This window comes from Anser cygnoides, chromosome 35 (assembly GCF_040182565.1).
Source record: "Anser cygnoides isolate HZ-2024a breed goose chromosome 35, Taihu_goose_T2T_genome, whole genome shotgun sequence".
NCBI classification, from domain to species: Eukaryota; Metazoa; Chordata; class Aves; order Anseriformes; family Anatidae; genus Anser; species Anser cygnoides.
This window is the reverse complement of record NC_089907.1, coordinates 947,516-1,062,178: the sequence shown is the minus strand read 5'-3', so window position 1 is coordinate 1,062,178 and position 114,663 is coordinate 947,516. Positions and strand designations below refer to the sequence as shown.

General features: G+C 58.5%; 10 protein-coding genes across 40 annotated transcripts; 7 read left to right on the top strand and 3 right to left on the bottom strand.

Annotated features, from left to right (window-relative positions):
• Nucleotides 1-4,153: 4,153 nt before the first annotated feature.
• On the bottom strand, nt 4,154-9,172 carry LOC106049871 (butyrophilin subfamily 3 member A2-like). The gene is made up of 12 exons (XM_048056069.2): nt 9,037-9,172; nt 8,281-8,628; nt 7,373-7,654; nt 7,139-7,243; nt 6,793-6,813; nt 6,236-6,259; nt 6,117-6,137; nt 6,003-6,023; nt 5,867-5,887; nt 5,722-5,742; nt 5,531-5,563; nt 4,154-5,353 (listed from the first exon to the last, which is right to left on the bottom strand). Exons 1-12 carry the CDS (start codon nt 9,134-9,136, stop codon nt 4,725-4,727), a joined length of 1,626 nt encoding a protein of 541 aa, XP_047912026.2. The 5' UTR covers nt 9,137-9,172; the 3' UTR covers nt 4,154-4,724.
• A 4,729-nt stretch (nt 9,173-13,901) lies between these two features.
• On the bottom strand, nt 13,902-35,498 carry LOC106049849 (complement C4-like). Its single transcript, XM_048056124.2, has 41 exons — nt 35,419-35,498; nt 34,784-34,973; nt 34,023-34,209; nt 33,223-33,293; nt 32,895-32,983; nt 32,185-32,267; nt 31,979-32,075; nt 31,360-31,468; nt 31,080-31,203; nt 30,755-30,867; nt 30,244-30,414; nt 29,694-29,879; nt 28,815-28,997; nt 28,185-28,340; nt 27,352-27,478; nt 26,819-26,890; nt 25,830-26,024; nt 25,360-25,471; nt 25,211-25,281; nt 24,648-24,787; nt 24,029-24,229; nt 23,481-23,532; nt 23,296-23,385; nt 22,278-22,475; nt 21,583-21,658; nt 21,349-21,505; nt 20,658-20,774; nt 20,073-20,238; nt 19,646-19,812; nt 19,087-19,257; nt 18,690-18,749; nt 18,518-18,611; nt 18,193-18,415; nt 17,474-17,564; nt 17,025-17,099; nt 16,679-16,781; nt 16,515-16,604; nt 16,001-16,090; nt 15,592-15,675; nt 14,836-14,968; nt 13,902-14,229 (listed from the first exon to the last, which is right to left on the bottom strand). Exons 1-41 carry the CDS (start codon nt 35,496-35,498, stop codon nt 14,088-14,090), a joined length of 5,136 nt encoding a protein of 1,711 aa, XP_047912081.2. The 3' UTR covers nt 13,902-14,087.
• A 2,268-nt stretch (nt 35,499-37,766) lies between these two features.
• LOC125181436 (class I histocompatibility antigen, F10 alpha chain-like) lies at nt 37,767-49,504 on the top strand. 7 transcript variants are annotated; one of them, XM_066986754.1, is made up of 10 exons: nt 37,767-37,865; nt 37,988-38,251; nt 38,576-38,851; nt 38,946-39,218; nt 39,296-39,397; nt 39,542-39,574; nt 39,741-39,815; nt 39,974-40,248; nt 46,659-47,452; nt 48,278-49,504. In XM_066986754.1, exons 1-8 carry the CDS (start codon nt 37,781-37,783, stop codon nt 40,012-40,014), a joined length of 1,149 nt encoding a protein of 382 aa, XP_066842855.1. In that variant the 5' UTR covers nt 37,767-37,780; the 3' UTR covers nt 40,015-40,248; nt 46,659-47,452; nt 48,278-49,504. The 7 variants fall into 7 exon arrangements, with proteins under 7 accessions (XP_066842855.1, XP_066842852.1, XP_066842856.1 ...); XM_066986751.1 differs by having other exon boundaries at nt 46,659-49,504; XM_066986755.1 differs by lacking the exons at nt 46,659-47,452; nt 48,278-49,504 and adding an exon at nt 41,211-42,169 and having other exon boundaries at nt 39,741-39,773; nt 39,974-40,478.
• LOC125181435 (class I histocompatibility antigen, F10 alpha chain-like) lies at nt 43,478-53,867 on the top strand. Of its 4 annotated transcripts, none has more exons than XM_066986811.1 (8): nt 43,478-43,624; nt 43,747-44,010; nt 44,684-44,959; nt 45,054-45,326; nt 45,404-45,505; nt 45,650-45,682; nt 45,849-45,881; nt 53,717-53,867. In XM_066986811.1, the coding sequence occupies exons 1-8, from the start codon at nt 43,555-43,557 to the stop codon at nt 53,734-53,736; spliced, it is 1,071 nt and encodes a 356-aa protein (XP_066842912.1). In that variant the 5' UTR covers nt 43,478-43,554; the 3' UTR covers nt 53,737-53,867. The 4 variants fall into 4 exon arrangements, with proteins under 4 accessions (XP_066842912.1, XP_066842913.1, XP_066842914.1 ...); XM_066986812.1 differs by lacking the exon at nt 53,717-53,867 and adding an exon at nt 46,659-49,504; XM_066986814.1 differs by lacking the exon at nt 53,717-53,867 and adding an exon at nt 46,082-46,290 and having other exon boundaries at nt 43,491-43,624.
• LOC106029505 (class I histocompatibility antigen, F10 alpha chain-like) lies at nt 50,905-62,623 on the top strand. 16 transcript variants are annotated; one of them, XR_010827179.1, is made up of 9 exons: nt 50,907-51,047; nt 51,146-51,427; nt 52,314-52,589; nt 52,684-52,956; nt 53,040-53,134; nt 53,279-53,311; nt 53,484-53,516; nt 53,717-53,961; nt 54,291-54,578. XR_010827179.1 is itself a non-coding variant. In XM_066986770.1 (8 exons), the coding sequence occupies exons 1-8, from the start codon at nt 50,918-50,920 to the stop codon at nt 54,294-54,296; spliced, it is 1,128 nt and encodes a 375-aa protein (XP_066842871.1). In that variant the 5' UTR covers nt 50,905-50,917; the 3' UTR covers nt 54,297-54,578. The 16 variants fall into 16 exon arrangements, 14 of the variants coding, with proteins under 14 accessions (XP_066842871.1, XP_066842872.1, XP_066842867.1 ...); XR_010827178.1 differs by having other exon boundaries at nt 53,717-53,989; XM_066986770.1 differs by lacking the exon at nt 53,717-53,961 and having other exon boundaries at nt 50,905-51,047.
• A 935-nt stretch (nt 62,624-63,558) lies between these two features.
• TAP2 (transporter 2, ATP binding cassette subfamily B member) lies at nt 63,559-67,351 on the bottom strand. 3 transcript variants are annotated; one of them, XM_048056125.2, is made up of 9 exons: nt 66,174-67,344; nt 65,950-66,080; nt 65,671-65,876; nt 65,090-65,287; nt 64,890-65,018; nt 64,420-64,797; nt 64,184-64,343; nt 63,980-64,116; nt 63,559-63,903 (listed from the first exon to the last, which is right to left on the bottom strand). In XM_048056125.2, the coding sequence occupies exons 1-9, from the start codon at nt 66,770-66,772 to the stop codon at nt 63,724-63,726; spliced, it is 2,118 nt and encodes a 705-aa protein (XP_047912082.2). In that variant the 5' UTR covers nt 66,773-67,344; the 3' UTR covers nt 63,559-63,723. The 3 variants fall into 3 exon arrangements, with proteins under 3 accessions (XP_047912082.2, XP_047912083.2, XP_066842786.1); XM_048056126.2 differs by having other exon boundaries at nt 64,420-64,782; nt 66,174-67,343; XM_066986685.1 differs by lacking the exon at nt 63,980-64,116 and having other exon boundaries at nt 66,174-67,351.
• A 264-nt stretch (nt 67,352-67,615) lies between these two features.
• On the top strand, nt 67,616-73,924 carry TAP1 (transporter 1, ATP binding cassette subfamily B member). The gene is made up of 11 exons (XM_066986687.1): nt 67,616-67,809; nt 68,379-68,481; nt 68,583-68,713; nt 68,809-69,014; nt 69,351-69,548; nt 70,102-70,230; nt 70,569-70,754; nt 71,429-71,602; nt 72,321-72,480; nt 72,556-72,692; nt 73,254-73,924. Exons 1-11 carry the CDS (start codon nt 67,719-67,721, stop codon nt 73,752-73,754), a joined length of 2,016 nt encoding a protein of 671 aa, XP_066842788.1. The 5' UTR covers nt 67,616-67,718; the 3' UTR covers nt 73,755-73,924.
• Nucleotides 73,925-77,795: 3,871 nt separating this feature from the next.
• Nucleotides 77,796-82,786, top strand: LOC106049747 (butyrophilin subfamily 1 member A1-like). The gene is made up of 9 exons (XM_066986783.1): nt 77,796-78,038; nt 78,823-79,170; nt 79,797-80,078; nt 80,208-80,312; nt 80,638-80,658; nt 81,203-81,223; nt 81,332-81,352; nt 81,511-81,543; nt 81,721-82,786. The coding sequence occupies exons 2-9, from the start codon at nt 79,005-79,007 to the stop codon at nt 82,347-82,349; spliced, it is 1,278 nt and encodes a 425-aa protein (XP_066842884.1). The 5' UTR covers nt 77,796-78,038; nt 78,823-79,004; the 3' UTR covers nt 82,350-82,786.
• A 3,099-nt stretch (nt 82,787-85,885) lies between these two features.
• LOC106029592 (butyrophilin subfamily 3 member A2-like) lies at nt 85,886-103,004 on the top strand. 3 transcript variants are annotated; one of them, XM_066986723.1, is made up of 12 exons: nt 85,913-86,236; nt 86,643-86,990; nt 87,621-87,902; nt 88,032-88,136; nt 88,462-88,482; nt 100,898-100,921; nt 101,022-101,042; nt 101,142-101,162; nt 101,278-101,298; nt 101,416-101,436; nt 101,729-101,761; nt 101,939-103,004. In XM_066986723.1, exons 1-12 carry the CDS (start codon nt 86,137-86,139, stop codon nt 102,475-102,477), a joined length of 1,536 nt encoding a protein of 511 aa, XP_066842824.1. In that variant the 5' UTR covers nt 85,913-86,136; the 3' UTR covers nt 102,478-103,004. The 3 variants fall into 3 exon arrangements, with proteins under 3 accessions (XP_066842825.1, XP_066842823.1, XP_066842824.1); XM_066986724.1 differs by lacking the exons at nt 100,898-100,921; nt 101,022-101,042; nt 101,142-101,162; ... (2 more) ...; nt 101,729-101,761; nt 101,939-103,004 and adding exons at nt 89,028-89,048; nt 89,155-89,175; nt 89,328-89,360; nt 89,538-89,664; nt 90,150-90,597 and having other exon boundaries at nt 85,886-86,236; XM_066986722.1 differs by lacking the exons at nt 100,898-100,921; nt 101,022-101,042; nt 101,142-101,162; ... (2 more) ...; nt 101,729-101,761; nt 101,939-103,004 and adding exons at nt 89,028-89,048; nt 89,155-89,175; nt 89,328-89,360; nt 89,538-90,299 and having other exon boundaries at nt 85,900-86,236.
• Nucleotides 97,836-114,219, top strand: LOC136788348 (butyrophilin subfamily 3 member A2-like). Of its 3 annotated transcripts, none has more exons than XM_066986702.1 (15): nt 97,836-98,120; nt 98,527-98,874; nt 99,505-99,786; nt 99,916-100,020; nt 109,698-109,718; nt 110,249-110,269; nt 110,385-110,405; nt 110,504-110,524; nt 110,635-110,655; nt 110,881-110,901; nt 111,400-111,420; nt 111,936-111,956; nt 112,065-112,085; nt 112,244-112,276; nt 112,454-114,219. In XM_066986702.1, exons 1-15 carry the CDS (start codon nt 98,021-98,023, stop codon nt 112,990-112,992), a joined length of 1,596 nt encoding a protein of 531 aa, XP_066842803.1. In that variant the 5' UTR covers nt 97,836-98,020; the 3' UTR covers nt 112,993-114,219. The 3 variants fall into 3 exon arrangements, with proteins under 3 accessions (XP_066842803.1, XP_066842801.1, XP_066842802.1); XM_066986700.1 differs by lacking the exons at nt 97,836-98,120; nt 98,527-98,874; nt 99,505-99,786; nt 99,916-100,020 and adding exons at nt 107,222-107,472; nt 107,880-108,227; nt 108,857-109,138; nt 109,268-109,372 and having other exon boundaries at nt 112,454-114,217; XM_066986701.1 differs by lacking the exons at nt 97,836-98,120; nt 98,527-98,874; nt 99,505-99,786; ... (5 more) ...; nt 110,881-110,901; nt 111,400-111,420 and adding exons at nt 107,222-107,472; nt 107,880-108,227; nt 108,857-109,138; nt 109,268-109,372 and having other exon boundaries at nt 112,454-114,216.
• The last annotated feature ends 444 nt before the right edge of the window (nt 114,220-114,663 follow it).

Below are 114,663 nucleotides of genomic sequence, written 5' to 3'. Positions count from 1 at the left end.
CTCCCCATTGATCCCACCATGGACCCAGTTGGCCCCCAATATGGTCCCAGTTGCTCCCAGCTGTCCCCAGCAGGTCCCAGTGCCTCCCCATTGATCCCACCATGGTCCCAGTTGCTCCCTATTCACCCCACGGTGGTCTCAGTTGCCTCCAGTAGGCCCCAGTTGCTCCCGATTGGCCCCACCATGGTCCCAGCTACCCACAATACGGACCCAGATGTGCCCAACTTGACCCCAGCATGGTCCCAGCTGAACCCCGGCATGGTACGAGTTGCTCCAACTTCATTCCCAGTCAATCCCAGATGACTTAACTGTGATCCAAGTTGACCCCAGCACAATCTCAGTTACCCACAGCGTGGTCTCAGAAGTTCCCAGTTGCTCCCAGTGTGATTCCAGCTCACCCCAGCATGGTCAAGTTGCCCCTTTGTGGTCTCAGGTGGCTCCACTGTGATCCCAGTAGGACTGATATCAGGTATCAGTAGTATCAGGTGGTCCTCAGCTGGCCCCAGTGTAATCCCACTTACCCACAATATCACAGAATCATAGAAACACAAGGTTAGAAAGGACCTACAAGATCATCTAGTCCAACCGTCCTCCTATCACCAATACTACCCACTAAGCTACTAAATTGTATCTCGTAGCACCTCGTCCATGGTGACTCCGCCACCCCCCGGGCAGGCTGTTCCAGTGCCTGACCACTCTTTGAGAAAAAAAGTTTTTCCTGATATTTAACTTAAATCTCCCCAGATGCAACTTGTGGCCATTTCCTCTAGTCCTATCATTAGTTATCTGAGAGAAGATGCCGACCCCCTCCCTATCACAACCTCCCTTCAGGAAGTTGTAGAGTGCAATGAGGTCTCCCCTGAGCCTCCTCTTCTCCAGACTAAACAACCCCAGCTCCCTCAGACGCTCCTCATATGACTTGTGCTCCAGACCCCTCACCAGTTTTGTTGCCCTTTTCTGGACACGTTGCAGGGCCTCAATGTCCGTCTTGTAGTGAGGGGCCCAAAACTGAACACAGTACTCGAGGTGCGGCCTCACCAAAGCTGAGTACAGGGGGACGATCACTTCCCTGCTCCTGCTGGTTACACTATTTCTAATACAGGCCAGGGTGCCATTGGCCTTCTTGGCCACTTGGGTGCACTGCCGGCTCATGTTCAGGTGAGCATCAACCAACACTCCCAGGTCCCTTTCCTCTTCACAGTCTTCTAGCCAGTCTGCCCCAAGCCTGTAGCATTGCATGGGGTTATTGTGGCCAAAGTGCAGGACCTGGCACTTGGCCTTATTAAACCTCATCCCATTCGCCTCAGCCCAGCAGTCCAACCTATCCAGATCCCTCTGAAGAGCCACCCTACCCTCAGGCAGATCGACACTGCCTCCCAACTCGGTGTCGTCTGCAAACTCACTGAGGGTACATTCAATCCCCTCATCCAGGACACGAATAAAGATATTAAACAAGATAGGCCCCAGTACCGACCCCTGGGGACACCACTTGTAATGGGATGCCAGCTGGACTTAACTCCATTAACCCCTGCCTGCTGGGCACAGCCCTCCGGCCAGTTCTTTACCCAGAGAAGAGTATACCTGTCCAGGCCATGGGCAGCCAGTTTCCCCAGTAGAATACTGTGGGAGACCGTGTCAAAGGCTTTGCTGAAGTCTAGGTAGACTACATCAACAGCCCTTCCCTCATCTACCAGTCTGGTCACACCATCATAGAAGGAGATGAGGTTGGACAAGCATGACCTGCCTTTTGTGAACCTGTGCTGGCTGGGCCTGATCCCCTGGATGCCACACAAGTGCCGTGTGACCTCACCCAAGATGGTTTGCTCCATAACTTTCCCTGGAACAGCGGTCAGGCTGACAGGCCTGTAGTTCCCCAGGTCCTCCTTATGGCCCTTCTTGTAGATGGGAGTCACATCGGCAAGCCTCCAATCCTCTGGGACCTCTCCAGAGAACCAGGAATGCTGATAGATGGTGGAAAGCATCTTGGCGATTACCTCCGCCAGCTCCCTCAGCACCCTAGGGTGGAGCTCGTCTGGTCCCATGGACTTGTGACAGTCCAGATGGAGGAGCAGGTCTCTGTCTCTTCCTGGATCACAGGGGGGGGATATGATCCTGGGGGGGATCACAGGGGGGAAATATGATCCCAGTTTCTCCCAGCTGGCCCCCAGAATGATCCCAGTGGGTTCCAGTTGATCACAGAATAGTCTCATCTGCCCCCAATTGGTCCCAGTTGATCCCAGCATGGACCCAGCTGCCAACAATATGATCCTAGATGTCTCAGTTGGCCACAGCATGGTCCCAGTTGCCTCCAACATGGCGCCAGTTACTTCCAGTTGGCCCAAGAGTTGTCATTTGCTCCCAGCATGATCTCAGTAGGATACAGTAGATCACATCAAGGACCCAGTTTCCCCCAGTATTGTACCAGATACTCCCAGTTGTCCCCCAGTATTGTCGGAAGTGTTGGAAGTCAAGCAGGCATGGCAGAAGGTCGGCTTGGCTGAGTAGGGATCTTCTTCTAGAGTTTAGGCAGAAAAGGAAAGCAGATGGATACTAGAAGCGAGGTCAGGCAATATGGGAGGGCTACAGAGATGCTGCTCACCTTTGTAGGGGGAAAATTCGTACGGCCAAAGCTTAATTGGATTTGAAGCTGGCCAGTACTGTGGGGACAACAAAAAGGGCTTCTTTATGTTTACAGCAAAAGGAGGACCAGAGATAACATTTGTCTGCTACTTGATGAGGATGGTCGCCTCACAAACAGGGACGTAGACCAAGCAGAGATACTGAATGCCTTCTTTGCCTCTGTCTTTAACATCAATGGTGGGCCCTGGGACCCCAGAGCCTGGAGCTGGAGGACCATGACTGCAGGAACAAGGAGCTCCCAGCCAACCCTGAACATGTGTGGTATTTACAGATTCAGCTGGATGCACATAAGTCTATGGGGCCCAATGGGATTCATGTCCCAGTGGCATCCAGTCACTACTGGGGATCTCCAGGGCTCCATTTTAGGTCCAGGTCTCGTCAGTGGCTTTGTAAATGATCTGGACATAAGACTGGAATGCATATTAAGTAAGTTTGCAGGTGATACTAACTTAGGAGGACCTGTTGACTCACTTGAGGTTGGAGAGGTCTTGCAGAGGGATCTGGCCAAAGGGGAGAGCTGGGCAGCCACCGCCTGCAGGAAGTTTAACAAGAGCAAGTGCCGGGCCCTGTCCCTGGGCAGGGGCAGATACAGCTGTATGTACAGCGTGGGGGGCGAGAGGCTGGAGAGCAGCCCCCAGAATGGGAGCTGGGGGTTGTGGCCGATGGCAAGTTGGGTGTGAGCCAGTAGCGGGCCCTGGCAGCCCAAAGGGCCAAGGGTGCCCTGGGGTGCCTCAGGCACGGCACTGCTGGCCATCCGAGGGAAGGGATCATCCCGCTCTGCTCGGCCTGCTGCGGCCTTGCCTCGAGCACTGTGTGCAGCTGTGGGCACCACAGCATATGAAGGGCGTGAAACTGTGCGAGAGCCTCCAAGGGAGGGCCACAAGGACAGCAAAGGCTCTGCAGGGCAAGGGGTGTGAGGAGTGGCTGAAGGAGCTTGGCTTGTTGAGCCCAGAGCAGAGGAGACACAGGGGAGGCCTCATGGTGGCCCACAGCTTCCTGATGAGGGGAGCGGAGGGGCAGGGGCCGGTCTCTGCTCTCTGGGGCCAGCGACAGGGCCCGAGGGAACGGCATGGAGCTGCCACAGGGGAGGCTCAGGCTGGCTGTTCGGAAAAGGTTCTTCCCCGAGAGGGTGGTCGGGCACAGGAACAGGCTCCCCAGGGACATGGCCACAGCCCCAAGCCTGCTGCAGCTCATGGAGTGTTTGGAGAAGGCTCTCAGGCACAGGGTCTTATTTTAGGGTGGTCCTTGTGGGGCCAGGAGATGGACTGGATGGTCCCGTTGCGTCCCTTCCAGCTGGGGCTATTCTGTGATTCTGTGATCTAGGGCTGAAGGCTGAGAACACCTGCTGCCTCAGCTTGAAGGAGTTTCAGGAGCCAATGATGCCGCCTGTGGGCACAGCCTCTGCAGAGCCTGTGTGATGGGAGGCTGGAAGCTCTCTGGGTACCCCTATGGCAGGACAATGACCCAGCTGGGACAAGTGGGTCCCAGGCATCAGCTGGGGAACAGGGAGCAGCTGAAGCTGAGGTTCCTCCTGGCTCTGACTCCCAGGACCAACACCAAGGAGATGGTCTGCTGCAAGACGCCTTCCCAGGCAGCAAAGCCTCAGGACAGAAAGCACCCAGGAAATGCCACTGCCAGACTCCATCTTCCTGTGCAAAACTTTATTTGCCACAGACTTGCTGCTGCTGTGCCTTGATGTGCTCCAGAGGAGGGAACAAAGAGCCCCCACAGCTGCTCATGCTCAGCACCAGGCACAGAGCAAAGATATCAACCCCAAACTAGGAGGCAAAGGTGGCCTGCAATGGCCGGCAGCACACGGTGACCACATCCCTTGCACTGGGGTCTGCAAGCAGTGCAAGCAGAGGGGAGAGGAGCGTGGAGACCTGCTGCAGCCCCTGTGCTGCCCGCTGGGGCTCAGAGGCAGGGTGAGACCCACAGGTGCCAGTAGGGCTTGTGCCCCAGCACAGGATCCAAGTGCAGGGCAGAGTCCAGGGTCTGCAAGGGGCCTGGCCCCTGCTTGCAGTATCCCAGCCCTCCTCCAGTAGCAGCGAGGAACAAGGGGCAGCCCCTGGCCCCACTGTCCCTCATTCCTGCGCTACTCCTGCAGGACCAAGGCGAGGTGATGCAGGAGTGGGTGGAGAAGGGCAGGAGCCCCCCAGGGCTGGGGACAGGGTCTGGGGGGTGCTGTCCCTCAGGCACAGCTGAATTCCCTGTGTCCACAACAGGAACCAGGGGCGGATGCTCTCCCCATTGAAGGAGGCTGCTGTGAAAGTGAAGATCTCGACCCAATTGTCAGCGTTGATAAAAGACACCTGCTGCTGGGTACAGTCCAGACAGACCCAGATCCTCGTGGGGAGAGGGGACAGGGACAAGGGGGTGGGAGGAGATGTGAGAGACATGAGCTGCCCCTGGTCGTACTGCACAGCCCAGATCCCTTCTTCAGGGCTCATGTCGATCCACCCCTTCCTCTTCACAGATGCCCTGGCCACACCCACAGCCCACCAAGAATACTTTAGCAACAACCCTTCCACCTCCACCTCCCACCAGTGCCTCCCCTCTCTGAACTCTTCGCGGCCCAGCACGCAGCACCGAATGTCAAAACTCTCCACTGTGTCAGGAACCTGCTGTCGTTTACTTTCCCGTCTCACACTCCTGTTGTCCTTAGACACAACAAGGTCAGGATGAGCCGTGCGTGGATCCAGGGTCACCTTCACTGCAGGGACAGAAGGAGCCAGGCCATCAGGGGCAGAGCTCAGCCCTGGGCAGGCTTTCCCCAGCTCGGGGCCAGGAGCTGCCCCACGGGGCAGGAGATGGGGCACCTCTTGGCTCCTGAACATGCCCCAGCAAGGGCAGGGGAAGCACCGCAGAGGGCAACCCAGTGCACACCTACCTCTATTATGAGGCAGCAGACACCTTCTCCATGCTGGAAGGAGAGGGGAGAGCTGGTCACAGCCCATGGCCATTGCCCAGTGGGTGTGGGCAGGGTGAGGGTCCAGCCCTGGCCTGCTCTGTCCCAGCTGCCCACCCTCCCCTGCACATCACCTTGGTGTTGCCCTGCGGCCCAAGCATGGGGACACTCACCCAGCTCTGCGGCTTGTTTCTCTACAAATGAAAGAGAAAAGCAAAATATGATCAGAGGACACAGTTTCTGATCCCATACCTCTCACTATGATGCTTTTTTTTTTTCCTTATGATTTTTTTTGTCTGTTTGGAGAGTGAGACTTACCCAGCTCTGCAGCTTGTTCGTCTACAAATGAAAGAGAAAAGCAATGCATTGATGAGAGGAGTCAGCTTCTCATCAATGGCTGCTACAAACCAAAGACCCCAAATTCCTTCAGTTGTGGGGGGGAAGAGGGACTCACCCAGTCTTGCATCTTTTTCCTCTGGAAAAGTATAAGGAATGCATGATCAGAGGGAAAAACTACTCATCCTTTGTCTATACGGCAAATTCTTTCAGTTTAGGGATGGACACTCACCTATCACTGCAGCTTGTTCCACTGGAAAAGAAAAAGAAAGAGATAAGCAATGTATGGTCAGAGCGGAGTACACCCATGGGAAGACACCAAATGCCTTCTCTTTGTGAAAGGACACTTACCCAGCTTTGTATCCTTTTTCGCTACTATAAAAAGCAAAAGGAATGAATGGTCAGAGTGGAGAGACTTTCACCGCATTGCTGCTTCCATGGCTAGACCCCAAATTTTTTTGCTCTCGTGCATGGGCACAGACGACCTAGCTCCCAGACTTGTAGCGACCAGACTAACAAGGACCGAGGCTCAGCATTTTGCAAGACTTGTACCATTAAGAACAGACACTCATGCAGCTCTCTGCACCGTGCCACCAAAACACAAGTGGAAGTGAATGGGGAAGGGTGGAGGATATCCCTGTCCCAGAAGCGTCAGTGCAGAGCGGGGCAGCCCCGCAGCTCGCTCCCTGTCCCCACCTTGATCCCCGTTCCTTTCAGCCATCCTGGCCGTGTCCCGTGCCCAGGGCAGCCCCAGCCCCAGCACTCCCCACTCCCCCATCAGGCTCCAGTTGCTCCTCCGGCACCCCCGAGCCACCAGCACACAAGCTCCCAGAGCCCACGCAGCCCATTCCCTCCCACAGAGATGCCAGTTCCCCAGGGGGCTGGGGGCAGGGACTGCAAGGACTCACCCAGCTCTCGGCTCTGTGCCGCTGAAAAGCAAAGGTGGAGGAACAGGAGGTCAGCAGAGCAGCTTGGTTGCTCGGTGGGAACATCTGCAGGGGGTCTGGGCCTTCCCACCAGCCCCACGCTGCAGCCATGCTCCCTGGCCTCCCACCCAAGGCCCCTTGCCTTCTCCCCTGCCTTCGTTGCCCAAGGCAGAGGCCCAAGAGGATCCTAAGGCCTTTGGGATCCCCAGGAGAACATTCCCTTCCTCCCCCTACGCACCTCCCTGGGCCAGGGCTCAGCCCCGCTCCAGACCCACGCGGGTCCCTGCAGAACACCTCCCTCCGCTCCATCCCTGCGCTGCCAGCTTACCTTTCTTTCGAAAGAGATAAACACCGAGGCCAATGGACACAGCCAAAAGCACGAGGACCAGAGCCAGAGCCACCTTCCAGGGCTGGGCGTTGTGGAAGAAGGGAGCTGAGAAAAGGCACCAGGAAAAGGGCTGCATTTCCATGCCCCTGGGTGGAAAATCAAGACCCAGACTTCTCGTGGCTCAGGACAAGTGCAGGGGCCAGGAACACCTCCCCCTCGCTGTGCTATTTGTACCTGCGATGTGCAGGGACGATTCCCGCTCCTGCTGGAGGCGGCTGCTCCTGACCACGCAGGACAAGGGCCCCTCCACGCTCCCAGTCATGATGACGCTGCCTTCGATTTCAAAGAGCCCCTCCTGGTCCTGGGAATGTGTCTGGGAGACCGAGGGCAGATGCTGCCCGCAAGCATTCCTCCACAGCAGCTGCGGCAGCGGGTACCAGCCGGCCGATCGACACAGCACCCGGACGCCTCCGGCCTCGTAGCCCCCCAGGGAGAGGTGGGGGTCAGCACCTGTGGCTGGGGGAAGAGCCCATGTCTGGGGCTTGACTTGGGGAGGGATTCAGTTGCAAGGCAAAGACCCCATCTGCTCCCATGCCAGACACAGCCCAGCACAGCCGTGGCCCGAGGGGCTCAGGGTCCAGGTGCTCCACGCACCCACCCTCACCCCAAACCACCCCGGCTGGTGCTGGACCCAGAGAGCAGGGCTGCACAATGCCAGTGGCCCCAAATCACCCTGAAAACCCAGGTGCAGATTTCCAGGACCTTCAGGCAGCGTCTCGGCACCAAGCCGTTCTGGCTCAAGAAGCCCCAAGACTTCCATACAACCTCTCAGGTCTCCCCCAGCACACAAAGCAAAAGTAAAGCAGATGTCCCGCTGCTCAGAGGACTCTGCGATTCTCCCTGTGTGGTGTTTGGTCCCATTGCCTACACAGCTTAAGGTGCTGCTCAGCCTGTGCCCAGTGCCCTCTCAATATTATGATTATTGTCTTCAAAGACACCAGGGAAAACTGGCAAAAATATCCATGGAGCTCTCTCCCCAAATATTACCTCCACATCCATGGGCATGCTCCATGCTGTGAAAGAGCTGAAACATTAAAAGGACACGTAAACTCTCCCCTGGAAGCATCACCCCAGCCACTAACCTGACACCTCCAGCTCCACAATGGCTTCATTATAAGCATCAGCACCTTCCACAGTGCAGACGTACTGGCCATCATCTGAGGGTCTCAGCCTGGTGATTCGCAAGTCCAGGCTTCCAGCAGAGAGACCATCTCTGGCCAACTCTGTCCTCCTGGCATATGCCCCCATCTGCTCCCCGTACAGGTCCTCTCCATTGCGGTAGTGGTGCACTGTCTCAGAGCTATCATCCCGGATCCACCTGATATCCAAGGTGCGAGCATCCCGTTGAGGGGACAAGTGGCAGGGCAGCACGACATCCTGCCCCACGGTGGCAGTGACAGCGTGGCCCGGTCCAACCACTCTGAGCTGGGCTGGACAATGGAGAAGGGCACAGAGAGGAGGTGAGATTTTGCCATCGCAAATTTAGGGGCAGTGAGTGACAAAGGGTGAGCTGTGCATGAGTTGGTGTATGCTGCGTCCCCCGTGTCCCATGGGAAACCACCGGGGAAACAGGAGAGGGAGAGGGAGGATGTGCAGGAGAAGGAGGTGTGCTGGGAGTGGGAGCCCTCTCTTCAGTATTTGGGCATGTGAAGAAGAGCCAGAAAGGGCAGCCAAGGCAGCGCATGTATTGCATGAAAGATCCAAAGGGAAAGCGAAACCCATTGGGGGCTGAGCTGTGGGCTTGGGTCCCCCCTGCCCCACGGCCGCTCCCCTGTCCCACGGCAGCAAGTCTGCCAGGCCCAGGGGGGAGAGCCCCCAGCAGCCTCGCAGGATCCTACCTGAGCCCAGCTGGAGGAGGAGCAGAGTGACGAGGGAAGTCAGGAGGCCCCTGGCATGGCTGGTGAGGCTGGGGTGGCCACAGCCCCAGGGGAGCCCCATCTGAAAGAGAGGTCCCACAGGGGGCAGGCAGGCCCCCAGGGGTTCTTCTCCAAGGGAGCCCCACCGAGAGAGCGGTCCCTCACAGCACCCAGCAGAGCTGCAGAAAGCACAGGGCTACGCCCAACTTCCCCAACCTTTGCCCAGTTCGTTGGCTGCAATAACCCTCTGGGAGGAGCTCTGCCACTGGGGCAATGTCCGGGGAGCTCTGCTGGGCTGGCACCACCATCCCATGGCAGCTGGGTGCCCAGCCCAGGGCCTTCAGCAAGCACAAGGTGCTTGTCCCCAGCAGGGACCTCTCCAGACCTCCAGGGAAAGCCAGTGTCTGAGCTCGTTCATCTCCACCCATCTAAGGAGGAATCAAACAGTGAGCAATGGGACAATGTAGAGAGATGGCAGTGAAGAGCTGAGTGGGATCAGAGGCTGCAGGAAATGGGGCACAGCTGGGTGCCGAGCCTGGAGCTGCCACCCTTTGACCAGGGTGCTGAAGACCAAGAGCCAGCCCCGCTCCAGGCTGCAGTAAAGCAGCCGTGGCAGAAGGTTGGCTCAGATGGTCAGGGACCTTCTTCTAGAGCTTAGTGGATAAGGAAAGTTTCTGTTTGCTGGAAGTGAGGTCAGGGAATGTGGAAGGACTACAGAGATACTGTTTGCCTTTGTAGGGGGAAAATTCATATGGGCAAAGCTCAATTTGAGTTGAAGCTGGACAGTACTGTGAGGGGTAATAAAGTGGATTTTTTTAAAACTTTCTTAACAGCAGAAGTAGGATGAGAGAAAACATTGGTCTGTTACTGGATGGGGATGCTCAAACAGGGTCATCAACTTCACAGAGATGTTTAATGTGTTCTTCGCCTTTGTCTTCAACACTGACGACGGGCTGTGGGACCCCAGGAGCCCTGAGCTGGAGGACAGTGACTGCAGGAACGATAAACTCCCAACAAACTCCAAGTTTGTGTGGGATTTGCTGCTCCAGATGGGTGCATACAAGACTATAGGGCCTGATGGGATTCATCCCAGAGTACTAAGAGAACTGGCTGAAGTTATCATGTGTGGTGGTTTTACTTAGGTGGGCAGCTGAACTCCTCCACAACTGCTCTCTCACTCCCCTTCCTCAAAGGGAAAGGGGGAGAAAATGCAATGAAAAGGGCTCGAGGACTGAAATAAGGACCAGGAGATCACACAATAATTACCATCACAGGCAAAACAGACCATAGGGAGATTAAAGAAATTTATTACCTATTACTAACAAGCTAGAAAAGTGAGAAGCAAAGAAAACAAACCAGAAATACCTTCCCCTCATCCACCCTCTTCCACCTCCTCCCCCCGAGTGGCGCAGGGGAACGGGACAATGGGGTTTGCAGTCAGTCTATAGCACTTTGTCTCTGCTGCTCCTTCACGGTCACTCTCTTCCCCTGCTGCAACGTGGGGTCATAGAATCATAGAATATCCTTAGTTGGAAGGGGCACACAAGGATCTGCTGGCACCACACAGGTGCCAAAATTTCTACCCAAAAATTCAGACCATATGAATAAGAGCACAGTCCAAACGCCTCTTAAACTTCTTAAACATGGCTTGGTGCCATGACTATGTCCCTGGGGAGCCTGTCAGTCAGCAACAACCCTCTTGGTGAAGAACCTCTTCCTGATATCTAGCCTAAACCTCCCCTGCTTCAGCTTGACACCATTCCCATGGGTCCTATCACTGGTCACTAAAGAAGAGAGATCGGTGCCTACCCCTTCACTCCCCCTTGTGAGGAAGCTGTAGACTGAGATGAGGCCTCCCCTCAGCCTCCTCTTTTCCAGGCTGAACAGGCCCAGTGACCTCAGCCGCTCCTCATACATCTACCCCTCTAGGCCCTTCACCAACTTTGTGGCCATTCTTTGGACACCCTCCAACCGTTTCACATCCTTTTTGTACTGTGGTGCCCAGAACTGCATACTCAAGGTGAGGCCGCACCAGCACAGAGTAGATAGAGCGGGACAATCACTTCCCTCGACCAACTAGCAAGTGCCATGGCCCTCCTGGCTGCCAAGGCACACTGCTGGCTCATATTCAGCTTGCTGTCAACCACAACCCTCAGATTCCTCTCTACAGGGCTGCTCTCCAGCGTCTTCTCCCCCAGTCTGTACGTATAGCCAGGGCTGCCCCGTACCAGGTGCACAACCCAGCACTTGCTCTTGTTAAACTTCATGTGGTTGGTGATCGCCCAGCTCTCCAAGCTGTCCAGATCTCTCTGCAAGGCCTTTCCACCCTCAACAGAGTCAACAACTCCTCCCATGGGATGCCATCCTTCCCAAACTGATCCTACGTGGGCTTCCCACAGGCAGCAGTCCTTCAACAACTGATCCAATATGGGTCCGTACCATGGGGTCCATCCATCAAGAGCACACTGCTCCAACCTGGGTCCTCACAGGCAGCAGCTCTTGGCAGATCCCCTTCTCCTGTGTGGGCTCCTCTCCACGGGCTGCAGCTCCGGCCCAGAGTCTGCTCCACTGGGAGTTCTCCACAGGCCGCAGCCTCCTCCATGCCACATCCACCTGCTCCACCGGGGGCTCCTCCACAGGCTGCAGCATCGAGATCTGCTCCATGTGGGACCCATGGGCTGCAAGGGGACAGCCTGCTCCACCAGGGGCCTCTGCACAGGCCACAGGGGAACTGCTGCTGCGTGTCTGGAGCACCTCCTGCCCTCCTGATGCACTGACCTTGGGGTCTGCAGGGCTGGTTCTCACTCCTCGCTCTCCCAGCTGCTGTTGTGTAGCAGCATTTTCCACATTTCTTAAATATGCCCTCACAGAGGCACAAATAACATCGCTTAGTGGCTCGGCTCTGGCCAGTGGTGGGTTCCTTTGGAGCTGGCTGAAACTGGCCCTTATCTAACATGGGGCAGCTTCTGGATTCTTCTCACAGAGGCCACCCTGCAACGCCCTGCTACCAAAACCTTGCCACATGAACCCAATACATAAGGAAATCTCTATAATTTAATTTTTAAATATACTGAGGAATCTGCAGAGGTCCCAGTGACTGGAAGCTGCCAAACGTTGCCCCCAGTTTCCAAGAAGGGCAGCAAAGAAGACCCTGGGAATTACAGGTCTGTCAGTCTCATGGCAATGCCTGGTAACGAGACTGCTCTGGGAGACTGCTGTGGGAGTAAGCAAAAAACACCTGAGGGACAACACGGTCACTGGTCACAGCAGACACGGGTTCGTGAGTGGAAAACTCATGTTCAACAAACCTAATTTCCTTTTTTTGATAAGGTCAGTCTCCCATTTGACCGAGGGAGACAGATGAGGTGATCTTTTTGGATTTCAGTAAAGATTTCAACATGGTTTCTGACCGTATCCATCTGGACCAAATGCCCATCACAGAGCCAGACAAATGCACAATACGATGGGTGAACAATTGGCTGAGGGGTCAGGCTCCGAGGGTTCTGGTAAAAGGGGCAACATCAGGCTGGCAGCCAGTCACGAGTGGGGCTCTGCAGGGCTCCATTTTGGGGCCAGGTCTCTTCAGTGCTCCCACAAATAACCTGGATGCGGGATGGGAAGGAAACCTGAGTGAGTTTGAGGCTGACACTGAACTGGGAGGAGCTGCTGACTCTGTTGAAGGTGGAGAGGCCTTGCAGAGGGATCTGGTCAAAGGGGAGAGCTGGGCAGCCACCGTGGTGGCCCACAGCTTCCTGATGAGGGGAGCGGAGGGGCAGGCACCGCTCTCTGCTCTCTGGGGCAAGCGACAGGGCCCGAGGGAACGGCATGGAGCTGCCACAGGGGAGGGTCAGGCTTGCTGTTCGGAAAAGGCTCTTCACCAACAGAGTGGTCGGGCACAGGAACAAGCTCCCCAGGGACATGGCCACAACTCTGAGCCTGCTGCAGCTCAAGGCGCAAGGCCTGATTTTTGGATGGTCCTGTGTGGAGCCAGGAGATGGATTTGATGGTTCTGGTATGTCCCTTCCAACTCAGGATATTCTATGATTCTGTGACCCCAGCGTGGACTCAGTTACTCCCAGTGAATCCCAGTTGACCAGTTGTGGTCCCAGTTGTCCCCAAATTGTCCCAGATGCTCCTGGCTGCCACCAGCAAATCCCAGTTGCTCCCAGTGGTCCCCAGTGCAGTCCTAGTTGCTCCCAGCTGGCTATAGCATAGAGCTAGTTGTCCCCAGTATGGTCCCAGATGCTCTCTGTTTGTGCCATCGTGGTCCCAGCATGCCCAGTATGCCAGCAGCAGGTTCCATTTGCTTACAGTTTGCCCCACCATGGTCTCAGTTGCTCCAAGTTTGTAGCCAATTGATCCTAGCTGGCACAGCTGTGCTCCCACTTGAAACCACCATGGTTCTAGTTGTTCTCCAGTGTGGTTCTAGAAGATCCCAGTTTCCACAACATTGTTCCCCATGTCCCAAGTTTTCCCCATCATGCTCTCAGTTTCCCCCAGTGTTGTTGCAGAAGCTCCCAATTGCCCGCAAAATAGTCCCAGTGGCTCCCAGCTGCCCCTTGCAGGTACAAGTTGCTCTTCGTTGACCCACGTGTGGTTTTATTTAACCCAACACAGTTCCAGTAAACAACATCCACATCCTTTCCCTCATCCACTGAATGGGATAATTGACCCCAGCACGGGCCCAGATTCCCTCAGTGTGCTGCCTGAAGCTCCCAGTGTTCCCCCAATATGGTCCTACGCTCTCCCGTGTCCCCCAACATGGTCCCCGTTGCTCCCAATTAGCCCTAGAAGTTCCTAGTTTCTCACAGTTGGCCTCAGCATGGTTCCAGTTGATCCCAGCACGGTCTCAGTTGACACTAGTTTATTTCCAGTTGACCCCAATTGATCCAGGTAGGGTCCCAATTAAAACCAGCGCAGTCTGAGTTGTTCCCAGTGTGGTCCTAGTTGCTCCCAGTTGCCCCCAGTAAATCCCAGTTGCTCCCAGTTGGCCCCAGCATGGGTGTCCTCCAACGGCACCAAGTGTCCCCGGCTCACAGCTGGCAGCCCAGTTGGCCAAGGCGGTAGCGGAAGTCCTGCAGCTGGGCACAGCGGCTCCGCAGCCGTGTGGCCCCACAGCGGGCAGGGGATGGTACCTCTTCCACCCATGACTGGGGGCCCAGTAGGTACTGGGGGCTAGGGACAGGGACACAGGGTCAGGGACAGGAAGACAATGGGACATGGGGACATTGGGGATACACTGGTACAAGGGGCACAGAGACATTGGGGGACATTGGGGCGGGGAGGGACACAGGGGCATAGGGATACAGGGACATGGAGGGGTATGGTGGTTGTGGTCACATGGGGATGTGGGGGGTCATTGGGACACTGGGACATGGGGTCAAGGGGACATGGGGTCACGGAGACAGCAGGGACACAGAGGCACGGGGACATGGGGGGACAAGAGAGCATGGGGTCATGAGGCATGGGGGCATGGAGGACACGGGGGCATGGAGACAAGGGGGACACAGAGGCATGGGGACACAGGGACATACAAGGACATGGGGGGACATGGCGTGGGCAAAGAGATATGAGAGGACATGGGGGACAGGAAGGCATGGGGACACTGAGGCATGAGGACACAGGGGACATAGGGGTACGCAGGGGCGTGAGTACACAGCAGCACACAAAACTACAGGGAGACGTGGGTATGTGGGGCGGGCAAAGGGGCATATGGGGGCCATGAGGGGACACAGGGTCATAGGCCAATGGGGACACGTGGGGACTCAGACCCCTTCTCACCGTCCTTGGGGGTCCCGTGTCCCCCCGTCCAACCCCATCACCAGGTAGGTGTTGGGGGAGCGCAGGCGCAGGGTGCAGCTCTCCCTCACCAGTATTCGCCGCCGTTCCCCAGGGGCCGCCGCTGCATCCTGCCCTGCACCAGTATGCACCAGTAACTCTGCAGTGCAGCACGCAGCCTGCTCTGCCCGGGTTTTCCCAGTATGGCCCACTGTACTCTCAGGTTCTTCCAGTACGGCTGAGAGTCCTCACTATACAGCCCAGCGCCACCCTAATATCGCCCAGTACATCCCAGTGCCCCACAGCATGGCCCAGCCACACCCAGTTACAGCCCAGGACCACCCCAGCATGGCCCAGTCTAACCCAGTACCCTCAATTATGACTCAAGATTTCTCCATGCTATGCTTGTGGACATCCAGTGCCTCCAAATATACCCCAGTCTATCCCAGTTTTCCCACAGTATGGCCCAGCCCCCCACACCGTGCAGCCTAGGGCCATCCCAGTTTGGCCCACTATAATCCAATACCCCCCCCAAGTCTCAGCCCCCAATCTCTCCCAGTCCTCCCAGTCCCCCCAGTATACCCACCCCATCCCTACCGTACTTAGTTCCCCCAGTCTCAACCCCCAGTCTCTCCCAGTTTCACCTCACATTCCTTCCCAATGCTCCCAGTCCCTCCCAGTCTCCCCAAAAAGCACCTCCTAGTTCCCCCAGGCCCACCCCCCATCCCTCCCAGTCCCTCCCAGTCTGCCCAATCTCACCCATCAGCAGAACCTCCTGGATTTCCGTCTCGAACCCCACAAAAGCCCCAACCTCATTTTGGGTCAGCACCTGAACCACCAGCGCTGGGGAAGGGGCAGACCATGAGGGTCATGGGGGTCACGGGAGTTATGGAGACCACAGGGGTTACGGGCGACAAGGAGTGTCCCCATACAGGGTGCAGCCCAACAGGGTTATGGGTGCCAGGGGTTACAGGGGTGCAGCAGAAGCTTGGGCGTCAGGGGGGGACAACTGGGGTTCAGGGTGGGAACTGGGGTTCAAGGAGAGCAGGGAAACAATTGTGGGGCTCAGGAGGAGCCGCTGGGTTTTGGGGGGTTACAGTGGAGTTCAGGGTGCAGCTGGTTAGGGGTGCAGCCCGTTTGGGGGGTGTAGGCAGTTTTGGGGGTTCACCGTAGTCAACGCGGGGGCTGTAGCAGGCGAAATCAAGGCGATCATCAGCCGTCAGCTCCTGCGACCCCTTTTGGGCCCGGGGACACCCACCTTGGGGTAATACGGCTAGGTGAAACCCTGGAGCCCCCAGCATCCACCCCCCTCATATATACCCTCATATATACCAGGGTTCCCCCAAAATCAACACGACTCCCTCACATCAACAGGACACCCCCAAACCCTAGCTCTCCTCCCCCCACACCACGATACCTGGTTGCAAGTTCTCTCCATGTCCTCCATGTCCCCGTGTTCCTCCATTTCCCATGACCCCATGTCCCCGCATTGCCCCGGTGTCTCCTGAACCCCACTGTTCCCTCCCCCCCCCCGAACCCCAGCTGCCCCCTTGAACCCCACGAATATGTGTGGAGGGGGGAACCCAGCGTGGGGTTCCCCGGGACTGTGTGGTGATGAGGTCCAGGATGTGGGGAGTCCCTTTGGTGGGGGGTCCCCTGGGTCTGGGGGATGTGGGGCCCACCTTGTGCGCATTCGCAGACTTTCGGGGAGCAGAGGGTGGCCACAGTGCTGCTCCTGCGGGGGGCGCTGTAGAAGACGGTGCAGCGCCGAGCTGGGTGGGGCAGAAGGAGGAGTCTGAACAGACATGTCCCCTCCCCGGGCTCCACCCATGGAGGCCCCGCCTACCTGGCTCGTAGTAGTCATAGATGACCGCCATCGCGGGCTGCAGCTGCCCCACGGCCACATCCTGCGTTGCCCCGAAGCTGAGACACTGGCGCTGGGGGGGGACCTGGGGACATGGGGAATATGGAGAGGAAGTGGGGTATGGTGGGGACATGGGGAGACAAGGGGACAGGTAGGGACATGGGGGTCCACAGGGACATTGGGGATATACGGTGGCATAGGGGAACGTGGGGATATGGGGGGACACAGGGGACCTGTCCCTCCCCAATCCCCAATTCCCCACTGCTCCCAGTCCCTCCCAGCTCCTCCCATTGTCCCCCAGAGCCCCCCAACCCCCTGTGCCCCCCACCTCGTCCAGGTACAGCACCAGCCGGGCCCCGTCGAGCTCGTAGTGGCTTATCCAGCGATCAACCACGTCCCGCAGCTGGGGGGAAGACACTGGCACCCCAGCACCCCAACACACCCCCACCCCAACGCCCCCGCATCCCAACCCCTGAGCACTCCCACGGCCCAACATCCCCCACACCGCATGCCCAGTGACCAATCTCCCCAAACCCCAACAACCCACCCCGCCACCCTTACACCCCCAAACCTCAACACCCCCATGTCCCCAAACCCCAACACCCCCAAATCCCAACACCCCCAGGCCTCAACTATCCCCAAATCCTCACCACCCATCACCCTTACACCCCTCTACAGCACCCCCCCCCCCAACACCCCCCCGCAAAACTCCCATTCCCTGCCACCTCCCCCCACCGTGCCCCCCGCTGCCCCCAGGGGGACCCAAGTGCCCCCCACCTTGTCCAGGTCAGGCCGGTGGGGCCGGAAGCCGCTGAGCAGGGAGACTTCGACCACGGCCATTCCCGCCAGACCTGCACCTGGGACCCGCCTACAGCCAAGCCCCGCCCATCAGGGGGCGGGGCCACGAGGCAGAACAGGAAGTCCCACCCCAGTAGACCACCGAAACCCCAGTGAAACAGGAAGTCCCGCCCTCGTGCATGGGCCAAGCAGGAAGTCCCACCCACGCCACTCACAGGCCAGGACTACCAGGAAGTCCTGCCCCCAACTGGTGGGCAGAAGAGGAAGTCCTGCCCACAGAAACATGGAAATAGGAAGTCCCACCCATAACTGTGGCCAAAACGAGAAGCTCCCCATGATGGGTGTGGTGGGAAGCCCCGCCCCCCCAAACAAGGGGAAGTCCCGCCCCCGATTTCGGGCAGCCACAGGAAGTCCAGCCCTCACAGATCCTGCCAAGCAGGAAGTCCCGCCATCAATTTCCAGCAGCAAAAGGAAGTCGGTCCCTTACAGACCCAGCCTAGCAGGAAGTCTTGCCCACAACTTCCTGTAGCCACAGGAAGTCCAACCCTCACAGGCCCAGCCCAGCAGGAAGTCCTGCCCCTGCATGGCCATTAGGAAGCGGAAGCCTTGGCCTGAGGGTGGAAGAGGAAGTCCCGCCCACGAACCCTGCTGACACAGGAAGTCCCCCTGCCCCATGGACAGGAAGTCCTGCCTCTCACCAGAAGCAGACCAGGAAGGCGACCTCGCGAGTTGGGTCGCGCACGTCCCGCCGCCGCCGCCGCCGGGCGTCCCACAAGGCCATGGGGCTCAGGGGGGTGGCGGCCTCTGCAAGCCCCGCCCCTCCTGCAGGCCCCACCCCTTCCGGAGGCTCCGCCCCTCCTGCAGGCTCCGCCCTCCCCTCAAGCTCCGCCTCCTCCTCATAGTCCTCGTAGTCCTCTTCGTCTGCAGGAGACAACCACTTGAAAGGCCAAGCCTTGCAGGAAGGGGGTGGGGCCAGTGGGGGCGTGGCCTCAGTGGGCGGGGCCCGTGGGGGCGGGGCCTCACCTTGGTAGAGTATGGGGCCGGTGATGGCCACCTCCAGGCCCAGCCCCTGGCAGGTGGCGTTGGGGGGTGACATCAGGCGGAACTGGCGCAGGACCTGGGGACAGCGGTGAGGGGAGGCGGTGTTCAGGAGCGGGCCAATCACCGGAGGCGGTGTCCAGGATCAGCCACTCACCGTGAGGGTCCCCTCACCGTGTCCCTCCACCTTCACCGTCACCGGGCTGCCCAAGGGCACCTGGGGGACACGGGGGTGTGGAGGAATATGGGGTCAGAGCAAGGAACAAGGGACACCAATACCCCATGTCTAGTTGTGTCCTGCACTCCATGTCCTACCATCTTCCCCAAACCTGATCCCCATATGTCCTTCTTGTCCTCATATCTCCCCATGTCTTCCATGTCCCCATATGTCCCCCCATGTCTCCCAATGTCACCCACGTCCCCACATGTCCCCCAAACCTGTTCGCCCTATGTCCCTCATGTCCTCACATCTCCCCATGTCTTCCATGTCCTCATACGTCCCCCCACATCCCCAGTGTCCCATGTCCCCCTGTATGTTCCTCCATGACACCCACCCGAAGCTCCTGCTCCAGCGGCTCCAGGCCAGGCTCCAGTGTCACTTGGGTGCCCCCAGCACCTCCTCGGATCCCCCCCGGCCAGGAGAGCCCCAGGTTGAGCCCAGATCTGGCCCCACGTCCCCATTGTAGCCACATCTGGGCCAATGCCTCCAGCGCCACCACCGTGTCCTGTGGGTCCAGGAGTCCAGGTGGGCTAGGGACCTCGGTGTCTGGGCACCATCCACCTCAAACACACCGGTGTCGCAGGGCACCCAGATGTCCAGGACACCCAAACATTTGCATCACCCCCACCCCAGGGGACCCAGTCATACAGGTGACACAGTTATCCAGGAGATCCTCTACCCCTGGGGACCCAAGTGTCACCCCCCACCCCGGGTGACCCAGGCGTTCTAGGTTTCCAGGACACTCAAGTATTTGGGTCACCCTCACCCCAGGGCACCCAAGTGTCCTGGTCACATCCAGCCCAGGGCACTCAGGTGTCCCAGGGGACCCAGACACTTGAGATACCCCCACCTCAGGGGACCCCAGTGTCCCAGTGCTCCCAGCGCCTGGGCACCTGGGTGGAATGGAAGCCACCGCCGTAGTTGCTTTGCTCGCGGAGCCACTGGGCCACCCGGCTGGCGCCGGCAACATCGCGGCTCTGCAGCAGCGCTAGGAGCCCATAGGCCGTCGCCTCCACCGTGGCAGCAGGACCCCCGGCTGGCCAGAACTGTGCCCGACCCCCTGCCAAGGGACAGTGCCCATGGGCAGGGTCATCAATGCCTTAGGACACCCAAAACCAACACCCCATGGGGAGAAGGAGCCCAGAAGCCACCAACCAATGTATAGGAGCCACCAACCCATGGGGACCCAAGCGTCCAGGTGCCACCAATCCATGGGGACCCAGGTGTCCAGGAGCCACCAACCCATGGGAAGAAAGTTGTTCTGAAGCCACGAACCTCTGGGGACTCAGGCATGGGAGTGACCCCATGCCGTGTGCTCACCGTGGGCGGTGCGGGCCAGGCGACGCAAGCGCTCCACAGCGGGTTGTGGCCCTGGGGGGCTGGTGTCCACCAGTGCCAGCGCGTAAGCCGTGATGGCCATCCCAAAGGTCCCTAGCGTCTCCACGTGGCCCCGCAGAAAGGTGGATGCCTGGGACAGTGCCTTGTCCTGCGGCAGCAGGACATGGGATGTGAGGACACTGGGACATGGGGGGACATGGGAACATGGGGGGACATGGAAGACACTGGGGACACAAGGAGCATGGGGGGACACTGAGGGACGTGGGGACATATGGGGAACATGGAGATATGTGGGGGCATGAGGACATGGGGGACACTTGGGGGACATTGTGGCATGAGGGACATGGGGGATATGACAGGGGTGTGGGGACAGGGGATGGGGCCCAGGACTGGGACTTGGGGACATGGGAGCATGGGGACACCAGTGGGATGCAAGGACAGACAGGGGGACACCACAGGGGACACGTGAGGGATGCACAAAGATGCCCATAGGACCAGAAGGGGACACGGGGGCATTGAAGACACAGGGAGGGGACATGGGGACATGGGGAGGGGATGGGGACACACCAGAAGTGGCTGTTCGGGGCTGTCCGGCGGCAGGAGCACACGGGCGCTGTGCAGAGCCACCACCACGAAGGCAGTCAGGGACACAGTGGCCTCCGGGCCTGGGTCTCCAACACTGCCCTGGGGACACAGGGACAGCCAGGTGGGGGTGACACAGGGTCTCATGGGGGGTTGCAGTGGGACGGTGCATGGGGACATTGCGTGGGGACTTTGTATGGGGATTGCAGAGGGACACTGCATAGAGATGCTGCATGAGGACATTGCATGGGGCGGACATTGCATAGGGACACTGCATGGGGACTTTGCATGGGGACACTGCATAGGGACACTGCATGGGGACATTGCATGGGGACATTGCGTGGGGATTTTTCATGGGAATTGCATAGGGACGTTGCATGGGGACACTGCATGAGGATGTTTGCATGGGGACATGGCATGGAGACATGGCATGGGGACACTCCATGAGGACATTGCATGAGGACGTTTGCATGGGGACATGGCATGGGGACACTGCATGGGGCAATGACACAGGAACCCTGCACAGCGCCTTGCACGGGCACTTTGTGCAGGTGCATTGCAAGGGAACGTGGTGCAGGACCCTCACGTGGGGACATCACATAGGAGCGTTGCCCTAGCAGGAAGACGTCACCCAGGGACGTGGCATGGGGACACGAGACAGCCAGTGGCCACCCACCTGCATCTCGCGGTGTATCACGGGCTCATGCTCCACAAAGGCGCCATCCGGTCGCTGCTGTCCCAGTAGCCACCGCAGGGACGTGCTGGGGCCATCGGCATCCACCAGCAGGTAGGGACGGGACAGGGCCATCACACGCAGCACCAGCGCCGTCAGCCTGCACCAGGACAGCCGCCACCGTGTCCCCGTGTCCCCCCGCCCAACATGTCCCCGCGTCCCTGCTTCCCCCCTCACCAGGTGCTGCTGCCCCGGTGCAGCCAGGCCCCGTAGGAGCCGTCGCTCTTGCGGAAGCTCTGCACCCGCTCGAAGCCTGTGGGGACATGGGGGACATTAGGGACATGGGAGTCACCAGGGCCACTGGTGGGGCCTTGATCCCCTGCATTGGACTTCCAACCCCCTGTAGGGCAATGCACCCCCCCCCCCCCCCCCCCCCCCCCAGAGCATTGCGCACACTGCTGCAACCCCCCAGAGCATTGCAAACCCCATTGCATCCCCCACATAGCACTGCACACCCTGCAGGGCATTGCACAACCCTTAGAGCATTGCACACCCCATAGAACATTGCACACCCCGTTGCACACACCCTAAAGCACTGCACAGCCCTTAAAGTATTGCACACCCCATTGTACTCCCTCTACAGCATTGCACACCCCATTGTATACCCTATAGAGCATTGCACACCTCATAAGGCATCGCACCCCCCCCTAAAGCATTGCACACCCCATAAGGCATTACACCCACCCTATAGCGTTGCACACCTAATTGCATATCCTATATAGAATTCTGCACACCCCATAAATCATTACACCCACCCTACAGCATTGCACACCTAATTACATACCCTATAGAGCATCGCAGCCCCCCTCACAGAGCACTGCAACCCCTGCAAAGGGCACTGTACCCCCCCAGTGCTCCCATGCCCTGCTCACCCTGCTGCAGGGTGCTGAGGCCACGCTGGCGGTGCCCGGGGGGCAGCTGCGCCCACCCCTCGCTCTCATCCAGGTAGCGCAGAGCAGCAGCGGCGGGGGCCAGCACCATCAACGACTGCTCCCCGCAGCCCCGGGGGGCCCGCAGCAGTGTCCCCCCCACCCCCAGAGCCCCCTGCAGTGCCCAGCCCGGCACCCGGCCTGTGCAGGGCAGGGGACACGGTGACAGGCATGGGGACGTGCATGGGGACATGTGGTGGGCGTGGAGACATGAGTGGGGGATATACACAGGGACACAAACACGTGTATGGGGACATGCGCAGGAGATGCAGGGACAGGCATGGGGACATGCACAGGGACATGGCGACATGCACGTGGGCAAGGGGGAATGTAGGGACACAGACACCCGTGGGACATGCACAGGGGAACACACAGGGGCACGGGGACACACATGGGGGCATGGCCACACACATGAATATGGGGACACACAGGGGCAAGGACAGAGATACGATCAGGGCTGGACACCTGATGTCCCCACCACCCTACCCCCATGTCCCCCTGTCCTCACATACCTCCGTTCTCACATCTCCCTATCCCTACATTCCCCATGTCCCCTTGTCCCTCCTGTCCCCACCACCACGTACCCCTGTCCCCCCCTGTGGCCCCACCATGTTCCCAATACCCACCCCCAAGTCTCTCTCCCCCATCCCCACTGCTTGTCCCCTGTCCCCATGTCCCCACCATGTCCACCCCCACATCCCCAACAGCCATCCCTATGTCCCCACCATCCCCACATCCCCATGCCCCCACCTCCATGTCTGCATGGTCCCCATGTCCCCACCCTGTGTCCCCATCCCCATGTCCCCACTTGTCCCCATGTCCCCACCACCAGATGCCCACCACATCCCCACCACCATGTCCCCACCATGTTCCCAACACCCAACGCCATGTCCCCACCATAACTCCATCCCTGTATCCCCGTCCCCATGTCCCCAGCGCCCATCCCAATGTCCCCGCACACCGGTGACGCGGATGCTCATGCTGAAATCCCCATCGGGGACAATCTCGGCTGGGACATCCCCCGGCAGCTCCAGGGTCCTGCCCTGCTTGTCTGCAGGGATAGTGCGTCAGGGGGTCCACAACCCTGTGTGTCCCCCCCCGGTCACCTGGGTCCCCCAGGCTAGACCCTTGAGTCCTCAGACTGACTGTCGGTGTCCAGGACGTAGCTGGTCTCCTCCAGGTGCAGCTCACCCTCGGGCTACAGGAACAGGTGTCAGTAGGGACCCCGTGTCCCCAAGCACCAAAGAGACTTCAGTGTCCAGGGCCACCAGTGGCCCTATGTCCCCAAGCACCAAGGGAACCCCAGTGCCCAGGGCCACCAAGGACCTGGTGTCCCTGAGTGCAAAGGGGACCCCAATGTCCAGGACCACCAAGAACCCAGCGTCCCTGAGCCTCAAGGGACCTCAGAGCCCAAGGCCACCAAGAACCCGGTGTCTCTGAGCCCCAAGGGGACCCCAGTATCCAGGGCCACCAAGGACTTGGTGGCCCTGAGTGCCAAGGAGAGCTCCAGTGCTTAGGGCCCCAAGGGGACCCCTATGTCCCTGAGCACCAAGGAGACCCCAATGTCCAGGACCACCAAGGACCTGGTGTCCCTGAGCCCCCAGGGAACCACAGTGTCCAGGGGACACAGGAGGAGGTGCCAGTGACCAGGAAGGGATCCAGGTGACAAGAGGGGCCACACCTCCAATTCTCACCTCGACGTGGAGGATGCGGGTGACACGGTCACTCAGCCCCCAGGGCCCGCGGGCAGTGATAGTGATGGGAACATCCCCAGGGTGCAAGGCCACCAAGGTGAGGGGCACAGCAATAGCGCCCCCTGGAGGCAATTCCAGGTTCTGGGGGGCCCCGTCCAGCGCCGCGCACACGCCCTCAGCCACTGACAGCGTCACTGTCACCTGCATCACCATCACTGTCACCCACGCCGCCACCGGACGGGTAGGAGCTAAGGGTGGTTATGGGGCAGCAGGTGTCTATGGGTCAGAAGGGTACAAAAGGATGCACAGGGCACGAGGGGTATCTGTGTGTCACAGGGGTTATCTATGGGGCAGAAGGGATATCTATAGGGCATGGGGTGTCCAGGGAGCACAGAGAGATATCTATGGGACAGAGGGGGGATCTCTGGGGTATCTGTTGGAAGGAACAGGGTATCTATGGGACAGTGGGTATGTATGGGGGCAGAAGGTTATCTACAGGGCAGCAGGTTATCCAGGGTTATCCAGGGTTATCCAGGTGCAGGGGGTACCTCTAGGGAAGAAGGAATTTCTGTGGGGCAGAGGGTGCCTACGGGGTGTCCGGGGGGTTTGGGGTGCTCACGTTGATGCTGCGGGGCAGCCTGCTGTGGATGAGGGGCTGGAGCTGTAGCTGCTCGCGGGGGCGGGTGCTGGGGGGCAGCCGCAGGGCCACACGCACGTCCTGTGTCACCGTCACCCGCTGGGGCACAGCCACGCACAGCCCTGCAAGCACCCCGTCACCATGGGGCAGGGACACACACACGTGGACACGGGGGACACAGGGGTCATGGGGACATGGGGACACCATGGGAACTTGGGGGCATGGGGGGACACGGGGGAGATGGAGACAGCATAGGGACATGAGAACATGGGGGTGATATGGGGGGACATGGGAGACACGGGGACACGGAGGCACCACAGAGACATGGGAACACCATGGGAGACATGGGGACACTGCCCTTCGGTGACACCATGGGGAACAAGGGATGGTGGCATGACATGGGGTGGCCATGTCACTGAGGAGTGACAGGGGCAGCAGGAAAGGGTGACACGGGGATACCACAGGGGGGTGGGGACATGGACGGGACAGGTCACTACTGGGAGAAGCCACCACATGGGGCCACCAGGGCAGGTGGTGACACTCACCCAGGCCGGGGATGATGGCAACAGCCTGAATCTCCCAGGTGGTGATGGAGTCTGGGAGCAGCACTGAGATCCTGGGGACACAGAGATGTGGGACACATGGACACAGGGACACGGGGCTGGGGGAACATCAGGTGTCCCTGCATTCTCACCGAACGGAGCCATCGACAGGAACCCTGCGCCACAGCCAGCTCTCGGGGAAGAAGCTCCGGGTCGGCACCTCCTCGTCATCCAGCAGCTGCTGCTCCAGCGCCGCCTCCAGCACTGCAGGACCCAGGGAACCCCACGTCCAGGATGTCCTCAAGCACTGCCACTCACAGGGTCCCCGCGTCCAGGATGTCCCCACACACTGCCACCCAGGGGGACCCCAAATCTGGGATGTCCACATGCACCACCACCCAAGGAGTACCCATGTGCAGGATGTCCCTACGTGCCACCACCCGTGGGGACCCCGTGTATGGGTTTTCCCCATGAACCACCACCCATGGGGACCCCCTGTCCAGGATGTCCCCATGAACTGCCACCCACCCATGGGGACCCCAAATCTGGGAGGTCCCCATGCATCGCCACCCACAGGGACCCCAAATCTGGGATGTCCCCATGTACCGCCACCCGTGCTCACCTCGTGCCAACCCCCCGGGTCGTCCCCGCCGGCGCAAGTCACGGGCCAGGGCGCAGCAGTGCAGGAAGGCATCACGACAGCCCCCGGCTGTTGTCACCCGCTGTCCCCGCTGGTCACACGTCGCCCGCAGTGGCAGTGCTGTCGCCCCATCCCGGCAGCAGCGCCATGTCGCTGGGTCACCCCGCCACTGCCCCGCTGCGGGAACATGGGGACACACCCGGTTGGTGCAGGGGACACACACACAAGGGGACATGGGGACAGGTCAGGGTGACACCACAGGGGCACATGGGGATGGGGGTCACAACCTTCGGGACACATGGGGACATGGGCAATGCCACATGTAGTGGGGACATGTGGGGACATCTGTGACACCTTGGGGCCACGTGGGGATGCATGGGGACATGTGGGTAACACCATGAACATGACTGAGGGAGACACACGGGGACGCAGGTGACATCACAGGGATGTGTGGGGATGTGGGTGACACCATGGGGACACAGGTGACACCACATGCCCAGCTCAGAGAAACATTTGGGGACACGGGCGATGCCACTCACATAGGTCAGGGACATGTGGGGACATCTGTAAAACCATGGAAATATGTGGGGACACTTGGGTGACATCATGGGAATGCACGGGGATGTGGGTGACACCGTGGGGAAACCAAGGACACGGGTGACACCATGCATCTCAGGGATGTATATGGGGACAGGGGTGATGTCACAGGGATACACACAGACATGGTGATACCACGGGGACACATGGGGACAGAGGTGACACCACGGCCATAGCATGCGGGGACAAGGATGGGGATGGGGACAAGGGTCACTTGTGGCCCATGGCAGGAGGATATGTGGGGACCTGGGAACAGGGATGGGGACAAGACCACTGCTGAAAGCCACCACTGAGGGGGACAGGGCAAGGGGCTGGGACTGGAGGGCAGCAGGAGGATGCAGTGACACAGGGACAAGGTGACGTTGAGCACTCACCCTTCTCCTCCAGCAGCTGCAGCAGCTCCAGCGAGCGCCGCTGGCGGGGAGGGGACGAGGGACAGCCGGGACCTAGGGAGGGGGACATCCAATGCCACCATATCCTCATGCCCCCCAGGTCCCCATGACCCCTTACGTCCCCATGTCTCCCATATCCCCATGTCCCAATGTCACCACATCCCCCCCATAGCCGTGTCCCCCATGTCCTCATGTCACAATGTCCCCATGTCCTCCCGTATCCCCATGTCCCTCCCCATTCCATGCCCCTATAACCCCATGTCCCCCATGATGCCTTTGTCCCAATGTCCCCATATCCACCCCATACCCCCATGTCCCCTATATTCTCATGACCCCACCATGTCCCATGTCCCCCAATGTCCCCCATATCCTCCCATGTCCCTCACGTCCCCCACATTGTCCCATGTCCTCTGTGCCCCCCATGCCCCCCATGTCCCCCCATGCCTGCCCATGTCTCATGTCCCCCTATGTCCCCCGCACCCTCCCATGTCCCCCAGGTCCTTGTCCCTACTCACCTGGCCCCAGGGGAGGGGTGGCTCCCCCCATCCCCAGCACAAGTCCCGCAGCCCTGAAGATCCCAGCAACATTGGGGCCCCCCCCAGGGTTGCACCCCAAATCGCTGGTGCCCAAAACTGCCTTCACCTGGAAGGCATGGGGGGGAGTCACCCCATGTCCCCAACGTGTCCCCAGTGTATCCCCAGGGCCCCATTTCCACAAGGCATCACCAAAGCGTCCAAGGGATTTGGGGAATACTAGGGGGGTCCATGGGATTTAGGGGGGACCGAGGGATTTTGAGGGTCCCTGGGACTTGGGGTTCTGGGTTTTGGGGTACAGGGGGATTTGGGGCATCACCGTCAGGTTTGGGGGTGCGGTAGGCTTTGGTGTCACTGAGGGTTTGGGGTGCCAGGTTTGGGGGTTTTAGGGAGCTGGGTTTAGGGTTCCCAGGATTTAGGGATTTGGAAGTCCTGGGTTTTGGGGGTTTAGGGGCGTGAGGTTTTGGGGTATTGGATTTCAAGGTGCATCGTTTGGGGGGTTTGGGGGAGGTCTGGGTTTGTTGTCCTCACAGCTTTGGGGTTTTGGGGTGCCATGTTTTTGGCAGGTGCTGGGTTTTGGGGACCCTGGGTTGGGGGGGCTGTTTTTTTAAGTTTTGGGGTGCTGGGATTCAGGCTTTAGGACAGTGAGTTTTGGGGTCCCCAGGGCTGGGGGGCTGTGAGGTTTGGGGGTGTCAGGTTTAGGGATGAGAGTATGGGGGGTTTGGGGTCACCAGGACTTGGGGTTTTGGGGTGCTGGGTTTTCAGGGGGGGTCCCCAGGTTTTGGGGGTGCAAGGTTTGGGGTTTGGGGTGTCACCTTGGCAGGGCCAAGGCGGTGCCGCGGCTCCAGCGCCAGCACGGCTGTGTCGATTGCCCCCAGGGCCACGGTGGTTGGGGTCCCCGTGGTCACTGTCACCGTCAGGGAGGCCTGGGGACGCAGGTCGGGCCCTGGCGGGGGCACCACTACCCGCACCTGCCACAGCCCTGCCGCTCCAGTGTGCACCAGTATGGGCATCGGCAGCTCCCAGTGCTCCCAGTGCACCCAGCTGTTCCCAGTACCCCCAGTGCTCCCACTGCCCCAGCAGCTCCTCGTCCCCCTGTTGCCCTCCCTGTGCTCCCAGTATGCCCCAGTACCCCCAACAGCTCCTAATTCCCCCCCACCAGTATTTCCCAGTGCCCCCAGCAGCACCCAGTCCCTTCCCCCAGTACATCCCAGTGCTCCCAGCATCTCCCAGTCCCCCCCCCCCAGTATGGCCCAGTACCCCCAACAGCTCCTAGTTCCCCCCCACCAGCATTTCCCAGTGCCCACTGCAGCTCCCAGCCCCCGCCCCCCAGTATGGCCCAGTACCCCCAACAGCTCCTAGTTCCCCCCCACCAGTATTTCCCTGTGCCCCCAGCAGCTCCCAGTCCCCCCCCCCCCAATATGTCCCAGTGCCCCCAGTAGCACCTGGCCGCCGCAGGAATCTCCCACAGGTGCCCCCCAGCTGGCCGCCACCAGCTGCCCCCCGGCCTGGAAGAAGGCGACGATGCGGAGCCGCGGGGCCATGGCAGGTGTCACCGGCAGCGTCACCTCCGTCACCGTCCCCCGCTGCACCGCCTGGGCTGCCACCAGCCGCCCCCGTGCCACTGCCTGCGTGGGGACATGGGGACAGGGGGACAAGGGACAGGGGGTGGTAAGCAGGGAGCCCGTGGGGCGTAATGCAAGGGGCAACACGTGGCATGCAGCATATGGCATGCAAGTGTGTACATGCAGCATGCAGTGCGTGATATGCATGTTCAGGACGATGTGTGTTAAACATGCGCTCACAATACACTACAAAACATGCATGTGCAACAGTGCATGCAACCTGCAACACGCAACACAGATGCATGCTTGACAGCATGCGCACACAACATGCAATGCACAGCATGCACATGCAGCGTGCACGTGGGACATGCAACATGCATGCAACACCATGTGCAACACGCAACACGCAACCCACAACATGCACTCATGGCAACATGCACGTATAACATGCAATGCACACCATGCACATATGACAACATGCACACATAGCATGCAATGCATGCCATGCACACGGGATCTGCACACGGGACGTGCACCATGCGTGTGACACAGTGCGCATCGTGCACCATGCAATCCAACACATGACATGCATGCATGACACACATGCATGCACCCTGCAACACGCACATGCAGCACATGCCATGCACCCACACACACTCATGGCCCCGGGGGCTTGCAGAGGTCCCTGGTGGGGGCCCCAGGGGGTCCCCATTGAGGGAGCGGGTGGATGCCAAGGGGTCCCGTGGGCGTGGAGCTCACCAGCACGTGGAAGAGGCGGGGGGCCGGAGGGGGGCCCAGGTCACGCAGTTGCAGCCTCAGCACCTCCCCAGGTTGCAGGGGTCCCCCCGGGCCCCCCAGCAGCAGGAAGCGCCCCGAAACCGCTTCCACTGGGGCCACCGTCATCTGCGCCCGGGCCGGGGGGCCATCTGCCTGCCCCGCTTCAACCTGGGGGGGACCCAGAGCACTCATGGCAGCCGGGTCCCCTTCCTTCTCCTGTAGTCCCCCACAGCACCCCATGCTCCCCGTGTCCCCCCGTGTCCCTGTGGCCTCTGTGTCCCCCTGTCCCCAATGTCCCCTATGTCCCCTTATCCCTATATTCTCATGTCCCCATGTCCCTATGTCCCCCCATGCCCTCATACGTCCATGCTCCTATGTCCCCATACCCCTATGTACCTTTGTCCCTATATCCCCATATCGCCTCATCCAAATGTCCCCCATGTCCCCATATTCCCATGTACCAATGTCCCCCCATTTCCCCATGTTTCCCCATATCCCCATGTCCACATATGTCCCCCATGTCCCCACTCACACTGAGGTCGAGGGCCGTGGCTCCGCTGGGGACGTTGATGGGGATGACGATGGCACCGGTGGTGTCAGCCCGAAACTCGATGGGGGGTGGGGGGGTGGCCCCTGTCACCCCCACTGTCACCCGCACCCCGATGCCAGGGGCCGGCTCTCCCCCGGCCTGCAGCACCCGGCCCTGTGGGGAGCAGTGTTCAAAAACAAGGATGTGCACAAAGCTTTGCACAAGTGTGCACAACTGTGCACCCCTTGCATGAGCATTCCCCAGGCATGCACGCCCACCTCCCTGCACGGCCTTGCACAAGCATGCTCAAGCATGCACCACCACACAGAAGGGCTTGCATGGCCATGCACAACCCTGCACAAGGATGCACCACCGATGTACAGGGGCTTGCAGAGCTGTGCACAAGCACGCACCACCTCCCACAAGCACGCACGAGCGTGCACCACCACACACAAGGGCTCACACGGCTTCACACAAGCATGCACGAGGGCTCGCACGTTTCCCACGAGCTCACCAGGAGGGTGAAGGGAGCCCCCGGCACGAAGAACCGGGGCGTCTCAGCCAGGTCCAGGGCCCAGGGCGAGGCCACCAGGGCCACCGTCGCCTCCTGCTCCACCAGCTCCCCGCCTGCACCCGGTGTCGCAGGGGTCAGCCTGGAGTGGACTCGAACCCGCGGCCCCGCAGGGACACGGCCCCTTGAGGCCCATCTCAGCCACGCCCCCACCGCCCTGGCCACGCCCCCATCATCGTGGCCACGCCCCCGCAGTTTCCTAGCCACAACCCCCCACCCGCGCCAGGCCCCGCCTCCTCCCTCGCCCCGCCCCTAGCCCCGCCCCTACCTTGCGCCTCCACCACAGCGACTGCCAGGCGCAAGCGCGCCCCCTGCAGGTCGGGCAGCGCCACGCCAAGGGCACGGGCCACGGCCAGCAGGGACACGTCCAGGGAGGCGTGGCCTTCGGTCACCTAGCAACGGTGGGCGGGGCCAGAAACGGTGGACGGGGCCAGAGAATGAATGGGGAATTGAGGCACGCCCGCGTTTAGGGGGTCCCAAGGATGGGAGGGGTGGGGGGATTTGGGGTCTTCCCCCCAGGGTTTTGGGGGTCCCGGGGTGATGCTCACCCGGCACTGCTGCTCCAGTCCCCGCAGGAATTGTCCCCCCCGGCCCCCGGCGTTGAGGAGCCCCACGCGCAGCTGCGCGTGGCCCCCTACGGGTGCCCCGTCGGGGAACCTGGGGGTCCCCAAAGATCAATAGGGTTGGGGGGGACCGCAAAGGTCATCCAGGGTCAGGGGTCGGCTGGGGTTAGGGGAGGCCCAGAAGGGCAGGGGAGGCAGCTGGGGGGGGATCAGGGGGTATGTGGGGTCCCCTGGAGAGTTTGGGGGGCTGAGAAGGCCCAAAAGGGGTCCTGGGGTGGGTGGTTCACGGGAGGGGGTTGGGGTCCTGGGAGGGGTGAGAGAGATGGGGAGGGCTGGAGTGGGTCCAGAAGGGCTTTGGAGGGGTCCTGGAGGAGCTTTGAGGGGTCGTGGGGGCTGTTGGGAGTCACAGAGGGGATTTGGGGGGCCCCGGGGTGTGATTGGGGGAATACCATGAGGATGAGGGTCCTAGGGGGTTGTGGATCTGGGGGCTGGTGGGGGGAGCTGGGAGGACATAAGGAGGATTTTGGGCATCCCAGGCAGATCGGGAGGCCCCTGGGGATCTTTAAGGGGGATTTGTGGGATTCCGGGGGGTTTGGATTCATACTGGACATGGAGGTGGACGCGCAGCGGGGCCGGCTCAGGCTTGTTCAGCACCACGAAGCGTGGTTCGGGGCGGATCCGCACCTCGAAGCCAGGCAGGGCTGGGGGAGGCAGTGGGGTTTTTGGGGGGATGCAGACATTAGGGGAACCCCTTACCCAGCACTGGTCCCCAGCCAGGGGTCCATTCCCTCCCCCTGGACCCCCACTCACCATACTTGCGCACTTCGAAGGCAGCTGAGCCATTGGTGTCCGGGCTGGCCGCCAGCTGGGCTCGCACGTGCCACGTCCCTGGCCTGGGGGACACGGGGGCACCTGTAGCCCCTACAGTCCCTTATAGCCCCCCCATAACCCCCTATAGCTCCTTTAGCCCCCTATAGACCTTATGGTCCCAAATAGACTCTATAGCCCCCTATAACCTCTATGGTTCCCAATGGCCCCCATATCACCCCTATAGTCTCCAATAGCGCCTTATGGCCCCTATGGCCTCAGTGGTCCCCTATAAGCCCTTTATGGCCCCTATAGTACCCCCAATAGCCACATAGTTCCCACACCCCTCCAGCTCACCTGCGGCCCCCAGCCCCCTTTAGCTCTGCCTGTAGCCCCCCATATTCCCCTCTAACCCCTATGGCTCCTAGTTCCCTACAGCCTCCATAACCCCCAGCCACCTATAGCCCTTCAATAGAACCCATAGCCCCCAACCCCTTGTAGCCCCATGACACCCCACTGTGCACAACCAAGCCTCACCAGTACCCCAAAAATACAGCCCCAATAACACTCCACAAACCTCTACAGCCCTCCTCAGCCCCCTGTAGCCCCACAGTCCCATATCCCCCCATACCACCCCACAGCCCACTACCACCCCATGTCCCCCTACTGCCCCATAGCCCCCCCAGCCCCATAGTCCCCCACATCCTACTTACAGGGCAATGTCAGGCAGCACCAGCTGGTCGCTCAGCACTGTGTCCAGGGGCACCCGCTGTCCCTCCCGCACCCGCGCCCCCAGAGGGTTCTGGGGAGCACAGAGTGAGTATAGGGCCCAAACTCAGCCCCAAAACCCCAGCCCTCTAGGGTCACCCGAATCCTCTAGGACTGTCCCACAGCCCCAGCCTTATAGAGCCACCCCAGCCTCATAGGGTTGCTCCATAACCATAACCCATATAGGGCTACCCTAGCACAACAGCTCCAGCTCTATAGGCTGTCCCAGCCTCATAGGGCCACCCCACAGCGAGAGTCCCATAGGGCCCATACCGTGATGGTGACCAGGATGGGTTCGGGGTTTGGCTGCAGGTCAGGGTCCATGGAGAAGACACGGAAGCGCACTGGGGACATAGGGACATATGGGAACTTGCAGGGTTTATGGGGTTGCAGGGAGCTCTATGGGCTGCAGGGTAATATATAGGGGTGCAGAAAGATCTATGGGGGTGCAGAATAATATGTAGAGACACGTGGAGGTATAACAGGTACAGGGGGTTGTAGAAGAATATAGGAATATAGAATATAGGAAGCTCAGGGAGGGGTATGTGGTGCAAGAAGGGATATATAGACATGCAGAGAGCTGTATGGGGGATAAATGAGAGCATCTGGGGATATTTGGGTGGATTGGGGGTGTTTGGGATGGAAGTGGGGGGATTTGGGATGAATTGGAGGGTTTGGGAGGTTTTGAGGTGATTTGGGTGGATCGGGAAGATTAGGGGTGGATTTGGGGGATAAGGGTCGATTTAAGGGAAAATTGGGTGGATTTGGGATAGATTTGAGGGTTGGGAGCATTCTGAACATATCTGGGGGATTTGGAAAGGATTTGGGGGGAATTTGGTGGCTTTGGGTGCATGGGGGACGTTTGGGATGGATTTGGAGGATTTGGAGAGGATTTGGGAGGGATTTGGAAAATTGGGTGGATTTGGGCCAGTTGGATTGGAGTGGATCTGGGGGATTGAGGGTGGAATTCGGGATGGATTGGGGATGGATTTAGGGGTTTGGGGCATTCAGGGTGAATTGCAGGGGGGGGGATGTGGGTAGATCTGTGATGGATCTGGTGGGCAGGGGCTCACCTGTCTGGCGGGGGGCGTAGAGGGGTTTGTCGGTCTGGATGATGAGGTGTCCCCGGGACCCCCCCAGGGCCACCCGCACCAGCCGGGTGCCAGGGGGAGGCAGCTGGGCACTCTGGGCCTCCAGGAGCAGCACCCGGCCCCCAGCCCCCCGCAGCACCCCACAGCGCTCGGCCTGCACTGCGGTGACCTGCAGAGGACATGGGGACACTGGGGAGACATGGAGGGATGCAGGGAAGATGGGGACAGGGGGAAAATGGGGACATGGCAGGGGGGATATGGAGGGATATGGGGGGACATAAAAGATAGGGAGGGACATTGGGGACACAGGAGACATAGGGGAGCATGGGGGGGACATGGGGACATAGAGGGAAATGGAGACATGGGGGGAATTGGGACATCAGGGGGAACATGGGGGACATGGTTGGACACAGGGGGACATAGGGGGGCACTGAGGGACATGGCAGAAACATGGGGAATGGGGAGGGACATGGGGGACACAGGAGACATTGAGGGGCAGGGGGGACACTGGAGGCATGGGGGCTCCAGGGAAGAGGTGTAGGGTGACATGGGAAGGGGAGACCCAAAGGATGTAGGGGCACGTGTCCTTGTGTCCCCACAGCCCACAGGGACATTTTTGTGTCCCTGTGTGCCGTGAGGGTGTCCTCAATCCCGCTACCCCGTAGCAATGTCCCAGAGTCCTTATGCTCCACAAGGATGTCCCCTAGTGCCCCCATGCCCCCAGTGCCCCCATGTCCCAGTACCTCAATGTGCAGGAGCTGGTTGAAGTCATTGTGGGATGCAAGGGAGAAGGGGGTCGGGGGTGCACAGGGCCCTGCCCCACGGCTGCCTTCAGGCCACGCTGTCACTGTCCCGGTCACCGGCCCCACAGCTGCCACCAGCAGCCCCAGGGGTGCCCCAAGAGCCGCACGCCGAGGGGCCACCAGCACAAGCCTGGGGGAGGCATTGCCTGACCCATGGCTGCCACCAGCCCCAGAGCTGCTTCTTAGCCCCCCCTGTCCCACAGGTAGTTGTCCCACCGTCCCTCACAGACCCCATAAGCACCCTGATGCCACAGTCCCCATAGAGGTCCATAACCCCTCCCAGATCCCATTGGAACCCCATACAGCCCCAGACCTGTAACCCCCCCCCCCCCCCCAGCCACACAGGTGCACAGTAATCCCCCACCATTCCCACAGGGCTCCATAGCACCCGAACCCCATAGCTGCCCCATAGTTGCTCCCAGTCCCACAGCCTCCCCAGCCCCATAGCTGCCCTGTAGTCTCTCACAGACCTTGTAGGGCCTTCATAGTCCCCACCAGCCCCGCAGATGCCCCACAGTCACCCCCAACCCCATAGCCCACCCTCCCAGTCCCATAGGTGCCTCATAGCCCCATACTCAGGGTCCTGGGCATTGCCCTCCATCAGTGGCAGGAAGGAGAGGAGGAGGAGGAGGCCAAAGGCCCAGCAAGACCCCATGGCACTGATGTTGTGAGGCTGCCAGGGCCAGGGACACAAAGACACTGGAGTGAGGGTCAATCATTAACTGGGGGGGGGGCGGATGTCTAGGTTCACCCACAGGCCCCAAGGGCATCGACCCTGATCAAGGATCCACGTGGATGAGGGGAAACAGAAGGGGAGGGTGCTGTGGGGAAATGGGATATGAGTGTCTATGGGGCAGTGGGGGGGGGGGGGGGGCTACGGGGCTCTGGAGGGTATGGGACCCTAGGAGGCAGGGGGAAAATGAGGAATCTATGGGCAAGGGGGGAAATGGGTGTCCCATGGGTTCTGTGAGGTGCAATGGGGAGAAGCTCAGGTTCTAGACCATCTAAAGAAACTAAAGGTGCACAAGGCCGTGGGACCTGATGAGATACATTTGTGAGTCTTGAAGAAACTGTTGAATATATCTGCTCAGCCACTGCCCACTATAATCGAGAAGCTGTGGCAGCCCAATGAAATTTCCACTGACTGGAAGAGGGGAAACATAACACCCATTTTTAAAAAGGAAAAAAAAAAAAAAAAGAAGACCCAGGGAACTACAAGCCAGTCAGTCTCACCTTTGTGCCCAGCCAAATAGCAGAGCAGATTCTCCTGGAAATTAGCCAAGGCTGATGGAGGTCATAGAGGTGATTGGTGACAGCCAACACGGCTCCACTAAGGGCAGATTGCGTCTCGCAATGCTCGGGACCGGGATCTGTCCAGCAACCGGTGACGTCAGGAGAGCTTCCAGCTGCCATTCGAAGACGAAATTTCCACGGTGCCCACGGGGGGGCAACGGGGGTGGGGCTGCTGCTGCTGGGAGTCCTGGTCCTGAGCCCAGCAGCATGAGGCGCGTGGGGCTGGGGTGTTCTGGGGTGCCCCTTTCCCCTCCTGATGGCCCTAATTTCCCCCAGAGCCACAGTCCAATCTGATCCCCATCGTGGCGGGGGTGGCCGTCACCATCACGTCTGTCATCGCTGCCCTGGTCGGATTCGCTGTCTGGAAGAGCAAGCAGGGTAAAGTCCCTGGGCGGGAGAGGCAGAGGGGTGCGGGAGGAAGGCAGGGGCTGGAGGGGCTGTATGAGGAGCTGGGGCACCTTTGGGAGGCCCCCAGACTGGCCGTGACATGTGGCTGGTGCTGATGTCCCCAGCCTCTGCCTGGCACTGGGGCAATCTTGGGGCTCTGGTTATTTCTTCGGGCACCCAGCACAGTGGTGCCATCCTCCACTTCGGGCGCTGATGAGGCTCCTCTGTCAGCTCCTGGGCCGGGGCTCAGTGCTGCTCCTCTCTCACAGGCAGAAACAGAGGATCCAAAAAGTCAATCACGGGTATGGTGCAGGACCGGGGGTTCAGGCTGGAGCCCTACGGAGCTTGGGTTGGGAGGGGAGGAGGGGGAGGGGGGGGCTCAGCTCGCTGTGTTAAAATAATTGGCTGAAAACTAAAGATATTAAAGTGAACTATCCATGAACTATCCTCATTATAATAGAAAGAAAATATCATTGGCTGGGAGACCCCAGCCCAACAAGAGATCCTTCCCCTCTGAGGACGTGCAGAATGATTTTGTCAAGTCAGCCGTACGCTAATTAGAAGTTAGAGGATTGTACTAACTAATTCTAATTCTAATTCTAATTCTAATTCTAATTCTAATTCTAATTCTAATTCTAATTCTAATTCTAATTCTAATTCTAATTCTAATTCTAATTCTAATTCTAATTCTAATTCTAATTCTAATTCTAATTCTAATTCTAATTCTAATTCTAATTCTAACTCTAATTCTAATTCTAACTCTAACTCTAACTCTAACTCTAATTCTAATTCTAATTCTAATTCTAATTCTAATTCTAATTCTAATTCTAATAACTGATTAGAAGTTAAAGGATTGTACTAACATGTGAATGTAGTAATAAGAGACAAGTGAGGCACGGAGGTCTTCCAGCTTAGAGGGAAACCTCCTGGCGCCCAGACTTGTGGAATTCTGAAATAAACACTGTCTCGATCTAGTGTGTGGATTGATTGTCTCATTGCACACCAGGTAACGCGTCCCAACTTTCTATCGCACAGCACCGATGGGGACACTTCCTGGGTGCCCCATCGCTGCGCGGATGGCCCTGGGGTCCCCAGGCGTTGCTGCAGCCCACGGCAAGGTCGGGAAAACCAGGGAGGGGAGAGGGGAAGGGCAGGGGGGGCGGGGGTTTCCGTGTCCCCAACCCCTGTCCCGCGCCGCCGGCAGCACTTTCACTTTCGTTTTTCACTTCTCCGAATGCAACAGGACAAAGCAGGGCCATGGGGCCGGGGCGGGCGGGGGGCCTCCGCCTGTTGCTGCTGCTCCTGCTGCTGCTGCTGGGGGTCCTGGGCGGGGCGGCAAGAGGTGAGTGCGGGTGGGCACTGGGCACCCCCAGGCCTCCCCTTCCCCTCCCGCCCCCCCCCCTCCACCCCCCCGGGCTCAGCCTCGCCTCGGGGCTGCCCCTGAGCTGCCCCCTGTCCCCGCAGGGCCCCACTCCCTGCATTATTTCTACACCGCGGTGTCAGACCCGGGCCCGGGGCTGCCGCAGTTCGTGATTGTGGGGTACGTGGACGGGGAGGCCTTCGTGCGCTATGACAGCGAGACCCAGAGGATGGAGCCCCGGGTGGACTGGATGGCGGCCAACGAGGGTCAGCAGTATTGGGACAGGCAGAGCGAGATCGCCCAGAATGACGAGCAGAACTACCGCGTGGACTTGGACACACTGCGGGAGCGCTACATCCAGAGCAGGGGTGAGAGCGGGCTGGGCCATGGCTCTGGGGGTGGTGGGAGTGGGTGCCACGGGGCAGGGGCATCCCCAGATGCATGCGGTCCCTTGTCCCAGCCCCAGAGGAGCTCCCCTGATCCTATCTCAGCTTCTCATCACCTCCCATCATTCAGGACCCCGTCCCAGCTCCTCGCTGTCCCGAGGTGCCATGGGGCTGGCTGCCAGCGCAGATGTGCTGGGGTGCAGGGCTCTGGGACAGGGCTCTGTGTGGCACCTGCGTGCGCTGCTAGTGGGGTCTGTGCCCCACTGAAGGGGTGACCCTCACCCCTTGCCCCTGGTTGTGTTTCAGGGTCTCACACGCTGCAGTACATGTGCGGCTGTGACCTCCTTGAGGACGGTAGCATCAGAGGGTTTGAGCAGCACGGCTATGATGGGAAGGACTTCCTCGCTTTTGACAAGGACACGCTGACGTACACTGCGGCAGATGCTGGGGCACAAATCACCAAGAGGAAGTGGGAGGAGGAAGGGATTGTTGCTGGGCGCAGGAAGCATTATCTGGAGAACACCTGCATTGAGGGGCTGAAGAAATATGTGAGCTATGGGAAGGCCATGCTGGAGAGGAGAGGTGAGGTCAAGAGGGGATGCAGCACCAGGCTGGAAGCAGGAGCAGGGCCAGTGCAGGGAGCTCAGCCTGGCTCTTGCTTCCACCCCTTCCTCAGGGCGCCCCGAGGTCCGAGTGTCGGGGATGGAGGCCGACAGGATCCTGACCTTGTCCTGCCGCGCTCACGGCTTCTACCCACGGCCCATCTCCATCAGCTGGCTGAAGGACGGCGTGGTCCAGGAGCAGGAGACCCAGAGGGGGAGCACTGTGCCCAACAGTGACGGCACCTACCATGCCTGGGCCACCATCGAGGTCCTGCCAGGGGACAGGGACAAGTACCAGTGCCGCGTGGAGCACGCCAGCCTGCCCCAGCCTGGCCTCTTCTCGTGGGGTGAGCCCAGCAGCATGGGGTGTGTGGGACTGGGGTGCTTGGGGGCTCCCCCTCCTGACGGCCCTAATTTCCCCCAGAGCCACAGTCCAACCTGATCCCCATCGTGGCGGGGGTGGCTGTCGCTGTTGTGGCTGTCATTGCTGCCCTGGCTGGATTTGCTGTCTGGAAGAGCAAGCAGGGTAAAGTGCCTGGGCGGGTGAGGCAGCAGGGTGCGGGAGGAAGGCAGGGGTTGGAGGGGCTGTGTGAGGAGCTGGGGCACCTTTGGGAGGCCCCCAGCCTGGCCGTGACATGTGGCTGGTGCTGATGTCTCTTTTTGTCTGCAGGGAAGAAGGAGAAAGGCTACAACGTGGCGTTAGGTGAGTGACAGCGATGTCCCCTGCCTCTGCCCATCACTGGGGCAATCCTGGGGCTCTGGTTTCTCTTGGGGCTCCCAGCACAGAGGTGCCGTGTTCCGCTCCTGGTGCTGCTGCCCTTCCTGTGCCAGCTCCTGTGCTGGGGCTCACGGACGCTCCTCTCTTGCAGGCAGTGACTGGAGATCCAGCAGCTGGACCATAGGTACAGAACAAGTCTGGGGGTTCAGGGAGGAGCCCCAGAGAGGTTGGAGGGTCCCAGCTTGTCATGTCCCTTTGTGGTACCCGCACACAGGGTGCTGCTGTGCCCAACCACTGCTTGGATTCCCTGGGAAGACTCCTGGAGCAGTAGGTTTGGGACAGGGACATGGACACATATGACGCTGTCTCTTCTTGTCCCTGCAGGGAGCAACCCCAGTGTCTATCTGCTCTGCTTCAGCCCGTGAGGGACCAGCTGGCCCCATGTGCACTTTGTGCTGCAGCTGGATGTGGCCCCGTTCCCCCAACCTCTCGCATCTCCTATCTGCTACTGCAAGAGCAACGCCACAGCATAATTGCATCTGCACGCCTTCAAACAAAATAGTCGGCTGAATATGAGCCAGCAGTGTGCTCAGGTGGCCAAGAAGGCCAACAGCATCCTGGCTTGCATAAGAAGCAGTGTGGCCAGCAGGTCTAAGGAGGTGATTGTCCCCCTGTACTCGGCTCTGGTGAGGCCGCACCTTGAGTACTGTGTTCAGTTTTGGGCCCCTCGCTACAAGAAGGACATGGAGGTGCTCGAGAGAGTCCAGAGAAGGGCAACGAAGCTGGTGAGGGGTCTGGAGAACAAGTCTTACGAGGAGCGGCTGAGGGAGCTGGGGTTGTTTAGCCTGGAGAAGAGGAGGCTCAGGGGAGACCTCATCGCTCTCTATAGGTACCTTAAAGGAGGCTGTAAAGAGGTGGGGGTTGGTCTATTCTCCCACGTGCCTGGTGACAGGACGAGGGGGAGTGGGCTAAAGTTGCGCCAGGGGAGGTTTAGGTTGGATGTTAGGAAGAACTTCTTTACCGAAAGGGTTGTTAGGCATTGGAAAGGGCTGCCCAGGGAGGTGGTTGAGTCGCCATCCCTGGAGGTCTTTAAAAGACGTTTAGATGTAGCCCTTAGTGATATGGTTTAGTGGAGGACTTGTTAGTGTTAGGGCTGAGGTTGGACTAGATGATCTTGGAAGTCTCTTCCAACCTAGACGATTCTGTGATTCTGTGAAAATAAACAGCCCAATGATTTGCTGATTTGCCACAAAGCATGCCTGGTGTCTGACCTGGAGTGGCATGTGGGAGCAGGTGGGCAAGGTGCTCCTGTCCCGGCCTGGTAGGTCAGGGTTGTCCGGAGAAGCTGCGTGGGGAAGTTGGGGAGGCATCGAGGGAGGCTGGGAGCTGCATGCAGAAAGAGCTCAGCACAGTGAGCCTATGCGTCAGTACAGCAGGGGCCTCTTCTGTCTGGGTGAATTTATTGTTTGCCAGGACTTGTCACGAGAAAGAGAATCACAGAGGGGCTGGGGTTGGATGGGAGCCACAAGGATCACTGGGTCCAAATCCTGGGTCCTCAAAGGGCCACCCAAAAAATGAGACCTTGTATCTGAGAGTGTTATCCAACTTTAAACTCCGGCAGGCTTGATGCTGTGACCGGTTCCCTGTGGACCTCGTTCCAGTGCCTGACCACCCTGTTGGTGAAGAAACCTTTTCTTGACATCAAGCCTGAACCACCCCGGTTGCAGCTCCAAGCCATTTCCTCAGGTCCTATCACTGGTCACTGTGAGAAATAAGTTGTGGTTTTGCAGTAGAAACTTCCACTAACCTTGCATATTCAGAAGTGATTGTGCAGGCTTAACGGTGGGGGATATGTTAAGCAGATAAGGGGACAGGGGAATGTCCCACTGTTCCAAAATAAGGAGGATGGCTTAAAATAAAAAAAAAAATTGCAGGCCCCTCCAGTCACAAGAGAAGGAAAAAAAGGTGGGGAAAAGGTGAAATTAATTGGTTACATAAAAAGCATACTGCTGATTTGACAAAATCGTTCTGTGCATCCTCAGAGGGGAAGGGTCTCTTGTTGAGCTGGGGTCTCTCAGCCTAGGGGCATGATTGTTACTATTCTAATGAGGATAGTTCTCATTAGTATTAGAGCATTAGAAACTCATACCTTTGTTTTTTAGCCAAGTATTTCTAAAAAGTTGATTAGTAGCGCATTCAGTAGTATGTGTTGATGTTTCCTTACCAAATGGTCTTTCTGATTAAGCAGGTTTTTAAGAATCATCCTTTAGATATCCTCAAGGCCTGGATCATCTTGCCCTTGCCTTGAAGTACATGTTTTACAGCTTTTACCACAAAACTAATTTGACAATATAAACTTAAATTGTTACTGGCATCAATATGATTAGGCCCTATGGTGCATTACAATGCACCAGCAATTCAGTACGGGTGGGAATAACAAGCAGTTGTTATAACAGACCTGAAAACCTCATCGGCCTGTGACAGCGAATCAGCATTTACCATCGAAGGTGCTTTTAATGGTTTGAAGTCCTGGAATCTTACATGGAATGTCAGCAATAAAAATTGCCAAAGATGCTCGAATTTCACTGTTCTTTACTTTACACACTATTCTACGGGTTCCAACCCACACCAGTTGGCTGCTGGACACCACAGGCTGGGCTGGGTTGGGGTGAGTTAAGGGATGTCAGGAGCCTGGCTATCTCCTCCAGCTGCTGCAGCCCAGAACCCTCCTGCCTGGTCACTGGAACCAGTACACACCAGTACAGACCAGGACAGGCAGGAACACCCAGTGCCATCCTGCCCAGATGTTGGAGCCCAGCTGGGTGCCCAGGGACCTGGCATTTCTGCCCAGGCTGAGGTAAGCAGCTGCCACTTTCCGAGGGTCAGCCAGCAGCCAAGCTGAGCACAGGTCTCACAGACAGACAGACACACAGACACACACGCACACAGACACACGTGTCCAGTCACAGACTCTCAGCCCCAGCAGCCAGCACCAGGCCCATGGGCTGTGACTCGCCACCCCACTCCAGCTGCTGGCCCTGAGCCCTGCACTGGCCTCACTCACCCTCACCCCAGTCCCTAAACTGAAGAAAATGTTTAATGAGAAGTTACAAGAAGACAGGATAGACTGGTGGTTGGGCACAGCGCTCAGCCAGACAAGCACTGACTGGTCCTATTTCACACACAGCTGGCCCCTTTCCTTCCTTTTCTGCCTCCCCACCTCTTTGTTCCTTCTGCTCCCCTGCCCTGCACATCCCCCGCCAGTCCCACACCACTCCCACACCACTCCCAGTCCAAGGTGCTCCTGGTTCACATCTTATCAGTTGCAAAGTCCAGGCTGATCTTCCTGGAAGCAGCGCCTCTGCTTGCTTGCTTGCCAACAAGGAGCATGACGGGGACGTTCCTTTCTTGTCACTGTGCCCGTGTTGGCACAGGTTGGTGGGGTGTGCGTCCTTGGGCACATTCAAAAGCCACATGGGTACGGCCACGGACAACTGGCTGAGTGGCCCTGTCCCGCCTGGTCTGCGGGTGGAGGGCAGGAGGTGGCGATGGAGATGGCCCCCAGCGGGGTCCTGCCCGATGCCAGCTGCCCCCGCTCCTGGGCACAACCCCAACGGGGACACGTCCTAGGTGCCCCATCGCTGAGTGGGTGACCCTGCTGTCCCCGGGCACCGCTGCAGCCCACGGCAGGGCCGAGAAACGCGGGGGTTGGTTTGGGGGGGGAAGGGTCCGGGTGGGGTCGGGATTTCCCTGTCCCCAGCCTCCGCCGCGCGCTGCCCGCAGCGCTTTCGCTTTCGCTTCTGGCAACCTGCGGGACCGCGATCTACCCGGCGCCCGGTGACGTCACGAGAACACCGGTTAGTCATTGGTAGACTCGCGGCGGAGCCGCCAATCGCGTCGCGGGGTGGAGCCGGAGCCGTCGGATACCTTCGAGCTCCGAAGGCGGTTTGGGGCACAGCAGAGCCATGGGGCTGGGGGGGGTGGGGGTTCTGGAGCTGGGGCTGCTGCTGGGGGTCCTGGGCGGAGCAGCGAGCGGTGAGTGCGGGCGGGGCCATGGGGCTCTCCCGGCACAGGGACCCCCCCGGGCCTCCCCTTCCGGGGCACCCTGGGCTCGGCCTCCCCTAGGGGCTGCCCCTCAGCCCCAACTCTCCCCGCAGAGCCCCACTCCCTGCGCTATTTCTTCTACGCGGTGTCGGACCCGGGCCCGGGGCTGCCGCAGTTCGTGATTGTGGGGTACGTGGACGGGGAGGTCTTCGTGCGCTATGACAGCGAGACCCAGAGGATGGAGCCCCGGGCGGACTGGATGGCCGCCAATGTGGACCAGCAGTACTGGGACAGGGACACTCAGAGCTCACGGAGTAATGAGCAGATTTATCGTGTGAATCTGGACACACTGCGGGAGCGCTACAACCAGAGCAGGGGTGAGAGCAGGCCGGGCTGTAGCTCTGACGGGGGCGGGAGTGGATGTCGTGGGGCAGGGGGGAAAGGGAGTTTCCAGCCCCACTGAGGCCTGGCCCTGCCCCAACACTGCTGCCCCAGCCCCGGCTGTGCTGTTGGGTCCATGCCTGGTGTCGCTGTCACGGGCTCCCAGCCGCCCTGTCCCAGCCCCACGGTGCTTGGGGTCCCTTGTCCCAGACCCAGAGGGGTGCTTCCAGACCCAACCCAGCCCCTTGCCACCCCCATGCTGCTCAGAACCCCCTGTCCTGGAGCTGGGGAGCTCCAGGTCACCCCATCCCAGCCCTTCAGCATCCCCACAGCAGTCAGGACCCCCAGAGCCAGAGGGGCTCCTGCCCCCATTGTCCCAGCCCCTTACTTTCCCCATGGTGCTTCAGGCCCCCACCCCAAAACCTGAGGGATTTCCCCTACCCCATCTCACCTCCTCGTCACCTCACAGCATTTACAACCCTGTACAAGGCCCTTGCTGCCCCAAAATACTCCGGTGAGTATTTTGGGGCAGCACCAGGCTTGCAGGCATGCAGGAGTCTGTGACAGGGCATTGTGTGGCACCTGCATGTGCTGCTGGAGAGGTCTGCACCTTGTTAAAGGGCCGGGACTGTGGCTGCCCCTCACCCCCTGTCCCTGGCTATGTTACAGGCTCTCACACACGGCAGCGTATGTTTGGCTGTGACCTCCTCGAAGATGGTAGCATCAGAGGCTTTGAGCAGCATGGCTATGATGGGAAGGACTTCCTCATCTTTGACAAGGACACGCTGACATTCACTGCAGCTGATGCTGGGGCACAAATCACCAAGAGAAAGTGGGAGGAGAAAGGGATTGTTGCTGAGCAGAAGAAGCACTACCTGGAGAACACCTGCATTGAGGGGCTGAAGAAATATGTGAGCTATGGGAAGGCTGCACTGGAGAGGAGAGGTGAGGTCGAGGGAGGATTCAGCACCAGGCTGGAAGCAGGAGCAGGGCCAGTGCAGGGAGCTAAGCCCGGCTCTGGCTGCCACCCCCCCCCCAGAGCGCCCCGAGGTCCGAGTGTCGGGGATGGAGGCCGACAGGATCCTGACCTTGTCCTGCCGCGCTTACGGCTTCTACCCGCGGCCCATCTCCATCAGCTGGCTGAAGGACGGCGTGGTCCAGGAGCAGGAGACCCAGAGGGGGAGCACTGTGCCCAACAGTGACGGCACCTACCATGCCTGGGCCACCATCGATGTCCTGCTGGGAGACAAGGACAAGTACCAGTGCCGCGTGGAGCATGCCAGCCTGCCCCAGCCTGGCCTCTTCTCGTGGGGTGAGCCCAGCAGCATGGGGTGTGTGGGACTGGGGTGCTTGGGGGCTCCCCCTCCTGACGGCCCTAATTTCTCCCAGAGCCACAGTCCAACCTGATCCCCATCGTGGCGGGGGTGGCTGTTGCCGTTGTGGCTGTCATTGCTGCCCTGGCTGGATTTGCTGTCTGGAAGAGCAAGCAGGGTAAAGTGCCTGGGCGAATGAGGCAGAGGGGTGTGGGTGGAAGGCAGGGGCTGGAGGGGCTGTGTGAGGAGCTGGGTCACCTTTGGGAGGCCCCCAGCCTGGCCGTGACATGTGGCTGGTGCTGATGCCCCTTTCTGTCTGCAGGGAAGAAGGAGAAGGGCTACAAGGTGGCACCAGGTGAGTGACAGCTATGTCCCCAGCCTCTGCCCATCACTGAGGCTGTCTTGGGGCTCTGGTTTCTCTTGGAGCTCCCAGCACAGCGGTGCTGTGTTCCACTCTTGGTGCTGCTGCCCTTCCTGTCCGAGCTCCTGGGCTGGGGCTCATGGATGCTCCTCTCTTGCAGGCAGTGACGGGGGATCCAACAGCTGGATCGCAGGTACAGAACGAGGCTGGGGGTTCAGGGAGGAGCCCCAGGGAAGTTTTGGGGTCCCAGCTTGTCATGTCCCTTTGTGGTACCCGCACACAGGGTGCTGCTGTGCCCAACCACTGCTTGGATTTCCTGGGAAGACTCCTGGAGCAGTGGGTTTGGGACAGGGACATGGCCCCATGTGGCGCTGTCTCTTCTTGTCCCTGCAGGGAGCAACCGCAGTGTCTAACCACTCTGCTTCAGCCCGTGAGGGACCAGCTGGCCCCATGTGCACTTTGTGCTGCAGCTGGATGTGGCCCCGTTCCCCCAATCTATCACATCTCCTATCTGCTACTGCAAGAGCAACGCCACAGCATAATTGCATCTGCACGCCTTCAAACAAAATAAACAGCCCAATGATTTGCTGATTTGCCACAAAGCGTATCTGGTGTCTGACCTGGAGTGGCGTGTGGGAGCAGGTGGGCGATGTGCTCCTGTCCCAGCCTGGTAGGTCGGGGTTGTCCAGAGACGCTGCGTGGGGAAGTTGGGGAGGCATCGAGGGAGGCTGGGAGCTGCACGCAGAAAGAGCTCAGCACAGTGAGCCTCCGCGTCAGTACAGCAGGGGCCTCTTCTGTCTGGGTGAATTTATTGTTTGCCAGGACTTGTCACGAGAAAGAGAATCACAGAGGTGCTGGGGTTGGATGGGAGCCACAAGGATCACTGGGTCCAAATCCTGGGTCCTCAAAGGGCCACCCAAAAAATGAGACCTTGTATCTGAGAGTGTTATCCAACTTTAAACTCCGGCAGGCTTGATGCTGTGACCAGTTCCCTGTGGACCTTGTTCCAGTGCCTGACCACCCTGTTGGTGAAGAAACCTTTTCTTGACATCAAGCTTGAACCACCCCGGTTGCAGCTCCAAGCCATTTCCTCAGGTCCTATCACTGGTCACTGTGAGAAATAAGTTGTGGTTTTGCAGTAGAGACTTCCACTAACCTTGCATATTCAGAAGTGATTGTGCAGGCTTAACGGTGGGGGATATGTTAAGCAGATAAGGGGACAGGGGAATGTCCCACTGTCCCAAAATAAGGAGGATGTCTTAAAATAAAAAAAAAAATTGCAGGCCCCTCCAGTCACAAGAGAAGGAAAAAAAGGTGGGGAAAAGGTGAAATTAATGGTTGGTCAAATAAGATTGTACATGCATGGTATAGTAATAAGTGTCGAGTAGTTTGAGAACCTGTAGTACTCAGCCAATGAGGAAATGGGGGAGGAATCAAGTGTTGGGTAATAGGGAACATAAGGTTATGATATACTTTTGCTGTGCGCTCCTGCTTGCAGGATGCCCACCATTGCAAACACAAAAATTCTGCTTCAGTGAGATTCTCGCCTGAGCCTGTGTTATTGGCTGCAGATTGTTTCTCACAAATTCGGGGCTCATCCGGGATCCAGTCGCCTTCTGGGTAGCCCCATTACCACTGCAGCCAGAAGGCATGCCCCGCTGATTTCAGCCTGTGCCTTGGTGACGGTGGTTGTGCAGAGAGCAGACAAAGAACCGAGACTGGTTAAGAAGACAGGATCGGTGAAGAGTTAGGGAAGAAAGCAAGGTAGGCACTCTGGCTTTGAGAACTGACCCGGTAACTCTGTGCACAGACCAAGGTAAGAAATATGAAGCATTGCCTTGGGGGTCAGGCAAGACTAGTGTGTGAAGCGTGACTGAGATGTACTTCTGCATGAAGCAAGTGTGGAGCCCTGATCCAGGGTTCCGTAGCTCTGCGAGGGGCACAGCTTGAGATGGATGAAGCAAGAGTAGAAGGGATAAAGGAAGAGTCTTGGGGAAATCTGGTGTATGGTGCTCCCTTACACGGTAAAGAGCTCAGCAGTACACTGGGGAATCTGGTTAACCCGTAAGTGTACGGTACCCCATGCACAGTACAGTGCTTGGCAGTACACCCCCATTTTCTAGAACTGGAATGTTAGTGTGTGGTACCCTGCAGGAGGTAAATTTCTGTAGCAGCACACTGACAAGGGCTGGGGAAAAAAGGGAAATAAGTCTTCCAGGGGACAGGGAGCTATCCCTGGGGCAGTGAAATGATAAAAATAAATTGATTAAGTGCTGTGCATTAATCTGGACAAAGGAACCAGCCTACTCCACCACGGAGCCCTTATCTAACATGGGGCAGCTGCTGGATTCTTCTGACAGAGGCCACCTTTGCAGCCCCCTTCTACCAAAACCTTGCCACGTAAACCCAATGCACTGGGGCAGCTAGGTCGTTGCCGGCCCGTAAAATACCAGGGCTTAAATTAACTGATGAAACCCTACAGTGACAGGGGTAGAAGGGACTGGGATAACAGTGCTACTTTTTGGGGACACCAAGCTGAGACTAGGGGATACAATGATCACTGGGCAATTATTTTATGTCTCCGAGCAGGAGATTGGGTTCTGATATGAACAGGGAGGGAACTGAAGCTACAACATGAGTGGGATGTACTGTTCCAAGTACTCCAGACTACTGAGACAACAGTAAGAACAGCTGAGAAATGGTGGACTCATTACACTCATTACACCAGCATGAAGGCATCAGTTGACCCCGAGACCCGAGAGATTCTTCCTATAGGAGAACCTTTAAAATTAAAAAATTAGGAGGAAGTGTGAATCTTAATTGTAAACGAATATTTAACTTGTCCTTAGGAAAAATTAACGAATACCACCTATAATTGGGGAAAAGTGTTGGATTACATAGAATTAGAGTGTTGCCAGGGTATTCTGTTTTTTATGTTCGTATGAATATCATTCTTCATCCTGATGGAGATTCAGGGGGCAATAATACTGACCCTGGGTGTGGAAATGTTACCTGTGAGGTAGGGAATTATCTATACTGTACCGAATATGGTAATTATAGGAGTGCTAATATATATAATGCACACCAAACACGGCGCAGGAGTCATTCGGTAACTGGATGGCCAGTCCTGAATGGCAAAGGGTGGTATTGGCTATGCGGTAATAAGGACAGGGAAGTGTTGCCCCTAGGATGGAAAGGAGCTTGCACCCTGAGGGCAATAATTCTGAACATAACTATTATTGAGGATATGCAAAACCAAAGCCCAGGCCTCCTTGAGGCCCACCTCCGCAAAATCAAGAGGACTTCAGTTAATCCTCTAGTGGAGAGGGGAATGGCTTTTCACAGTTCTGTGAGGTGGTTTATCCCTTGGTTAGGGGTGAATGAATTAGAAAAAGCTATTGTGAATATCTCAGCCATAGCTGAAGAATTAGAAAATAACACTTCAGATGTGATCTGGGCACTGCAAGAGGAGTTGACAAGTCTGTCAGAGATAGTATTCCAGAATCTAATGGTACTGGATTTATTACTGGACTTGTGAAGAGCGGTTTGCACTATAATTAATGCTAGTTGCTGTATATACGTAGAACAAACGGGGCGAACTGAGACGGATCTCAAAAATACTGGGGAGAAAACCAAGATCTTACATGAGGTGGTCCAAGATGACACTTCCTGGGGATTTAGAGACATTTGGGAAAAATTGACCTCGTGGTTGCCTGGATGGGATTGGCTCAAGCAACTGTTTTATAGTATTATAGTAATAATGGCATTGTGTATCTGTCATCCCCCATGACATCCAAATAAAAATATTGCGTCCTAGTGTTTTAAAACCTCAGAAGTAGAGGATGTGAAGAGCTGCAAAAACAACAGGAGTAAGAAAAGAAGAAGGGGGGATTGTGGAAAAAAAGTTATGCTTTAACCAGGGTTCTCACAGACAGTCCCACAGTGTAAGCAGCTGAACCCGTCTGTGGCACCTCTCCTGCAACACTCTGTTGATTTGCCAGATCAGACTGGCCCTTTCAATACCCTTCTCTTTGACCAGCAGCACCCATGAAAAAACTACCTGTGCTCCCCAGTCCCTTACTGCTGCTCCCAGGGCTCTGTAATCCCTCTCGACGCTCCTCTGACTGCTCCTGGCTCTGTCACTCGTGCCCATGTGAAACAGCAGCAGATAAGAGCCCTTAGGCTGTAGGAGGCTTGGCAGACTCTCGGTGACAGCCCTGATACAGGACCCCCGTGAGCAGCAGACTTCTCTCAAGAGCTGATTGGGTCAGCAGATGGATGCCTCAGTACCTCTCAGAAGAGTCTCCTGCTGCTATTACCCTTGGCCTTTCCTTAGTGGGACTGGTTGTTAGGGGAATAGACTGGGCTCTCTTACTCATCCCCTACCCCCTGCCACGAGTCTTTTCTGTCTGTAGAGAGGTGAAGCAGTTCTGTAAGGGCACCTGAGGATTTGGGGAAAGCGTCTTCCTCCTGCTGGCACTTGACTTATCAGCTTCCTCTCTCTGCATTATCAGCCCCACTTCTTCTGGGAGTGCTGATGGGGTATTTTGGGGCTATTTGGCTATGGGCTGTGGGTTCCCTGCCGACTGTGCAGGATCCAGCTGTCCAACTCCTCCTCAGCCTCCCTACTGCTGCGCAGCCTTCTCCCTGCCTCCTGCAGCTCGGCCCCCTGCTGCCGGCGTTCCTCCAGCTGGGCACCCCTTGACAGGCAGGTCTGCTGCCTGCCCCAGGGGACAGGCCTGGGCACTTCCAGCAGCCTGAAGTCTGCAGGGCAGCCTCACCCCTCGGCAGCTCCATCTGGGTGGAGGCATCAGCCACCGCTGGGGCAGGCAGTGCAGACCACCCAGCCAGAGCCACAGCCCCTGCCCAGAGACAAGTGCCCACCGTTCTGTCTCGAGGATCGGTGAGGCGTGCACCCTTGGCCCGTGAAGGCCCGGGTGCACAGTGCAGGTGTTCCCATCGCTACAGGGCTGGCCCTGCTGCCCCCGGGCGCCGCTGCAGCCCACGGCAGGGCCGAGAAACGCGGGGTTTGTGGGGGTGCAGGGTCCGGGTGGGTCCGGGGTTTCCCGGTCCCCCGCGCTACCTGCAGCGCTTTCGCTTTCGCTTCTGGCAGCCTGTGGGACCGCTATCTGCCCGGCGCCCGGTGACGTCACGAAAACACCGGATAGCCATTGGTAGGCGCGCTGCGGAGGCGCCAATCGCGTTGCGGCGCGGGGCCAGAGCAGTGGGATGCCTTCGAGCTCCAGAGGGGGCTTGGGGCAGAGCGGGGCCATGGGTCCGGGACGGGCGGGGGGCCTGGGCCTGGAGATTGGCTGGGGGCTGCTGCTGCTGCTGGGGGTCCTGGGCGGAGCAGCGAGCGGTGAGTGCGGGTGGGGTCGGCATCCGGAACCCCCGGCCCTCCCCTTCCCCTTCCGGGCCCCCCCCCGGGCTCAGCCCCCCCTCGGGGCTGCCCCTCAGCCCCCGCTGTCCCCGCAGGGCCCCACTCCCTGCATTATTTCTACACGGGGGTGTCGGATCCGAGCCCAGGGATGTGGCAGTTTGTGGCCGTGGGGTACGTGGACGGGGAGGTCTTCGTGCGCTACGACAGCAAGACTCAGAGGACGGATGCCATGGTGGACTGGATGTTGGCCATCGATGACCAGCAGTACTGGGACAGGAACACCCGGAACTTTCAGAATTCTGAGCAGGTTTTCCGTGTGGGCCTGGACATACTGCAGGAGCGCTACAACCAGAGCAGGGGTGAGAGTGGGCAAGGCCGCAGCTCTGAGGGCTGCAGGAGTGGATGCCGTGGGGCGGGGGGAAAGGGAGTTTCCAGCCCCACTGAGGCCTGGCTCTGCCCCAATGCTGCTGCCCCAGCCCCGGCTGTGCTGTTGGGTCCATGCCTGTCACGGGGGCTCCCAGCTGCCCTGTCCCAGTCCCACGGTGCTTGGGGTCCCTTGTCCCAGACCCAGAGGGGTGCTTCCAGACCCAACCCAGCCCCTTGCCACCCCCATGCTGCTCAGAACCCCCTGTCCTGGAGCTGGGGAGCTCCAGGTCACCCCATCCCATCATTTAGGTTGGATGTTAGGAAGGACGTCTTTACTGAAAGGGTTGTTAGGCATTGGAATGGACTGCCCAGGGAGGTGGTTGAGTCGCCATCCCTGGAGGTCTTTAAAAGACGTTTAGATGTAGCCCTTAGTGATATGGTTTAGTGTAGGACTTGTTAGTGTTAGGGCTGAGGTTGGACTAGATGATCTTGGAGGTCTCTTCCAACCTAGACGATTCTGTGATCCCAGCCCTTCAGCATCCCCACAGCAGTCAGGACCACCAGAGCCAGAGGGGCTGCTGCCCCCATTGTCCCAGCCCCTTGCTTTCCCCATAGTGCTTCAGACCCCCACCCCAAAACCTGAAGGATTCCCCCCACCCATATCAGCTCCTCGTCACCTCACAGCATTTACAACCCCATACAAGGTCTTCGCTGCCCCAAAGTACTCTGGTGCTGGGCCCCAGCCCAGTCTTGCAGGGGTGCAGGACTCTGGGACAGGGCAATGTGTGGCACCCGCATGTGCTGCCGGAGGGGTCTGTGCCTCATTAAAGGGCCAGCACTGTGGCTGCCCCTCATGCCCTGCCCCTGGTTGTGTTGCAGGGTCTCACACGCTGCAGTGGATGTATGGCTGTGACTTCCTTGAGGACAGTAGCATCACAGGTTTTGATCAGCTTGGCTATGATGGGAAGGACTTCATTGCCTTAGACAAGGACACGCTGACGTACACTGCAGCGGACGCTGGGGCACAAGTGACCAAAAGGAAGTGGGAGGAGGAAGGGACTTCTGCTGAGCGGAAGAAGCACTACCTGGAGAACACCTGCATTGAGTGGCTGAGGAAATATGTGAGCTATGGGAAGGCCGTGCTGGACAGGAGAGGTGAGGCCGAGAGGGGATGCAGCACCAGGCTGGAAGCAGGAGCAGGGACAGTGCAGGGAGCTAAGCCCGGCTCTCGCTGCCACCCCCTCCTCAGAGCACCCCGAGGTCCGAGTGTCGGGGATGGAGGTCGACAGGATCCTGACCTTGTCCTGCCGCGCTCACGGCTTCTACCCACGGCCCATCTCCATCAGCTGGCTGAAGGACGGCGTGGTCCAGGAGCAGGAGACCCAGAGGGGGAGAACCCTTCCCAACAGTGACGGCACCTACCATGCCTGGGCCACCATCGATGTCCTGCTGGGAGACAAGGACAAGTACCAGTGCCGCGTGGAGCACGCCAGCCTGCCCCAGCCCGGCCTCTTCTCGTGGGGTAAGCCCAGCAGCATGGGGTGTGTGGGACTGGGGTGTTCAGGGGCTCCCCCTCCCCCTTCTGATGGCCCTAATTTCTCCCAGAGCCACAGTCCAACCTGATCCACATCATGGCGGAGGTGGCTGTCGTGGCTGTCATTGCTGCCCTGGTCGGATTTGCTGTCTGGAAGTGCAAGCAGGTTAAAGTGCCTGGGTGGATGAGGCAGAGGGGTGTGGAGGAAGGCAGGGGCTGGAGGGGCTGTATGAGGAGCTGGGGCACCTTTGGGAGGCCCCCAGCCTGGCCATGACATGTGGCTGGTGCTGATGCCTCTTTCTGTCTGCAGGGAAGAATGAGACGGGCTATAACGTGGCACCAGGTAAGTGATGGTGGCAGTGATGTCCCCTACCTCTGCCCATCACTGGGGCAGTCTTGGGGCTCTGGTTTCTCCTGGGGCTCCCAGCACAGCGGTGTCGTGTTCCACTCCTGGTCCTGCTGCCCTTCCTGTGCCAGCTCTTGGGCTGGGGCTCACGGCTGCTCCTCTCTTGCAGGCAGCGATGGGGGATCCAGCAGCTCAAACGCAGGTACAGAACGAGGCTGTTGGTTCAGGCAGGAGCCCCAGGGAGGTTTTGGGGTCCCAGCTTGTCGTGTCCCCTTGTGGTACCCGCACACTGGGTGCTGCTGTGCCCAACCACTGCTTGGATTCCCTGGGAAGACTCCTGGAGCAGTAGGTTTGGGACAGGGACGTGGCCCCATGTGGCGCTGTCACTTCTTGTCCCTGCAGGGAGCAACCCCAGTGTCTAACTGCTCTCCTTCAGCCCGTGAGGGACCAGCTGGCCCCATGTGCACTTTGTGCTGCAGCTGGATGTGGCCCCGTTCCCCCAACCTCTCGCATCTCCTATCTGCTACTGCAAGAGTAACGCAACAGCATAATTGCATCTGCACGCCTTCAAACAAAATAGCCCAATGATCTGCTGATTTGCCACAAAGCGTGCCTGGTGTCTGACCTGGAGTGGCGTGTGGGAGCAGGTGGGCAAGGTGCTCCTATCCCAGCCTGGTGTGTCAGGATTGTCCGGAGAAGCTGCGTGGGGAGGTTGGGGACGCATCAAGGGAGGCTGGGAGCTGCATGCAGAAAGAGCTCAGCACAGTGAGCCTATGCGTCAGGACAGCAGGGGACTCTTCTGTCTGAGTGAATTTACTGTTTGCCAGGACTTGTCACGAGAAAGAGATTCACAGAGGGGCTGGGGTTGGATGGAGCCACAAGGATCACTGGGTCCAAATCCTGGGTCCTCAAAGGGCCACCCAAAAAATGAGACCTTGTATCTGAGAGTGTTATCCAACTACTTGAACTCCAACAGGCTTGATGCTGTGACCGGTTCCCTGTGGACCTTGTTCCAGTGCCTGACCACCCTGTTGGTGAAGAAACCTTTTCTTGATATCAAGCCTGGACCACCCCGGTTGCAGCTCCAAGCCATTTCCTCAGGTCCTATCACTGGTCACTGTGAGAAATAAGTTGTGGTTTTGCAGTAGAAACTTCCACTAACCTTGCATATTCAGAAGTGATTGTGCAGGCTTAACGGTGGGGGGTATGGTTGTCATGGTAATGGTTGGTCAAATAAAATTGTACATACATGGTATAGTAAGAAGTGTTGAGTAGTTTGTGAACCTGTAGTTCTCAGCCAATGAGGAAACAGAGGAGTTATCAAGTGTCAGCTAATAGGGAACATAAGGTTATGATATACTTTTGCTATTCGCTCCTGCTTGCAGGATGCCCACCATTGCAAACACAAAAATTCTGCTTCAGTGAGATTCTCGCCTGAGCCTGTGTTATTGGCTGCAGATTGTTTCTCACAAATTCGGGGCTCATCCGGGATCCAGTCTCCTTCTGAGTAGCCCCATTACCACTGCAGCCAGAAGGCATGCCCCACTGATTTCGGCCTGTGCCTTGGTGACGGTGGTTGTGCAGAGAGCTGACAAAGAACCGAGACTGGTTAAGAAGACAGGATCGGTGAAGACTTAGGGAAGAAAGCAAGGTAGGCACTCCGGCTTCGAGAACTGACCCGGTAACTCTGTGCACAGACCAAGGTAAGAAATATGAAGCATTGCCTTGGGTCAGGCAAGACTAGTGTGTGAAGCGTGACTGAGATGTACTTCTGCATGAAGCAAGTGTGGAGCCCTGATCCACGGTTCCGTAACTCTGCGAGGGGCACAGCTTGAGATGGATGAAGCAAGAGTAGAAGGGAGAAAGCAAGAGTCTTGGGGAAATCTGGTGTATGGTGCTCCCTTACACGGTAAAGAGCTCAGCAGTACACTGGGGAATCTGGTTAACCCGTAAGTGTACGGTACCCCATGCACAGTACAGTGCTTGGCAGTACACCCCCATTTTCTAGAACTGGAATGTTAGTGTGTGGTACCCTGCAGGAGGTAAATTTCTGTAGCAGCACACTGACAAGGGCTGGGAAAAAAAGGGAAATAAGGCTTCCAGGGGACAGGGAGCTATCCCTGGGGCAGTGAAATGATAAAAATAAATTAAGTACTGTGCATTAATCTGGACAAAGGAACCAGCCTGCTCCACCAGAGGCCCCTCCACAGGCTGCAGGGGAACTTCTGCTGCATGCCTAAAGCACCTCCTGCCCTCCTTCTGCACTGACCTTGGGGTCTGCAGGGCTGCTTCCCACTCCCCACTCCAGCTGGGCACCCCTTGGCAGGCAGGTCTGCCACCTGCCCCAGGGGACAGGCCTGGGCACTTCCAGCAGCCTGAAGTCTGCAGGGCGGCCTCACCCCTCGGCAGCTCCGTCTGGGTGGAGGCATCGGCCACCGCTGGGGCAAATGGTCCAGACCACCCAGCTGGAGCCACAGCCTCTGCCCAGAGGTGAGTGCCCACCATTTTGCCTTGAGGATTGGTGAGGCACGCACTATTGGCCTGCGCAGGCCCAGGTGTGGAGTGCAGGTGTTGCTGGTGCCTCCCACCCTCATGGGGCACCCTCATGGGGTGCCCTCCTGGTTCTCTCCTGCACCAGTGGCCATGCCAGGCCCGGCTGAGGCACCACACACAACACACCATGTTGGCCACACTCCCCAGGGGATGCTCAGGGGACACTGAGGGGTGGCCACCCTCACTGCTGGACCTGCCCATGGCTCATCGGCTGCTTTGGAGGAGCTGCCGGCCTTGGGCATGTCTCTGTGCTCCCCTGGGGCTTCCCCAGCTCAGGAAACCCCCCTGTAGGCTGCAGTGAGTCAAGGAACATCTGCTGGGTTGGCAAGGGAGACATTGCAGAAGATTTTGAGTGTAGCGCTAGTTGTTTATGACGGGCGAGAGGAAATGGAGAAGGTGGACACAATGAATGCACAAAAGAGAACCGAGGAACAGGAAAATAATTTATGGGTGGCAGTGCTCACGAGGAGTTTGCAGGCTAGAGGAGGAAATAGAGGAGTCCAAGGAAGGGGAAAGTCAGACCCTGGTTCTGGGTCAAGAAAGAGGGACTGGATAAAGGGAGAGGAATAATAGGGGAGAAAGCAGAGAATGCTACTACTGTGGGAACATGGGGTCAGCTTTTACAGACTGTGGGTACCAGGGCTGGGGGAACTGACTACACCTGTAACTGAGGGCACCAAGGATGAGGAAATAGAACCCATCTCCTGGGAAGTGGAAAGGGAAAAGGCATTCAAAGCTATTAAAGATGCCTTAACATCTGCCCCTGCACTGGGGCTCCCAGATTACTCAAAACCTTTTGATTTATATGCCCAGGGGCAGGGTCTGGCACATGCTCTTGTTAAAGTTCCTGCAGTCATTGGCTGCCCATCTCTCCTATTCGTCCAGATCCCTCTGCAAGGCCTCTCCACCCTTGATGGAATACACAGATCCTCCCAGTTCAGTGTCATTATCAACAACTTGATTGACAACTGTATTGATCAGTTTATGAGTACCGTATCTCAAGTGGACAATGCAATAGATTGCTGGCATTGTCAAAAAAAAAAAAAATCACTACTGGATACTGAATACTGGTGCTTAGCAAAACCAGTCCATGAAACATTTAGATATCAACCCAAGTCATCACACTTATTCCGTGATACTCTAAATTATCAGCCACAGCCTGTCAAAGCATGCTCATGTTGTTGTCCAACAGAAAGTTTGGATTCCTTACCCAGTGTGCAATGAGCCTATCCACACACTAGGTCGAGATATTGTCTATTTCAGAATTGTGCAAGTGCCAGGTGGTTTCTTGCTAAGCTGGCACACCTAAGGATTTTCCATGCCACATTTTATACAATCTCTTATCACTACATGTACATGTTAGCACAATCCTCTAATTTCTAATTGGTTACATAATGAGTATACTGGTGATTTGACAAAATCGTTCTGTGCATCCTCAGAGGGGAAGGGTCTCTTGTTGGGCTGGGGTCTCTCAGCCTAGGGGCATGATTTTTACTATTCTAATGAGGATAGTTCTCATTAGTATTAGAGTATTAGAAACTCATACCTTTGTTTTTCAGCCAAGTATTTCTAAAAAGTTGATTAGTAGCGCATTCAGTAGTATATGTGTTGGATGTTTCCTTACCAAATGGTCTTTCTGATTAAGTAGTTTTTTTATGAATCATCTTTTAGATATCCTCAAGGCCTGGATCATCTTGCCCTTGCCTTGAAGTACATATTTTACAGCTTTTAACACAACACAAAGTTAACAGTACAAACTTAAATTGTTACTGGCATCAATACGATTAGGCCCCATGGTGCATTACAATGCACCAGCAATTCAGTACGGGTGGGAATAACAAGCAGTTGTAATTACACCTGATATTATAATCACACCCCAGTGGGGCTGCTTTTTTAATGTCACAGCATAGGCGCTTGTCTTGACGCTGACCTGAAAACCTCATTGGCCTGTGACAGCGAATCAGCATTTACCATCGAAGGTGCTTTTAATGGTTTGAAGTCCTGGAATCTTACATGGAATGTCAGCAATAAAAATTGCCAAAGATGCTCAGATTTCACTGTTCTTTACTTTACACACTATTCTACCTGTTCCAACCCACACCAGTTGGCTGCTGGACACCACAGGCTGGGCTGGGTTGGGGTGAGTTAAGGGATGTCAGGAGCCTGGCTATCTCCTCCAGCTGCTGCAGCCCAGAACCCTCCTGCCTGGTCACTGGAACCAGTACACACCAGGACAGGCAGGAACACCCAGTGCCATCCTGCCCAGATGTTGGAGCCCAGCTGGGTGCCCAGGGACCTGGCATTTCTGCCCAGGCTGAGGTAAGCTACCTCAGGAAAGCTACCTTTTCCTGAGGAAAGCTACCACTTTCCAAGGGTCAGCCAGCAGCCAAGCTGAGCACAGGTCTCACAGACAGACAGACGGACAGACACACGCACACAGACACACGTGTCCAGTCACAGAGACTCTCAGCCCCAGCAGCCAGCACTGGGCCCATGGGCTGTGACTCGACACCCCACTCCAGCTGCTGGCCCTGAGCCCTGCACTGGCCTCACTCACCCTCACCCTAGTCCCTAAATTGAAGAAAATGTTTAATGAGAAGTTACAAGAAGACAGGATAGACTGGTGGTTGGGCACAGCGCTCAGGCAGACAAGTACTGACTGGTCCTATTTCACACACAGCTGGCCCCTTTCCTTCCTTTTCTGCCTCCCCACCTCTTTGTTCCTTCTGCTCCCCTGCCCTGCACATCCCCCACCGGTCCCACACCACTCCCAGTCCAAGGTGCTCCTGGTTCACATCTTATCAGTTGCAAAGTCCAGGCTGATCTTCCTGGAAGCAGCGCCTCTGCTTGCTTGCTTGCCAACAGGGAGCATGACGGGGACGTTCCTTTCTTGTCACTGTGCCCATGTTGGTTCTGTCAGGTCTGTGTCCAGCTAGAGGTTGGTTTCTGCTTGGTTTCCCCCTTTTCCATTGGTTTCCAATGCATGAGGTCTCCAAACAGCCTTGCTGGAAGAAATGCTCTCGCTCTCCCATGCCCCCATCAGTCAGTGTGAGTGAGCAGCTTTGGTTCCCACCACTGCCACCTGATCAGGCTTATGTCCCCGTCTGGTCTTCTTTATGGCTTACTCTTTTACTTATTATCCCTCATCCCACTGAAGGAGGTCTTTGGCCAGATTCCCCTAGGGAGCAGAAACTCTCCTTCCACAAACCCTTACAGCCTGCCTGGGCTGCGCAGCAAGCAGTGTCCTGGGCTGCAGCAGGAGCCGTGTTGGAGCAGGCCGAGGGAGGTGATCCTTCGCCTCTGCTCAGCGCTTGTGGGCCCAGTGCTGGGCTCCCCAGCACAAGAGAGACCTGGAGAGAGTCCAACCAGGGTCACGAAGGGGATGAAGGTGCTGGAGCACAGGGGGCTCCATCTGAGCACCGGGAAACTTTGTCACAGTGTGGGCAACCACGTTATGGCACAGGTTGGTGGGGTGTGCGTCCTTGGGCACATTCAAAAGCCTCATGGGCACGGCCACAGACAACTGGCTCTGAGTGGTCCCCTCCCGCCTGGTCTGCGGGTGGAGGGCAGGAGGTGGCGATGGAGATGGCCCCCAGCGGGGTCCTGCCTGATGGCAGCTGCCCCCGCTCCTGGGGACAGCCCCGAGGGGGACACGTCCTGGGTGCCCCATCGCTGAGTGGGTGGCCCTGCTGTCCCCGGGCACCGCTGCAGCCCACGGCAGGGCCGAGAAACGCGGGGGTTGCGTGGGGGGGGGAAGGGTCCGGGTGGGGCCGGGATTTCCCTGTCCCCAGCCCCCGCCGCGCGCTGCCCGCAGCGCTTTCGCTTTCGCTTCTGGCAACCTGCGGGACCGCGATCTACCCGGCGCCCGGTGACGTCACGAGAACACCGGTTAGTCATTGGTAGACTCGCGGCAGAGCCGCCAATCGCGTCGCAGGGCGGGGCCGGAGCCGTCGGATACCTTCGAGCTCCGAAGGCGGCTCGGGGCAGAGCGGAGCCATGGGGCTGGGGCGGGTGGGGGTCCTGGAGCTGGGCCTGGGGCTGCTGCTGCTAGGGGTCCTGGGCGGAGCAGCGAGCGGTGAGTGCGGGCGGGGCCATGGGGCTCTCCCGGCACAGGGACCCCCGGGCCTCCCCTTCCCCTCCCGGCCCCCCCCCCGGGCTCGGCCTCGCCTCGGGGCTGTCCCTGAGCTGCCCCCTGTCCCCGCAGGGCCCCACTCCCTGCATTATTTCTACACCGCGGTGTCGGACCCGGGCCCGGGGCTGCCGCAGTTCGTGGTCGTGGGGTACGTGGACGGGGAGGTCTTCGTGCGCTATGACAGCGAGATCAAGAGGACGAAGCCCCAGGTGGACTGGATGGTGGCCAATGTGGACCAGCAGTACTGGGACAGGGAGACCCGGACCTTTCAGAACGCTGAGCAGATTCACCGCGTGAACCTGGACACGCTGCGGGAGCGCTACAACCAGAGCAGGGGTGAGAGTGGGCCGGGCCGTGGCTCTGGGGGCTGTGGAAGCGGGTGCTGTGGGAGGGGTGGGGGGGTCCCCAGCCCCACTGAGGCCTGGCCCTGCCCCCACGCTGCTGCCCCAGACCCAGCCGTGCTGTTGGGTCCATGCCTGGTGTCGCTGTCACGGGGCTTCCAGCCGCCCTGTCCCAGCCCCATGGTGCTTGGGGTCCCTTGTCCCAGACCCAGAGGGGTGCTTCCAGACCCAACCCATCCCCTTGCCACCCCCATGCTGCTCAGAACCCCCTGTCCTGGAGCTGGGGAGCTCCAGGTCATCCCATCCCAGCCCTTCAGCATCCCCACAGCAGTCAGGACCCCCAGAGCCAGAGGGGCTGCTGCCCCCATTGTCCCAGCCCCTTGCTTTCCCCATGGTGCTTCAGGCCCCCACCCCAAAACCTGAGGGATTTCCCCCACCCCATCTCAGCTTCTCGTCACCTCACAGCATTTACAACCCTGTACAAGGCCCTTGCTGCCCCAAAATATTCCGGTGAGTATTTTGGGGCAGCACCAGGCTTGCAGGGATGCAGGAGTCTGTGACAGGGCATTGTGTGGCACCTGCATGTGCTGCCGGAGAGGTCTGCACCTTGTTAAATGGCTGGGACTGTGGCTGCCCCTCACCCCCTGTCCCTGGCTATGTTACAGGCTCTCACACACGGCAGCGTATGTATGGCTGTGACCTCCTTGAGGATGGTAGCATCAGAGGCTTTGAGCAGCATGGCTATGATGGGAAGGACTTCCTCGTCTTTGACAAGGACACGCTGACATTCACTGCAGCTGATGCTGGGGCACAAATCACCAAGAGGAAGTGGGAGGAGGAAGGGACTTATGCTGAGCAGTTGAAGCACTACCTGGAGAACACCTGCATTGAGTGGCTGAGGAAATATGTGAGCTATGGGAAGGCCATGCTGGAGAGGAGAGGTGAGGTCAAGAGGGGATTCAGCACCAGGCTGGAAGCAGGAGCAGGGCCAGTGCAGGGAGCTCAGCCTGGCCCTTGCTTCCACCCCTTCCTCAGAGCGCCCCGAGGTCCGAGTGTCGGGGATGGAGGCCGACAGGATCCTGACCTTGTCCTGTCGCGCTCACGGCTTCTACCCACGGCCCATCTCCATCAGCTGGCTGAAGGACGGCGTGGTCCAGGAGCAGGAGACCCAGAGGGGGAGCACCGTGCCCAACAGTGATGGCACCTACCATGCCTGGGCCACCATCGATGTCATGCCGGGAGACAAGGACAAGTACCAGTGCCGCGTGGAGCATGCCAGCCTGCCCCAGCCTGGCCTCTTCTCGTGGGGTGAGCCCAGCAGCATGGGGTGTGTGGGACTGGGGTGGTCTGGGGCTCCTCCTCCCCCTCCTGACGGCCCTAATTTCTCCCAGAGCCACAGTCCAACCTCATCCCCATCGTGGCGGGGGTGGCTGTCGCTGTCGTGGCTGTCATTGCTGCCCTGGTCGGATTTGCTGTCTGGAAGAGCAAGCAGGGTAAAGTGCCTGGGTGGATGAGGCAGAGGGGTGTGGAGGAAGGCAGGGGCTGGAGGGGCTGTGTGAGGAGCTGGGGCACCTATGGGAGGCCCCCTGCCTGGCTGTGACATGTGGCTGGTGCTGATGCCTCTTTCTGTCTGCAGGGAAGGAGAAGAAGGGCTACAACATGGCGCCAGGTGAGTGATGGTGCCAGCGATGTCCCCTGCCTCTGCCCATCACTGGGGCAGTCTTGGGGCTCTGGTTTCTCTTGGGGCTCCCAGCATAGCGGTGCCGTGTTCCGCTCCTGGTTCTGCTGCCCTTCCTGTGCCAGCTCCTGGGCTGGGGCTCACGGCTGCTCTTCTCTTGCAGGCAGTGACGGGGGATCCAGCAGCTCGAACGCAGGTAGAGAACGAGGCTGGGGGTTTAGGCAGGAGCCCCGGGGAGGTTAGGAGGTCGCAGCTTGTCATGTCTCCCTGTGGTACCCGCATGCAGGGTGTTGCTGTGCCCAACTGATCCTTGGATTCCCTGGGAAGACTCCCAGAGTAGTAGGTTTGGGATGAAGATGTGGCCCCATATGACGCTGTCTCTTCTTGTCCCTGCAGGGAGCAACCCCAGTGTCTAACGGCTCCACTTCAGCCCGTGAGGGACCAGCTGGCCCCATGTGCACTTTGTGCTGCAGCTGGATGTGGCCCCGTTCCCCCAATCTCTCACATCTCTTATCTGCTACTGCAAGAGCAACGCCACAGCATAATTGCATCTGCACGCCTTCAAACAAAATAAACAGCCCAATGATTTTCTGATTTGCCACAAAGCATGCCTGGTGTCTGACCTGGAGTGGCATGTGGGAGCAGGTGGGCAAGGTGCTCCTGTCCTGGCATGGTGGGTCAGGATTGTCCGGAGAAGCTGCATGGGGAAGTTGGGGAGGCATCGAGGGAGGCTGGGAGCTGCATGCAGAAAGAGCTCAGCACAGTGAGCCTATGCGTCAGTACAGCTGGGGCCTCTTCTGTCTGGGTGAATTCATTGTTTGCCAGGACTTGTCACAAGAAAGAGATTCACAGAGGGGCTGGGGTTGGAAGGGACCTCTTGAGGTCCCCTTGCCCCAAACCACTGTTCAGCACCACCCAGAGCCTGTTGCCCTGGACCAGTCCAGAGCACTTCTTGGTATCTCTAATATGGGAGACTCCACAGCTCCTCTGGGCTCCCCTGAGTCTCCTCCGCTCCAGGCTGAGCAGGCCCAGCTCTCTCAGCCTCTCTTCCCAGGGGAGATGCTCCAGTCCCTGCAGCATCTTCGCATCTTCTGCAGCATCTGCCTCTCCCCAGGGGGGCCAGGTCTCTCTTGTCACTGATGGCCCAGTGCCCCAGCTGTGGATGCCCAACCACCCTCTTGGTGAAGAACCTTTTCTGAGTGGCCAGCCTGAGCCTCCCCTGTGGCAGCTCCATGCTGTTCCCTCGGGCCCTGTCGCTGGCCCCAGAGAGCAGAGACCAGCACCTGCCCCTCTGCTCCCCTCATCAGGAAGCTGTGGGCCACCGTGAGGCCTCCCCTGTGGCTCCTCTGCTCTGGCCTCAACAATCCAAGCGCCTTCAGCCGCTCCTCACAGGCCTTGCCCTGCAGAGCCTTCGCCATCCTCGTAGCCCTCCCTTGGAGGCTCTCGCACAGTTTCACACCCTTCATCTGCTGTGCTGCCCACAGCTGCATGTAATGCTTCAGGCGAGGCCTCACTAGCATAGAGCAGAGCTCCCCATATGTTGCCACAACCCAGCTCACTTGTCTCTGGAGTGTTTCCACTTTATTCCATACAAATCCTGGCACCAACAGGAGCAGTCCCCACCTCCCATCCTGCAGCCAGGACAGGAGCTGGCCTCTGCTCCCTGTGGCCTATCCCTGGGGGTTTTTGGCTGCCCCGTGGGTTGTTAGCGCTGCAGCAGGCGGCTGTAGGGCCCACCACAGGCCGCGAGCTCAGCGGGCGTCCCCATCTCGGCCACGGTGCCACGCTCCAGCACCACAACGCGGTCAGCCCTCTCCAGCATCCGTGGGTGGTGGGTGATGAGCAGCACCGTCCGGTCCTCCCCACTCTGCACCCACTGCTGCAGCTGCAGGAGATGCTGGTGCCCATCAGCCTCTGCCATGTGGCTGGACCCCTTCTCCCAGGCCCAGTCCACCACTCACCGCCACATCCCCATCCCCATCCAGGGCACTGGTGGCCTCATCGAGGATGAGGACAGTGGGGCATCGCACCAAGGCCCGGGCAATGGCAACACGCTGCTTCTGCCCAGCCGAGAGCTGATCTCCTCTCTCCCCTACGTCTGCAGGATGGGGACAGTGAGGTAACTGGGATGGACACCCAGGTCCCCCCCGCTCCCCAGTACTCACCAGTGTCAAAGCCTTGGTCCAGTGCAGAGATAAAGCCCAAGGCACCAGCAGCCTCTGCAGCTGCTATGATCTCCTCCTCCCTGCAGCCCTCCAGCCCGTAGGCAATGTTGTCCCGGATGGAGCCAGAGAAGAGCACGGGCTCCTGCCCCACCAGTGCCACCTGCCCCGGGGCAGAGGCTGAGTCCGGGCACTGATCGGCATGTTTGTGCCGCACACCCTCCTGCAGCCACACTCACCTGGCGGTGCAGGTACCGGTGCTTGTAGTCGCGCAGTGGCACCCCGTCCAGCAGCACCTCCCCAGCTGTGGGCTCGTAGAAGCGCTGCAGCAGCCCAGCACAGGTGCTCTTCCCGCTGCCGTTCAGCCCCGCCAGCGCTGTCACCTCACCAGGGCGCAGCTCGAAGGAGACATCCTGCAGGACAAGGTGCTCGGGGCGCGTGGGGTAGGCAAAGGTGACGTGCTGGAAGGTGACGTGGCCTTGCAGCATGGCAGGCTCCCAGGTGCCCCCAGTGCCCCCAGCCGGCTCACGGTCCAGGTAGTCAAAGATCTTGTGGGCGGCTGCCAGATTGCTCAGCAGGTCACTGTAGGCGTACGCCAGCGCCTGTGTGGGGCAGAGCTACTGGCACCCAGGATGGGGACACAGTGACGTGCTCATTTGAGGGGCAGACATGGGGATGTGCCTATGGGGGATGCACTGCCCGGCCTTACCTGCACACTGCTGCCGGCATTATTCTGGTAGAGGATGAAGGCGATGAGGCCGCCAGCAGTGAGGGTCCCCTCACGGAGCTGCTGGTGCCCGCAGTACAACACCAGCGCCTGCACGGCCAGCTGCAGCGCCTGCAGGAAGAGGGGTGAGTGGGGATGTTCCTGTGCCAACAGGCACCTGGGTCCCCCCATGTCAGCCTCACCCGCCGGATGAGGAGGAAGACTGCCTTCTCCATGTCCCGCTGGTCCCGCAGCCCCAGCATCTTGGTCAGTGCCTGGCCGTACCGGCGCTCTTCCTCCTCCTCCCCAGCGAAGGCCCGCACTGTCTCGATGGAGGAGATGGCCTCCTGCACCACCACCCCAGTGCCAGCTGTTGCATCCAGCACGGCCTGCTGCAGCATCTGGGTAGGGCCAGCGGGCATCAGCACCCATGGGACGGCACAGCCAAGTCCTCGCCATCCCATCCCATTTCCGTTCCTGCTCTCCTCTTGCCTGTTATCCTATCCCTATGATCGCCATCCCTGCAATCGTCATCTCCACTTTCCTTACCCTGTCATTCCCAGCCCCAAACCTCCTGTCCCATCCCTGTAATCCTCACCCTGCTGTCCTGTCCCAGCCATCTCCACCTCACCATTGTTGCCCAGCCATCTCTACCTCACATCCCATCCCCACCATCCCCATTTCTTGCTGCCCCCAGCCTGCCACTCTCTTCCTACTGTCCCCATCTGGCCATCCCATCACCATCCATGCTCTCCTGTCCCTACTGTCCCAGGTCCACCATCACCTGGTGCCGGGCATTGTAGACCTTGTGCGCAACAATGGCAAGGGGCACCTCAAGCAGCGCCAGCAGGGTCAGGCGTGGTGAGAGCGCCAGCATGAAGGCGCTGAGCCCCAGCACCTTCCCCAGGTTCCGCAGGGCGATGTTGGCGTTGCTTGGCACCACCCTGCTCGCCAGTGGCACGTCAGTGGCCAGCCGGGAGGCCAGCTCAGCTGCAAGGGTTGAGTGAGGTGAGAGGGGGACATGCTGTGGGGACAGGGACAGGGACCTCCCCCCTCTTTGTACCTGCTGTGGTCTGCTGGAAGAAGGCCAGGTCCTGGTGCACCAGGCCAGAGAAGAGCCGGTCGCGGGTGCGCAGGGTGAGGCGATACCTGATGAAGGTGCAGAGGCCCCCTCGGCAGCCGGCAAACAGCGAACTGGGCAGAATGGGGGGACAGAGACACCCCGACACCCATCAGGCACCATTCCAGGTGTGGACAGGATTTGGGGGAGGAACTGGGGGTCCCTACCTGCTGGCGGAGGCGAGGCACACAAAGCCAATGGCAGTGGCAAAGGCAGTGGGGCCATCCCCATGGCGGAGGACGTCCAAGGCCCTCCCGGTGCAGTAGGGCACGGAGGTCTCACCCAACGCAGCCAGCACGAGGAAGAAGAAGGCTCCACTGAGGAAGGGCCACTCAGGCCAGGCCAGGGCCAGCTGCCGGCGCAGGGCCGCCTGGTGCTTGGCCTCCTTGGTCCCCAGGGCCACCCCAGGTGCCAGGGAGGTCCAGGTCAGCAGGGCCAGCAGGGCTGCCCCATAGGCCAATGCCAGCCAGGACAGTGTGGCCATGGCCAGCAGCACTGGTGGAGCCCCAGGCAGCTCCAGGCAGCCCCGCAGGGTCAGGAAGGTGGCAGGGGCCAGGCTCACCAGGGCTGCAGCTCCCCGGGGTCCTCCGGGGGCCAACAGCCTCCCAGCCCCTACCAGCACTGGTAGCCGCAGCCCAGCCTCCAGCCATGTGGCCACTAGACCCAGCTGGGCCAGTGCCGGGGCCAACCGGGCCAGTGCTGCCAGCACCACCAGGTCAGCCGGGAGCAGGACACAGGCCAGGCGCAAGGTGGGCAGCAACTCCATGGCTTGGGGGGTCTGAGGAGTGTTCAAGGCCCTACCCAGCACCCCCAGACCCTCTGCTGGTCACCTGGACACAGCTGGGCTCCCTGGGGCACTCCCCAGGGAACACCAGTGCTCCCAGTGCAGACTCCTCAGCTCCCCTCGACCCTGCCCAGCACCCTGTGGCTCACACCAGTGCTCCCGGCTTAGCTCCCTGAGACCCTGCTGAGCTCCCTGGGACACCAGTGCTCCGAGTAAATCCCCCAGTCCTGACCAGGTTCCCCAGGACCCTTCCCAGTACCCTAGAACACAACCCAGTACTCCCAGTATGGCCCCCCAGTCCCAGCCTGGCTCTCCAAACCGCTCAGGAATACACCACTGACCCCCAGCGCAGCCCCCTTCACCTTTTTGAGACCCGCCCCCAGCACACTGGGGACACACCAACTCTCCCAGTCCTCCCAGTCCAGCCCCTCCCCACCGACCCGTGCTCCCCGGTGCTGCTTGGCTCAGCCCGGCCGAGTCCAGCCACCCCCCCTTGCTCCCCCCAGCCCGCTCTGACCCCCCCGGGGCCCCCAGACCCACCCGGCCCCGGCTGCTCCCGCTACGCTCTGGCCCTGCCACATTTCACTTTCGTTTTCGCGGCCCTACAGCCCCCGCCCTTCTCCCCCGGCCCCGCCCCATTCCCGCCTCGCCACGCCCCCTTCACCCATCGCCACGCCCCCTCCGCCCATTGCCACGCCCCCTCCGCCCCCACGCCACGCCCCCCTCCCCGCCCCTCCCCTCCCCTCGCCAAGCTGCTCCGGCCCGATCTGCCCGACAACTGGTGACGCACCGCCGGCCTCAGCCAATGGCAGGCGGCGCCGGCGCCCGTCCCGTCCCCACGCTGGGTTTCATTTTCCGAGAAACGGGGACGGGAGCGGCGCCGGGACCGGAGCGGGGCCGGGAGGGTCGCGGGCGCTGACCGGGGACGATGGGCGCCGGCCGCCGCCTCCTGGAGTCGCTGCGCCCCGAGCGCTGGCGCTGCGCGGTGGTGGCGGCACTGATGGGGGCCTCGGCGCTCGGTACGGGGCGGGGCAACAAAACTGGGGGGCAGCACCCCCACTTTGGGGGGGCTGCATGAAATGTGGGGGGGCAGCCATAAATCTGGAGGGCAGCACACCTATCAGAGCGGCATTGAGATTTGGGGGGGGCTGCACGAAAGCTGGGGGGTTGTACCCCAATGGGGAGCCGCATTGAGCTTTGGGGGGGCTGCACAAAATCTGGGGGGGTGAGCAAGTGGGGGGGGCAGCACCGTATGGGAGCAGCATTGAGATTTGGGGGGGCTGCACAAAAGCGGGGGGGGCTGTACCCTAATGGGGAGCTGCATTGAGCTTTGGGGGGGCTGCACAAAATCTGGGGGCGTCAGCAAGCGGGGGGGAGGAGCACCCAAATGGGGAGCAACATTGAGCTTTGGGGGGTGGGGGCTGCATGAAATTTGGGGGGGTCAGCCACAAACCAGGGGAGCAGCACCCCAATGGGCAGCAACACTAAGCTTGGGGGGGCTGCACAAAATCTGGGGGGCATCATCGGACCCCTACTGCCCTCACTGCCCCGGGGGGGCCCCATCAACGTGACCATGGTTTGGTGACAGGGGAGATGGCTGTCCCATACTACACGGGGCGCGCCAGCGACTGGGTGGCCCGCGAGGACGAGCTGGCGGCCATCTGGCCCATGGTGCTGCTGGGGCTGAGCAGGTATTTCGGGGAGAGGGACACACTGGTTGAGGTCAGGGAGCAGCGCGGGGGTCTCCCTGATGCACACACACACACCCCTCCTTGTCCCCTTCCCACTGCAGCGCCGTCACCGAGCTGGCCTGCGACACCGCCTTCGTGGGGACGCTGAGCCGCGTGCACGGCCACCTGCAGCGCCGCCTCTTCGCCGCCGTCCTCCGCAGGGACATCGCCGAGCTGCGGGACGAGGGGGCCGGTGAGCATGGGATTCGGGGACAGGCCCGGCAGCGGGGTGGGGACAGGCATGGGGATGCTCACCCCGCTGTCGTCCTCCGCCTTGTCCCCCCACAGGGGATGTGGCAGCGCGGGTGACGGGGGACGCGGAGGCCACCCGTGAGGCCCTGAGCGAGGCACTGAGCCTGCTGTTGTGGTACCTGGCGCGGGGCATCTGCCTCTTCGGCACCATGGCCTGGCTGTCCCCGCGCATGGCCCTTGTCACCGCCCTGGTGCTGCCCTTCCTCCTGTCGCTGCCCAGGGCCATCGGCAGGCTGCAGCAGGTGAGGGGGGGCTGTGGGCCCGCTGTCACCTCCGTGTGTCCGCTGCCATCCCCTCTCCATGTGCCCGCTGTCACCTCCATGTGCCCACCCTCTCTGGGCCCGCTGTCCCCACGACATGCGTGTTGTCCTCTCCATGTGCCCACTGCCCCCTGCACGCACCCAATGTCCCCTCCATTCACCCACCACCTTCTGCATGTCCCCACTGTCCCCTCCACTATGCCCACCATGTCCCCCCTGACCCCTCCCCATGCCCACCATCCCCTCCACATACCCTCTGCCCCCTTCCTGCACCCCATTCCCCACCTGCCAGCCCTGCAGTGACACTGCTGTCCCCAGGGCCTGGCTCCAAAGGTGCAGAAGGCGCTGGCCCACGCCAGCGAGGTGGCAGTGGAGACCTTCCAGGCCATGGCCACTGTGCGCAGCTTCGCCAACGAGGACGGGGTGGCCGCGCGCTACCGCCAGTGCCTGCACCAGACCCACCAGCTGGAGAAGCAGGATGCGGTCCTCTACACCGTCTCTGCCTGGACCAGCGGTGTACGGGATGCGGTGGCACAGTGGCAGGGGGCTGGGGGACAGGATGGCATGGGGGCGGTGGGACATGGGGACACAATGGCATGGGGGTGGTGGGACATGGGGACACAATGGTATGGGGACTGCAGAACATGGGGACATGATGAGAAGGGTCTGAGGGACATGACATGGGGCTGGGGGACAAGGGGACACAATGCCGGAGCTGAGAGATATGACGGTATAGGGCTAGGGGACATGGGGATATGATGGCATGGGGACAGTGGGACACGGGATGTGACAGCACAGGGACATCAGGACATGGTGAGCATGATAGCGCAGGGGTTGCGGGGCACAAGGGTGTGATGACATAGAGAATGGGACAGCACAGAGTGTCCAGGACACGGGGGACACAATGGCACGGGGAAACATGACAGTTCTGGGGCTCCAGGACATGGGGGACATTGATGGCATGAGGGAGGTGACAGAGCAGGGCTGGGAACTCAGTGTCCCTGCAGAGAGTTGGCCACGGCCCTATGGGGAGGTGTTCCCTGGGGGTGACTCTTCACGATGTCCCCAGTTCTCAGCGCTGGCCCTGAAGATGGGGATCCTCTACTACGGAGGACAGCTGGTGGCCGCGGGGACCATCAGCACTGGGGACCTTGTCACCTTCCTCCTCTACCAGTTGCAGTTCACTGATGTCGTGGGGGTGAGCCCAGGTGCCTTCGTCCCCATGTCCTCCCTGCCATGTCCCACAGCCAGTCCCTCTGTGTCCCTGTGCCTACCCATGTCCCCAGGTGCTCGCTCTGTCCCCATTTCTGTCCCTCTGTGACCCCCTGCTGTGTCCCTGTGCCCTCCCCACCATGTCCCCATATCACCCACTATGTCCCCATATGTACCCTGTCACATCCCCATGCCAGTCCCCCTGTGTACCTGCATCCTCCGAGTTCCTGTGTCCTCCACGTCCCCATGCCCTCCTGGCCATGTCCCCATACCCATTCCCTCCGACCCCAAACGCTGTCACTCACATCCCTGTGCTGTCCCCAGGTCCTGCTCCGCTACTACCCCACGCTGACGAAGGCTGTGGGCTCCTCGGAGAAGATCTTCGAGTTCCTGGACCGGGAGACACAGGTCGCACCCTCGGGGACACTGGCACCCAGTGACCTGCGGGGCCACCTCCAGCTTGAGGATGTCTGGTTCTCCTACCCCGGGCGCCAGGAGCCTGTCCTCAAGGTGGACATGGGGACACAGCAAGGGGACACAGGGATGCGATGGCAGAGTGTGGCAGGCGTGGGGACACGGCGAGGGGACACAGGGACATGATGGGAGAGTGTGGCAGGTGTGGGGACATGGTAAGGGGCTATAGGGACACTGGCAGAGTGTGACAAGTGTGGGGACACAGCAGGGGGACACGGGGACACAATGGCAGAGCATGGCAGGCATGGGGACACGGCAAGGGGGACATGGGGATGTGATGGGAGAGTGTGGCGTGAGGGGACACGGCAGGGGGACACAGGGACATAATGGGAGAGCGTGGCAGTTGTGGTGACACAGCAGGGGGACAAAGGCATGGTAGTGACATGGCATGGGGACATGGTGGGAGGCCACAGGGACATGGTGGGGAGGGTGTGGGGACATGGCAAGGGGACACAGGGACACGGTGGGGATGTGGCATAGGCACACATAGAACAGTGTGGGGACATGGCAGAGGGACACAAGGACGTGGTGGGGAGGGCATGGGGACAGGGTGCACAGGGCCACAGCGGGGACATGGCATTGTTACCACAGGTGTGGCAGGGAAGGCGGGGGGCTGGGGGGACACAGGGAGGGGATGGGACAAGAGGGACACAGCAGGGAGGGTGTGGGGACACGGGGTCACAGAGGTGCGAATGGCCACATCCCCCCAGGGCGTGTCCCTGGAGCTGCGCCCCGGGGAGGTGCTGGCACTGATGGGTCCCCCGGGCTCGGGGAAGAGCACCCTGGTGTCCCTGCTGCTGCGCCTGCAGCAGCCCACGGCTGGGCGCCTGCTCTTGGACGGCCACCCCCTCAGCGCCTACCGCCACTCCTACCTGTGCCACCGGGTGAGTTGCTTGCCCGCACCCTGTCACCGGACCTCGTCCTCCTCCGTGGCCTCGGTTGTCCCCGTGGGGCCACCTGAGGACGTCCTCACACATCCCCAGCCACCCCCCCTGAGGTCACTGGATGTCCCCCTGCACCCCTTCCCATCGCCACTGGGTCCCCAGCCATGTCCCCAGATGTCCCTGCCCATCCCCACCATGTCCCCAGAGGTCCCTGCCACGTCCCCAGCCACCCCCACCATGTCCCCGGCTGTCCCAATAATGTCCTCCATGGCCACCCCTACCGTGTCACCAGCCATCCCTGCTATGTTGCCACCCATTCCCATTATGTCCCCAGATGTTCCTGACATGTCCGTAGCCATCCCCACCATGTCCCCTCTATGTTCCCGCTGTGTCCCACTTTAGGTCCCTGCTGTGTCCCCCACCAGATCCCCACCATGTCCCCTGCCATCCCCACCATCTCCCCCACTGCATCCTTGCCACGTCCCTGCCAGATCCTCAGCCATCCCCACTATGTCCCCAGCGGTCCCCACTGTGTCCCCCCCCGGCCACCCCTCCCATGTCACCAGCTGTGTTACCACCCCTTCCCACCACATCACCTGCTGTCCCTGCCATGTCCCCCACTGTGTCCCCCACTTCACCCCCAGCCATCCCTGCCATCTCCCCCTGCTGGGTCCCTGCTGTGTTCCCACCACGTCCCCAGCTGTCCCCTCCACTGCAGGTGGCCACCGTCCCCCAGGAGCCGGTGCTCTTCGCCCGCTCACTCCACGCCAACATTGCCTACGGGCCGGAGAGCTGGAGCCGGGCACAAGTGACAGCGGCAGCCCGCCGGGTGGGCGCCCACAAATTCATCACCCGCCTGCCCCGAGGCTATGACACAGGTAGGGTGTCCCCCCCCCATCCCTGTCCCATCTAGGGTCCCCGTGTCCCCTCCCCTGACCTCTCTGTCCCTGCAGAGGTGGGTGAGCTTGGGGGGCAGCTCTCCGGGGGACAGCGGCAGGGGGTGGCCATCGCCCGCGCCCTGGTGCGGGACCCTCACATCCTTGTCCTTGATGAGCCCACCAGCGCCCTGGACGCTGAGTGCCAGCAGCAGGTGGGGCGCGTCCCTGTGTCCGCGCATCCCCTCAGTCCCCATTCCTAACAGCACTCCTGTCCCCGGGCATCCCTTTGTGTTCCCTTTCCCACTGTCCCATCATCCCTGGTTTCTGTGTTCCCTTTGTCCCCACTCCTGGTGTCCCCTGGGTCCCTTTTGTCCCCACTCCTGGTGTCCCCTGGTCCCTGGGTCCTCTTTGTCCCCACTCCTGGTGTCCTGTGGGTCTCTGATCCCTGTGTCCCCTTTACCCCCACCCTGGTCTTCCCTGGGTCCCTGGGTTCCCTTTGTCCCCACTCTCAGTGTCCCCTGATCCCTGGGCTCCCTTTGTCCCCACTCCTGGTGTCCCCAGGGGCCCTGCTCCCTCATTTCCTGGGTCCCCATACGGTCCTTCTGCAGTCCCCCTTGGTCCTTGCTCCCAAAGCCTCTGGGGCCCCTAATTTCCACATCCCCTGGGTCCCCAGTCTCCATGCCTCCTGGGTCCTCACTCTCGGCGTCCCCTCGGTCCTGAGGTGGGGTTGGGGACATCCCGTGAATCTCCGCTGACCGCATCTCCTGCCGCAGGTGGAGCGGGAGCTCTTCGAGGCCAGCGGGACCAGGCGCACGGTGCTGCTGGTGACAGGGCAGGTGGCCTTGGCAGCACGGGCGCACCAGGTGGCCCTGCTGGAGGGGGGGCAGGTGCGCGAGCAGGGCCCCCCCAGCAAGCTACTGCGCCCTGGCAGCCGCTACTGGCACCTGCTGCAGGATGGGGGACGCCAGGGGACGCCAGGGGATGGGGACAAGGGCACGGGGAGTGGGGATGAGGGACAGCAGGAACCAGGGATGGGGACGGTACAAGCCAGGATGGAGACATCAGGGGATGGGGATACGGGGAGCTGGGATGGGGACACTGGGGGCCAGGGTGGTGACACTGAGAGCTGGGATGGTGACACCGGGGCCAGGGATGGGGACACCAAGGGCAGAGGTGGGGACACTACTACTCCTTGGGATGGAGACACCAGGAGCTGGGATGGGGACACAAAGGGCAGAGATGGGGACCCCAGGAGCAGTGACAAGGGACCATGAGACGTGGGCAACAAGCCAGACAATGCTGCAGTGTCCCTGCTGCATGGCCGTGACCAGGGCGGCCATTGGATGAACTGGGGTGTCACCAGGTGCCACTGGGTGCCACCAAGGCTGGCGGCTGGCGGGGACGGCCATGTGACACAGAGTGTTAATAAATCCTCATGTTTGTACCTGGGATGTGCTGGGGATTCGGGGGGGGGGGGTGGGGAGCACAGTCATGGTTGCTGGGTCCTGGGGGTGCCACCCCCCCATGGCACCCACTGGGAAGGGGCTGGTGGAGAGGGGGCGGGGTGAGGCTCAGAAAGGGTGGGGCTACAAAACCAAAAGTGAAAGTAAAAGGGGGAGTGTCTAGGGGGTGCGGGACCAAATCGGTCTGGAGGGAAGACACTTGGACAGGGAGCACTGGGGGTCACTGGTGTGTGCCCCAGTAAGCCAGGCAGTGTTTTGGAGGGTGGGGGGAAGGGGGCATACTGGAGCACTGGTGTGTGTTCTAGGACACTGGGAAGGGTCTTAGGGATCATGGGTGGGTCTGGGGGCTGCACTGGGAGCACTGGTGGCCACTGGTTTGTGACCCAGTGACCGAGGCAGGATTTCAGGGATCCAGGCTGGTTGCTCAAAGCTCTGCTCAAAATGGTTCTTCCTTTGGGTTACTCGATAGAGAGGGCTCACAAGCTGACTATAGCCTGGAACGCATGTTCTTCAGAAACCCACAACACCTCAAAAAGCTTGTGTTTATTTCTGGGCTGCTGGTGGGAACATAGCTGTCACCTTATTGGCCACATCCATAGTGGCGTGGTGACATCCATCCTGCCATTTGACTCCCCCATCACTTGGTCTCCTGTGCAGATCCTTTGACCTTGCTTTTTTTTTTTGACCGCCCTTTTTTTTTGTGGCACTGGTTTGGATGCAGCGCCCCATCCAGCACCGCTCCCTATGCTTGGTACTTCCCTTGACATGCTTCTCGGGGCACAGGTTCCGACTACTGTCCAGACCCTCATCCCTTTCCTGACCAAAAGCCTCGAACCTGTTACCCAGGGACACCGTGGGGGTTGGTGGCACTGTGGGTGTTGGGGGCAGATGCCTCCTTCTGCTTCGAGCTGAGATGAGGGTCCAACCCCTTTCCTCTCGTGGGTGGTTGAGTCCTCTGTCCTGCAGCTGAGCAGCTGGATCAGCTACAACCCCTTGCAGGGACTTAGAAGGGGGCTGCTGGGCCTCAGTAGGGGCAGGTTGACACCTCCTATCCGTCTCCCTCAGAGACTCCCAGGAGCCTCTCAGACCAAATGGCTCTGCGCCACACTATTGGGGGGGGGGAGTTTAGGGGTTAGCTCCGTCTGCCTCCAGGCCAGGAGCCCTCGCTGCAACCGATCCGCGCGAGGTCCTCGTTCTTTCCTTCTTGGTGGAGGCAGTCTTGAGGCGCGCAGTCGACTTTCTTGCCCTTGATAACCTCCTGTGTGAACCCTCCCCCACATCCTCACCTACCTGTCCCCCAAGCTCCAGAGCCTCAAACCTATTGTGTAAGGGCACCTGGGGAGGTGACGCAGGTAAGAAGGGGGCTCGCTGACGTGCAGCACTGAGCGGGGGCCTTTTTCCATTCCCCTCCCAGGGGGGCCCGGGAGGGGAAGGGGAGGCCCGGGGGGTCCCGGTGCCGGGAATGCCCGGCCCCGCCCGCACTCACCACTCGCCGCCCAGGACCCCCAGCAGCAGCCGCAGACCCGGCAGCAGCCCCAAGCCCCCCACCCGCCCCGGCCCCATTGCCCCGCTCCGCTCTGAGCCCCGCGCAGCAATTGATGCCGCCGCCGCCAACCCGCCAATGGCGACTTAGAATCTCTCCTGACGTCACCGGGCGCCGGGCAGATCCCGGTCCCGGCGGGTTCCGGGAAGCGGAAAGCGAAAGCGAAAGCGCTGCGGGCGGTGCCCCGGGCCCCCTTCCGGCTCCAGTGGCTCTCCCCGGCTTCGACCCCGGCGCGTCCCCCCGTGGGAGGCTGGAATCGCAGAACAGCCCCAGTTCGAAGGGACCCACCAGGACCACCCAAAAATCAGACCCTGTGCCTGAGAGCCTTCTCCAAATGCTCCTTGAGCTGCAGCAGGCTCAGGGCTGTGGCCACAGCCCTGGGGAGCCTGTTCCTGTGCCCAACCACCCTCTCGGGGAAGAACCTTTCCCGAACAGCCAGCCTGAGCCTCCCCTGTGGCAGCTCCATGCCGTTCCCTCGGGCCCTGTCACTGGCCCCAGAGAGCAGAGACCGGCACCTGCCCCTCCGCTCCCCTCATCAGGAAGCTGTGGGCCACCGCGAGGCCTCCCCTGCATCTCCTCTGCTCTGGGCTCAACAAGCCAAGTGCCTTCAGCCGCTCCTCACACGCCTTGCCTGCAGTCCTTTCACCGTCTCTGTTGCCCTCCTTCGCACACATTCTGCTATTTGGTGTCCTTCTTATATCGTGGTGCCCAAAGCTGCACACAGAATTCCAGATGCGGCCACACCAGTGCTTCGTAGAGCGGGGTCAATCCTTTCTCTTGGCTCCATGCACCCAGAATACAGTTGGCCCTTTTGGCCACTAGGGCACACTCTCGGCTCACATTTAGCTTACCACCAACCCTGGATCTCTTTCCATTCGCACTCCAGCCGCTAGACATGCACCCAGGATTACACCACCACAGGTGCAGAATCCAGCATTTACACTTGTTAAATTTCATACACCAATTTTATTGGCAATTGTACCGTGCTCTCATCTGTCAACATCTCTCTGCAAGGCCTCTCTACCCTCAAGGGAATTGACTTGATCGTCATAAAAGGACATTACAGAATCACAGAACGGTTGTGGTCAGAAGGCACCTCTGGGTCCATTGGGTCCAACCCCCCTGCTCACGCAGGGACATGCAGAGCACGTCGCCCAGGACCACATGCAGGTGGCCTTTGGTGATCTACAGGGAGGGAGACTCCAAAACTCTCAACTGGTGCCAGTGCTCTGTGACACACTGTAAAGCACTTCCTGATGTTCAGACAGAGCCTCTTGTGCTCCAGTTTGTGCCCATTGCCTCTTGTCCTGGCACCAGTGAGAAGAGCCTGGCCCTGTCCTATCTGCACCCTTCCTTCGGGGATTTGTGGGCCTTGATGGGCTCCCCCTGAGCCTCCTCTACTCCAGGCAGAGCAGGCCCAGCTCCCTCAGCCTCTCCTCCCAGGGGAGATGCCCCAGTCCCTGCAGCATCTTCAGGGCCTTCCATCTGGAGCAGCAAATCCCACACAAATTCGGGGTTTGTTGGGAGTTTATCATTCCTGCAGTCACTGTCCTCCAGCTCAGGGCACCTGGGGTCCCACAGCCCAGCATCAGTGTTGAAGACAAAGGTAAAGAAAGCATTAAACATCCCTGTGAAGTCGATGACCCTGTTTGAGCATCCCCATCAAGTAACAGACCAATGTTTTCTCTCATCCTACTTCTGCTGTTAAGAGAGTTTAAAAAAAAATCCATTTTGTTGCCCCTCACAGGACTGTCCAGCTTCAACTCAAATTGAGCTTTGGCCATATGAATTTTCTCCCTACAAAAGAAAACAGTACCTCTGTAGTCCTTCCATATTGCCTGACCTCACTTCCAGCAAACAGAAACTTTCCTCATCCACCTAAGCTCTAGAAGAAGGTCCCTGCCCATCTGAGCCAACCTTCTGCCACGGCTGCTTTACTGGAGCAGTGACCGAGGCTGGCACTTTGCCTTCAGCACCCTGGGCAAAGGGTGGCAGCTCCAGGCTTGGCACCCAGCTGTGCCCCATTCCCTTTAGCCTCCGATCCCGCTCAGCTCTTCACTGCCATCTCTCCACATTGTCCCATTGCTCACTGTTTGATTCCTCCTTAGATGGGTGGAGATGAACGAGCTCAGACAGTGGCTTTCCCTGGAGGTCTGGAGAGGCCCCTGCTGGGGACAAGCCCCTCGTGCTTGCTGAAGGCCCTGGGCTGGGCACCCAGCTGCGATGGGATGGTGGTGCCAGCCCTGCAGAGCTCCCCATGCATTGGCCCAGGGGCAGAGCTCCTCCCAGTGGGTTATTGCAACCAGGAAGTGAGCAAAGGCTGGGGAAGTTGGGCATAGCCTTGTACTTTCTGCAGCTCTGCTGGGTGCTGTGAGGGACCTCTCTGTCAGTGGGGCTCCCTTCGAGAAAAACCCCTGGGGTCCGCTTATGCCCTGGGGGACGTCTCTCTCAGATGGGGATCCCCTAGGGCTGCGGCCGCCCCAGCCTCACTGGCCATGCCAGGGGCCTCCTGACTTCCCTCATCACTCTGCTCCTCCTCCAGCTGGGCTCAGGTAGGATCCTGTGGGGCTGCTGGGGGCTCTCCCCCGTGGGCCTGGCAGACTTGCTGCCATGGGGCAGGGGACTGGCTGTGGGACAGGGGGGACCTGAGCTCACAGCTCAGCCCCAGCTGGGTTTCACTTTCCCTTTGGTTCTTTCACGCAGTATGGGCGCTGCCTTGGCTGCCCTTTCTGGCTCTTCTTCACATGCCCGAATGCTGCAGAGAGGGCTCCCACTCCCAGCACACCTCCTTCTCCTACACGTCCTCCCTCTCCCTCTCCCATTTCCCCAGTGGTTTCCCATAGGACACGGGGGATGCAGGATGCACCAACTCACGCGCAGCTCGCCTTTGTCACTCACTGGAACCCAGCTACACAATGAGGAGACACAGATGCTCTCCTCCATCTGGTTCTCAATGCATGAGCCAAGCTGAGCCGTCTCTCACCATCCCCAAAACCCCTTATCCTTTATCCCACTGAGATCCCACCGAGATTCCACCATCCCCAAACCCCAAGCTCCTTCCTCCGAAAAGAGTCCAATCTCCCAAAATTCCATTGTCTTCCATTCCAGTTGAGATCCACCACCACAAACCCCATCCACCTTCATCCCAGTGGGGTCCCACCATCTCCAAAACCCCATCATCCTCCATTTCGCTGGGCTCCCAACATCCCCAAAACTCATCATCCTCCATCCCAGTACTGTCCAACTCATGTACAGCTCGCCCTTTGTCACTCACTGCCCCTAAATTTACAATGGCAAAAATCTCACCACTTCTCTGTGCCCTTCTCCATTGCCCAGCCCAGCTCAGAGTGGTGGGACCAGGCCATCCTCTCACTGCCACCGTGGGGCAGGATGTCGTGCTGCCCTGCCACTTGTCCCCTCAACGGGATGCTCGCACCTTGGACGTCAGGTGGATCCGGGATGATATCTCTGAGACAGTGCACCACTACCGCAATGGAGAGGACCTGTACGGGGAGCAGATGGGGGCATATGCTGGGAGGACAGAGTTGGCCAGAGATGGTCTCTCTGCTGGAAACCTGGACTTGAGAATCACGAGGCTGAGACCCTCTGATGATGGCCAGTACGTCTGCACTGTGGGAGATGCTGATGCTTATAATGAAGCCATTGTGGAGCTGGAGGTGTCAGGTTAGAGGCTGGGGTGATTCTTCCAGGGGAGAGTTTACGTGTCCTTTGAATGTTTCAGCTCTTTCACAGCATGGAGCATGCCCAATGATGTGGAGGTAATATTTGGGGAGAGAGCTCCATGGATATTTTTGTCAGTTTTCCCTGGTGTCTTTGAAGACAATAATCATAATATTGTGAGGGCACTGGGCACAGGCTGAGCAGCACCTTCAGCTGTGTCGGCAATGGGACCAAATACCACACAGGGAGAATCGCAGAGTCCTCTGAGCAGCGGGACATCTGCTTTACTTTTGCTTTGTGTGGTGGGGGAGACCTGAGAGGTTGTCTGGAAGTCTTGGGGCTTCTTGAACCAGCATGGCTTGGTGCCAAGACGCTGCCTGAAGGTCCTGGAAATCTGCACCTGGGTTTTCAGGGTGATTTGGGGCCACTGGCATTGTGCAGCCCTGCTCTCTGGGTCCAGTACCAGCCGGGGTGGTTTGGGGTGAGGGTGGGTGCGTGGAGCGCCTGGACCCTGAGCCCCTCGGGCCACGGCTGTGCTGGGCTGTGTCTGGCATGGGAGCAGATGGGGTCTTTGCCTTGCAACTGAATCCCTCCCCAAGTCAAGCCCCAGACATGGGCTCTTCCCCCAGCCACAGGTGCTGACCCCCACCTCTCCCTGGGGGGCTACGAGGCCGGAGGCGTCCGGGTGCTGTGTCGATCGGCCGGCTGGTACCCGCTGCCGCAGCTGCTGTGGAGGGATACTCGCAGGCAGCACCTGCCCTCGGTCTCCCAGACACATTCCCAGGACCAGGAGGGGCTCTTTGAAATCGAAGGTGCCATCATCATGACCGGGAGCGTGGAGGGGCCCTTATCCTGCGTGGTCAGGAGCAGCCGCATCCAGCAGGAGTGGGAATCGTCCCTGCACATCGCAGGTACAAATAGCGCAGCCAGTGTGAGGTGTTCCTGGCCCCTGCACTTGTCCTGAGCTGGGAGAAGTCTGGGTCTTGCTTTTCCACGCACGAGCGTGGAAACACAGCCTTTTTCCTGCTGTCTTTTCTCAGCTCCCTTCTTCCACAACGCCCAGCCCTGGATGGTGGCTCAGGCTCTGGTCCTCTTGCTTTTGGCCGTGTCCATTGGCCTCGGTGTTTATCTCTTTCAAAAGAAAGGTAAGCTGGCAGCACAGGGATGGAGTGGAGGGAGCTGTTCTGCAGGGACCCGCGTGGGTCTGGAGCGGGGCTGAGCCCTGGCCCAGGGAGGTGCGTAGGAGGAGGAAGGGAATGTTCTCCTGGGGATCCCAAAGGCCTTAGGATCCTCTTGGGCCTCTCCCTTGGGCTACGAAGGCAGGGGAGAAGGCAAGGGGCCTTGGGTGGGAGGCCAGGGAGCATGGCTGCAGCGTGGTTCTGGTGGGAAGGCCCAGACCCCCTGCAGATGTTCCCACCGAGCAACCAAGCTGCTCTGCTGACCTCCTGTTCCTCCGCCTTTGCTTTTCAGCGGCACAGAGCCGAGAGCTGGGTGAGTCCTTGCAGTCCCTGCCCCCAGCCCCTGGGGAAGTGGTGTCCCTGCGGGAGGGACTGGGGTGGGTGGGCTGTGGGGGCTTGTGTGCTGCTGGCTCGGGGGTGCTGGAGGAGCAGCTGGAGCCTTACGGGGGAGTGGGGAGTGCTGGGGCTGGGGCTGCCCTGGGCACGGGACACGGCCGGGATGGCTGAAAGGAACGGGGATCAAGGTGGGGACGGGGAGCGAGCTGCGGGGCTGCCCCACTCTGCACTGACGCTTCTGGGACAGGGACGTCCTCCACCTGTCCCCATTCACTTCCACTTGTGTTTTGGTGGCACGGTGCAGAGAGCTGCACAAGTGTCTGTCCTTACTGCTCCACGTGCACAAGCCTTGCTCAAAGCTGGGTCTTGCTCCCTGTTAGTCCGGTCCCTCCCAGTCTGAGAGAAAGATTGTCTGTGCCCATTCACCAGGGCAAAGAAATTTGGGGTCTAGTAATGGAATTAGCCATGGAATTTGAAACACTCCTCCCTGATCATGCATCACTTTTCCTTTCCTTTTCCAGTGAGAAAAGATGCAAAGATGGGTAAGACTCCCTTCATAAACCCAAACAGTTGGCATCTTTCCACGGCAGCAGCCATGGGCTGAGCAGCTTCCCCTCTCATCATGCCTTGTTTTCCTCTTCCTTTTCCAGCGGAACAAGTTACAGAGCTGGGTGAGTGTCCTTATTCTTGGGCTGTATGATGACCCCAAGGCAATGTGCAGGGGAGGGTGGGCAGCTGGGACAGAGCAGCCCAGGGCTGGGCCCTCACCCTGCCCACACCCACTGGGCACCGGCCATGGGCTGTGACCAGCTCTCCCCTCTCATTCCAGCATGGAGAAAGTTTCTGCTGCCTCAAAATAGAGGTAGGTGTGCACTGGGTTACCCTCTGTGGTGCTTCTCCTGCCCTTGCTGGGGCATGTTCAGGAGCCAAGAGGTGCCCCATCTCCTGCCCCGTGGGGCAGCTCCTGGCCCCGAGCTGGGGAAAGCCTGCCCAGGGCTGAGCTCTGCCCCTGATGGCCTGGCTCCTTCTGTCCCTGCAGTGAAGGTGACCCTGGATCCGCACACGGCTCATCCACGGCTTATCCTGTCTCAGGACAACAGCAGTGTGAGATGGGAAAGTGAACCGCAGCAGGTTCCTGAAACACAGGACAGATTTGACACTTGGTGCTGCGTGCTGGGCCGTGAAGAGTTCAGAGAGGGGAGGCACTGCTGGGTGGTGGAGGGGGAGGGGGAGTGGCTAAAGTTTTCTTGCTGGGCTGTGGGGGTGGCCAGGGCATCTGTGAAGAGGAAGGGGGAGAGCGACACGAGCCCTGAAGGAGGGATCTGGGCTGTGCTGTACTATAAGGGGAAGCTCTGGTCGCTCACATCTCCTCGCACCCCCTTGTCCCTGTCCGCTGTCCCCACGAGGATCTGGGTCTGTCTGGACTGTACCCAGCAGCAGGTGTCTTTTATCAACGCTGACAACGGGGTCGAGATCTTTAAGTTCATGGCAGCCTCCTTCAATGGAGAGAGCATCCGCCCCTGGTTCCTGTTGTGGTCACAGGGAATTCAGCTGTGCCTGAGGGACAGCACCCCCCAGACCCTGTCCCCAGCCCTGGGGGGCTCCTGCCCTTCTCCACCCACTCCTGCATCAGCTCTCCTTGGTGCTGCAGGAGCAGCACAGGAATGAGGGGCAGTGGGGCCAGAGGCTGCCCCGTGTTCCTCCCTGCTGCTGGAGGAGGGCTGGGATGCTGCAAGCAGGGGCCAGGCCCCTTGAAGCCCCTGGGCTCTGCCCTGTACGTGGCTCCTGTGCTGGGACACAAGCCCTTCTGGCACCCATGGGTCTCTCCTTGCCTCTGAGCTCCAGTGGACAGCACAGGGGCTGCAGCAGCTCTCCACGCTCCTCTCCCCTCTGCTTGCACAGCTTGCAGACCCCAGTGCAAGGGATGTGGTCACCATGTGCTGCCGGCCATTGCAGGCCACCTTTGCCTCCTAGTTTGGGGTTGATCTTTGCTCTGTGCCTGGTGATGAGCATGAGCAGCCTGTGGGGGCTCTTTGTTCCCTCCTCTGGAGCACATCAAGGCGCAGCAGCAGCAGGACTGCGGCAAATAAAGTTTTGTACAGGAAGATGGAGTCTGGCGGTGGCATTTCCTGGGTGCTTCTGTCCTCAGGCTTTGCTGCCTGGGAAGGCGTCTTGCAGCAGACCGTCTCCTCGGTGCCTGAGCCTCCCCTGTGGCAGCTCCATGCCATTCCCTCGGGCCCTGTTGCTGGCCCCAGAGAGCAGAGACCAGTACCTGCCCCTCTGCTCCCCTCATCAGGAAGCTGTGGGCTACCACGAGGCCTCCCCTGCGTCTCCTCTGCTCTGGGCTCAACAAGCCAAGAGCCTTCAGCCATTCCTCACACACCTTGCCCTGCAGAGCCTTTGCCATCCTCATAGCCCTCCCTTGGAGGCTCTCAAAACAGTTTCACGCCCTTCGTCTGCTGTGGTGCCCACAGCTGCACGCAGTGCTCGAGGCGAGGCCGCAGCAGGCCGAGCAGAGCGGGACGATCCCTTCCCTCGGCCGGCCAGCAGTGCCGTGCCTGAGGCACCCCAGGGCACACTTGGCCCTTTGGGCTGCCAGGGCCCGCTGCTGGCTCACACCCAACTTGCCGTCGGCCACAACCCCCAGCTCCCGTTCTGGGGGCTGCTCTCCAGCCTCTCGCCCCCCAGGCTGTACATACAGCCGGGGCTGCCCCTGCCCATGGACAGGGCCCGGCACTCAGCCAATTGTTCATCCATCGTTTTGTGCATTTGTCTGGCTCTGTGACGGACTTTTGGTCCAGATGGATACTGTCAGAAACCATGTCATAATCTTTACTGAAATCCAAAAACATCACCTCAGCTGGCCCCATCGGTCAAATGGGAGACTGACCTTATGAAAAAAAGGAAATCAGGTTTGTTGAACACGAGCTTCCCCTCAGGAACCCATGTGTCCTGTGACCAGTGGCCGCATTGCCCCTCAGGTGTTTTTCACTCACTCCCAGAGCAATCTCCGTAACATTACCAGGCACTGCCATGAGACTGACAGACCTGTAATTCCCAGGGTCCTCTTTGCTGCCCTTCTCTGGGGCAACGTTTGGCAGCTTCCAGTCACTGGGACCTCTCCAGATTCCTCAGTATATTTAAAATTAAATTATAGAGATTTCATGATGTAGTGAAGATGCACTGCTGTCTATGAAGGCGTCTTGCAGCAGACCATCTCCTTGGTGTTGGTCCTGGGAGTCAAGAGCCAGGAGGAACCTAAGCTTCAGCTGACCCCTGTTCCCCGGTTCCCTGGTTGTGCCCACAGGGGGCATCACGAGCTCTTGGAAGTCCTCCAAGCAGAGGCAGCAGGTGGCCTCAGTGTTGAAGCTGTCCGTCAGGTCCTTGCAAGCCACCTCCATGCCCCAGCACCCGACCTGCTGCACTCGTGTTTCACGTCCCAGCACCCAAATTCTTCATGAGATGGACATGCAGGAGCCACGGGACCACCCCAGCTTCCCCCAACCCTCAGCAATCAATAACAAACCTGCACTCTCAGAAAACCACTTCCAATTTATTGCACCTCATTTTAAAGCAAGCATGGAAAAAGACAGACACTCTTGAGCCAAACTCATTGGGGTGTATTTTAAACATTGCAGCATTAAAATCAAGAGCAGACATGGTGGGGAAACTGGGGAAGGAAACGTATGTTTGAAAAACACTGCATCCAACAGAAGCAGGTGATCCAAGCAGACCGAACCTCAGTGAGATGGAGCCTCCGTGGCTGCAGGACTCCATTGGGCTCTTTGAAGGTTTCAATCTATGAAGGTGGGAAGCTAAGAAGAATCTCTGAACCCGGCTACACAATGAGGAGACACAGATGCTCTCCTCCATCTGGTTCTCAAGGCATGAGCCAAGCTGAGCTGTCTCCAAACCCCACCATCCATCTCCATCCACGTCGGGTCTCACCATCCCCAAAACCCCTCATCCTTTCTCCCACTGAGATCCCACCGAGATCCCACCATCCCCAAACCCCATGCTCCTTCCTCCCAGAACATTCCCATCTCCTAAAATTCCATTGTCTTCCATTCCAGTTGAGATCCACCACCACAAACCCCTCCACCTCCATCCCAGTGGGGTCCCACCATCTCCAAAACCCCATCATCCTCCATTTCGCTGGGCTCCCACCATCCCCAAACCTCATCATCCTCCATCCCGCTGCTGTCCTACCACCCCCTAACCCAATCGTCCTCCATCCCACTGGGCTCCCACCATCCACAAAGCCATCCCGGGACTGGGGACTGACTGACCACCACTTCCCCTAAGCACTACAAGAAGCTGTGCCATGACCAACAGCTGCATGCCTGGTCCTCCTCAATGCACACAAATCATCTTCAGAGGATTGTTTGGGAGGAACAGTAAAAGTTATGCTCGGAGTTGAAGACACGAGCGGCAGCGGAACTCAAGTTCTAGGATGGATGGGACATGGAGGGGCTGCGATGTTGTGGGGATGGAGACCCAAAGACCCCCCATCTCCGCGGTGTGGTTCCTCTGGTGGACGATGAGGGTGGAGCTGGCCCGAAAACTTTTCTCGCAGTACGAGCAGTGGTAGGGCTTCCCACCCGTGTGGATGCGCTGGTGCCTGCAGAGGGTTGTGGTCTCCCAAAAGGCTTTCCCGCAGTCACAGCAGACATGGTGACTGGGCCCCACGTGGCTTTTCTGGCAGAGGAAGAAGACTGAGGGAACGGTGAAGCCCATCCTGCAGTCAGGGCACAGATAGGGTTCACTGATAGGGTGTAATTCCCAGGGCCTTCTTCGTTGACCTTCTTGGAAACTGGGGCAATGTTTGACAGCTTAAATTCCAAGACCAAAGACCCCCAAGACAGAATTTGGAGAGGTCTCGAGATAACATTATGCACCTCCGCATTGTCCCAATGCTCCCTGTTTGATTCCTCCTTAGATGGGTGGAGATGGACAAGCCTAGAGAGTGCATTTCCCTGGAGGTCTGGAGAGGCTCCTTCAGGATAAATGCCCCTCGTTCTTGCTGAAGGCAGTGGACTGGGCACCCAGCTGCAATGGGATGGTGGTTCCAGCCCTGCAGAGCTCAACGGACAATTGTCCCAGCTGCCCCAGGGGCACAGCTGCTCCCAGAGGCTTATTGCAGCCAGGAACTGGGCAAAGACCAGAGAAGTTGGGCGTAGCCTTGTGCTTTTTGCAGCTCTGCTGGGTGTGGTGAGGGACGTCTATCTTGGTGGGCCTCCCTTGGAGAAGAACCCCTGGGGGCCGCCTGCTGTGTCCCCCACCCTGTGATAAGCACAGGCTCTGCGCCCTGCCCAAGGCGCTGCTGGCTCTGGCTCTCTGTGCCCGGGCCCAAGGGGACTCCTTCCCCATCCGCCTGCGGTGCCTGCAGCCCCTCAGTCCCCTCTCTCTTCTGCCTCAGCTTCTGCCCCCAGCTCCTGCTCCCGCTGCAGCACAGATGGGGCTCCCCTGGGGCTGTGGCCGCCCCAGCCTCGCTGGCCATGCCAGGGGCCTCCTGACTTCCCTCGTCACTCTGCTCCTCCTCCAGATGGGCTCAGGTAGGATCCTGTGGGGCTGCTGGGGGCTCTCCACCTGGGCCTGGCAGACGTGCTGCCATGGGACAGGGGAGCGGACTTGGAGCAGGGGGTACCCGAGCCCACAGCTCAGCCCCAGATGGGTTTTGCTTTCTTTTTTGTTCTTTCATGCAATATGGGCACTGCCTTATCTGCCCTTTCTGGCTCTTCTTCACCTGCCTGAATGCTGCAGAGAGGGCTCCCACTCCCAGCACACCTCCTTCTCCTGCACGTCCTCCCTCTCCCTCTCCCATTTCCCCAGTGTTTTCCATGGGACATGGGGGACAGAGCACGCACGAACTCACACACAGCTCACCCTTTGTCACTCACTGCCCCTAAATTTACAATGACAAAATCTCACCGCCTCTCTGTGCCCTTCTCCATTGCCCAGCCCAGCTCAGAGTGGAGGGACCAGACCATCCTCTCACTGCCACCGTGGGGCAGGATGTCGTGCTGCCCTGCCACTTGTCCCCTCAACGGGATGCTCGCACCTTGGACGTCAGGTGGATCCGGGATGATATCTCTGAGACAGTGCACCACTACCGCAATGGAGAGGACCTGTACGGGGAGCAGATGGAGGCATATGCTGGGAGGACAGAGTTGGCCAGAGATGGTCTCTCTGCTGGAAACCTGGACTTGCGAATCACGGGGCTGAGACCCTCAGATGATGGCCAGTACGTCTGCACTGTGGGAGATGCTGATGCTTATGATGAAGCCATTGTGGAGCTGGAGGTGTCAGGTTAGTGGCTGGGGTGATGCTTCCAGGGGAGAGTTTACGTGTCCTTTGAATGTTTCAGCTCTTTCACAGCATGGAGCATGCCCATGGATGTGGAGGTAATATTTGGGGAGAGAGCTCCATGGATATTTTTGTCAGTTTTCACTGGCATCCTAGAAGACAATAATCATAATATTGTGAGGGCACTGGGCACAGGCTGCTGAGCAGCACCTTCAGCTGTGTCAGCAATGGGACTAAACTCCACACAGGGAGAATCACAGAGTCCTCTGAGCTGCCGGACATCTGCTTTACTTTTGCTTTGTGTGGTGGGGGAGACCTGAGATGCTGTCTGGAGGTCTCGGGGCTTCTTGAACCAGCATGACTCAATGCTGAGATGCTGCCTGGAGGTGCTGGAACTCGGCACCTGGGTTTTCTGGGCAATTTGGGGCCACTGGCATTGTGCAACTCTGTTCTCTGAGTCTGGCTCCTGCAAGGGTGGTTTTGGGGTGGGGGTGGGTACGTGAAGTGCCCGGTCCCTGAGCCCCTGGGGCCGTGGCTGGGCTGGACTGTGTCTGGCATGGGAGCAGATGGGGTCTTTGCCTTGGAACTGAATCCCTCCCCAAGTCAAGCCCCAGCCACGGGCTCTTCAACCAGCCACAGGCGCTGACCCCCACCTCTCCCTGGGGGGCTACGAGGCCGGAGGCGTCCGGGTGCTGTGTCGATCGGCCGGCTGGTACCCGCTGCCGCAGCTGCTGTGGAGGGATGCTCGCAGGCAGCATCTGCCCTCGGTCTCCCAGACACATTCCCAGGACCAGGAGGGGCTCTTTGAAATCGAAAGTGCCGTCATCGTGACCGGGAGCGTGGAGGGGCCCTTGTCCTGCGTGGTCAGGAGCAGCCGCCTCCAGCAGGAGCGGGAATCGTCCCTGCACATCGCAGGTACAAATAGCACAGCCAGGGGGAGGTGTTCCTGGCCCCTGCACTTGTCCTGAGCTGGGAGAAGTCTGGGTCTTGCTTTTCCACCCTGGGGCATGGAAACGCAGCCCTTTTCCTGCTGCCTTTTCTCAGCTCCCTTCTTCCACAACGCCCAGCCCTGGATGGTGGCTCTGGCTCTGGTCCTCGTGCTTTTGGCTGTGTCCATTGGCCTCAGTGTTTATCTCTTTCGAAAGAAAGGTAAGCTGGCAGCGCAGGGATGGAGCGGAGGGAGGTGTTCTGCAGGGACCCGCGTGGGTCTGGAGCGGGGCTGAGCCCTGGCCCAGGGAGGTGCGTAGGAGGAGGAAGGGAATGTTCTCCTGGGGATCCCAAAGGCCTTAGGATCCTCTTGGGCCTCTGCCTTGGGCTACGAAGGCAGGGGAGAAGGCAAGGGGCCTTGGGTGGGAGGCCAGGGAGCATGGCTGCAGCGTGGGGCTGGTGGGAAGGCCCAGAGCCCCTGCAGATGTTCCCACCGAGCAACCAAGCTGCTCTGCTGACCTCCTGTTCCTCCGCCTTTGCTTTTCAGTGGCACAGAGCCGAGAGCTGGGTGAGTCCTTGCAGTGCCTGCCCCCAGCCCCCTGGGGAAGTGGTGTCACTGCGGGAGGGAATGGTCTGGGTGGGCTGTGGGGGCTTGTGTGCTGGTAGCTTGGGGGTGCTGGAGGAGCAGCTGGAGCCTGACGGGGGAGTGGGGAGTGCTGGGGCTGGGGCTGCCCTGGGCACGGGACACGGCCGGGATGGCTGAAAGGAACGGGGATCAAGGTGGGGACGGGGAGTGAGCTGCGGGGCTGCCCCGCTCTGCACTGATGCTTTTGGGACAGGGACATCCTCCACCCGTCCCCATTCACTTCCACTTGTGTTTTGGTGGCACGGTGCAGAGAGCTGCACAAGTGTCTGTCCTTACTGCTCCACGTATGCAAGCCTTGCTCAAAGTTGCGTCTTGCTCCCTGTTAGTCCGGTCCCTCCCAGTCTGAGAGAAAGACTCTCTGTGCCCATTCACCAGGACAATGAAATTTGGGGTCTAGCCATGGAATTAGTCATGGAATTTGAAGCACTCCTCTCTGATCACGCATTGCTTTTACTTTCCTTTTCCAGTGAGAAAAGATGAAAAAATGGGTAAGAGTCCCTTCATAAACCCAGAGTTGGCATCTTTCCATGGCAGCAGCCATGGGCTGAGAAGCTCCCCCTCTCATCATGCCTTGCTTTTCACTTCCTCTTCCAGTGGAACAAGCTGCAGAGCTGGGTGAGTGTCCCCATTCTTGGGTTGTATGATGACGCCAAGGCAATGTGCAGGGGAGGGTGGGCAGCTGGGACAGAGCAGCCCAGGGCTGGACCCTGCCAACACCCACTGGGCACTAGCCATGGGCTGTGACCAGCTCTCCCCTCTCATTCCAGCATGGAGAAGTTTTCTGCTGTCTCATAATCGAGGTAGGTGTGCACTGTGTTGCCCTCTGCAGTACTTCTGCTGCCCTTCCTGGGGCATGTTCAGGAGCCAAGAGGTGCCCCATCTCCTGCCCCTTGGGGCAGCTCCTGGCCCCGAGCTGGGGAAAGCCTGCCCAGGGCTGAGCTCTGCCCCTGATGGCCTGGCTCCTTCTCTCCCTGCAGTGAAGGTGACCCTGGATGCAGACACAGCTCATCCCCAGCTTGTCCTGTCTCAGGACAACAGCAGAGTGAGATGGGAAACTGAATGGCAGCAGGTTCCTGACACACCAGAGAGATTTGACAATCGGTGGTGCGTGCTGGGCCATGAGAAGTTCAGAGAGGGGAGGCACTTCTGGGAGGTGGATGTGGAGGGGGAGAGGGGAAAGTATTCAATGTGGGCTGTGGGGGTGGCCAGGGCATCTGTGAAGAGGAAGGGGTATTTCAAAAGGTGCACTGAAGAAGGGATCTGGGCTGTGCAGTATGATGAAGGACAGCTCACGTCTCTCACATTTCCTCGCACCCACTTGTCCCTGTCCCCTGTCCCCACGAGGATCTGGGTCTGTCTCGACTGTACCCAGCCGCAGGTGTCTTTTCTCAACGCTGACAACGGGGTCGAGATCTTCACTTTCACAGCAGCCTCCTTCAATGGGGAGAGTATCCGCCCCTGGTTCTGGCTGAGGACACAGGGAATTCAGCTGTACCTGAGGGACAGCACCCCCCAGACCTTGTCCCCAGCCCTGGGGGGCTCCTGCCCTTCTCCACCCACTCCTGGATTACCTCTCCTTGGTCCTGCAGGAGCAGCAAAGGAATGAGGAGCAGTGGAGCCAGGAGCTGCCCCGTGTTCCTCCCTGCTGCTGGAGGAGGGCTGGGATGCTGCAAGCAGGGGCCAGGCCCCTTGCAGACCCTGGGCTCTGCCCTGCACGCAGCTCCTGTGCTGGGACACAAGCGCTGCTGGCACCCACAGGTCTCAGCCTGCCTCTGAGCCCCAGTGGGCAGCACAGGGGCAGCTCTCCACGCTCCTCTCCCCTCTGCTTGCACAGCTTGCAGACCCCAGTGCAAGGGATGTGGTCACCATGTGCTGCCGGCCATTGCAGGCCACCTTTGCCTCCTAGTTTGGGGTTGATCTTTGCTCTGTGCCTGGTGCTGAGCATGAGCAGCCTGTGGGACCTCTTTGTTCCCTCCTCTGGAGGACATCAAGACACAGCAGCAGCAGGACTGTGGCAAATAAAGTTTTGCATGCGAAGATGGAGTCTGGCAGTGGCATTTCCTGGGTGCTGTCCTGAGGCTTTGCTGCCTGGGAAGGTGTCTTGCAGCAGACCGTCTCCTTGGTGTTCGTCCTGGGAGTCAGAACCAGGGGGCACCTAAGCTCCAGCTGCCCCCAGTTCCCCGGTTCCCCGGCTGTGCCCACAGGGGGCATCACGAGCTCTTGGAAGTCCTCCAAGCAGAGGCAGCAGGTGGCCTCAGTGTTGAAGCTGTCCGTCAGGTCCTTGCAAGCCACCTCCATGCCCCAGCACACAACCTGCTGCAGTCATGTTTCACTTCCCAGCACCCAAATTCTTCATGAGATGGGCATGCAGGAACCACAGGACCACCCCAGATTCCCCCAGCTCTCAGCAATCAATAACAATCCTGCACTCCCAGAAAACCACTTCCACTTTATTGTACCTCGTTTTAAAGCAAGCATGGAAAAAGACAGACACTCTTGAGCCAAATTCGTTGAGGTGTATTTTAAACATCGCAGCATTAAAATCAAGAGCAGACATGGTGGGGAAACTGGGGAAGGAAATGTGTGTTTGGAAGACACTGCATCCGATAGAAGCAGGTAATCCTAGCAGACCGAACCTCAGTGAGATGGAACTTCCATGGCTGCAGGACTCCTTTGGCCTCTTTGAAGGTTTCAATCTATGAAGGTGGGAAGCTAAGAAGAATCTCTGAACCCAGCTACACAATGAGGAGACACAGATGCTCTCCTCCATCTGGTTCTCAAGGCATGAGCCAAGCTGAGCTGTCTCCAAACCCCACCATCCATCTCCATCCACGTCGGGTCTCACCATCCCCAAAACCCCTCATCCTTTCTCCCACTGAGAGTCCACCAAGATCCCACCATCCCCAAACCCCATACTCCTTCCTCCCAGAACATTCCCATCTCCTAAAATTCCATTGTCTTCCATTCCAGTGGAAATCCACCACCACAAACCCCATCCACCTCCATCCCAGTGGGGTCCCACCATCTCCAAAACCCCATCATCCTCCATTTCGCTGGGCTCCCACCATCCCCAAACCTCATCATCCTCCATCCCACTACTGTCCTACCACCCCCTAACCCAATCGTCCTCCATCCCACTGGGCTCCCACCATCCCCAAAGCCATCCCAGGACTGGGGACTGACTGACCACCACTTCCCCTAAGCACTACGAGAAGCTGTGCCATGACCAACAGCTGCATGCCTGGTCCCCCTCAATTCACATAAATCATCTTCAGAGGGTTGTTTGGGAGGAACAGTAAAAGTTATGCTCGGAGTTGAAGGCACGAGCTGTAGCAAAAATCAAGCTCTAGGATGGATGGGACGTGGAGGAGCTGCGATGTTGTGGGGATGAAGACCCAAAGACCCCCCATCTCCGCGGTGTGGATCCTCTGGTGGATGATGAGGGTTGAGCTGGCCCAAAAGCTTTTCTCGCAGTACGAGCAGTGGTAGGGCTTCCCACCCGTGTGGATGCTCTGGTGCCTGCAGAGGGTCGTGGTCTCCCAAAAGGCTTTCCCACAGTCGGAGCAGACATGGGGCCTGGGCCCCATGTGGCTTTTCTCGCAGAGGCTTTTCCTCCATTTCGCTGGGCTCCCACCATCCTCAAACCTCATCATCCCCCATCCTGCCTCTGTCCTACTATCCCCTAACCCAATCGTCCTCCATCCCACTGGACTCCCACCACAGAATCATAGAATCATAGAATATCCTGAGTTGGAAGGGACCCATAAGGATCATCAAGTCCAACTCCTGGCACCGCACAGGTCTACCCAAAAGTTTAGACCATGTGACTAAGTGCACAGTCCAATCGTTTCTTAAATTCAGACAGGTTTGGTGCAGTGACTACTTCCCTGGGGAGCCTGTTCCAGCGTGCGACCACCCTCTTGGTGAAGAACCTCTTCCTGATGTCCAGCTTAAACTTTCCCTGCCTCAGCTTTCCCATTCCCGCGGGTCCTATCACTGGTGATAACGGAGAATAGGTCACCTGTCTCTCCACTCCCCCTCTCAAGGAAGTTGTAGACTGTGATGAGGTCCCCCCTCAGCCTCCTCTTCTCCAGGCTGAACAGGCCAAGTGACCTCAGCTGCTCCTCATATGTCTTCCCCTCTAGGCCCTTCACCATCTTTGTAGCCCTCCTCTGGACACTTTCCAACAGTTTAATGTCCTTTTTGTACTGTACTGCCCAGAACTGCACACAGTGCTCGAGGTGAGGTCGCACCAGCGCAGAGTAGAGCGGGACAATCACTTCCCTCAACCGACTAACAATGCCGTGCTTGATGCACCCCAGGATACGGTTTGCCCTCCTGGCTGCCAGGGCACACTGCTGGCTCATGTTCAGCTTGCTGTCAAGCACAACCCCCAGATCCCTCTCTGCAGGGCTGCTCTCCAGCGTCTCGTCACCCAGTCTATACGTATAGCCAGGGTTGCCCCGTCCCAGGTGCAGGACCCGGAACATGCTCTTGTTAAACTTCATGCTGTTGGTGATCGCCCAGCTCTCCCATCTGTCCAGATCTCTCTGCAAGGCCTTTCCACCCTCAGCCGAGTCCACAACTCCTCCAAGTTTGGTGTCGTCGGCAAATTTGCTCAAAACACCTTCTAGTCCTACATCCAAATCATTTATAAAAACATTGAAGAGGACTGGCCCTAAAATGGAGCCTTGAGGGACCCCACCAGTGACCATCCGCCAGCATGATGTGGCCCCATTTACCACAACCCTTTGAGCCCTGCCCATCAGCCAATTGCTCACCCATCGTATGTTGTTTTTGTTAAGTTGTATGCTGGACATTTTGTCCTGTAGGATCCTATGGGAAACCATGTCAAAAGCTTTGCTGAAGTCCAAAAAGATCACATCAGCTGGTTTCCCTTGATCGACTAGATGGGTGATCATATCATAAAAGGAAATCAAATTTGTTAGGCAGGACCTACCCCTCATGAACCCATCTTGGCTGGGACCAATGACTGCATTGTCCACCAGGTGCGCTTCAATAACTTCAACGATCATCCTCTCCATAATTTTACCAGGCACTGACATGAGACTGACAGGCCTGTAATTGCTAGGGTCTTCTTTCTTACCCTTCTTGAAAACTGGCACAACATTTGCCAGCTTCCAGTCCAATGGGACCTCTCCAGATTCCCAAGATCGTTGAAAAATAATTGAGAGAGGTCCTGCGATGACGTCAGCCAGCTCTTTAAGCACCCTGGGATGAATCCCATCCGGACCCATGGACTTGTATGGATCCAGGTGGAGCAGCAAATCCCGCACACGTTCAGGGTCGGTTGGGAGTTTGTCATTCCCACCGTCATGGTCCTCCAGCTCAAGGTACCCTGAGTCCTGAAGCTCATCATCAGTGTTGAAGACAGAGGCGAAGACAGAGGTGTTAAATGTCTCTGCTTTGCCTATGTCATTGTCTGTGAGGAGACCTTCCCCATCTAGTAGCGGATCTATGTTTTCTTTGGTTCTCCTTTTTCTGTTCACATATCTAAAAAAACTTTTTTTATTGTCTCCCACAGACATGGCCAGCGTCAACTCTAGTTGGGCTTTGGCCACATGAATTTTCTCCCTACAAACACGAACAGCATCCCTGTATTCCTTCCTCGTCACCTGACCCTTCTTCCAGCAGCCATACACTTTCTTTTTTCACCTAAGCTCCAGTAGAAGATCCCTGGTCAGCCAGGCCGGCCTTCTGCCCCGCCTGCCTGACTTCCAATATTTTGGAATCGCCTGATCTTGTGCTTTTAGGAGGCAGTGCTTAAAGATTGACCAGCACTGATGGACGCCAATGCCTTCAAAAGCAGTTTCCCAGGGGACCTTGCTGACTAGTTCCCTGAGCAGCCTGAAGTCTGCTTTCCCCATATCCAGGGCTGAAGTTTTGGTGGCAGTTTTCCTTCTATCACCATAAATTCTAAACTCAAGCACTTCATGGTCACTATGACTGAGACGGCTGCCATTTGCCACGTCTCCCACAAGACCCTCTCTGTTCTCGAGCAACAGATCTAGGAGGGCACCTTTCCTAGTTGGCTCCTTTAGCACCTGCATCAAGAAGTTATCGTCTAGGTGCTTTATGAACCTCCTGGACTTGCTCGTGTCAGCCGTGTGGTAATCCCAGTTGACATCTGGCAAGTTGAAATCCCCCATAAGGACAAGGGGAGTTAATCTTGAGGCATCTCTTAGTTCTGCAAAGAATAATTCATCGGCGTTGTCGTCCTGGCCAGGTGGCCTGTAATAGACTCCCACAACGACATCCCCTTTGTTTGTTCGTCCCTTAATCCTTACCCAGAGGCTCTCAACTTTGCCATCACCAACTTGAAGTTCCACACAGTTCAGCCCATGCTTAACATACGTTGCCACCCTGCCACCTCGCCTACCCTGCCTGTCCCTCCTGAAGAGCCTGTAACCATCTATTGCAACACACCAGCCACAGGACTCATCCCACTAGGTTTCGCTTATGCCGATGATGTCGTAGCTGTGGGACTGGGCCAAGACTTCTAGCGCATCCATTTTATTCCTCATACTGCGTGCGTTTGTGTAGAAGCACTTCAAATGCGCCTCCCTACATGCAGCACCTTGTGTAGCCAACTGAAGGGCCTCACTAGGACACAGTCCCTCTGATTCTAGCACACCATCCCTTAGCTCGTCACCGGCATGCCTGGTTTTATCCCCTTCCCTCTTCGCCTCTACTTTAAAGCCCTATCTATCAGCCCTGCCAACTCCTGAGCAAAAATCCTCATCTCTCTCTGAGAAAGGCACATCCCATCTGGTGCCAGCAGGCCCGGTGTCACGTAGACCTTCCCATGATCGAAAAACCCGAAATTCTGCTGGTTGCACCAGTCCCGAAGCCACGTGTTAATGTGATGAGTCTGCTTGTCAGCATTGATCCCCCCTATCGGAAGGACAGAGGCAAACACAACCTGTGCCCCTGATCCTTTAAGTAGTCACCCCAAAGCCCTAAAGTCAATCGTTCTCAGACTTCTCGTTGCTACCTCGTCATTACCAGCCTGAAAGACCAGTAGCAGGTAGTAGTCGGTGGGCCGTACCAGGCACTTGACTTTCTTAGTGAAGTCTCTCACCCGAGCCCCAGGGAGGCAACAGACTTCCCTGTGGGTAGGGTCAGGTCGGTATATTGGGCCCTCTGTCCCTTTCAAAAGGGAGTCCCCCATGACAATAACCCTTCTTTCTTTTTTGACAGATGGTGTAGCAATGTGGGGGGTAGGTTGCCTTGCCTTAGGCACCCTCTCCAACTGGGACAGGCTTTCATCTACTTTGTTGTTCTGAATGTCGTGTTCTAGACCCTCATACCTGTTAGATAAGGGTAGATGGGAAGAGTAGATGGGAAGGTGGGAAGGTGAGGGTGAGGTGGGCAGGGACAGGGCTCATCTACCATCCCGAGCAGGAACCTGCCTCCATTCCCCCCCCCTTGGCCTAGGTCTCCTCCTACTGCCTGGTGGGATGAGGGAACTTTTGTCTTCTGTGTAGCAGGAGACACCTGTGCTGTGGCAGGCTTGTGAGTCTGTCTCAGAGAGGGCAGAGTATACCTCCACCAGTCAATTTCCCTCTCTGACTCCCTCATGCTCCTGAGCCTGCTCACCTCCTCCCGAAGCTCCGCTACCTGGCTGAGCAGCTCTTCAACCTGGGCACACCTCCCACAGGCATACCCCTCGCCGCTGCTGTCGGATACTGACAGAAGACTCGGGCACACCCTGCAGCCCAAGACCTGGATGGCTGCGTGTTTCCCCGAGCCCTCCGTCTGAGTAGCCACATCCGTGACTGTGGCTGGAGAGGCCGCAAGAGATGCGGAGGCCATGGTTTTCTGCCTGGTTGATACCATGGCCAGGTTCCTTGCAGGCAGGTTACAAGTACCGGAGGGAAAGACCGCTGCAATAGAGCTGTGAGTGGCCCTCCCTGCTCACCCTGCCTGTGCGCACTGCCACACAAACTGCCGCGCCCTGCCCTTCTGATGCACCACACCCTGTTTGCCCGTCCTGGTCACCGTGCTCCTGGTCGCTCGCGCTCCCTAGGGGCTGCTTTTGAACGGCCAGGGAGGGGGTGTTGCTGGCTCCACCTGTGCCTTGTCAGCCTCCCTCATGAGGGCTGCCGGGTACTGGAGACTCCCTCGGCTGCTTCGAGTGGCCTCGATGCCAAAAAAAAAGCCCTGCCTGTCTCGATCCCCCGCTCCACTGCACAATGCGTCTGCCCCAGAGCCAATTGCCTCAGCAAGTGGAGCCATCCCCAAAGCCATCCCGGGACTGGGGACTGACTGACCACCACTTTCCCTAAGCACTACGAGAAGCTGTGCCATGACCAACAGCTGCATGCCTGGTCCCCCTCAATTCACATAAATCATCTTCAGAGGGTTGTTTGGGAGGAACAGTAAAAGTTATGCTCGGAGTTGAAGGCACAAGCAGCAACGAAACGCAAGCTCTAGGATGGATGGGACGTGGAGGAGCTGCGATGTCGTGGGGATGGAGACCCAAAGACCCCCCATCTCCGCGGTGTGGTTCCTCTGGTGGACGATGAGGGTTGAGCTGGCCTGAAAGCTTTTCTCGCAGTACGAGCAGTGGTAGGGCTTCTCACCTGTGTGGATGCGCTGGTGCCTGCAGAGGGTCGTGGTCTCCCAAAAGGCTTTCCCACAGTCACAGAAGACATGGGGCCTGGGCCCCATGTGGCTTTTCTGGCAGAGGAGGAAGGCCAAGGGAACGGTGAAGCCCATCCTGCAGTCAGGGCACAGATAGGGTTCACTGATAGGGTGTAATTCCCAGGGCCTTCTTCACTGACCTTCTTGGAAACTGGGGCAATGTTTGACAGCTTAAATTCCAAGACCAAACACCCCCAAGATAGAATTTGGAGAGGTCTCGAGATAACATTATGCACCTCCGCATTGTCCCAATGCTCCCTGTTTGATTCCTCCTTAGATGGGTGGAGATGAACAAGCTCAGACAGCGGCTTTCCCTGGAGGTCTGGAGAGGCCCCTGCTGGGGACAAGCCCCTCGTTCTTGCTGAAGGCCCTGGGCTGGACACCCAGCTGCGATGGGATGGTGGTTCCAGCCCTGCAGAGCTCAACGGACAATTGTCCCAGCTGCCCCAGGGGCAGAGCTGCTCCCAGAGGGTTATTGCAGCCAGGAACTGGGCAAAGACCGGAGAAGTTGGGCGTAGCCTTGTGCTTTCTGCAGCTCTGCTGGGTGTGGTGAGGGACGTCTATCTTGGTGGGCCTCCCTTGGAGAAGAACCCCTGGGGGCCGCCTGCTGTGTCCCCCACCCTGTGATAAGCACAGGCTCTGCGCCCTGCCCAAGGCGCTGCTGGCTCTGGCTCTCTGTGCCCGGGCCCAAGGGGACTCCTTCCCCATCCGCCTGCGGTGCCTGCAGCCCCTCAGTCCCCTCTCTCTTCTGCTCCAGCTTCTGCACCCAGCTCCTGCTCCCGCTGCAGCACAGATGGGGCTCCCCTGGGGCTGTGGCCGCCCCATCCTCACCGGCCATGCCAGGGGCCTCCTGACTTCCCTCGTCACTCTGCTCCTCCTCCAGATGGGCTCAGGTAGGATCCTGTGGGGCTGCTGGGGGCTCTCCACCTGGGCCTGGCAGACGTGCTGCCATGGGGCAGGGGAGCGGACTTGGAGCAGGGGGTACCCGAGCCCACAGCTCAGCCCCCAATGGGTGTTGCTTTCTTTTTCGTTCTTTCACGCAATATGGGCACTGCCTTGTCTGCACTTTCTGGCTCTTCTTCACCTGCCCAAATGCTGCAGAGAGGGCTCCCACTCCCAGCACACCTCCTTCTCCTGCACGTCCTCCCTCTCCCTCTTCCATTTCCCCAGTGTTTTCCATGGGACATGGGGGACCCAGCACGCAGCAACTCACGCACAGCTCGAACTTTGTCACTCACTGCCCATAAATTTGACATGACAAAATCTCACTGCCTCTCTGTGCCCTTCTCCATTGCCCAGCCCAGCTCAGAGTGGAGGGTCCAGACCATCCTCTCACTGCCACCGTGGGGCAGGATGTCGTGCTGCCCTGCCACTTGTCCCCTCAACGGGATGCTCGCACCTTGGACGTCAGGTGGATCCGGGATGATATCTCTGAGACAGTGCACCACTACCGCAATGGAGAGGACCTGTACGGGGAGCAGATGGAGGCATATGCTGGGAGGACAGAGTTGGCCAGAGATGGTCTCTCTGCTGGAAGCCTGGACTTGCGAATCACGGGGCTGAGACCCTCTGATGATGGCCAGTACGTCTGCACTGTGAAAAATGCTAATGTGTATGATGAAGCCATTGTGGAACTGGAGGTGTCAGGTTAGTGGCTGGGGTGATGCTTCCAGGGGAGAGTTTACGTGTCCTTTGAATGTTTCAGCTCTTTCACAGCATGGAGCATGCCCATGGATGTGGAGGTAATATTTGGGGAGAGAGCTCCATGGATATTTTTGTCAGTTTTCACTGGTGTCCTTGAAGACAATAATCATAATATTGTGAGGGCACTGGGCACAGGCTGCTGAGCAGCTCCTTCAGCTGTGTCAGCAATGGGACCAAACACCACACAGGGAGAATCGCAGAGTCCTCAGAGCAGCCGGACGTCTGCTTTACTTTTGCTTTGTGTGCTTGGGGAGACCTGAGACGTTGTCTGGAAGTCTCGGGGCTTCTTGAACCAGCACGGCTTGGTGCCGAGACATTCCCTGAAGGTCCTGGAACTCGGCACCTGGGTTTTCTGGTCAATTTGGGGCCACTGGCATTGTGCAGCTCTGTTCTCTGAGTCTGGCTCCTGCAAGGGTGGTTTTGGGGTGAGGGTGGGTGCGTGAAGTGCCCAGTCCCTGAGCCCCTGGGGCCGTGGCTGTGCTGGGCTGTGTCTGGCATGGGAGCAGATGGGGTCTTTGCCTTGGAACTGAATCCCTCCCCAAGTCAAGACCCAGCTCCGGGCTCTTCCCCCAGCCACAGGCACTGACCCCCACCTCTCCCTGGGGGGCTACGAGGCCGGAGGCGTCCGGGTGCTGTGTCGATCGGCCGGCTGGTACCCGCTGCCGCAGCTGCTGTGGAGGGATGCTCGTGGGCAGCACCTGCCCTCGGTCTCCCAGACACATTCCCAGGACCAGGAGGGGCTCTTTGAAATCGAAGGTGCCATCATTGTGACTGGGAGCGTGGAGGGGCCCTTGTCCTGCATGGTCAGGAGCAGCCGCATCCAGCAGGAGTGGGAATCGTCCCTGCACATCGCAGGTACAAATAGCACAGCGAGGGGGAGGTGTTCCTGGCCCCTGCACTTGTCCTGAGCTGGGAGAAGTCTGGGTCTTGCTTTTCCACCCTGGGGCATGGAAACGCAGCCCTTTTCCTGCTGCCTTTTCTCAGCTCCCTTCTTCCACAACGCCCAGCCCTGGATGGTGGCTCTGGCTCTGGTCCTCGTGCTTTTGGCTGTGTCCATTGGCCTCGGTGTTTATCTCTTTCGAAAGAAAGGTAAGCTGGCAGCGCAGGGATGGAGCAGAGGGAGGTGTTCTGCAGGGACCCGTGTGGGTCTGGAGCGGGGCTGAGCCCTGGCCCAGGGAGGTGCGTAGGAGGAGGAAGGGAATGTTCTCCTGGGGATCCCAAAGGCCTTAGGATCCTCTTGGGCCTCTGCCTTGGGCAACGAAGGCAGGGGAGAAGGCAAGGGGCCTTGGGTGGGAGGCCAGGGAGCATGGCTGCAGCGTGGGGCTAGTGGGAAGGCCCAGACCCCTGCAGATGTTCCCACCGAGCAACCAAGCTGCTCTGCTGACCTCCTGTTCCTCCACCTTTGCTTTTCAGCGGCACAGAGCCGAGAGCTGTGAGAGTCCTTGCAGTCCCTGCCCCTAGCCCCCTGGGGAAGTGGCGTCCCTGCGGGAGGGACTGGACTGGGTGGGCTGTGGGGGCTTGTGTGCTGGTGGCTCGGGGGTGCTGGAGGAGCAGCTGGAGCCTGACGGGGGAGTGGGGAGTGCTGGGGCTGGGGCTGCCCTGGGCACAGACACGGCCGGGATGGCTGAAAGGAACGGGGATCAAGGTGGGGACAGGGAGCAAGCTGCGGGGCTGCCCCGCTCTGCACCGACTCTTCCGGGACAGGGATGTCCTCCACCCATCCGCATTCACTTCCACTTGTGTTTTGGTGGCACGGTGCAGAGAGCTGCACAAGTGTCTGTTCTTAATGCTACAAGTCTTGCAAAATGCTGGGCCTCAGTCCTTGTTTGTCTGGTTGCTACAAGTCTGGCAGGAAGGTGGTATGGGCGCATGCATGAGAGCAAAACAATTTGGGGTCTAGCCATGGAAGCAGCAATGGGGTGAAAGTCTCTCCACTCTGACCATTCATTCCTTTTGCTTTTTATAGCAGCAAAAAAGGATGCAAAGCTGGGTAAGTCTCCTTCCACATAGAGAAGGCATTTGGTGTCTTCCCACAGGCATACTCTCCCTTCTGACCATACATTGCGTTTCTCTTTCTTTTTCTTTTCCAGTGAAACAAGCTGCAGAGATAGGTGAGTGTCCATCCCTGACCTGAAAGAATTTCCTTCATAGACAATGGATGAGAAGTTTTTTCCCTCTGATCATGCATTCCTTATGCTTTTCTTTTCCAGAGGAAAAAGATGCAAGACTGGGTGAGTCTCTCTTCCCCCCCACAACTGACAGAATTCGGGGTCTTTGGTTTGTAGCAGCCATTGATGAGAAGCTGACTCCTCTCATCGATGCATTGCTTTTCTCTTTCGTTTGTAGACGAACAAGCTGCAGAGCTGGGTAAGTCTCACACTCCAAACAGAAAAAAAAAAAAAAAAAAGCCAGTATCAAAGTGAGAGCTATGAGATCAGAAACTGTGCCCTCTGATCATGGTCTCCTTTTCTCTTTCTATTGCAGCAAAAGAACGTGCAATGCTTGGTGAGTCTCCTTCCCTAACTAAGGGAAAATGGGGTTGTTACATGAAAGCAGCCATGGGCTGAGCAGCTGTTCTGTCCCATCAGCATTTTATTTTGCTTTTCTATTCAAAAAAAAAATACAAAAATCTGCAGAGCTGGGTGAGTGTCACTGCACTTGGGCCCCAGGGCGCCGAGGCAATGGGCATGGGAGGGTGTGCAGCTGGGACAGAACATCCTGGGGCTGGACCCTCACCCTGCCCACACCCACTGGGCACCGGCCATGGGCTGTGACCAGCTCTCCCCTCTCCTTCCAGCATGGAGAAAGTTTCTGCTGCCTCAAAATACAGGTAGGTGTGCACTGGGTTACCCTCTGCAGTGCTTCTCCTGTCCTTACTGGGACATATTCAGGAGCCAAGAGGTGCCCCATCTCCTGCCCCGTGGGGCAGCTCCTGGCCCCGAGCTGGGGAAAGCCTGCCCAGGGCTGAGCTCTGCCCCTGATGCCCTGGCTCCTTCTGTCCCTGCAGTGAAGGTGACCCTGGATCCGGACACTGCTCATCCCATGCTTGTCCTGTCTCAGGACAACAGCAGTGTGAGACAGGAAAGAAAATGGCAGCAGGTGCCTGACACACCGGAGAGATTTCACTATTGGTGGTGCGTCCTGGGCCGTGAGGAGTTCAGAGAGGGGAGGCACTGCTGGTTGGTGGAGGTGGAGGGGAAGAGGGTAAATTATTCAGGGTGGGCTGTGGGGGTGGCCAGGGAATATGTGGAGAGGAAGAAATGGATCAACATGAGCCCTGAAGAAGGGATCTGGGCTGTGCAGTACGATGAAGGACAGCTCATGTCTCTCACATCTCCTCCCACTCACTTGTCTCTGTCCCCTGTCCCCACGAGGATCTGGGTCTGTCTGGACTGTACCCAGCAGCAGGTGTCTTTTATCAACGCTGACAATGGGGTGGAGATCTTCACTTTCACAGCAGCCTCCTTCAATGGGGAGAGCATCCGCCCCTGGTTCTGGCTGAGGACACAGGGAATTCAGCTGTGCCTGAGGGACTGCACCTTGTAGACCCTGTCCCCAGCCCTGGGGGGCTCCTGCCCTTCTCCACCCACTCCTGCATCACCTCTCCTTGGTCCTGCAGGAGCAGCACAGGAATGAGGGGCAGTGGGGCCAGGGGCTGCCCATGTTCCTCCCTGCTGCTGGAGGAGGGCTGTGATGCTGCATGCAGGGGCCAGGCCCCTTGCAGCCCCCGGGCTCTGCCCTGTACAGGGTTCCTGTGCTGGGGCACAAGCCCTGCTGGCACCTGCGGGTCTCACCCTGCCTCTGAGCCCCAGCAGGCAGCACAGGGGCTGCAGCAGCTCTCCACGCTCCTCTCCCCTCTGCTTGCACTGCTTGCAGACACCCAGTGCAAGGGATGTGGTCACCGTGTGCTGCCAGCCATTGCAGGCCACCTTTGCCTCCTAGTTTGGGGTTGATCTTTGCTCTGTGCCTGGTGCTGAGCATGAGCAGGCTGTGGGGGCTCTTTGTTCCCTCCTCTGGAGCACATCAAGGCACAGCAGCAGCAGCACTGTGGCAAATAAAGTTTTGCATGCGAAGATGGAGTCTGGCAGTGGCATTTCCTGGGTGCTTTCTGTCCTCAGGCTTTGCTGCCTGGGAAGGCGTCTTGCAGCAGACCGTCTCCTTGGTTCCTGAGCCTCCCCTGTGGCAGCTCCGTGCCATTCCCTTGGGCCCTGTCGCTGGCCCCAGAGAGCAGAGACTGGCCCCTGTCCCTCCACTCCCCTCATCAGGAAGCTGTGGGCCGTCGCACGCCTTGCCCTGCACAGACTTTGCCATCCTCTTAGCCCTCCCTTAAGGCTCTCGCACAGTTTCGCACCCTTCATATGCTGTGCTGCCCACAGCTGCACGCAGTGCTCGAGGCGAGGCCGCAGCAGGCCGAGCAGAGCGGGACGATCCCTTCCCTCGGCCGGCCAGCAGTGCCGTGCCTGAGGCACCCCAGGGCACGCTTGGCCCTTTGGGCTGCCAGGGCCCGCTGCTGGCTCACATCCAACTTGCCGTCGGCCACAGCCCCCAGCTCCCGTTCTGGGGGCTGCTCTCCAGCCTCTCCCCCCCACGCTGTACGTACAGCCGGGGATGCCCCTGCCCAGGGACAGGGCCCGGCACTTGCTCTTGTTAAACTTCCCGCAGGCGGTGTCTGCCCAGCTCTCCCCTTTGGCCAGATCCCTCTGCAAGGCCTCTCCAGCCTCAAGGGAGTCAGCAGCTCCTCCCAGTTCAGAGTCAGCCACAAACTCACTCAGGTTTCTCTGAAGTCCTGCATCCAGGTCATCTATGGGACCACTGAAGAGACATGGCCCCAAAATGGAGCCCTGCAGAGCCCCACTCGTGGGTGGCCGCCAGCCTGATATCGTCCCTTTTACCAGAACCCTCGGAGCCTGACCCCTCAGCCAATTATTCACCCATCGTGTTGTGCATTTGTCTGGCTCTGTGATGGACATTTGGTCCAGATGGATACTGTCAGAAACCATGTCATAATCTTTACTGAAATCCAAAAACATCACTTCAACTGGCTCCCTCGGTCAAATGGGAGACTGATCTTATGAAAAAAAGGAAATCAGGTTTGTTGAACACGAGCTTCCCCTCACGAACCCATGTGTCCTGTGACCAGTGGCCGCATTGTACCTCAGGTGTTTTTCACTCACTCCTAGAGCAATATCTGTAACTTTACCAGGCACTGCCATGAGACTGACAGACCTGTAATTCCCAGGGTCCTCTTTGCTGCCCTTCTCTGGGGCAACGTTTGGCAGCTTCCAGTCACTGGGACCTCTCCAGATTCCTCAGTATATTTAAAATTAAATTATAGAGATTTCATGATGTAGTGAAGATGCACTGCTGTCTATGAAGGCGTCTTGCAGCAGACCATCTCCTTGGTGTTGGTCCTGGGAGTCAAGAGCCAGGAGGAACCTAAGCTTCAGCTGACCCCTGTTCCCCGGTTCCCTGGTTGTGCCCACAGGGGGCATCACGAGCTCTTGGAAGTCCTCCAAGCAGAGGCAGCAGGTGGCCTCAGTGTTGAAGCTGTCCATCAGGTCCTTGCAAGCCACCTCCGTGCCCCAGCACCCGACCTGCTGCACTCGTGTTTCACGTCCCAGCACCCAAATTCTTCATGAGATGGACATGCAGGAGCCACAGGACCACCCCAGCTTCCCCTAACCCTCAGCAATCAATAACAAACCTGCACTCTCAGAAAACCACTTCCACTTTATTGCACCTCATTTTAAAGCAAGCATGGAAAAAGACAGACACTCTTGAGCCAAACTCGTTGGGGTGTATTTTAAACATCGCAGCATTAAAATCAAGAGCAGACATGGTGGGGAAACTGGGGAAGGAAACGTATGTTTGAAAAACACTGCATCCAACAGAAGCAGGTGATCCAAGCAGACCGAACCTCAGTGAGATGGAGCCTCCGTGGCTGCAGGACTCCTTTGCCCTTTTTGAAGGTTTCAGTATACAAAGGTGGGAAGCTAAGAAGAGGCTTGGAACCCAGCTACACAATGAGGAGACACAGATGCTCTCCTCCATCTGGTTCTCAAGGCATGAGCCAAGCTGAGCCGTCTCCAAACCTCACCGCCCATCTCCGTCCATGTCAGGTCTCACCATTCCCAAAACCCCTCGTCCTTTATCCCACTGAGATCCCACCGAGATCCCAGCATCCCCAAACCTCATCATCCTCCATCCTGCCTCTGTCCTACCACCCCCTAACCCAATCGTCCTCCATCCCACTGGGCTCCCACCATCCTCAAAGCCATCCCGGGACTGGGGACTGACTGACCACCACTTTCCCTAAGCACTACGAGAAGCTGTGCCATGACCAACAGCTGCATGCCTGGTCCTCCTCAATGCACACAAATCAGCTTCAGAGGATTGTTTGGGAGGAACAGTAAAAGTTATGCTCGGAGTTGAAGGCACGAGCGGCAGCGAAAATCAAGCTCTAGGATGGATGGGACATGGAGGAGCTGTGATGTTGTGGGGATGGAGACCCAAAGACCCCCCATCTCCGCGGTGTGGTTCCTCTGGTGGATGATGAGGGTTGAGCTGGCCTGAAAGCTTTTCTCGCAGTACGAGCAGTGGTAGGGCTTCTCACCTGTGTGGATGCGCTGGTGCCTGCAGAGGGTCGTGGTCTCCCAAAAGGCTTTCCCACAGTCACAGCAGACATGGGGCCTGGGCCCCATGTGGCTTTTCTGGCAGAGGAGGAAGGCCAAGGGAACGGTGAAGCCCATCCTGCAGTCAGGGCACAGATAGGGTTCACTGATAGGGTGTAATTCCCAGGGCCTTCTTCACTGACCTTCTTGGAAACTGGGGCAACATTTGACAGCTTAAATTCCAAGACCAAACACCCCCAAGATAGAATTTGGAGAGGTCTCGAGATAACATTATGCACCTCCGCATTGTCCCAATGCTCCCTGTTTGATTCCTCCTTAGATGGGTGGAGATGGACAAGCCTAGAGAGTGCATTTCCCTGGAGGTCTGGAGAGGCTCCTTCAGGATAAATGCCCCTCGTTCTTGCTGAAGGCAGTGGACTGGGCACCCAGCTGCCATGGGATGGTGGTGATGACGCGTGGAAAAGACTCCACAACCATAAGGTTGTAAAGTAGGTATACTTTATTGCAGTGCTTTGGGCGCAGTGGGAATAGCTTTCCTCAAAAAAGTGCGCTTTTACATATCAAATGAGCTCTAATACATATTCATTATTTTCCCCTGTCCTGGTTTCAGTTAGGACAGAGTTAGTTTTCCTCCTAGTAGCTGGTAGGGTGCTATGTTTTGGATTAGGATGAGAATAATATTGATATCACGCTGATGTTTTAATTGTTGCAGAGCAGTGCTTACACCAAGCCAAGGACTTTTCAGCTTCTCGCTCTGTCCTGCCAATGGGCAGGCTAGGGGTGCAGCAGGAGCTGGGAGGGGATGGACCCAGGACAGCTGACCCAAACTGGCCAAAGGGGTATTCCACACCCCATTATGCTAAACAATATATAGGGGTGGCTAGCCAGGGTGGAGGGGCCGGCTTGGGGATAGGCTGGGCATTGGTCAGCGGGTGGTGAGCAATTGCATTGTGCATCACTTGTTTCATACACATTAGTAGTAGTAGTACTATTATTATTATTATTATTATTAATGTTAATTAATGTGTTAATAAACTGTGTTAATAAACTGTCTTTATCTCAACTCACACGCTTCACTTTCCTGTTTCTCTCCCCCATCCCAGAGAGGGAGGGGGAAGGGTGAGCCAACGGCTGTGTGGTGTTTAGCTGCCGACCGGGTTAAACCACAACATCCCCGACAAGGCGGACCTCTTCCAAGTACTCATTTCCATACTCTCCACCCTTAGCTCTTCCCGGTTGTGCCTGCGTAATGTAGCCTGGTGGTTGCAGGCAGGGGTCTTTCAGGATGAAGGCAAAGAGGAAAAGGAGGTCAAACTTTTTACCTTTCTGGACTTTGACCTGCTCTTGGACAGTATTGAGGAGTTTATTGCTTATCTTTGCATTGTTTCCTGCCAACAAGTTGTTCATCCTTCCCTAACGAGTTGTTCATCCTTCCCTCATCTGTTGGCCTTGAGCGATATCTTCCTTTTTACTTCTGCTTCTCATAAGATTCTCATCTACATCCCCGATAATCAGGATATTTTACAATATATGTAGCTAACTATTAATTCGGATAAGTTTTAGCATCTTCCCCATCTCAGTGCTAGGCATACAGAGCTCCCCAGACACTTCTTCCCACTGCTCCAGGGCCAGAGCTCCTCCTAGAGGATTATTGCAACCAGGATGTGGGAAAAGGCTTGGGAAGTTGGGCGTAGCCCTGTGCTTCCTGCAGCTCTGCTGGGTGCTGTGAGGGACCGCTCTCTCGGTGGGGTTCCCTTGGAGAAGAACCCCTGGGTGGGCTGCATGCCCCCTAGGGGACCTCTCTCTCAGATGGGGCTCCCCTGCGGCTGCCAACGCCCCAGCCTCACCAGCCATGCCAGGGACCTCCTGACTTCCCTCGTCACTCTGCTCCTCCTCCAGATGGGCTCAGGTAGGATCCTGTGGGGCTGTTGGGGGCTCTCCACCTGGGCCTGGCAGATGTGCTGCCGTGGGGCAGGGGAGTGGCCGTGGGGCTGGGGGAACCCGAGCCCACAGCTCAGCCCCCAATGGGTTTCACTTTCACTTTGGCTCTTTCACACAATATGGGCACAGCTTTGGCTGCCCTTTCTGGCTCTTCTTCACTTGCCCGAATGCTGCAGAGAGGGCTCCCACTCCCAGCACACCTCCTTCTCCTGCACATCCTCCCTCTACCTCTCCTGTTTCCCCAGTGGTTTCCCATAGGACACGGGGGATGCAGAACGCAGCAACTCATGCACAGCTCACCCTTTGTCACTCACTGCCCCTAAATTTGCGATGGCAAAATCTCACCGCCTCTCTGTGCCCTTCTCCATTGCCCAGCCCAGCTCAGAGTTATGGCACCAGGCCAGCCTCTCACTGCCACCGTGGGGCAGGATGTCGTGCTGCCCTGCCACTTGTCCCCTCAACGGGATGCTCGCACCTTGGACGTCAGGTGGATCCGGGACAATAGCTCTGAGACCGTGCACCACTACCGCAATGGAGAGGACCTGTACGGGGAGCAGATGGGGGCATATGCTGGGAGGACAGAGTTGGCCAGAGATGGTCTCTCTGCTGGAAGCCTGGACTTGCGAATCACGGGGCTGAGACCCTCAGACGATGGCCAGTACGTCTGCACTGTGAAAAATGCTAATGCTTATGACGAAGACATTGTGGAGCTGGAGGTGTCAGGTTAGTGGCTGGGGTGATGCTTCTAGGGCAGAGTTTACGTGTCCTTTTAATGTTTCAGCTACTTCACAGCATTGAGCATGCCCAATGATGTGGAGGTAATATTTGGGGAGAGAGCTCCATGGATATTTTTGTCTGTTTTCCCTGGTGTCCTCGAAGACAACAATCATAATATTCTGAGGGCACTGGGTACAGGCTGCTGAGCAGCTCCTTCAGCTGTGTCAGCAATGGGACCAAACACCACACAGGGAGAATCGCAGAGTCCTCTGAGCTGCCGGATGTCTGCTTTACTTTTGCTTTGTGTGCTGGGGGAGACATGAGACATTGTCTGGAAGTCTTGGGGCTTCTTGAACCAGCACGACTTGGTGCCGAGACGCTGCCTGGAGGCACTAAAGCTTGGCACCTGGGTTTTCAGGGCAGTTTGGGGCTACTGGCATTGTGCAGCCCTGCCCTCTGGTTCCGGCATCAGCCGGGGTGGTTTGGGGTGAGGGTAGGTGAATGGAGCACCTGGAACAATAGCCCCTGGGGCCGTGGCTGTGCTGGGCTGTGTCTGGCATGGGAGCAGATGGGGTCTTTGCCTTGGAACTGAATCCTTCCCCAAGTCAAGACCCAGCCACGGGCTCTTCCCCCAGCCACAGGCGCTGACCCCTTCCTCTCCCTGGGGAGCTACGAGGCCGGAGGCGTCCGGGTGCTGTGTCGATCGGCCGGCTGGTACCCGCTGCCGCAGCTGCTGTGGAGGGATGCTCGTGGGCAGCACCTGCCCTCAGTCTCCCAGACACATTCCCAGGACCAGGAGGGGCTCTTTGAAATCGAAGGTGCCGTCATCGTGACCGGGAGCGTGGAGGGGCCCTTGTCCTGCGTGGTCAGGAGCAGCCGCCTCCAGCAGGAGCGGGAATCGTCCCTGCACATCGCAGGTACAAATAGCACAGCCAGGGTGAGGTGTTCCTGGCCCCTGCACTTGTCCTGAGCTGGGAGAAGTCTGGGTCTTGCTTTTCCACCCATGGGCATGGAAATGCACCCCTTTTCCTTGTGCCTTTTCTCAGCTCCCTTCTTCCACAACGCCCAGCCCTGGATGGTGGCTCTGGCTCTAGTCCTCGTGCTTTTGGCTGTGTCCATTGGCCTCGGTGTTTATCTCTTTCGAAAGAAAGGTAAGCTGGCAGCGCAGGGATGGAGCAGAGGGAGGTGTTCTGCAGGGACCCGCGTGGGTCTGGAGCGGGGCTGAGCCCTGGCCCAGGGAGGTGCGTAGGAGGAGGAAGGGAATGTTCTCCTGGGGATCCCAAAGGCCTTAGGATCCTCTTGGGCCTCTGCCTTGGGCAACGAAGGCAGGGGAGAAGGCAAGGGGCCTTGGGTGGGAGGCCAGGGAGCATGGCTGCAGCGTGGGGCTGGTGGGAAGGCCCAGACCCCCTGCACATGTTCCCACCGAGCAACCAAGCTGCTCTGCTGACCTCCTGTTCCTCCGCCTTTGCTTTTCAGTGGCACAGAGCCGAGAGCTGGGTGAGTCCTTGCAGTGCCTGCCCCCAGCCCCCTGGGGAAGTGGCGTCCCTGCGGGAGGGACTGGGCTGGGTGGGCTGTGGGGGCTTGTGTGCTGGTGGCTCGGGGGTGCTGGAGGAGCAGCTGGAGCTTGACGGGGGAGTGGGGAGTGCTGGGGCTGGGGCTGCCCTGGGCACAGGACACGGCTGGGATGGCTGAAAGGAACGGGGATCAAGGTGGGGACGGGGAGCGAGCTGCGGGGCTGCCCTACTCTGTGCTTGCAGGACAGGGACGTCCTCCACCTGTCCCCATTCACTTCCACTTGTGTTTTGGTGGCACGGTGCAGAGAGCTGCACAAGTGTCTGTCCTTACTGCTCCACGTGCATAAGCCTTGCTCAAAGCTGGGTCTTGCTCCCTGTTAGTCTGGTCCCTCCCAGTCTGGGTGTAAGTTGGTCATTTTCCACTTTAAACCCTTCGTGGTCTTCAAATGGGATCAGCCCTGAGATGAAAAGCTGTAACCTCTGATCACTCATGCTTTTGTTTTCCTTTTCCAGTGAATAGAGATGCAAAGCTGGGTAAGTCTCCTTCCCCAAAGAGAAAGCATTTGGTGTCTTCTCAGAGGAGTAGCCATGGGATAAGAAGCTGCCCCTCTGAACATGCATTACTTTTCTCTTTCTTTTTCTTTTACAGAGGAACAACCTGCAGAGATCGGTGAGTCTCCATCCCCAAACGCAAAGAATTTGGGGTCCAGACATGGGATGAGAATTTTTCCCCGCTGATCATGGATTCCTTATGTTTTTCTTTCCCAGAGGAAAAAGATGCAAGACTGGGTGAGTCTCCCACCCTAATCCGAAGGAATTGAGGCCCTTGGCTTTGCAGCAGCCATTTGATGAGAATCTGTCCTTCCTCCTCATGCACTACTATTCTCTTTCTTTTCCAGCGGAACTGGCTGCCAAAGTGGGTGAGTGTCCCTGAGTTTGGGCATGGTGCAAGAGAGCTGCACAAGTGTCTGTCCTTACTGTTCCACTTACAAGAGCATTGTACAAAGCTGGGCCACAATGACTATTTGTTTGGTCCCACCTCGGAGCAAGGCAGTATTTTCCCAGTCATGGGCTGCATTCACGGTCTACCATGAGCTGAGCAACATTCCCCTCTGATCATGCATTACTTTTGCTTTCCTTTTCAGAGGAACAATCTGCAGAGCTGGGTGAGTGTCCCCATGCTTGGGCCTCAGGGCAACACCAAGGCGATGTGCAGGGGAGGGTGGGCACCTGGGACAGAGCAGCCCAGGGCTGGCCCCTCACCCTGACGGGGGAGTGGGGAGTGCTGGGGCTGGGGCTGCCCTGGGCACGGGACACGGCCGGGATGGCTGAAAGGAACGGGGATCAAGGTGGGGACGGGGAGTGAGCTGCGGGGCTGCCCCGCTCTGCACTGACGCTTCTGGGACAGGGACATCCTCCACCCGTCCCCATTCACTTCCACTTGTGTTTTGGTGGCACGGTGCAGAGAGTTGCACAAGTGTCTGTCCTTACTGCTCCATGTGCACGAGCCTTGCTCAAAGCTGGTTCTAGCTGACTGTTAGTCAGGTCTCTCACAATCTGGGTGCAAGTTGGCCATTTCCCACTCGTGATATGTGTTCAAAGTCTAGCCATGGGCTGAGCAGCTCTTCCTTCTGATCACACATTGTTTTTGCTTTCCTTTTCAGAGAAACAAGCTGCAGAGCTGGGTAAGTGTCCCTGTGCTTGGGCCCCAGGGAACAACAAGGCGATGTGCAGGGGAGGGTGGGCAGCTGGGACAGTGAAGCCCAGGGCTGGCCCCTCACCCTGACAGAGGAGTGGGGAGTGCTGGGGCTGGGGCTGCCCTGGGCACAGGACACGGCCGGGATGGCTGAAAGGAACGGGGATCAAGGTGGGGACGGGGAGCGAGCTGCGGGGCTGCCCCGCTCTGCACTGACGCTTCTGGGACAGGGACGTCCTCCACCCATCCCCATTCGCTTCCACTTGTGTTTTGGTGGCACGGTGCAGAGAGCTGCACAAGAGTCCGTCCTTACTGCTCCACGTGCACAAGCCTTGCTCAAAGCTGGGTCTTGCTCCCTGTTAGTCCGGACCCTCCCAGTCTGAGAGAAAGACTGTCTGTGCCCATTCACCAGGACAAAGAAATTTGGGGTCTAGCCATGGAATTAGCCATGGAATTTGAAGCACTCCTCTTTGAACATGCATTTCTTTTCCTTTCCTTTTCCAGTGAGAAAAGATGCAAAGATGGGTAAGACTCCCTTCATAAACCCAAACACTTGGCGTCTTTCCATGGCAGCAGCTATGGGCTGAGAAGCTCCCCCTCTCATCATGCCTTGCTTTTCACTTCCTTTTCCAGTGGAACAAGCTGCAGAGCTGGGTGAGTGTCCCCATTCTTGGGTTGTATGATGATGCCAAGGCAATGTGCAGGGGAGGGTGGGCAGCTGGGACAGAGCAGCCCAGGGCTGGACCCTCACCCTGCCCACACCCACTGGGCACCGGCCATGGGCTGTGACCAGCTCTCCCCTCTCCTTCCAGCATGGAGAAGGTGTCTTCTGCCTCAAAATAGAGGTAGGTGTGCATTGGGTTGCCCTCTGCGGTGCTTCTCCTGCCCTTGCTGGGGCATGTTCAGGAGCCAAGAGGTGCCCCATCTCCTGCCCCGTGGGGCAGCTCCTGGCCCCGAGCTGGGGAAAGCCTGCCCAGGGCTGAGCTCTGCCCCTGATGGCCTGGCTCCTTCTGTCCCTGCAGTGAAGGTGACCCTGGATGCAGACACAGCTCATCCCATGCTTGTCCTGTCTCAAGACCAAACGAGTGTGAGACGGGAAACTGAATGGCAGCAGGTTCCTGACACACCAGAGAGATTTGACACTTGTTGCTGCGTGCTGGGCCGTGAGGAGTTCAGAGAGGGGAGGCACTTTTGGGAGGTGGAGGGAGAGGGGGAGTGGCTAAAGTTTTCTTGGTGGGCTGTGGGGGTGGCCAGGGCATCTGTGAAGAGGAAGGGGGAGATCGACACGAGCCCTGGAGAAGGGATCTGGGCTGTGGAGTACTATTATGAACATCTCAAGTCTCTCACATCTCCTCCCACTCACTTGTCCCTGTCCCCTGTCCCTACGAGGATCTGGGTCTGTCTGGACTGTACCCAGCAGCAGGTGTCTTTTATCAACGCTGACAACGGGGTCGAGATCTTCACTTTCACAGCAGCCTCCTTCAATGGGGAGAGCATCCACCCCTGGTTCCTCTTGAAGAAACGGGGAATTCAGCTGTGCCTGAGGAACAGCACCCTGTAGACCCTGTCCCCAGCTCTGACGGGCTCCTGCTCTTCTCCAGCCACTCCTGCATCACCTCTTCTTGGTCCTGCAGGAGCAGCACAGGAATGAGGAGCAGTGGGGGCTGCCCCATATTCCTCCCTGCTGCTGGAGGAGGGCTGGGATGCTGCAAGCAGTGGCCAGGCCCCTTGCAGACCCTGGGCTCTGCCCTGCACACGGCTCCTGTGCTGGGGCACAAGCCTTGCTGGCACCCGCGGGTCTCACCCTGCCTCTGAGCCCCAGCGGGCAGCACAGGGGCTGCAGCAGCTCTCCACACTCCTCTCCCTTCTGCTTGCACTGCTTGCAGACCCCCAGTGCAAGGGATGTGGTCACCGTGTGCTGCCGGCCATTGCAGACCACCTTTGCCTCCTAGTTTGGGGTTGATCTGTGCTATGTGCCTGGTGCTCAGCATAAGTAGTCTGTGGGGGCTCTTTGTTCCCTCCTCTGGAGCACATCAAGGCATAGCAGCAGCAGCACTGTGGCAAATAAAGTTTTGCACGGGACAATGGAGTCTGGCAGTGGCATTTCCTGGGTGCTTTCTGTCCTCAGGCTTTGCTGCCTGGGAAGGTGTCTTGCAGCAGACCGTCTCCTCAGTGCCTGAGCCTCCCCTGTGACAGCTCCACGTCGTTCCCTCAGGCCCTGTCGCTGGCCCCAGAGAGCACAGACCGGTGCCTGCCCCTCTGCTCCCCTCATCAGGAAGCTGTGGGGCACCGCAAGGCCTCCCCTGCGTCTCCTCTGCTCTAGGCTCAACAAGCCAAGCGCCTTCAGCCGCTCCTCACACCGCTTGCCCTGCAGAGCCTCAGCCATCCTCGTAGCCCTCCCTTGGAGGCTCTCGCACAGTTTCACGCCCTTCATCTGCTGTGCTGCCCACAGCTGCACGCAGTGCTCGAGTGCTCACAGCAGGCCGAGCAGAGCGGGACGATCCCTTCCCTCGGCCGGCCAGCAGTGCCGTGCCTGAGGCAACCCAGGGCATGCTTGGCCCTTTGGGGTCCCATGCCATGTCCCCCACCCACCCTCTCCACTTGGTGGGACACCATAGGAACCCCATGAGCCTCTGCCCTGTCCCCAGAATGCTGCAGAGACGCCAGCAGGGCTTGTGGAGCATCTTTATTCTCAGCATCGCGGCATCGGGTCTGAGATGGGGCCATCCGGGAGCCAGCGGTGCCAGGAGGTGTCTGTCTGGTGGTCCTCAGATGCTGCCTGGGGAAGGGGGACACACACAGGGCGAGAGATGGGGTGATTCGGCCCTCATCAATGGGGACGGGGATGGGGACACTGTTACCTGCGGGGTAGTTGTCTCCAGGGAGGGGAGTGTAACCTGCTGGGGGGAGAAGAAGAGTGAGCAGAATCCTTGTCACCCTTGACCATGTCCCCCAGGAAGCATTTGGACTGTGCTCTTATTCATATGGTCTGAATTTTTGGGTAGACCTGTGTGGTGCCAGCAGTTGGACTCATTGATCCTTGTGGGTCCCTTCCAACTCGGGATATTCTATGATTCTATGACCCCACGTTGGAGCAGGGGAAGAGAGTGACCGTGAAGGAGCAGCAGAGACGAAGTGCTATAGACTGACTGCAAAGCCCATTGTCCCGTTCCCCTGCGCCGCTTGGGGAGAGGAGGTGGAAGAGGGTGGGGGTGGATGAGGGGAAGGTATC

Excerpts from the sequence above, each read along its gene's own strand:
- LOC106049871 (XM_048056069.2), bottom strand. The coding sequence starts at position 9,136 with ATGGGGCTCCCCTGGGGCTGTGGCCACCCCAGCCTCACCAGCCATGCC. Across the intron at positions 8,629-9,036 it reads CCTCCTCCAGCTGGGCTCAG|CCCAGCTCAGAGTGGTTGGA; the intron begins GTAGGATCCTGC and ends TCCATTGTCCAG. Across the intron at positions 6,024-6,116 it reads GGAACAAGCTGCAGTGATAG|AGGAAAAAGATGCAAGACTG; the intron begins GTGAGTGTCCAT and ends ATACTTTTCCAG.
- LOC106049849 (XM_048056124.2), bottom strand. The coding sequence starts at position 35,498 with ATGGGGTCTTGCTGGGCCTTTGGCCTCCTCCTCCTCCTCTCCTTCCTG. Across the intron at positions 34,210-34,783 it reads ACCAGCTCCTGCACATTGAG|GTCACCGCAGTGCAGGCCGA; the intron begins GTACTGGGACAT and ends TGTCCTCTGCAG. Across the intron at positions 16,605-16,678 it reads CTATGACTACTACGAGCCAG|CTCGGCGCTGCACCGTCTTC; the intron begins GTAGGCGGGGCC and ends TGCCCCACCCAG.
- LOC125181436 (XM_066986754.1), top strand. The coding sequence starts at position 37,781 with ATGGGGCCGGGGCGGGCGGGGGGCCTCCGCCTGTTGCTGCTGCTCCTG. Across the intron at positions 39,219-39,295 it reads GCCTGGCCTCTTCTCGTGGG|AGCCACAGTCCAACCTGATC; the intron begins GTGAGCCCAGCA and ends AATTTCCCCCAG. Across the intron at positions 39,398-39,541 it reads TGTCTGGAAGAGCAAGCAGG|GGAAGAAGGAGAAAGGCTAC; the intron begins GTAAAGTGCCTG and ends TTTTGTCTGCAG.
- LOC125181435 (XM_066986811.1), top strand. The coding sequence starts at position 43,555 with ATGGGGCTGGGGGGGGTGGGGGTTCTGGAGCTGGGGCTGCTGCTGGGG. Across the intron at positions 44,011-44,683 it reads GCGCTACAACCAGAGCAGGG|GCTCTCACACACGGCAGCGT; the intron begins GTGAGAGCAGGC and ends GCTATGTTACAG. Across the intron at positions 45,683-45,848 it reads GGGCTACAAGGTGGCACCAG|GCAGTGACGGGGGATCCAAC; the intron begins GTGAGTGACAGC and ends CCTCTCTTGCAG.
- LOC106029505 (XM_066986765.1), top strand. The coding sequence starts at position 50,918 with ATGCCTTCGAGCTCCAGAGGGGGCTTGGGGCAGAGCGGGGCCATGGGT. Across the intron at positions 53,312-53,483 it reads GGGCTATAACGTGGCACCAG|GCAGCGATGGGGGATCCAGC; the intron begins GTAAGTGATGGT and ends CCTCTCTTGCAG. Across the intron at positions 53,517-62,414 it reads ATCCAGCAGCTCAAACGCAG|GGAGCAACCCCAGTGTCTAA; the intron begins GTACAGAACGAG and ends TTGTCCCTGCAG.
- TAP2 (XM_048056125.2), bottom strand. The coding sequence starts at position 66,772 with ATGGAGTTGCTGCCCACCTTGCGCCTGGCCTGTGTCCTGCTCCCGGCT. Across the intron at positions 65,877-65,949 it reads CTTCCAGCAGACCACAGCAG|CTGAGCTGGCCTCCCGGCTG; the intron begins GTACAAAGAGGG and ends CAACCCTTGCAG. Across the intron at positions 63,904-63,979 it reads ATGGGGATGGGGATGTGGCG|CTGCAGCAGTGGGTGCAGAG; the intron begins GTGAGTGGTGGA and ends CATCTCCTGCAG.
- TAP1 (XM_066986687.1), top strand. The coding sequence starts at position 67,719 with ATGGGCGCCGGCCGCCGCCTCCTGGAGTCGCTGCGCCCCGAGCGCTGG. Across the intron at positions 68,482-68,582 it reads GTGCTGCTGGGGCTGAGCAG|CGCCGTCACCGAGCTGGCCT; the intron begins GTATTTCGGGGA and ends TTCCCACTGCAG. Across the intron at positions 69,549-70,101 it reads TCTCTGCCTGGACCAGCGGT|TTCTCAGCGCTGGCCCTGAA; the intron begins GTACGGGATGCG and ends CGATGTCCCCAG.
- LOC106049747 (XM_066986783.1), top strand. The coding sequence starts at position 79,005 with ATGGGGGCATATGCTGGGAGGACAGAGTTGGCCAGAGATGGTCTCTCT. Across the intron at positions 79,171-79,796 it reads TGTGGAGCTGGAGGTGTCAG|CCACAGGTGCTGACCCCCAC; the intron begins GTTAGAGGCTGG and ends CTCTTCCCCCAG. Across the intron at positions 81,353-81,510 it reads GGAACAAGTTACAGAGCTGG|CATGGAGAAAGTTTCTGCTG; the intron begins GTGAGTGTCCTT and ends CTCTCATTCCAG.
- LOC106029592 (XM_066986722.1), top strand. The coding sequence starts at position 86,137 with ATGGGGCTCCCCTGGGGCTGTGGCCGCCCCAGCCTCGCTGGCCATGCC. Across the intron at positions 86,237-86,642 it reads CCTCCTCCAGATGGGCTCAG|CCCAGCTCAGAGTGGAGGGA; the intron begins GTAGGATCCTGT and ends TCCATTGCCCAG. Across the intron at positions 89,361-89,537 it reads TCTGCTGTCTCATAATCGAG|TGAAGGTGACCCTGGATGCA; the intron begins GTAGGTGTGCAC and ends CTCTCCCTGCAG.
- LOC136788348 (XM_066986700.1), top strand. The coding sequence starts at position 107,226 with ATGTGGGAAAAGGCTTGGGAAGTTGGGCGTAGCCCTGTGCTTCCTGCA. Across the intron at positions 109,373-109,697 it reads TTATCTCTTTCGAAAGAAAG|TGGCACAGAGCCGAGAGCTG; the intron begins GTAAGCTGGCAG and ends TTTGCTTTTCAG. Across the intron at positions 111,957-112,064 it reads GAGAAAAGATGCAAAGATGG|TGGAACAAGCTGCAGAGCTG; the intron begins GTAAGACTCCCT and ends TTCCTTTTCCAG.